The sequence below is a fragment of the Gastrolobium bilobum genome, unplaced genomic scaffold, assembly GCF_033153095.1.
Source record: "Gastrolobium bilobum isolate Gb01-03AN ecotype WA unplaced genomic scaffold, APGP_CSIRO_Gbil_v1 utg24964, whole genome shotgun sequence".
NCBI lineage: Eukaryota > Viridiplantae > Streptophyta > Magnoliopsida > Fabales > Fabaceae > Gastrolobium > Gastrolobium bilobum.
In genome coordinates this window covers 1-133,095 of record NW_026900011.1, presented here as the reverse complement: position 1 = coordinate 133,095, position 133,095 = coordinate 1, and the positions used below count along the sequence as shown (strand labels likewise).

Below are 133,095 nucleotides of genomic sequence, written 5' to 3'. Positions count from 1 at the left end.
ATCTATTACTCGTTGGTTGGTCTTGCTAAAATTCAAAATTAGAATTTCAAATTTCAAATTCAAAATTCAAAATTTTAACATTTGATAATTAATTTAACTAATTAAATTAATTAGTAATGACTTGGACTATCCAAACTCATTACAATGATCCATGCGCCCTCCACCCCTTTAGGTGGAGTTCCAAACAACTTCTTGGGCTAATAACTATTATTAGGCCCAATACCTTTAATGCTAGAGCATCTAGACAATTAGGTGTTTGCGTGTGACCCATAGGTCTAACATCCACTGACGTCAATCAGGCCTGGGCCCAATAAGCCCACAACACAGAGCACTCACAATGCTTTGTTACCCCAACACAGAGCACTAGCAATATTTCCTTTCGTCTCGGTTACCTTATGAACATAAAATTAGGAATAAACATCTGGTATTCTTAAATCCTCATGATTGTGATCTCATCACAGATACTCAAGAGATACCTATTTTATTCCACGGGGTTTATCAAGTTATTCATAATATATTAACATTAATATCGAGACAGAATTATGAAACAAGATAAAGAGTGCTTTTATTTATTTGCGACAATATTAAAAAGGTCTACATCTATGTCCTTATTTAATCATAAGATTGTCTCTAGGACACCCAAATACTAACAAACTCCCACTTGACCTAGAGCCAATCAGCCCTAAGTCGTATACCCAAAGCCTCATAATGACTATCATGTTTCCTCTGAGAAACAGCCTTTGTCAGAGAATCGGCCAGGTTATCATCTGTGGGAACATAATCCATCTTTACATCCATTCTATCAATGATTTCTCTAATCAGGTGATATCTACGGAGCACGTGCTTAGATCTTTGATGAGACCTAGGTTCCTTTGACTGCGCAATGGCTCCAGTGTTGTCGCACAGCAACTGTATGGGCTCATCCATGCTTGGAACCACCCTTAGTTCAGTTATGAACATCTTGATCCACACGGCCTCCTTAGCCGCTTCTGAAGCATCTATGTATTCAGCTTCTGTCGTTGAATCTGTTGTTGTTTCCTGCTTGGAACTCTTCCAAGACACTGCCCCACCATTTAAGGTGAATACGAACCCTGACTGTGACTTGCAGTCATCTTTGTCACTCTGAAAGCTGGCATCAGTGAATCTTTTCACTGTAAGCTCATTAACCCCCACCATAGACCAAAAACGCATCCTTAGTTCTTCTCAAGTATTTAAGGATGGTCTTGACTGCCGTCCAGTGACCCTCTCCAGGGTCTGACTGGTATCTGCTCGTAATGCTTAAAGCATATGAGACATCTGGTCTCGTACATATCATGGCATACATGATGGACCCAATAGCCGAAGAAAATGGAATTCCACTCATGCGATCCTTCTCAGGCTGTGACTTAGGACACATAGCCTTTGAAAGATGTATCCCATGACTGACAGGTAGAAAACCCCTTTTCGACCCTTCCATGCTAAACCTTTTAAGCATCTTGTCAATATACGTGGATTGAGATAAACCCAGCAGCGAGTTTGATCTATCTCTATAGATCTTTATACCAAGTATAAAGGCCGCCTCTCCCAAATCCTTCATGGTGAAGCTTTCTGAAAGCCATTCTTTCGTTGTTTGTAATGTGGGGATGTCATTTCCTATAAGCAATATGTCATCTACATAAAGCACTAGGAAGACAACATTACTCCCACTAACCTTCCTATAAACACAAGGTTCATCCTCGTTCTTGATGAAACCGTTACTTCTAACGACCTCATCAAAACGAATATTCCATCTCCTTGATGCTTGCTTTAGCCCATATATCGACCTTTGAAGTTTGCATACCATATGCTCCTGATCTTTGATTACAAAGCCTTCAGGTTGTGTCATGTACACTTCCTCCTTCAAGAACCCATTCAAGAAGGCGGTCTTGACATCCATTTGCCAAATTTCATAGTCGTGATATGCTGCTATCGCAAGCATGATCCTTATAGATTTGATCATGGCAACTGGTGAGAAAGTTTCATCATAGTCAACTCCTTGTCTTTGACGATATCCTTTCGCCACCAACCTAGCTTTGTAGGTTTGAACGTTGCCATTTGCATCAGTCTTTCTTTTCAAGACCCATTTGTTTCCGATAGGAACTATTCCTTGCGGTTTAGGAACCAAGGTCCATACCTTGTTCTGATACATCGAATCCATTTCAGATTCTATGGCTTCAAGCCAACTGGAAGAGTCAACATCCTTGATTGCCTCCTCGTAGTTACTCGGTTCATTATCCTCAACAGTTTGTTGATTCTCAATCACAAATCCATACCTCTCAGGTGGATGGATAACCCTCGTAGACCTACGGAGTTGTGTGTTTACTTCTCCATCGGAGAACGTCGCCTGCTGAGCAGACTTGGGTTCCTCAATCTGTTCATGTGGTTCTTGAACTTCTTCAAGATCAATCTTACTCCCACTGGCTCCTTGAGAGATCAAATCCTTCTCAAGGAACTCAGCATTCTTGGATACAAAAACTTTGTGTTCATCCATAGAGTAAAAGTAGTATCCTTTAGGACCTTTAGGATACCCCACAAAAAGACATTTAGTACTCTTAGCACTAAGCTTGTCTGATGCCAATGTCTTGACATAAGCTGGCGATCCCCAAACCCTGAGATAACTCAGGTTGGGTCTCTTACCATTCCATATCTCATATGGTGTGGTCTGAACAGATTTAGACGGTACCCTATTTAGAAGGTATGCCGATGTGTCTAGGGCATATCCCCAAAACGATTTTGGAAGTTAAGTCTCACTCATCATAGACCTGACCATGTCTAACAAGATCATGTTTCTCCTTTCGGAGACACCATTTTGGTGTGGTGTGTAAGGTGTAGTAAACTGCGAGAGAATTCCATTTTCTCTCAGATAATCCTGAAACTCATGGCTCAGATATTCACCACCACGATCTGATCGTAATGTCTTAATCATCTTGCCACACTGTTTCTCTACTTCATTCCTAAACTCCTTGAACTTTTCAAAGGCTTCAGATTTATATCTCATTAGGTACACGTACCCAAATCTTGATTTGTCATCAGTAAAGGTAATGAAATAGGAGTATCCTCCTCTAGCCTCTATAGACATTGGCCCACAAACATCAGTGTGAATGAGTTCTAATAACTCACTAGCCCTATGACTCTCAAGCCCCTTGGGCTTGTTACAAGTCATTTTCCCAACTAGTCAAGATTCACATTGTCCATAGGATTCCAAATCCATGGAATCTAGGTATCCATCTGCATGCATCCTAGACAATCTTGTTTCGTTTATGTGCCATAGTCTACAATGCCAAAGATAAGATTGATTATCTATCCTAGATCGTTTCACAGCTACATTGAGCACTTCAGTTCTCATTTCCAGAACATACAATCCATTTATTAATGAAGCAGTACCATAAACAATATCATTCAAAATGATAGAAAATGTACCATTCTTAATACTAAAAGTAAAACCATCTTGTTCTAAACAAGAAATAGAAATAATGTTTCTAGAAATGTTCGGAACATAAAGACAATTATTCAAATGCAATAAAAGGCCCGTAGGCAAAATAAGGTCGGCATCTCCAACAGAATGAGCAGCAACCCTTGCTCTATTGCCAACGCGAAGATCCACCTCGTTTCTCTCCAATCTTCTTGGGCTCCTAAGAACCTGCAACATATTGCAGATATGAGAACCACAACCGGTATCCAATACCCATGAAGTCGGATTAGCACAAGAATAATTTATCTCAATCATGAAAGTACCTGAGGCAGAAGCATCACCATGCTTCTTGTCCTTCACACTCTTCAGGTAGTCTGGACAATTCCTCTTCCAATGGCCTTTCTTGCCACAATGGAAGCACTCAGCATCGCCTTTGTCCTTGGATGCTTTCTTACCCTTCTTGTTGCCCTTCTTCTTCTTGGATTTTCCTTTGGGCTTAAGGGAGTCACCTTTAGCAGGCTCCTTACCCTTACCCTTACCCTTGGCCTTGCTAGGCCCACCAATCAGAAGAGCTTGTGTCCTATCCTTCTTGATAGACACTTCAGTAGTTGTTAACATACTTAACAATTCAGACAAGCTCACAAGCATCCCATGCATGTTATAATTCATTTTGAATTGACTGAAGGAAGGTGGAAGTGAGGCCAGGACTAAGTCATTACTCAATTCGGCATCCATCAAGAAGCCTAGATTTCCTAGCTTCTCAATCAGCCCGATTATCTTAAGAACATGACTGCTAACAGACATGTTCTCAGACATCCTGCAAGAGAATAGTTCTCTAGAGGCCTCATACCTCTCATGCCTGCCTTTAACGTCATACAACTCCTTGAGATGTAAGACAATAGAGGGAGCATCCATGTGCTCATGCTGCTTTTGCAGTTCAGGCGACATGGATGCCAACATGATGCATACTGCCATCGTATCGTCATCCATGTGTTATTTGTGGGCCTCGAAATCATATTCCGCGAACCCATCTTCCCCTTCCCTAGGAGCTACAGGTAATGCACCATCAAGAACGTAGGCAATCTTTTCGGCCCTAAGAACAATACTCAGGTTCCGATACCAGTCCATAAAGTTTGAACCGGTAAGTTTATTCGTATCAAGTATTGAGCGCAGTGACAGTGGATTAGTCATACTAAAACTGAAAAAATGTAAAGAAATATTAATTAATATATTGTCGTGTTACAATTTATTAAAGACTTTAAATAAATTGCCCCTCCCACTATTTTATCTAAGTCAATGACCCTTACCATTTGACTTATGGTTAATCTACTTTTAGATTTTACCTTAGTGAGATTAAGAGTGCGATTATTTATTTTAACCCTCGTCTGAGACCGCAAGATTAATTTAAATAATGGGTTGATCCTAATCAACAGTATCTCATACCCTCTCTTAACATTAGGTTGACAACTCCTTGTCACTTAGTGGTGCATCTCATGCAACCAATCTAGCATTATTACCCTAAGCCCATAAGCCCGGCTGGGCCTGCAACTTATGCCTTAGTTAAGCATTAACCAGCAACCTAAGTGTCTGACACTTCTAATACTACTCTTACTCAACGAAACAGTGGGTCCCAACTGAGTTGTGGAGCACCACTATGTAGAGGAGGTTCGAGTAATATTGGTGGTGGGAGGTAATCATATGCTTAATTTATTCCTTCTAAGGGTTCCTTTTATTTAGGGATTTTATTAGATCTCATCAAACGCATTAATATGTTATCATGCTAGTCGTAACCTATGTCATACATCTATCGGTTTAGACTAGTCGAAATTGGACGTGCATAATAATCATACAAACGCGATTTGTCCAATTCATGCATACTAGACGTCATAAGCAATAAAGGATACATATCGTGATGCACTATCTCATGCATGCTAGTCGTACAAGACATACATGCAAATAAAACAATTTATTTTGAGATAGTCATGGTGCTCGATCTTTTGTCCATCTTGCTTCTCAAGCTACGGCTTCTTGTCGTCTATACGCCACTAGCCTAATTTCTCTAATTACAATTAAAGAAACTCCAAAACATCTTGGAGGGACAAAATTTAAAATACAAAATTTAAATTACAAAATTTGAAATTCAAATTACATCTCTTTTAAAAGAGCCGAAAATTACACATTAATTTAAAATTTGAAATTTCAAATTTCGGGCACCATGACCATCCCCTTCCTCATTTGCACCTGAAATGTTAGACAACTCACAAGTACAAAAATATTATCATATAATATATTTTTCACGTATGTCTTGATATTTAACAATTAAATATTAAAACATAATTAAAATTCAAAACTTTTTCTTAATTCTTCAATTGGCCGAATTATATAACGATTTATTATAATTCAAATTTTGTTGACTCTTTCTCAAAGAACACAAAATTAAACCAATCATGTAGCCATTAACATGTTAATGGCCGAACCATATACCTTGTGTATATGATATAAATTTTCGAAAAATTTAATGTCATGCACATGAAACAATTCATGGAGAAAAATAAGAAAACAATCAAGGTGTTCAAAACACCTTTCATGGTCGAACTCCACCTTCAAAAAGGTGTTTCCTTTTTAAAACTTTCACAAAGTTAAAGACAACCATGTATACATATGGATTCATGAACATAGCATTCGAAATAACATGTTCATAAAAACGAAAACTTTAACTGTTTAAAGTATTGTAAATCGAAATACATACGTAAAAATTGAATCTTTAACTTTTAAAGAAAATTTAACCGTGAAAAATATGATCACAAACAAGGTACCATCACCTGTCTATGGTAAAGCAACCGGGCTCTGATACCACTTAAAAGTTGGAAATTGGCCTTGAAGGCCGATGCATGCTGGAGGGAAAAACAAAACTTTTTCATTGCGGAACACACATGCATTCAAGATCATGCTTTAGGAAAGCATGATGTTACCTTATTCGTGAAAACTCGTGATGATCAAGGTAGGTCTGAAGGGTTCAGACCCTCTAACGTTGATCCACACCACCCACTGCGTCTAGGTGCAAGAACTCCTTCTTGTGAAACCGCCAAGTGATCACTACAATGAGGCTTGCCAAGCGCACACTGTGTGAAGAGAAAGGCTAGGTAAAAGTGTTTGAAAGAGTGAAGCTTTCAATGAGAAAAACTTCACAAAAGTGGTGCAGGAGAGGAGAAGAGAATGACTTGGTTGGTTTTCTAAAAACCCTAGAAGGAACATGTATGAAGAGGCGCACAAGAGGAGCCTATTTGTTAAAAACAAATCAGATTTTTAATCAAAATAAAAATCCCTTCCAAAAGGGCGCTCCATCAAAGAGAGAGAGAATAGGATTTGTTGCAAATCAAATCTCATCAAATCTTGCCAACAACATCCTATCATATCTTTATGATATATTAGGTTCAAAACCTAATCAAATATCTGATCATAAATCATCATATAATCAGTTATATGGTGCGCCCCATATAGCCTAAATAATGACCAGATACATTTGAGTAGTTGCATTCAAACTTGAATCAAATCACTCAAATATTCTCCCAACAGATCGTATCTTCTGGAGCTTATTCTGATGACTAACCAACAGCCAAATCAGCACCCCAAATCTTCTTAGATTATGTCCAAAAGATTTCCTCTTGATATGTTCCAACAAGATCTTATCTTATCCTTTTGTTATGAAACAACTTTTCATAGCCAATTCAAATTTCAAACATTTGAATTCAAACTTTCAAACACTTAAATTTTAAATTTAAATTTCAAAATTCAAAATTTAAATTTCAAATTTCAAAATTCAAATTCAAAATTCAAAATTCAAATTACAAATTTCAAATTCAAAATTCAAATTCAAAATTCAAAATTCCAAATTCGAATTTCAAATTTCAAATTCAAAATTCAAAATTTTAACATTTGATAATTAATTTAACTAATTAAATTAATTAGTAATGACTTGGACTATCCAAGCTCATTACAATGATCCATGCGCCCTCCACCCCTTTAGGTGGAGTTCCAAACAACTTCTTGGGCTAATAACTATTATTAGGCCCAATACCTTTAATGCTAGAGCATCTAGACAATTAGGTGTTTGCGTGTGACCCATTAGGTCTAACATAGCCACTGACATAAATGAGCCTGGGCCCAATAAGTCCACAACCCATCTAATGACAACACAGAGCACTAGCAATGCTTTGTTGCCCCAGAACTAGTTAGATTAATGATTTGATCATCCTATTAAACATATTTGGTTGCCGTATATATTTCCTTTCGTCTCGGTTACCTTCCCATAAAACCTAGGGTAAGGAAGCGTATCAACCCCTACGGTTTAGGGTAAGCTTTATTCGAAATAGGGAATCTTCAATTTACAGACTCTAAAGACAGATCATCTCATGATCTCTTTTACTATGCATAGATTCCCGAGTCCCTGTAAATGTCATCCCGATTTCTCCGGTTTACAGATAACCTAATCTCTCACAGAGATTTGACGAATTCCTTCAGCTTATCACCCTAGCCCTGTGTTCTTTCAGGACAAGCCCAACAGTATACCTCTGAGTCTCTATGTTTCAGGCAGACGAGGTGCACAATCAAAGCATGTCTTCTAGAACACAGTCTAGGTAATAACTTCTGGTCTTAGGAAAGACATACCCAAATATAAAGAGACTACTCTAATGATACTCTCTGTGAGAGTTCCTCGTAGAGTCTCTTTGTGGGTCTGTTCAGTGCGAGCTATACCCTTATAGGTCCACCCACGACTTTAGCTAAGACATCTCCATATCTGTAGCACATGAGGTCTATACCTTGTATCCATATACAAGTAGATAAGTCGTGCTATTCTTATCCGAGATTACTGACCCCATTCTCAGTATCTCTAGACTAGGAACATAAAATTAGGAATAAACATCTGGTATTCTTGAATCCTCATGATTGTGATCTCATCACAGATACTCAAGATATACCTATTTTATTCCACGGGGTTTATCAAGTTATTCATAATATATTAACATTAATATCGAGACAGAATTATGAAACAAGATAAAGAGTGCTTTTATTTATTTGCGACAATATTAAAAAGGTCTACATCTATGTCCTTATTTAATCATAAGATTGTCTCTAGGACACCCAAATACTAACAGTATCTACATATGGCAACAAAGCTTTATCCACTGGGTATTCTTCCCATCTTTGTGCCTTGGGTACCGTTTGTGATCAGAAAATTCTGATCAAAGTGTCATTGTTATGACACAAGGCTGCACACTCCTTTTACATCCTCTCCTTTACGCATAGGCCTTGCAAAAGCAACCATGTTGCTTGTTAGACTAACTTTTAAAACCTCACTTTATCTCATGCAACCAATGGCTGAAGGATGGTCAGCTTTGCATGCAATGTTATTGGACCAAAAACATCTCACCTTGTCCCATTTGTACGCCCCATGTGAGGAGAGTCTTCAGCAAATGTTTCTGATCGCATATCACCATTTAAAACAACACTTAAAACCCCATTCTTTCATCCTCCAAAACGCTAAACAGAGAGCAAAGAGTCCAAATCCCTCACCCTACCAAAACTGTGACCTTAGGTCTTCAAGAGAAGAACTGTAGCTATCATCTAGTTCTCCTTTCCTTTTTTTCTTGAAACCGTAAGCCCTTAAAGGAGAAACAAGGATAGACCTCATCCTATTCTTTTCCTCTACTGGTTGAAAGCTCCTAAGTAAGTGGTTAACTCTTCCTCTCATTTCCTTCTTCTCACACAAGATTCTCATGAGACTATTCTTTGTTGCATGCGTGGACCTTATTTGGTGAAGTCTCTCCCTTCTTTGAGCGTTGCTAGGTGAACATTGGGGCAGTAGGAAGTGGAAGCTCCTTCTATTTGTTTACGAGTCGAACCCTTGGTTGTGAACAAGGAACCGTAAGTGATATTCTATTCTTGATGTGCCTTTGTCTTCGGTTTTAGAGCATCCATGGAGGGCTGGATATTTTTATGTTTAGTCTACTTTGTTGTACCTTGAACTTAACTCAAAAAGCTCTAGATATAAACCTAAGAAAGATCCTAAAAATTAATAAGTGGTACTGTTTGCATGTTATATATATATCTAGACTTTTTATGAAGCAAAGTTATGTGGACAACACCTTATATCCTCTTATAGCGCACCAAATAGGGTTAGTAAGCCTTAAAATAATTTATCTTCTTGAGAAAAGGTTGTTGTACATATGATTTCTGCTCACTGTTGTGGCTGAAAAATGCTGTTGTTTGATGATCCACTGTCCACTGTTTCGCTGTAAAAATTCTGGACAACATGATATCTTTATATTTTTGAAAACATTGCTGGAGAAGAGTCTTGTTGTCCTCTATTTGCTGGAAAATATTTTAGAAAACTTACTATACATGTTGTAGCGCACCCTTAGGAGATAGGAGAAGATAATTGATTTAAAAATTTTTAGGCCTTGTGAATGCTGAAAACCAAACCTATATTAGATGTAAGTGCTAGGATTTGTCTCTAATTAATAAAAAATAGGGCTGCTGTATTTTATTTAATTAAAGTTAGAAAATTTTTGTAGATTAAGCATGAAAACTGATTCTGCCCTAGTGGAGCTATTAAAAGAATTGCTCACTGTTGAAAGTGTATAAAGGTTGAATTAGAATCAAAAATAAATTTATTGAAAAATAACCTTAAGGCCGAATGCTATAGGAATTATTAAGCTTGGAACTTTGATGAATAAATTGAATGTACACTGATTTATTATACTGTAAATTAGGTACGAAAAATCCTTGAGAAGTTGGACTATCTCACTGCTTATTGGTAACTTAAATTTCGACGTACGAGGTATGTGTTAGGCGGTATTACCTAATGTGACTATTAGCTAGAGTATGAAATTGTGATGTGTTGCTCACATATGTTCAATGTTATGTTATGACGATGATATGTCAAGGGTAAGAATATGAAATGATGATAATGCTATGTGCATGCATTTTTACATCATGATACATTTTTCTGTTTGGTGTGTGACCGCATTTCATGTCATGTTTACATTAGATCCATGTAGGCTTTGAAATGTAGAATAGTTATATACAGGATCCTGTGGATGAGCACGCATCATATAGGCATCCCTCGGTACCAGGGTATGGGACACTTGGCATCCGCCCGCATAGGTCACAGTGGGATTCAATAAATGAGGGTGCCGTTGCATGGAATTCCCACTGTGTATGCACGCGCACGACGGTGCTATCAGCGTGAAGAAGGCGTTATATACGCAATATGATATATGATGAAAAGGATATATGATGAAACGGTTTTAATGTTTGAAGCGACTGTTTATGATTTTGTGCCTAGTTTAATATTGTTGCATTACGGTTTTGATGCCACACTACTGGGATTATTCTCACCCCTTTGGGGCTGCAATTTTTAAATTGCAGGAGGACGTAAGAGCATTTGAGGACTTGGATGTTTGAGTTTTGCTGTATTTTGCTGCTGATTAGAATTATTCTATGTTGACTGTTTTAAGTTTCGGATGACTGTATGATGTGGTACTTGATGATTTTTGGATTACTGAAAAACTATGATTTATTTCTGCTTTAAAGTCTTCTACGAACAGCGGCTATTTTAAGAAAATCTGAAAACGTTTTGCGAAAAGGAATTTTTAAATGCTGAACTTTTAACAGTTTACGAACAACTTACGAGTTACGTTTCAAGGGGCAAATGACCTCTGATTTACTATTATTTTATATGCACGCGAAGCCCCAAGCGTCTACTTTCAGATTTCGTTAACTGTACAAAAATATTTTGAAAGCTCGATTTTATTTTAATATTTGAACGCTGACTGATTTTGGAAATTCCGTTGTGCAAACAGCAATGTTTTTATCAAGTTCTATCAATAGATTCTTCTTAGATTCAGTTTTCCACTTTAATAACTCAAAATTATTTAAAGAAAAAGTTTTTATCCACTTCTGCAACTCTAATAACGATAAGCAAACGACTCTCTTGGATGCATACAAGAGAGGGTGTTACACTACAATCCTAGACTTTTCAAAAAACAGAAAATCAATCCAATCCAAACCGAATAAAATTGGATTGGATCGAATCGGATTTGAAACAAAAATCCAAACCGACACGACCATCGCTACCATCGTCGTACCACCACCTCCACATCCCCACCACCGCCATTACCACCCCTACCACTATCATCACTGTCACCAACCACTACCACCACCATCATCGTAGCCATTGCTATCACCACCACCACCATTACCACCACCGCCTCCACCACCACTACCATTATCATGCCTTTGCCACCGCCACCGCCACCACTACACCACCACCACCATCACGCCACCACTATTATCGCCATCGCCACTACACCATCGCCATCGTCGCTGCCACCATATTGTCACCACCACCACCATTATCACCACCATCATTGCGGCCACTGCTGTTACCACCACCACCTCTACGTCACCGCCACCATCACCATCATCACCACCACCACCACTACCATTACCGTCACCACCACTATCACTACCATCACCGCCACTATCATCACCACCATCGCCACAGCTACTACCAACACCGCCACCACATCACTACCACCACCATGCCACCATTACCACTACCGCCGTTGTCACCATTACCACTGTCGCCGCCGCCGTTACTATAAGAACCCACACCGCTAATTAAGGAAATTAATTAGATAATTATGAGATAATTCCATAATTGACCCTAATAATTATTATGAGGCTCTAACAATTATAGTAAGTGAGTAATAATGCTGAAAGTCAATTATCTCACGAAAAGTGCAGATACCGGTTCTGCTAGTCGGTATAAATGCGTATCGAAAAAGTATCCCAAAAAATTATAATAAGTGCATGAATATTACTAGAATAGTATGTAGGACTTGTAAAACGAGTTTCAAGTTAAAATAACGAGAATTGGTGCCAGAAACTGATACTGGCCATGAAAAGCGCGTACCGGAAAGGTGCTCCGAAAAATATAAGAAAAATATGATAAATCTTGTAAAATTGAGTAGGTTAAGAATCCTAAGTTTAGGATTAAAATGCTAAGCGTAGCTATTTATGTTAATACTATGTGGTTAGTGTTAAGTGGATTATATATAGTAACTTGCACACAACCCTAGGCTGATACTCAGCCATTATATGCGTGGGTTGTGTGTGTGGCTGTTCCCTCATCTCCCTTTTCACTGTTCCATTGAGCTTTCTTCAAAAAATCCTTCAAGACACCATTTTTATGAGAGACTTTACACCTTGAACACTTGTAGCTTGTGAGTGTCGGCCTTAGGAGGGTGTGGAGTGTGTCATTCTGAGTTTTTGGCCTCTGTGGTGAGGTGAAGTTGCTGACTTTGGGGCTGTCTTCTTGGGTTTGGGGTTGTGTGACCTTGTTCTTGGCTTCTTGAGCTTCAAGAAGCCACCTTTTGGCATAAAGGGTCAAGCTTGAAGTGTATTTTCGTAGCCTTGTGAAGTCAGAACCTTTGTGCTGTGTAGAGGACCCCTTGTGTGCCTCATTTTCGAATTTTTGGAGCTTGGAAGGAATACCATGATCACCCTTGTGTATTTTGATGTTTTAAGCTTGTTTAAGCAATTAAAAATCATAACTTCAAACATTTGAATAAAGGAATGTGTTTCTGGGTTCATAACATGTTAATAAACATCTGTTTAAGGAGTTCTTGGACTCCAGATCGAGTTTGGATCATTGGAGGTCGATTTTACCTTTAAAACTCAGTTTTTTTCATTCTGTCGAAGAAGTATTCAAATACTTTTCTGGGAAATGCAGTAATCGAATACTTCGCGAGTCTGCAGCGACCTAGTTTAGAAAAATTGCGATATCTTGAGCTACAGAGCTCTAAATTGAGTGAGGTTTGAACCTATGTGAAGCTAACACATAGGGCTACAACCCTGTAAATGTTCAGATCCATTGGATAAGTTGATTTCTCTCAGTGTATGTTTGAAGTTGAGACCCTATTGCTGGAAATTCAGCGTGTTGTAGGAACTTTGCAAAATTCATAACTGGAGTTATACAACTCCGATTGAGGCATAAGATATGTCGTTGGAAAGCTTGAGATGTCTAATTTAACATAGTAAAATCTTAGAGTATTTGGTAAAGATTTGCAATGGTAGTTTCTATCTGGTAGTCGAATACTCATGGCAGGAGTATTGGAATACTTTTCTGGGAAGAACAGTATTAGGATACCTTTGAAGAAGTATTCGAATACTAGAGAGTATTCGAATACAGTAAGGTTTAGTATTCGGATACTTGGGTATTCGGATACTGGGGGGAAAGTATTCGGAGATACTTGGTAGTATTCGAATACTTTAATGAAAGTAATCGAATACTTTCTGAAGAGCTGGAATATTCGAATACTACTCGTGAAATATTCGAATACTTCCTGCAGAAACAGCATGTAATGAGTTAAAATGAGTAGGAAAGACTTAATCACTTATGTTATCTGAGCTATGATTATTGATGAGTAACTATGGTATGGGCAGATTGTCATTGTGCTGTTTGTGGGCCTTGAGCTGTGTGGACTCTTGGTTTGGATAGCTAGCTTACTAGGTAAGCTTTCGTGTCTTCGGTTTAGCCATTTTGTGGTTCCACTATGTCCCATGGGGGTATGGTTATATGCATGCTATGTTACATGCTTTGAATATTTGAAATTCTGTTGAGCTTTATGTGTAATGGCTTTTAATATGCATGTGTTGTTTCATCTTGACGGTAAGCCTGAGTATGTAGCGTCATACAAGACGGTGATCCGGGGTGGATGCAAGTAACGTCTTGCACTATTTGTGGGTATTAGACGTATATAAATCCTGCATTTCTCTGGCCAGTAGAATAGAATCGACACACATGACATGATTATCTGCTGCATTGCACTATTTTAGAACTGATGATGATAAACTACTTTTGAACTTATATTGCACATGTAAGTGAGCTTGGGGTGGAAGATCCTTGAGGACCCCTTGCCTTACTGAGATTTTTTGTTTAGAGATCTCACCCCACGTTTGGGGAATGCTTATTTCAGGTTCAGGTAGTATGGGGACTGATGCCTCTGGCGGCAGGAGGCAAGAGCTTAGCTGATTATGATATTTATGTTGTATTGCTGACATGGCTGGATTTGGATGCTGTTTATGTTTTCCGCTATTTATGATTATGTTGTTGTTGAGACTGATGTTGGGCTTGTTGCCTTATTTGAGTGAGCATGGGGATTGTCCATGACACTTTCTGTTAGTACTTTTAGATTGGAGTTGTATAACCTGCTAGTTGGTCCGGCCTACTTGTGGTAGTCACGTGATTTCTAGAGACACTTATATTATCTATGATATAAGTATTTCAGTTAGCTGTTTTATTACAATGACATACAGGCGATGTTTTATTAATTGATTAATAAGCAAGTTGGTAATGATAATGACATCATAATTGGAAAGAAAAAGATATTCCACATTTTTAATTAAGCGCAGGTTAATACGATAGTATGATAACATTACCGGATATATACAAGGTGTTACATTTATGGTATCAGAGCAATGGTTCTAGGGAAAAGCCTGTATGTATTGCAATAACTAGGATGCTTGGTTGTGTCTGTCTTGTGTGTTTGCTCCGTTGAGTGTTATTATGATGATGTACATGTGATCACATTGCATGGGCCTTATCAACTCATAATGTGTGTAACTTGTGCAAAGTCATGGTAATACCCAAAAGAACCCGCGAGACTGCTGAGGGTCAACCTGACCCAGTCCTGACTGCATTGGCTGAGATGCAGGAGGCCACTAGATTGGCCAACGTGGCAATGACGGAAGCCGCTTGAGAAGCGATCCAGAAGGCCACAAAGGATGCTCTTGAGGCAAATCGGCTGGCGAACATGACCTTGATGCGGGTTATGTTGGAGGAGGTGAGGGCTGGCCCTGCTGTTGGTCAGTATCCTCCGCCACCACCTCCACCGCCACCGCCGCCGCCGCCTCCACCTAGTGTTCAGGATGAGACCCTGAGTCACATTGGTAGTGCTACTCATGTCACTGGGGTGATGGAACCCTATCTGGAGCCTGCTGAGGACCGTGACGTGATCGACCGTCGGCTGAACGCTTTTAGAAAGCATAAGCCGCCTTCTTTTGATGGGTCTGTGGACCCTATTGTCGCAGCAAGATGGCTGCAATCGCTGGACAAGATCTTCCGGGTCATGTAGTGTACTGATCCGCAGAAGTTGATGTTCTCTACTTACATGATGGAAGGTGATGCCCATGAGTGGTGGATGAACACCTCCTGTGCTTATGAGATGCAAGGTCATGTTATGACATGGCCATTCTTCAAGGACTGCTTTCTAGGCAGATACTTCCCCTATAATGCGCAGGAGAGGAAGCAAGGGGAACTTGATAGATTGGTTCAGGGCTCGATGTCTGTTGACGAGTACCTGGCCAAGTGTAATGAACTTGTGAAGTTCGCACACTTTCAGATGGTGGTTCCTACTTCGATGTTTTTGGCTGCTAAGTTCCGCAGAGGACTTAGTGAGGTGATTGCAGGGCATATTGCTGGAGCTGCTTCGAGGGATTTTGGTACACTGGTTCAGCAGTGTAAGGACATTGAGGATGTCTGCATTACGAGCAAGGCCAAGAGGGCCAAGGTTGATGAGACCAAAGGAACGAGTGGTTCCACTTCTTGGAAGGACAGGAGGTTTGCTGAGAAAGGAAAGGGAAAACGGTTTGTGACTTGGCAGGCGCCTGGTCAGTTCAAGAGGACTTCTCCGCAGCAGGGAAGCTTTGCGAGTCCTACTTCCACTCCTAGATGTTCGGGGTGTGGAAAGGAGCATGTGGGACGTTGTGCTTCGAGGCAGTTGGTATGCTTTCAGTGTGGCAAGGAGGGCCACTTTTCTAGAGACTGTCCGTCATCGACAGCGAGCGCTGCAGCTGTTAAGGCAGTTCCATTGCAGATGGTTCCTTTGGCGCCTACTTCGGCACCTGCAGTGCCACCTTCTATTGGGCGTGTTTACACCTTGGATAGGCAGCAGTCGATCCGCGCTCCGAACCATGTCAGAGGTACTGTGTCTGTTGGTGATTCATCTGTTGATGTATTGTTTGATTCTGGGGCTACACATTCGTTTGTTTCAACCCCGATTGCTTTGGAACTTGAGTTGCCCATGTCTGTGCTTTCTCCACCGTTGCGGGTGACTACCGCCACCAGAGAAAAGTGTGATGCTACCACTGTACATCGAGATGTCGTGTTTCAGTGGGAGGGCCATGACTTCTCGGTAGATCTGATAGGATTGCCGATGGCTATTTTGGAAATCATCCTTGGCGTGGATGGATTGTCCAATAATTGATTGATTGATTGTTTGTTGTGCCTAGCGAGTGGTGATGTCTCCGTGTGATTCCACAGCCAGTTCCTCGCCTTTTATTGCTATGGGCTAGGAGGGCCTTGTGAGTAGGGACATTGATTATGTCATGTTGGGAGGTTTGGTGAGCGGGACACAGGAGGATCTCACTGGCATTCCTGTGATGGAGGAATTCCTCGAGGTGCTTCCTGAGGAGATTCCTGAGTATCTGCCACAACGGGAGATAGCGTTCTCCATCGAATTTTTGCCTGGTGTGGGGCCTTGTTATTAGCTCTATACCGGATGTTGCCACCAGAGTTGGCAGAGCTGAAGTAGCATTTTGAGGATCTTTCGATGAAAGACTTCTTCGACCGAGCGTGTCTCCTTGGAAGCACCGGTCATTTTCTTTGTAAGGTAAGATGCCATACGCCATTGCTTTAGCGTGATGGTGCTCTGTTTATGTATGTGAAATTCTCTTCGGGGAAATTGAGTGTGTAACACTTGGAAATTGTGGCAGAGGCCACGCGAGTCTTGTATATACGAGGCAGTGCATGTACAAGTAGTTTGTGAGTTGAGTGGTCTCCATGACTCTAGGATTTTTATGTTGATTTTGTTATGCTTCATAAGTAGTTGGCATGTTAACACCAGAGGTAGTGTTAAGCATGAAATGAGTACAATGAACTGTGGTAATATATCAATGTTATTTCAACTTTGACTAACTCTCGATTTTGCAGATACCATGGAGATTGAGGTATACTGTTACATATAGTTTTTAGTGATTATGTTATTGAAATTGAAAATTTTGCAGGTGTACGTGAACTAAGGTACGTTACTATGCAAATGAGTTGGTTAACTAACATGTATGGTGGAATTGAACATGAATATGATTTAACACTTTGAACTGAATATGAATTCATTTTGAGGATATTAATATTAACTGCTAGCCTTGTTGAAGTTAGAGTCATGGAATAGGACCCAACTCACTCGAGTGTTGTGTAGATTAGAGTTTGTGGGGTAGGTCACCTCTATTGAGGGAATGACTGATGATCCCAGAGAATCGGATGACGTCGTGACGTCATTATGGAACTTCGAGTTCTGACGGTGACCTCTTTGTTTGAGGATGCACTTCTCGAGATTGAGACTTTGAGAATCGAGAATGAGCTTATGGAGAAGAACCAAGATGGTGTGTCGTGGAATGAAGATGGACATAGCGGTGTATGTGTCTAAGTGTTTGATTTGCCAAAAGGTGAAAATAGAACACCAGAAGCCGTCTGGTAAGCTTCAACCTCTAGAGATTCCGGAATGGAAATGGGAAAGCATTTCCATGGACTTCGTTGTGGGTTTGCCGAAGACTCAGGTTGGCTGTGACTCGATATGGGTCATTATGGACAGACTGACGAAGTCTGCCCATTTTCTTCCAGTGAAGGTGAGCTTCACTACTGAGCAGTTGGCCAGACTATATGTTCGCGAGCTTGTGAGGCTTCACGGAGTGCCCGAGAGTATCATCAGTGATAGGGACCCGAAGTTCACATCTCGGTTCTGGGAGGCGCTGCAGGAGGCTTTTGGTACGCAGTTGAGATTGAGTACTACCTATCACCCTCAGACTGATGGACAGACTGAGCGGACTATCCAGACCTTGGAGGATATGTTGCGGGCTTGCACGTCGGAGCAGGGCTCGACATGGGATAGGTACCTTCCATTGGTTGAGTTTTCATATAACAACAGTTTCCATGCTAGCTTGGGCATGGCACCCTACGAGGCGCCCTACGGTAGGAGGTGTCGTACACCTACCTGCTGGTCTGAGGTTGGGGATCGTGAGTTGTTTGGCTTGGACTTTGTCCAAGATACCACCCTACAGATCCAGATGATCAGGGAAAAGCTGAAGCAGGCGCAGAATCGCCAGAAGAGTTTCTATGATGTTAAGCATCGTCCACTGGAGTTCAGTGAGGATGAGCACGTGTTCGTGAGACTTTCACCTGTCACGGGTGTTGGACGGGCGCTCGGAGTGAGGAAGTTGAACCCGCGATTCTTAGGGCCCTACCAGATCCTTGGTAGAGTAGGACCTGTTGCCTATCGACTTGCCTTGCCTCCGAACCTAGCCAACATTCACGACGTGTTTCACGTGTCTCAGCTTCGCAAGTATGTAGTGGACCCTTCGCACGTGGTGCAACCGGATGATGTGGGCGTTCGGGAGAACTTAAAGACTCCCGTCGGACCACTCAAGTTTCTCGATCGTGGCGAGAAGCAGCTGATGAGCGAGATCATTTCGATGGTCAGAGTACGTTGAACGGGAAGAATTCCTGGAGGGTATTTCTGGAAGCGAGAGGATGAGCTTCTCTGTCAGTATCCCGCGCTTCGGGACAGGTATGTTTTCTGATTTTGAGGACAAAATTCTAAAAAGTGGGGTGAATATAAGAACCCGCACCGCTAATTAAGGAAATTAATTAGATAATTATGAGATAATTCCATAATTGACCCTAATAATTATTTTAAGGCTCTAACAATTATAGTAAGTGAGTAATAATGCTGAAAGTCACTTTTCTGACGAAAAGTGCAGATACCGGTTCTGCTAGTCGGTATAAATGCGTACCGAAAAATTATCCCGGAAAATTATAATAAGTGCATGAATATTACTAGAATAGTATGTAGAACTTGTAAAACGAGTTTCAAGTTAAAATAATGAGAATTGGTACCAGAAACTGATACTGGCTATGAAAAGCGCGTACCGAAAAGGTGCTCCGAAAAATATAAGAAAAATATGATAATTCTTGTAAAATTGAGTAGGTTAATAATTCTAAGTTTGGGATTAAAATGCTAAGCGTAGCTATTTATGTTAATACTGCGTGGTTAGTGTTAAGTAGACTATATATAGTCACTTGCACAAAACCCTAGGCTGATACTCAACCATTCTATGTGTGGGTTGTGTGTGTGGCTGCTGCCTCTTCTCCCTTTTCACTGTTCCATTGAGATTTCTTCACAAAAATCATTCAAGACACCATTTTTATGAGAGACTTTACACCTTGAACACTTGTAGCTTGTGAGTGTTGGCCTTGGGAGGGTGTGGAGTGTGTCATTCTGAGCTTTTGGCCTCTGTGGTGAGGCGAAGTTGCTGACTTTGGGGCTGTCTTCTTGGGTTTGGGGTTGTGTGACCTTGTTCTTGGCTTCTTGAGCTTCAAGAAGCCACCTTTTGGCATAAAGGGTCAAGCTTGAAGTGTATTTTTGTAGCCTTGTGAAGTCAGAACCTTTGTGCTGTGTAGAGGACCCCTTGTGTGCCTCATTTTCGAATTTTTGGAGCTTGGAAGGTATACCATGATCACCCTTGTGTATTTTGATGTTTTAAGCTTGTTTAAGCAATTAAAAATCATAACTTGAAACATTTGAATAAATGAATGTGTTTCTGGGTTCATAACATGTTAATAAACATCTGTTTAAGGAGTTCTTGGACTCCAGATCGAGTTTGGATCATTGGAGGTCGATTTTACCTTTAAAACTCAGTTTTGTGCATTCTGTCGAAGAAGTATTCGAATACTTTTCGTGTAGTATTCGAATACTTTTCTGGAAAATGCAGTAATCGAATACTTCGCGAGTTAGCAGCGACCTAATTTAGTAAAATTGCGATATCTTGAGCTACAGAGCTCTGAATTGAGTGAGGTTTGGACCTATGAGAAGATAACACATAGGGATACAATCCTGTAAATGTTCAGATCCATTAGATAAGTGGATTTCTCTCGGTGTATGTTTGAAGTCGAGACCCTATTGCTAGAAATTCAGCTTGTTGTAGGAACTTTGCAAAATTCATAACCGGAGTTATACAACTCCGATTGAGGCATAAGATATGTCGTTGGAAAGCTTGAGATGTATAGTTTAACATAGTAAAATCTTAGAGTATTTGGTAAGGATTTGAAATGGTAGTTTCTATCTGGTGGTCGAATACTCATGGCAGGAGTATTGGAATACTTTTCTGGGAAGAACAGTATTCGGATACCTTTGAAGAAGTATTCGAATACTAGAGAGTATTCGAATACAGTAAGGTTTAGTATTCGGATACTTGGGTATTCGGATACTGGGGGAAAAGTATTCGGATACTTGGTAGTATTCGAATACTTTAATGAAAGTAATCGAATACTTTCTGAAGAGCTGGAATATTCGAATACTACTCGTGAAGTATTCGAATACTTCCTGCAGAAACAGCATGTAATGAGTTAAAATGAGTAGGAAAGACTTAATCACTTATGTAATTTGAGCTATGATTATTGATGAGTAATTATGGTATAGGCAGATTATCATTGTGCTGTTTGTGGGCCTTGAGCTGTGTGGACTCTTGGTTTGGATAGCTAGCTTACAAGGTAAGCTTTCGTGTCCTCGGTTTAGCCATGTTGTGGTTCCACCATGTCCCATGGGGGTATGGTTATATGCATGCTGTGTTACATGCTTTGAATATTTGAAATGCTGTTGAGCTTTATGTGTAATGACTTTTAATATGCATGTGTTGTTCCATCTTGACGGTAAGCCTGAGTATGTAGCATCATACAAGACGGTGATCCGGGGTGGATGCAAGTAGCGTCTTGCACTATTTGTGGGTATTAGACGTATATAAATCCTGCATTTCTTTGGCCAGTAGAATAGAATCGACACACATGACATGATTATCTGCTGCATTGCACTATTTTAGAACTGATGATGATAAACATCTTTTGAACTTATATTGCACATGTAAGTGAGCTTGGGGTGGAAGATCCTTGAGGACCCCTTGCCTTACTGAGATTTCTTGTTTAGAGATCTCACCCCACGTTTGGGGAATGCTTATTTCAGGTTCAGGTAGTATGGGGACTGATGCCTCTGGCGGCAGGAGGCAAGAGCTTAGCTGATTATGATATTTATGTTGTATTGCTGACATGACTGGATTTGGATGCTATTTATGTTTTCCGCTATTTATGTTTATGTTGTTGTTGAGACTGATGTTGGGCTTGTTGCCTTATTTGAGTGAGCATGGGGATTGTCCATGACACTTTCTGTTAGTACTTTTAGATTGGAGTTGTATAACCTGCTAGTTGGTCCGGCCTACTTATGGTAGTCCCGTGATTTCTAGAGACACACTTATATTATCTATGTTATAGGTATTTCAGTTAGCTGTTTTATTGCAATGACATACAGGCGATGTTTTATTAATTGATTAATAAGCAAGTTGGTAATGATAATGACATCATAATTGGAAAGAAAAAGATATTGCGCATTTTTAATTAAGCGCAGCTTAATACGATAGTATGATAACATTACCGGATATATACGGGGTGTTACAGTTACCATGCCATCACCACTATTGCCACCGGCGCCACCACCATGTCATCACTTCCACCACCACAATCACGACGTCACTGCTACGGCTACCACCACCACTCCATACGAAAAGGAAAGTGATGATCCAAAAAAATTTTATGCTTAATAGGAATGATTTTTGATTCTGTTATTCGTTGTGTTATCAAATGCAATTCTATATTCATAATAAAAATAAAGTATGTTATCAAACACATTGTTTTTCTCAGAAATTGTTTCAAAGTACAAAAATAGAAAAGAATTGTTTCTTTTCATAAACAGTGTGAGGGAATAGAATCGTTGCCATGCACATCCATATACCACCAAATATTTAATGAAATATATATTTATAAAAAAATTACTTTAAAGAGAACAAATAGAGTATATTTATTATAATAACTATAATCACCGAACATGTTGTTTAATAATTAAGCTTCAAGCTTCTAGCAACAAATAGAGTATATATATATATATATATATATATATATATCGATCACCAACATGAACTTTAATAATTAAGCTTCAAGCTTCGTAGCAGATGTTGTTTTGCCAAATGTATAAATAGAAGGGTTCAGATAGAATCCACTTACCCATTGCCTTTTTATCATTTTCATATTATTCTATCAATAATAACTATAATCACCGAACATTTTTTTGTAAGGAAACAACAATAATTTTATAAAAGGGCTTTACTTCTCTCATGTAGTATGAGAGAAGTTATCTTATGCTGTGAGATAAATAAAATGGGGCTCACCAATTTTTTTAAAAAGAAGAAGAAAAAAAAGAAATGCACATTTTTTTATATAAATGTAATATGAGATATGAATCTCATGTAACTTAAAAGTATGATTTCCCTTTATAAAAACATTAGATACTGTTTAATTTTTGGAAGAAAAGTGAACGTACAATACAGTACAATACAAAACAATAATATATTTTTGAATAAAGCTCCTTTTATAGTCCATGTCATATACATCCAACAAAGATACAAAAGTCATGCTGGTGGATGACCTGCATGATCATGGTTATCACCTAGGTCCTGAGACGGGGGCTGAGTCTCGTCGTCATCCTCAGTATCTAAAAATGCCTCAGGAAGCCTTTGCAAAAGCCTTCCCATTTTGTCCATTCACCTTTGCATCATAACCATGAGACTATCTTGTTGCCCAACCTTTTTCTCCTGCTGTGCAACCTTCTCCTGTTGTTGTGCAGCCCTCTCCTCTCGCTGTGCAACTGTACTCTACAACTGGATAATCAATGTGTGCATCTTGTCATGCTCCTTCTGGGACACTCCAACTGGTAGCCTATTGGAGAGTCAAGATTGCTTACATGCTCCTGCCCGTGTACCTAAATCCTATACCCGTCCTTTACGATTAACCCCACCAACTGCCTGCAAGATTAAATCATTATCTAAGGCAACACTGCTAGCATCCTCTCCCGGAGTGACTTGACTGTCTCTCTCTTCCCTCAGTAGGGTGAAGCCATCCTAAAATTTACATAGAAAGTGTTGATGCGTAAAATTCAGGTGCACTAAAACTAATCAGCTTTCGAAAGTAAACATTTGGTGTAAAAATAAATACTACTCACAGCTATTGCCTTTGCCTTGTCATTGCACTACTTGTCACGGATCCGTCCAGCATGGATTGGGCTTTGTTCAAGCATACACACACATCTAAAGATGATCGTGACAAGTGGTGCAATGACAAGGCAAAGGCAATAGCTGTGAGTATTATTTATTTTTACACCAAATGTTTACTTTCGAAAGCTGATTAGTTTTAATGCACCTGACTTTTACGCATCAATACTTTCTACGTAAATTTTAGGATGGCTTCACCCTACTATGGGAAGATAGAGACAATCAAGTCACTCCAGGAGAGGATGCTAGCAGTGTTGCCTCAGATAATGATTTAATCTTGCAGGCAGTTGGTGGGGTTAACCGTAAAGGACGGGTATACGGTTTAGGTACACGGGCAGGAGCATATAAGCAATCTCGACTCTCCAATAGGCTACCAGTTGGAGTGTCCCAGCAGAAGCATGACAGGATGCACACATTGATTATCCAGTTGCAGGGTACAGTTGCACAACAAGAGGAGAGGGCTGCACAACAATAGGAGAAGGTTGCACAGCAGGAGAAAAAGGTTGGGCAACAAGATAGTCTCATGGTTATGATGCAAAGGCGAATGGACAAAATGGAAAAGCTTTTGCAAAGGCTTCCTGAGGCATTTTTAGATACTGAGGATGACGACGAGACTCAGCCCCTGTCTCAGGACCTAGGTGATAACCATGATCATGCAGGTCATCCCCCAGCATGACTTTTGTATCTTTGTTGGATGTATATGACATGGACTATTGTACATAGACTCTTTTGATTTGTATATGACAGGGACTTTTGTATATGTATGTCCCTTTTCATTAGCATATGTCTTGCATGTTTATAGATATATGACTCTTTTGATTAGTATATGACAGAGACTTTTGTATATGTATGTCCCTTTTGATTAGTATATGTCTTGGACATTTATAGATATAAGACACTTTTGATTTGTATATGACAGGGCTTTTGTATATGTATGTCCCTTTTGATTACCACATGTCTTGGACATTTATAGCTATACGACTCTTTTGATTAGTATATGATAGGGACTTTTGTTTATGTATGTGTCTTTTTTATGAGTATGTGTCTTGGACATTTAAACATATAGGTCTCTTTTGATTTGTATATGACAGGGACTTTTGTATATCTATGTCTGTTTTGATTAGTATATGTCGTGGACATTTTTACATGTATAACACTCTTTTGATTAGTATGTCTTGGACATTTGTACATATAAGCCTCTTTCGATTAGTATATGACAGAGACTTTTGTACACATAATTATATTAAGATCATATAAGTTTGATATGTTACTTTCATTATATTAATTTTTTTATCATGTGTGAAACATAAATTGGTATTAATTTTGTAGAGAAAAGAAAATTCAACGGAAAAGCAATTCCGTCGAAAAATATTACAAGATTTTTTGACAGAATTTGATTCATTTTTCGTCGAAACATTTCGACGAAATTTTTTTCCGTCGACAAATATTACAAGATTTTTCGACGGAATTTGATTCATTTTTCGTCGAAAATTTATGACCGAATTTTTTTTTCGTCGAAAAATATTACAAGATTTAGAATTTCATTCATTTTTTGTCGAGAATTTTCGACAGAATCATTTTTCCGTTGAAACTTTCTTCAAAAATTATTCCGTCAAATTTTTCGACGGAAATAATTTCCGTCCAAAATTTGCGTAGAAATTTTTCGACGGAATCTCTAATTCCGTCGAAAAAATTGTTAGCCACCAAGACATATTCGATGGCTTCATTTCCATCGAAAATGTCATGTTCGACAGAAAAATTCGGTCGAAAAAAAAAAGCATTTTCTAGTAGTGGTTGAGGCTTTTAATTAGGAATGTCGATTGGAAGTTTTGCACTTGGGCAACATAATATCACAAATTAAGAGTTGACCTTAAGGGCTATGTACATGTGGCAAAGAAGCAATGAGACTGAAGTACTTTCCTCGTTTCGTTTTCTCTTTTTTGTTAGGTGTTTAGAAATTAAGTGTTTGTTTTTCTGAGGTCCCTAAACAAGTTGTAGCATAGTCCAAAAATTGGGACAAGGGTCTCTGTACCCGAAGCTGGGATCTTGGTTTCTGAAATGAAAGGCCCTAGGAACTCCAAAGCTGTTGAAGCTTATAAGCATCCAGATGGATTAGAACTTGCTAATTTGCATGAAACTCCATTGGTTGAAAGCTGCTCAGAATCCCACAGTGAGAAAATAAGGTATAAATAGAATTCCATATGTGTAGAGCTTCAGTATTTTGTTGCTAAACCTATTCAAATTGTAAACTACTTAATATTACCAGAAGAGGATTACAGATCTTGGTCCTAAAAAGCCCATTGAAATCTTCAATGATCAAGATCAGGTGCAAACGACTTCAGCACAGATACCATTTCGTATCCTCCATTAAAAAATCAAAAGCGCATTATTCAAAGAGAAAGAATGAAATGAAACCTAATTGATAAACAGATGATAGAGGTCACAAATGGACCACAACCATTCAGAAAGAAGAATATGAGAATTAGTGAGGACGGAGATCCAATTCCCAATTGTCCAAAATCTATCCACCATGCATAGCTGAAGATTCCTTCCACAGGTCGGGCAGTGGATGCAGCAATTAGGATTTTTTTTTTGTGAATACTGATACAAAATATAATCTCCTTTAGGGGACAAATTTGCTTATTTGAAATCTTAACAAGTAACCTGTTTCGCAAGTTGCAGGTTATAAATCTCAACCATTTATTAATGGGTAGAGTAGATGGTCCACCGTATACACGCCTTCTAGATTACGCGTACCTTAAAACCATCCCTTTTCATTAATTCTCCTAAGTCATCTCTCCCCTTTGCTTTCTCTCTAAACCAAATCGCTTCGTCCCCACCGCCTTCTTGTTCTAAATTCTAATTGGCACATCTGCACCAGTGCTAGAGAAAAAGGGACCGATTCGAAACAAACCACTTTCCAATTCCATTTTTTTGTTTTTATGCAATTCTTCGTTGGAACCCGTTGAGCACCAATGGAAACAGCACGACTTGCATGGTAATAATGACTCAAAGCAAACACGACTTTAGGAATAATGAGGACAGGGGCGCGAGCCCGGCTCCAATTAGAGCCGGATCAAAAAATTATATGTTTAGTTAGTTCATATCATAATATTTAAATTATATTAAATACAAAATATCTTAGCAGACAATATCAAAAAGAGTTATAATTTTATTAAATATATTTAAAAAAATTTATATAAGTGAAAATGAAACACATAACTTAATACAACTTACCAAAATCTCTCACCAAATATATTTTATTTTTTGATAGGGCCAAATTATAAATTTTAGCTCGAGCCAAGTTACACTTTTAGATTGGACCAAATTATAATCAATTATATAATTATACATGATAAGTATAATTTGTTAAAATTTAGCCCGACCTGAGGCCACCCCCAAACAACATGTAGCTCTGCCACTGAATGAGGAGTTCAGGGGAAGTGAAGAACATTATAGAGAAGTGTTAGAGAATACTATAAACCATTAAAAATTTCCTCACCCAACATCTTAAGGTTTTGGGTTAAAGTGGTTCTTGATAGTGGTATCAGATCCGGATTGTGCTCGAGCTAGCCTGGTGATTGGCTAGTAGGCGGGTTGAGTACTTGGGCCCTGGGATACTCTTAAGATATTCAAGTGTGATGAGTCCCACATTGGTTGATAATAGGCTAAGTGAAGAGTATATAAGTGGAAGGACCCATGAACCTAATGCCTTAAGATTTTGGGTTGAGATGTGGTTTCAGACTCACTTAGCCTGGTGGTGGTCCCTCACCACGGGTATCACCTAACACCTTAAGGTTTTGGGTGAGAGCATTTTTAATGGTTTATAGTATTCTCTAACGGTGTGGAATTAAATTATTAAGGCAAACAAATAAAATCAAAAAACGAAATCAAAAGAGACTTGATGAATTGAGAAGAAAAAAGACCAAATTTATTTAATTTAGAGAAATTGAACCATATTGCAGCATTAAAAATGCATATAAACATGTTTAGGATCGTGAAAGATCTTGCTGCATTTAGGTGTGTTACTGATATACCCACTCAAGTTTTCAGCTTTAAAAGAAAATTGTGGAGTGTGAACCAGGAAGTACTCGAAGTATGAAATTTGAAGTGAGGATCAATAAGATTACCTAAATTCTAGAAAAAGCGTCACAACTCGGAAAAAGTAAGGACAAGACCCTGGCAAGAAGGTTAAAGGAAAATCCCCTCCACTTCCAATAGGGATATCGATCAAAAAAGTTAAAGGAAAAGCCCCTCCACTTCCAATAGGGATCTCGATCAGAAAAGTTCGAGGGGGAAATGACCGGTATGAGAAGCCGACACAACAGACTTTGAGAGAGCATGTCGGGGTGAGAACATGTGTTTGATTCTCCCCAGTACCGTCTTTGGGAAGGGTTTGAAGCCTTAATTCTGGGACCTGACCCGAATCGAACTAGTCTCGAAGCAATGAACCAATTTGTAATATATCCAAAAAAGATATATATCTCTAGAGGTGGCAAAGTGGGCGGCCCGCCCAACCCCGCCATCAAACGCCAAAAAATGAGTAAGCTCGCCCCGCCCCGCTTTTGAAAGGGGGCTGAAAAACTCAGCCCGCTCCGCCCCGTTTGGCGGGTTGGGAGGGTTGGCCCACCAGCTCGAGCCTATTTTACACTGACCCGCCTCGCCCCGCCTATGCCCGCCATCAACTCGCCAAAAAATGAGCCCGCCCCGCCCCGTCCCGCTTTTGAGATGAGTTTAAAAACTCAGCCCGCCCTGTCCCGTTTGGCGGGTTGGCCCGCCGAGCCGAGCCTGTTTTGCCGGCTCTATATATCTCTATCCTTAGGATAGAACAATTTTAATTACAATTTTTCATTAAATTTATCAATTAAAATATATATTAAATATTTATTTAAAATGAATAATTTATGTAAAGGGTTATATTTATAATTTTTTTGTTTACAAACTACACTATATATTAAGGGTTTTTCTTTCTACTTGGGCCATCACCTCTTCTTCTCCTTTTATTGATTTTTTTGTCGAAAAACTTAGCGAATGACTTGTTGAACTTCTTCACAGACATTGTCATTTCATCGTCTTTACGAGTGCTTGATTCACTTGATGATGTTCCACTACTTTACTTGCTTTCTTTTCTTTCCTTTGATTGAGATGACGAAGTTTTGAAGGCTAGGCCTTTTTAGTACATCCAAGTTTGTCTCCAAATCACTTAAAAAAAATTTGTGCAGTAAACAATAAAGCCAAATATGGAACCCGCATGAAAAAGAGTATATTTAGAGAATATACGGGAAATAAGAACCAAATAACAGTGACATGAAGAAGGAAAATGCATCCTCTACTTCTGAAATAATTATAGAAAATAACTAGCTAACAAAGCTAAAGTGTGCATCGATTCTCTAAAAACTCACTTGTGTTTAGGATTCACTGAATCAAGTATAGGCTTTATGACTTACAAATGTTGAAGTTAATGTTTTTTGGTATTTCCCTAACTTGAATCCTGTCAAAAAATGGAATTCTTCCCACAATCTGGGCATGTGCAGAAAGTTGTAGCTTACCATATAGTATTAGCAGTTCCTTTTTCCTCTAGTTTTGCTTCTCTGGTTGTCCTCTATATAATTTTGTACCGGAAGTTTCTTGGGATAACTTGATTTATAGTTGTGTTTGTGTTGATGTTGGACTAATATGTGATATTGATTAAGCAACATTCATTTAGTTATTACAAAGTGTGTAGTTCATGAATATCGTGAGGATAATATCTCTGATGGTACAGATAAATGTAGATCATCCTATAGATGGCTCGTAAACGATACCGTGAGGATAATTCTTGTGTTGATCCTGTTCTTACCCGTGCATGGAATACTCTTCTTTCTGGTCATTAAACGTTAAAATGTTAAGCAGCTTGACATGAAAATTTTGTCTTTGTTTTCGTAGGGAATTTAAGTGATTTTCTTTAATAATTATTAAACGAGACATGCTTTTAGGAGGATGGATACTTGCAAAGTTTTATTTAGGAAATTTTATTGGTTTATTATCAATTTTTATTCCTAATCATTATATTCAAAAAGAGCATGCTTTTTCTATTTTCCCTCTCTAGTTATGAATTTTACAGAATGCCGGATAATAATAGTAACAGAAAGTACATGATGATGTGTTACAAAGATAATACTACAACAACTGCAATTTTTCATTAATTTCTTTTTCGTGTAATGAAAAATTGTGTGTGACTAAGGTGGATATCCAACAAATCAACCACATAAAATTATTGCGATCACGGTAAGTATACCAGTCATACAAGTAATAAAGTAATGAGTAGAGTTATCGTCCCACGAGAATTAATTGCACCAAGCATTGTTCTCACTATTCCCTTTAATTTGGACAAATCAAAGTAGTTGTAAGAGTAATTTTTAATAGTAGAACTAAAATTGAAGACAATTGCAATTAAAAGTAATTCAAACAAAGAGCGCAGAGAGATAAAACGTGTTTAAGAATGCAAAGACGAGACTGCAGTTAGGGTATATTTCACCTTCGATCCCCCTTGAGTAGTTTAAATTAATTTCAATAATAATTTACCTCAATTGTTTCAATTAGTTGGTTAAATCCTAATGTCTTAGTGCCTTTAACCCTTTAAACCAATTAGAACCCTAATGTCTTAGTAATTCCTTTCAGATTAAGCCTTAAGCGCGATGAATTATAAAAATTTGCAATTCTTACAAGCCTGTGTCTAAAACATTCAAGAATTGGTGTTTATCCCTGTCACGATTAAAATCTCAATAAGCCTATTGTGAACCCTAATCCTTAAATCCCTATATAATTGATCAGCTCATATAAGAATGGATAAAAATAATTCCAAGGTATAACACAAACTGAAAAGAAAAGATGGCTAAACAATCATACAAGAGGGGGGTGAATTGTGTGTTACTTGAAATTCAAGAAACAATTCAAAAATCAAATTTTTGACAAGTATATAAACCAAAATCAATTCAAGTAGAATGTAATCTTATTTCTCAATATAAAACAAAATTAAAATGATTTTTATAACATCAGTTCAGAGATAATATGCAGCGGATTAAATTTGAAGAGAAAATAAGAGAATTTCAATGTTTATGGTCATTCTTTTCAAGAATTCATGCAAGAACGAATTAAAACATAAAAGTAATGATCATAATCCTTAAAACAGATTCAATATGACATATATCAAGAATCAAAATGAAATTCAATTGATAGAAATCAAAAGAGATAGGGTAAGGAAGAATCACATCGGGGTTTATCCTAGTTCACTCTCTAAACCACTTGAGAGCTACGTCTAGACTGAGATTGATCGTTTTCACTATCATCAAGCTTCCAACAGGTGCTTGAAGAAACCTTTTTACAACTGAAATTTTATAAGTCTATGATCACACCTTGATCACACTTAACCTAAGCCTTTAGGGTCACTCCAATTGTCTTTCCAACAATTACAGCAATTCACTCTTGCTAAACAGATGTAGAGTCACCTCTCTACGTTCAAATAAAAAAGAAAGAACTGAAAAGGATTCAGAGATGATAGAGTAATTGAGATTTTTCTCAATGATGTGCAAAAGCAAGCCAATATGGGTTCAATTATGAGATTTCTTGGTTCTAAGTGTTTCAATGTTAATTCTTGTGTCCAGAACCCTAAAGATATGTATTTATAAGTGCCCAATGAGTTATTAGTTGTTTATAGCCGTTGCGCATCAAAAAAATTGAATTTCTTTGAGTTTAAGTCATTAATAACCTAAAGTATTCGATTACTTTTCGGGGAGTATTCAAATACTTCTTCAAACCCAGAAAGTACATGGATACTGTTCATCAAGTATTCGATTACTTTTCTACCCAGAAAAGTATTCGATTTCTTTGCAAAAAGTATTCGATTACTTTGCAAAAATTATTCGATTACTTTTATGTAGAAATCAATTTTCATCTGGTTTTTCAAAATTTAATGCATCTTAATGATTCGAGTGACTTCTAAATAATTCTAAGTGACTTCTAATACATGTATGATCATGTTTCACACTTGCATAACAACTCTTGATGTGTGTGAACATTGTATGCATTATCAAAGTGAATATGTGTCACTTATATGAGTTTTTGGTTTATTTTTGCACTTTTAAGTGAAAAACTCAATCATAATAAGTTCTAAGACTCTTAATGTACTATATAACTAGTAAGTGCTTGAGTCTCCATTGATCTTCATAGTTTGAGTCTTCTTGTACTCCATTTAGCTTGAAATCTTTGACTTGAGCTTTGACTTTGTATATTTGAGTCTTCTCTTTATGTTTGCACTTTGTTATATGCTTTTTGTGTCATTTAGAACTTGTTGCCATGCCTTTCATTGAGAGCTTTAATGTTTAGCTATGTTGGTACTTGTTGTTGCTTTGTTATCATCAAAACTTCATAAACATAGTCTTCCAGACCTATGATTCAACACAAACTAATTGTGACAATTTATTAAAGAGACAATTTAAACCAAAAAATGATTCGCGTTGGATCCATAAACCTAACTACAAAATAAACTTAGTCATACATAGCTGGCTTAAACAAACCAAAGAAAGAAAAGAAAATAGAAAAAGTCATGAAAAAGAAGAAAAGAATTCAATGTTGCTCCATTCTTCAAGTCTTCTCTCTATGAATTTTTGCAATTCTCCAGCTCTCCTCTCTCCTTCAGCTCCTTTATTCACATTTGCTGAATGCCTTAATAATGGGCTTAATTATCCTTTTATATCTTTGATTAAAATTTGCAATTCACTTAATAGGTCACGTGCTTTTTGTGCTGGTAGCGCCACTCCCGCTGGCGCAGCTAAGTAGAAGTTTCATTATGCATTGGCGTTGGTAAGGCCATTACTGGCGCCAGTCCAGCGCTACTAGCGCGAGCAAACAGCGGCTTCATCATACTTTGGCGTTCTCTGTGCCAGCTTGACGCTGATAGCGCGGTTAAACTGGAACTTCCTTTATTTTGCTCTTGCATTGCTCTCTTTTCAATGTAATTATACCTACAAAACAAAAGATTTTTAAAGAGAAGAGTCTGAGAATGGATTCACAATCTTTATTACAAATACATGTCTTTTTCACTCAATTAAGATTGAATCCTTGCTTTTTTTATCCTTTAAAACATCATATGCTGAAGGCATATTGTAAGAACCCGCACCGTTAATTAAGGTGTTTAATTAATTAATTATGCAAACTTAAGAAATGATTCCATAATTGAACCTAATAATTATTAAGAGGCTTTAATAATTATGGTAAGTGATTAAGAATGCTGAAAGTCGCTTTTCGGAAAAAAGTGCAGATACCGGTTCTGCTAGTCGGTATAAATGCGTACCGAAAAAGTATCCCGGAAAATTAAAGTAAGTGCATGATAATTACTAGAATAATATGTAGGACTTGTAAAACGAGTTTCAAGTCCAAATAATGAGAACTGGTGCTAGAAACCGGTACTGGCTCTGAAAAGCTCTTACCGGAAAGGTGCTCAGAAAATTATAATAAAAATATGATAATTCTTGGAAAAAATGTGTAGTTTCAGAATCCAAAGTTTGGGATTAAAATGCTAAGCGTAGCAATTAAAGTTAATATTGCGTGTTTAATGGTTAAGTGGCTATATATACTCTTACTAAGGGCACAATGCCCTAGAAAAATGCCTCTTCTTCGTGGGATTTGGTGGCTGGTCTGAGTGTGTCACTGTTTCATCCCTTTCTTCACCATTTCTTGAGCTTTGAGGCTTTCTCTTCCTTGAAAGCTTCTCTTAAACACTTGTGTGAGGGAGAGTCACCTTTGGGAAGGGGTTTGTGGTGCTGTTTCTGAGTAAGGAGGTCAGCTTGAGGGAGTGTTGGGGGCTGACTTTGGGTTGGTGGAGTGAGTGAACCTTGTGCTTCATTTTTTTGAGGTCCAAGGAGCCACCTTTGGTGAGGAAGAGCCTTGCTTGTCTTCCATTTTCGCACACCCTGTGTGGTCAGTAGTTGAGGGGCTGTTGGTGAGCTCCAAGAGCATCTCCATTCTGAGTTTTCAGCCTTGGTATGTTGTACCACCCTTTAACTTGAGTTTTAAGGCTTAAAATTGGAAACTTGATGCATGTTAAGGTTAAAAGATGATAACTTGTTGTTGGGTAATGCTTAACACACCTAGAAATGCATAATTAAGTGTTTAAAATCAGTAAAAACCCAACCTTGAAGGATATCTTCACGAAATGCAGAAACTGCATTCTGTCGTGAAATATCCGGATATCTGCCCGTGGAATATCCGAATATTGGATATCCGGATATGGGGTTTTGGGATATCTGGATATGAGAATATGTATATCCGAATATTACACATCCGGATATGGACAGTGAGATATCTGGATATTGCATATCCGGATATAGTCCCGAGGAATATCCGGATATTCTGGGATTTCGCAGAACAGTAGTTGTGCTGTGTGTACAGTAGGCTATTGGGGGGTTTGTGGACCCTAGTTTGATGAAGTTGAACTTTTGTAATTAGTGGACTAAGTCAGAATCATGTGATTGAGGGCTTGTGGCTTTGTTGGAAGCCTTAAGACATAAATCGTTAAAGGAGAACGTAGTCTTTATGTAAATGCTTTTGAGTTATGTATGTTGATACATTTGCTGGTCCTAAATCAGATTGTGATCTGCTGTGTGTTGGACTTGAGCTGTGAGGACTCTTGGCATTGGATAGTTAGCTTGCAAGGTAAGCTTTCGTGTCCTCGGTTTAGCCATGTTGTGGTTCCACCATGTCCCATGGGGATATGGTATATGCATGTTGTGTTACATGCTTTTGATGTTTTGAAATGCTGTTGAGCTATTGTATGTTAGTGCCTTGTTGATATGCATGGAGGTGTTCCACCTATACGGTAAGCTTGAGTATATAGAACATACAAGAGGGTGAGGCTGTGGGTGAGGTGCAAGCGGTGTTCCTTGTACTACATGTAGGGAATAGACGTATTCCTACATTTCTCTGGCCAGTAGACAGTGATTACACACATGCCATAGATATCTGTTGCACTACATAGTTTTGGAACTGATAATGATATAAATGCTTTTAGAACTTATATTGCACATGTAAGTGAGCTTGGGGTGGAAGATCCTTGAGGACCCCTTGTCTTACTGAGATTTCTTGTTTAGAGATCTCACCCCACATTTGGGGAATGCTTATTTCAGGGTCAGGTAATGTTGAGACCTCAGGCGGCAGGAGGCCGGAGCTGAGTTAGATTGCTGTTATATTATGCTGTCATGATTGGATGTTGGATAAGCATGCTGCTTATATGCTTATAGCTTCAGTTTATGTTTATGGAGTTTTCTGTTGAGACTGGTTGTTTACTATGTTTATTTGGTGAGCATGGGGATTGTCCATGACACATAGTATCGTTATGTCTTGTTTATGTCTTGAGTCTTTGGAGTTGTAATAATGTATCAGGATATTGTCCGGATTACGAGATGTAATGTCGTGATGTAGATACACACTTTATTTATATATTGAGGTATTTCAGTAGATGTCTTATTGCAATTTACATACAGGCGATATTTTATGAAATTGATTAAGTAATCAAGTTGGTAATTGATAATGACGTCATAATTGAAAAGAAAAAGAATATTCCGCATTTTTAATTAAGCACCGCTTAATACGATGTAATGTTAATATTTCGAGTATACACGGGGTGTTACACATATCAGAAATAATCAAGCTGATCAATGATTCATCAACTTGAATAAAGACAACTAATTTGCTCCTTCACATGATCAATGTTTTCAAAACTTGATGAAGGACAATTTTCAACCAAACAAGCCTCATAAACAGATTTGATTGCTGATAGTTAGTATAAGGTTGACATGATCATAACCAAGACATAGCCATCCAACACTTTCATCTTTTTCATAAGCCACTGTAAACAACCAATTCAACCCAAAAACTTAAGCTATTTTGTGAAGCTACATTAGTGCTTTTATATATCTCTAACACGTCTCCTTACATTAGAGCCCACCGGGCTTGAAGGGTGGATAATGCACAGGCTCACCTACCTGTGCAAAAAAAACTTCACAAGACTTAATTATTTATTAGTTAAATAGGGGGCGGTGAGGATCAAACCCGTGACACTGAGACTCTGATACCATATACTAAAACCAATTCAACCCAAAAACTAGAACTTGAGAGCAAGGCTACCTTAATGGTTTTATATATCTCTAACATGCCCCTTCATGGCGGTGAGGACGTGTTGGAGGCCAACCGTCTGGCGAACATGATGATGTTTAGAGTCATGTTGGAGGAGATGAGGAATGGCCCTGATGTTGGTCATGTTCCTCCACCACCACCTCCACCGCCACCACCACCACCTCCACCCAGTCTGCAGGATGACTCTCACAGTCAGATGGGAGATGGCAGTCACCTTACGGGGGCCATGCAGGCCGTCCCTATTTTTGTTGAGGATCGTGATGAGATCAATCGCCGGCTGAATGCTTTCCGTAAGCATAAGCCACCTGCCTTTGATGGATCCTTTGATCCTGTTGCTGCGGCGCGTTGGCTACAGGCGTTGGACAAGATATTTCGGGTCATACAGTGCACAGATCCGCAAAAGTTGATGTTCGCTACTTACATGCTGGAGGGCGATGCCCATGAGTGGTGGACAAACCTTTCTCATGTCTACGAGATGCAGGGTCATGTGATGACTTGGCCTATGTTCGAGGATTTCTTCTTGGGTCTGTACTTTCCATATGACGCTCAGGAGAGGCAGCAGGGAGAGTTTGACAGATTGGTTCAAAGCTCATTGTCTGTGGACGAGTACCTGGCTAAGTTCAACAAGTTGGTGAAGTTTGCACACTTCAGGATGGCGAGGCCTACTCCTACATTTCTGGCTGCTAAGTTCCGCAGGGGACTTAGTGAGGATATTGTTGGTTACCTAGCTGGTTCTGCTTCTAGAGATTTTGGGACACTGGTTCTGCAGTGTCGTGATATTGAAGATTACTACAGCTCGAGTAAGGCCAAGAAGGCCAAGGTTGCTGAGGCGACGAAGGTTGCAGCTGGTAGTTCCACTTCTTGGCGAGACAGGAAGTTTGGGAACAAGGGAAAGGGTAAACAGTTGGCAGCTCGGCAGGCGCCGAGTCAGTTCAAGAAGACTTCTGCTCAGGGGAGTGCAGCGAGACCTCCTGCTCCCAGGTGTTCGGGATACGGGAAGACTTATTTTGGGCCGTGCTCTACCGGCCAGTTGATTTGCTTTCAGTGTGGCAAGGAGGGCCATTTCTCCAGAGACTGTCCTTCGGCAACGGCGAGGGCTACTGCAGTGCAAGCAGTGCCACTTCAGATGGTTCCCCTTCCACCTACTTCGGCACCGGCAGTGCCACCATCTTCTGGGAGAGTTTATACTCTGGATCGTCAGCAGTCGGATCGAGCTCCGAACCTTGTCAGAGGTACTGTTACGATTGGTACATCAGCTGTTGATGTTTTGTTTGACTCTGGGGCTACGCATTCTTTTCTTGCTACCCCGATTGTTGTGGGGCTTGAGTTGCCCATGTCTGTGATTTCTCCATCGCTGCGGGTGACTACCGCCACCGGAGAAAGATGTGATGCTACCACTATTCAACGCGATATGGCGTTTCAGTGGGATGGCCGTGAGTTCTCGGTAGATCTGATAGGGTTGCCGATGACTAACTTGGAGGTTATTCTGGGCATGGATTGGCTGTCCATAAATTGTGTGATGATTGATTGTTGTGCCAAGCGCGTAGTGTTGTCTCCGTGTGATTCCACAGCCAGTTCCTCGCCGTACATTTCGTTGCTACAGGCTAGGAGAGCCTTGAGAGCAGGGGCATTTGGTTATGTCATGTTGGGAGGTTTTGTGAGTGGTACACAGGAGGAGATCACTGGCATTCCTGTGGTGAGGGAGTTCCTCGAGGTGTTTCCTGAGGAGATTCCTGAGTTTCCACCACAGAGGGAGATAGAGTTCTCCATAGATCTGTTGCCTGGTGTGGGGCCGATTTCTTTAGCTCCATACCAGATGTCGCCACCGGAGTTGGCAGAGCTGAAGAAGCATATTGAGGATCTTTCGAAGAAAGATTTCATTAGACCTAGTGTGTCTCCTTGGGGAGCACCAGTTATCTTTGTGAAGAAGAAGGACGGGACAATGCGATTGTGCACCGACTACAGGCTGCTGAACAAGGTGACAATCAAGAACAAGTATCCCCTTCCTCGGATTGACGATCTGTTGGATCAGCTCAGGGGTGCTTGTGTGTATTCCAAGATTGATCTCCAATCCGGATACCATCAGATTCGGGTGAAGCCGGAGGATGTCCCGAAGACCGCATTTTGCTCAAGATATGGTTATTTTGAGTACTTGGTGATTCCATTTGGTCTCACCAATGCACCTGCTGTGTTCATGGATTACATGAACCGAATTTTCCATCCGTACCTGGATCAGTTTGTGATCATCTTCATTGACGACATTTTGATTTACTCCAAGACGGAGGAAGAGCATGTGGAGCATTTGAGAACTGTTCTACAAGTGCTGAAGGAGAAGAAGCTGTATGCGAAGCCTTCCAAATGTGAGTTTTGGCTCAAGTCTGTGAAGTTTCTAGGGCATGTTATTTCTGCTGAGGGAGTTGCAGTGGATTCAAACAAGATTGAGGCCGTGCTGGATTGAGAGAGACCCAAGACAGTTACGGAAGTGAGGAGCTTTCTGGGTTTGGCAGGTTACTATCGGAGGTTCATCAAGGGATTCTCCACCATGGTTTTGCCATTGACTCGCCTTACACGGAAGGAGACTCCATTTGTGTGGACTCACGAGTGTGAGGTCTGTTTTCAGGAGTTGAAGGAGAGACTGACTACTGCTCCTGTGTTGGTCCTTCCTGATCCTGTGCTTGAGATTGAGCTTTACACCGACGCCTCCGGGAAGGGGCTAGGTTGTGTGCTGATGCAGTTGGGCAAAGTGATTGCCTATGCTTCGAGGCAGTTGAAACCTCATGAGGAGAACTACCCTACTCATGACTTGGAGTTGGCTGCTATTGTGTTTGCTTTCAAGATTTGGAGGCATTCTCTTTTTGGTTTGAGGTTTGTGGTGTTCAGTGACCACAAGAGTTTGAAGTACCTGTTCGATCAGAAGGAGTTGAACATGAGGCAGAGGAGATGGATGGAGTTCATAAAGGACTACGACTTCGAGCTAAGGTATCATCCTGGAAAGGCCAATGTGGTAGCTGATGCTTTGAGTCAGAAATCCAGTAGTTCATCCAGTTTGTTACTTGGTAACTTTGACGTGGTTGAGAAGTTTCGAAACTTGGCAGTGACCGCTCCGTGTGAGAGTGTACTTCTCGGGTTGGAAGCAGCAGATGTTGTGAACGAACTGTTAGAAAAGATCAAAGATGCACAAGTTCAGAGAGAGTGTCTGGATTATGTGAAGAACCAAGACAGTGTGTCTTGGAATGATGATGGATTGCTTTTGTTTCAGCAGAGGATTATAGTTCCTCGAGGTCCATTGACAGAAGAGGTTATGGCAGAAGGCCATAAGGGTCAGTTTTCTATCCACCCTGGTGCTACTAAGATGTATCAAGACCTGAAGAAGAACTTCTAGTGGCCGGGCATGAAGAAAGATGTTGCTATCTTTGTGTCCAAGTGTTTGGTTTGCCAGAAGGTGAAGATTGAGCATCAGAGACCGTCTGGTGAACTTCAACCTCTTGAAGTACCACAGTGGAAGTGGGAAGGTATTTCCATGGACTTCGTGGTGGGATAGCCGAAGACTCAAGCGAGTTGTGACTCTATTTGGGTCATTGTGGACAGACTGACGAAGTCTGCCTATTTTCTTCCAGTGAAGGTGAGCTTCACTACAGAGCAGTTGGCCAAGCTTTATGTTCGCGAGATTGTGAGGCTTCACGTGGTGCCCGAGAGTATCATTAGTGATAGGGACCCGAAGTTCACATCTCGGTTCTGGGAGGCGCCGCAGGAGGCTTTTGGTACGCAGTTGAGATTGAGTACCGCCTATCACCCTCAGACTGATGGACAGACTAAGAGGACCATCCAGACCTTGGAGGGCATGTTGCGAGCTTGCACTTTAGAGCAGGGCTCGGCATGGGATAGGTACCTTCCGTTGGTTGAGTTTTCTTATAACAACAGCTTTCATGCTAGCCTGGGCATGGCGCCCTACGAAGCACTGTATGGTAGGAGGTGTCGGACTCCTACTTGTTGGTCTGAGGTTGGGGACAAGGAGCTTTTTGGCTTGGACTTTGTCCAAGATACCACCTTGCAGATCCAGATGATCCGTGAAAAGTTGAAGCAGGCGCAGAATCGCCAGAAGAGCTACTATGATGTCAAGCATCGTCCGCTGGAGTTCAGTGAGGGTGAGCACGTGTTTGTGAGACTTTCACTGTCACCGGTGTTGGTCTGGCACTCGGAGTGAGGAAGCTGAGCCTGCGATATATTGGGTCATACCAAATCCTTGGTAGAGTAGGACCTGTTGCCTACCGGCTTGCCTTGCCTCCGAACCTGGCTAACATCCACGACGTGTTTCACGTGTCTCAGCTTCGGAATTACATAGCAAATCATTCGCACGTGGTGCAACCGGATGATGTGGAGGTTCGGGAGAACCTAAAGACTCCCGTCGGACCACTCAGAATTCTCGATCGTGGCGAGAAGCAGCTGAGGAGCAAGATCATTCCAATGGTTAAGGTGCAGTGGACCGGAAGAACTCCTGAGGAGTGTACTTGGAGCGTGAGGACGAGCTTCTCCGGCAGTACCCCGAGTTTCGACCAGGTATGTTTGTGATTTTGAGGTCAAAATCCTAAAAAGGTGAGGTGAATGTAAGAACCCGCACCGTTAATTAAGGTGTTTAATTAATTAATTATGCAAAATTAGGAAATGATTCCATAATTGACCCTAATAATTATTAAGAGGCTTTAATAATTATGGTAAGTGATTAAGAATGCTGAAAGTTGCTTTTCGGAAGAAAAATGCAGATACCGGTTCTGCTAGTCGGTATAAATGCGTACCGAAAAAGTATCCCGAAAAATTAAAGTAAGTGCATGGTAATTACTAGAATAATATGTAGGACTTGTAAAACGAGTTTCAAGTCCAAATAATGAGAACTGGTGCTAGAAACCGGTACTGGCTCTGAAAAGCGCGTACCGAAAAGGTGCTCATAAAATTATAATATAAATATGAAAATTCTTGGAAAAAATGTGTATTTTCAGAATCCAAAGTTTGGGATTAAAATGCTAAGTGTAGCAATTAAAGTTAATACTGCGTGTTTAATGGTTAAGTGGCTATATATACTCTTACTAAGGGCACAATGCCCTAGAAAACTTCCTCTTCTTCGTGGGATTTGGTGGCTGGTCTGAGTGTGTCACTGTTTCATCCCTTTCTTCACCATTTCTTGAGCTTTAAGGCTTTCTCTTCCTTGAAAGCTTCTCTTAAACACTTGTGTGAGGGAGAGTCACCTTTGGGAAGGGGTTTGTGATGTTGTTTCTGAGTAAGGAGGTCAGCTTGAGGGAGTGTTGGGGGCTGACTTTGGGTTGGTGGAGTGAGTGAACCTTGTGCTTCATTTTTTGGAGGTCCAGGGAGCCACCTTTGGTGAGGAAGAGCCTTGCTTGTCTTCCATTTTCGCACACCCTGTGTGGTCAGTAGTTGAGGGGCTGTTGGTGAGCTCCAAGAGCATCTCCATTCTGAGTTTTGAGCCTTGGTATGTTGTACCACCCTTTAACTTGAGTTTTAAGGCTTAAAATTGGAAGCTTGATGCATGTGAAGGTTAAAAGATGATAACTTGTTGTTGGGTAATGCTTAACACACCTAGAAATGCATGTTTAAGTGTTTAAAATCGGTAAAAACCCAACCTTGAAGGATATCTTCACGAAATGCAGACACTGCATTATGTCGTGAAATATCTGGATATCTTCCCGTGGAATATCCGGATATGATATCCGGATATGTGAAATCCGGATATGGGGTTTTGAGATATCTGGATATCGGATATTCGGATATGGGAATCAGTATATCCGGATTTTACATATCCGGATATGGACAGTGAGATATCCGGATATTGCATATCCGGATATGGTCCCGAGGAATATCCGGATATTCTGGGATTTCGCAGAACAGTAGATGTGTTGTGTGTACAGTAGGCTATTGGGGGTTTGTGGACCCTAGTTTGATGAAGTTGAACTTCTGTAATTAATGGACTAAGTCAGAATCATGTGATTGAGGGCTTGTGGCTTTGTTGGAAGCCTTAAGACATAAATCGTTAAAGGAGAATGTAGTCTTTATGTAAATGCTTTTGAGTTATGTATGTTGATACATTTTTTGGTCCTAAATCAGATTGTGATCTGTTGTATGTTGGACTTGAGCTGTGAGGACTCTTGGCATTGGATAGTTAGCTTGCAAGGTAAGCTTTCGTGTCCTCGGTTTAGCCATGTTGTGGTTCCACCATGTCCCATGGGGATATGGTATATGCATGTTGTGTTACATGCTTTTGATGTTTTAGAAATGCTGTTGAGCTATTGTATGTTAGTGCCTTGTTGATATGCATGGAGGTGTTCCACCTATACGGTAAGCCTGAGTATGTAGAACATACAAGAGGGTGAGGCTGTGGGTGAGGTGCAAGCGGTGTTCCTTGTACTACATGTAGGGAATAGACGTATTCCTACATTTCTCTGGCCAGTAGATAGTGATTACACACATGCCATAGATATCTGTTGCACTACATAGTTTTGGAACTGATAATGATATAAATGCTTTTAGAACTTATATTGCACATGTAAGTGATCTTGGGGTGGAAGATCCTTGAGGACCCCTTGTCTAACTGAGATTTCTTGTTTAGAGATCTCACCCCACGTTTGGCGAATGCTTATTTCAGGGTCAGGTAATGTTGAGACCTCAGGCGACAGGTGGCCGGAGATGAGTTAGATTGCTGTTATATTATGTTGCCATGATTGGATGCTGGATATGCATGCTGCTTATATGCTTATAGCTTCAGTTTATGTTTATGGAGTTTTATGTTGAGACTGGTTGTTTACTATGTTTATTTGGTGAGCATGGGGATTGTCCATGACACATAGTATCGTTATGTCTTGTTTATGTCTTGAGTCTTTGGAGTTGTAATAATGTATCAGGATATTGTCCGGATTACGAGATGTAATGCCGTGATGTAGATACACATTTTATTTATATATTGAGGTATTTCAGTAGATGTCTTATTGCAATTTACATACAGGCGATATTTTATGAAATTGTTTAAGTAATCAAGTTGGTAATTGATAATGACGTCATAACTGAAAAGAAAAAGAATATTCCGCATTTTTAATTAAGCACCGCTTAATACGATGTAATGTTAATATTCAAAGTATACACAGGGTGTTACACATATCAGAAATAATCAAGCTGATCAATGATTCATCAACTTGAATAAAGACAACTAATTTGCTCCTTCACATGATCAATGTTTTCAAAACTTGATGAAGGACAATTTTCAACCAAACAAGCCTCATAAACGGATTTGATTGCTGATAGTTAGTATAAGGTTGACATGATCATAACCAAGACATAGCCATCCAAAACTTTCATCTTTTCGTAAGAGACTGTAAACAACCAATTCAACCCAAAAACTTAAGCTATTTTGTGAAGCTACATTAGTGCTTTTATATATCTCTAACACGTCTCCTCACATTAGAGCCCACCGGGCTTGAAGGGTGGATAATGCACAGGCTCACCTACCTGAGCAAAAAAAACTTCACAAGACTTAATTATTTATTAGTTAAATAGGGGGCGGTGAGGATCAAACCCATGACACTGAGACTCTGATACCATATACCAAAACCAATTCAACCCAAAAACTTAAACTTGTTAGCAAGGCTACCTTAATGGTTTTATATATGTCTAACATGCCCCTTCATGGCGGTGAGGACGTGTTGGAGGCCAACCATCTGGCGAACATGACGATGTTTAGAGTCATGTTGGAGGAGATGAGGAATGACCCTGATGTTGGTCATGTTCCTCCGCCACCACCTCCACCGCCACCACCACCACCTCCACCCAGTCTGCAGGATAACTCTCAGAGTCAGATGGGAGATGACAGTCACCTTACGGGGGCCATGCAGACCGTCCCTGTTTTTGTTGAGGATCGTGATGAGATCGATCGCCGGCTGAATGCTTTCCGTAAGCATAAGCCACCTGCCTTTGATGGATCCTTTGATCCTGTTGCTGCGGCGCGTTTGCTGCAGGCGTTGGACAAGATATTTCGGGTCATGCAGCGCACAGATCCGCAGAAGTTGATGTTCGCTACTTACATGCTGGAGGGAGATGCCCATGAGTGGTGGACAAACCTTTCTCATGTCTACGAGATGCAGGGTCATGTGATGACTTGGCCTATGTTCGAGGATTTCTTCTTGGGTCAGTACTTTCCATATGACGCTCAGGAGAGGTAGCAGGGAGAGTTTGACAGATTGGTTCGGGGCTCGTTGTCTGTGGACGAGTACCTGGCTAAGTTCAACCAGTTGGTGAAGTTTGCACACTTCAGGATGGCGAGGCCTACTCCTACATTTCTGGCTGCTAAGTTCCGCAGGGGACTTAGTGAGGTTATTGCTGGTTACCTAGCTAGTTCTGCTTCTAGAGATTTTGGGGCACTGGTTCATCAGTGTCGTGATATTGAAGATTACTACAGCTCGAGTAAGGCCAAGAAGGCCAAGGTTGCTGAGGCGACGAAGGTTGCAGCTGGTAGTTCCACTTCTTGGCGAGACAGGAAGTTTGGGAACAAGGGAAAAGGTAAACAGTTGGCAGCTCGGCAAACGTCGAGTCAGCTCAAGAGGACTTCTGCTCAGGGGAGTGCAGCGAGAACTCCTGCTCCCAGGTGTTCGGGATGCGGCAAGACTTATTTTGGGTCGTGCTCTACCGGCCAGTTGATTTGCTTTCAGTGTGGCAAGGAGGGCCATTTCTCCAGAGACTGTCCGTCGGCGACGGCGAGGGCTACTGCAGTGCAGGCAGTGCCACTTCAGATGGTTTCCCTTCCACCTACTTCGGCACCGGCAGTGCCACCATCTTCTGGGAGAGACAAGCAGAGATCCAGACAAAGCAGGAAGAGACAAGCATAACGACAGTGGTCTGAGGCGGAGACTCGTCCTCATCTGCTAGTGAGGTTGTCGGGGCATGGGTGTCATGCACAGAAGGAGGGACGACACGTGAGAGCGCGTGGATGGTCGGCTGGAGTTGGGCCTTTCACTGTAGGGTCACTCAGAGTTGTGATCCTGTTTGAGGCTGATCGGAGCTCAGAAGGTCACCGAAACAGTACTTTCTGATGATGAACAATAATGGTTTACGCTGTTTTGGACTGATCTAATTGTCTGATGATAGGGAAACATCTGTAGACTGATACATCTGAGAAAATGAAGTCAAACAAGAGTCTTCTAGGTCCAAAAGGTCCCAAAAAAATATTTTGGTGGCAGCGAGAGGCAAACAAATAGGGTTTCCTTCTAAAGGTAGCAATTGCGAAAGCAAAGCCCTTAGAATCTAGAGCTCTAATACCGACTTGAGCTATTAGGTGAGGCTATATTAATGATTTTATATATATCTAACATGCCCCCTGACAGGAGAGCCTACTGGATTTTGAAGGATGGACAACACACAGGCTCGCCTACCTGTGCTAAAGAACTCTACAAGACTTAATTATTTCTTAATTAAATTGGGGGTGGTGAGGGTTGAATCTGTGATATCGAGGCTCTGATACCATGTAAAAAGTCAATTCAACCCAAAAGTTTAAGCTTGTAGGTGAGGCTACATTAATGATTTTATATATCTCTAACAATTACATTATCCACCCTTCAAGCCAAGTAGACTCTCGTGTGAAAAAATATGTTAGAGATATATAAAACCAATTGAGTGCCATCAGTTCTATCCACTTCTAAGTTCTTGGATATGATAATATGCTTCAAAAGAGGTAGAAAGCAAATATTGGAGCTGCATGGACCTTCAATAATAAGGTATAATTGATGTTGCATGGGCTAGATCTCTTTAGTTCTTTGTCCATATACACTACTACCTTATATATTCCTAAGTTTTCTAGATACGACATATAATAACATGTAACATACTCGAGGTTTGGAACTAAGATTAATGGACTTTTTGACTTGCCGGTCAAAGTAAGAGAAAGTGGAACTGAAGATATTTTTCCGTCCAAATGGTGATAGCTCAGTTGGTAGCAAGGGAGTTGAGTAAGTGAAAAAGAAAGAAGATATTTTTCCGTCTGCCCCACACTACAGACCAATCTTATAGCCTACTCAAAGAGTCGAAGCTTATAGGGATATCGAGGGAGCCAACTCACCTCAAAATGTAAATAGGGTTGGGTTAACTTCTAAGAAATGAAGATATTTTTTCGTCCTAATCTTCGGCTCTGAGAACCAAGGCAAATTATACTCCTTGCTGTGCACGAGCTGGACAATCGTTTACTTTTTTCTTATAGCCTCTTATAACCAATTTTGTTATCCTTCAATCAAAATCAAATCAATGGCTCTCACTTGATTTAATTTTGTAACCGTTGATTAGGTTTTAATTGAATAATAATAAATTTAATTGTAAAAGGTGGTAAAGAAAAGAAAAAATTAAAATAGATGATAAGTATAACATCACCATATATATATATATATATATGTAGTGTTTGTCAGAGGTAGTATTGTGACCTAAGCATTGGTGCAATCATATAAAACTATGTCATTTTATAGTGTGAGAGCATTAAATATGAGAAATTATAACCATACAAATGTGAAAAAAATATAAAGCATTAAATATGGGAAATCATAACCATAAAAAAAATGAAAATTAATATAATATTTCCATTTTCTACAATTCATTTTGAACGCAAACTTCCTTTATCTCACCCAAAATAAGGTCATTTTTAGCTGATAGTACGAAACATTATGTACAGTGACAGTACAAACAATAATTCCAATAATAAATCCACCCACATATACATATGGGAAAGTTGTATTTATAAATTTTTTGTTTACAAACTACACTATATTCTAGGGGTAACATGTTGGGTTTTCCTCTTTCACTAAAGCCCAATAAGGCCTAGTGTGTAAGAAGAACCCAAGAAACCTAGAGCCCATTCAGCTTAGGGTTAGGATTTCTTGGAATCCATATATATTCTACACTTATAGTCATCAGCCTTTTAAGGGTCTTCACTTGGTTGTTGCAGAGGCTGAGGTAAGGTCATCTTGAAAGTAAGAGATTGCCCACACACTTCTCATTTCCCCTTAAGACATAGTCTGGAGATCTGCCACTATCCACACATTTCCCAACCATAATTGTCTAAAACGCTTCCGCATATGCAATTGCTCCTACAATTGGTATCAGAGCCAGATTATGTGTTTGGATGTGGAATATGATACCTAGGGTTCAGTGTTTATTGGTATTATTTTTACATATGTATCTTTATAATTCTTTTTCATTAAATATCAATGCTTTATTTGGCTTTGGCTTTAATCCACGGTAGAAATTTCTTTGTATTTTTTTTTGGATTGTAACAAGGAGGCTAATTCCATATGAGTTTTCTCCTTAATTTTTATTTCAATTTTTGTATATTTTTTCAATGTATTACAAAAATTGTAATGAAAGAAGATAAAAAAAGAAAGACATTTGTCATTGTTTGGACGTGTTCGTGACGTTCCGGGGGTCGAATCGGAGAAACCAACCACATGGAGTGAAAGAGGACAGAAAAATGAGCAAGAAGACAATCGGTTCTGGCCGAAAGGAGGTCGGACGTGCCCTCACGCGTCGCGGAAGTGGCTGCGCGTCGGCGCGTGGCAGCTCTGATCCGGTTGTCCCAGTGGCGGCAGCTTCGTCTCTTCAAGGCGATCTTTCCCTTAGAGTTTTGTGCTGAGATGAGTTTCGGTGACAGCGCAGTGGACGTGAAGGCTAGGGTTTCCAAGAAGAAGGTTAGGGTTTCTCACCAAAGTTTGAAATTTTAGGCTTTTGGGCCCATGGTCAATAAAGGGGCTTGAAACAAAACATACGGGCCATAAGAAAGTATCAAATGAGTTGAGAAGTTTCGTTTTGTAATTTTATTTTTATTTTTTGTTTTAGGGAACCATGGATTAATGTCTAATTATAATTGCTTTGTGAATGAAATATATGATGTGATAACATGTCATATAGAATAAGTGGTGTCATATTATTGTATAACTTGTATATTACATGAGCATAGTAGTTATGTCTTCAGCGACTAGTATGATAGTTATTATGGGATTATTTTAATTTTTATATTATCCTAAACATATTAATTAATAATTATTATGATTTTTGTTAAAAATCTAGATTAATAATTGAATTAATTAATATTGGATAATTAAAATCAAGACAAATGATCCAGATAATTTCCTTAGAGAATTATTTATTTTTCGAGTATATTATGGGTCTACAAAAATGGTCATGTGTAAAGCACACACTGTCTATCATGACCAGATTTTTGGACCTTAATAATTTTACAAATTTAGTGAAGTGTGGTACGACCCATCTTCGACAATGCTTGGATGTTAAGGAAAAAATTTCGAAATCAATCAAAGGTTACTCTCAATTAAACAATTCTTGAAAATTAGAGAAATTTCTTATGTTGAACGGGAGAAGATTTAAATTAAGAAATTAATTTAATCTTGAGGCGTTTTATAGGAAAATTAATAAAATAGTCATGTGATGCTCCATCGGATAAGTATGATTGGATTTTATTAGATTGAACTTAAATAATAATGGGTGGAGATTTAAATTAAGAAATTACTTTAACCTCTGGGCGCATTATGGGCTTATCAATAAAATAGTCATGTGATGCCTCGATGGATAAGCATAATTTAATTTTATTGGGCTTTAATAATTTCATAATTTTAATAAAGTATTGTACGTCCCGACGTCAGCAATACTAAGCTATTAAATGAAATGAGGATGAAATTCTAAGAATTTTGATATCCATATTGAAGGTATTTTACACAGGTGAATTTTCATCTGTTATTTTTGACTGCTGACGCAGTAACAGTTAGTAGAATAGCTTCAAGTTAGCAAATTATAGTTAGAGAGATATTTTGATGATATGATCATCATAGATAAGGTTAGCATATGATTTGATGAAGTTTGATACCCATATTGTGGTATTTTAGAAAAGTCACTTCTGCCGGTATTTTGTACTGCTGTAGAAGCAGCCGGTAGAATTCTGGAACGGGAAAAGATGAGAAAATAGAAAGAAAGACCAATATATGCCTATCATGTCATAATTAGATCAATAATATTAAAGTTAAGAAGATTATGAAATCCGGGTACAGTTAAGAACACCAGTAAAGACTATAGTGCAATTAAACAACTATTAGTGGATCTGTGATCCACTAATCAAATTTTTAAGTTATGAACATGATAATTAGACAAAATTGATGTTAATTACTTAAAGTTAGAGTCTTGGGTGTTTCCAAGTAGAAATTTCATAATGGTTCAGATAAAAATTACACCGGATTTCACTATAGGACAAAGTACCACTAAAGTGACATGACAACCTTAATTAGGGCACCTTCCCCTCCCTTTCCATTCAGAATTCTGCTTCCCCACTCCCTCTCTCACTAAAATTCAAAGTTTGAATTTGCTCTCACTTCTCTCTATAATCTCTCCTCCTAAACCTCACCAAATCAACAAACTTCCTTCACAAAACCTGTTCCTCTCACTCTCCTCTTCACAACCATACAATTTTTATGGTGTGAAGCAAATTTTTGTGTTCTTCATACCCAAGTCTAGCCACATTTTTGGAGCTCCATGGAGCAAATAAGCTGTGTTCTTGAGTTCTCTTAGAGAACACCACTTGTGTGCTTGGTTCTCTTGAGTTTTAGTGCAAGTTTCCTAAATTTTTCTTGAAAAATCTCATCTTCCTTTCTTGTGTTCTTGAGCTCTAACTCTTGAGCATATTTTTGAAGGTATGTTCTTGTTTAAAGGAGCATTCTTGTTGGTGAAGATGAAGCTTTGAGAAAAAATGTGTGAGCTTGAAGATGTAAGCATCACTTTGGGAAAAGATGACCGAAAAATCCTTCCTATCCTCATTTCATTCTCGGTTTTGGCTTTGTGGGTGGGGAAAATATTGTTGAAAATTTTATAGAAAAGGTTTTGATGGTTGTTCTTGAGGGTTTTTGAGTTATGAATCAAGAAATGGTTGGTTTGATGTGTAAAGGTGCATCCTTGGGCATCTTTGTGTGGATTTCATGTCAAAAGATGAACATGAACCCTAAAAGGACACATATGCAATTCGGCCTTTTCCTTGGAACCTAGGGTTTGATGACTAAAAAATGTTAAGAAGTGGTTAAGTGTGGAAAAATTCCAAGAGGAACTAAGAAAGATTAATTAAGTGGGCTATCTCTAAGTGAAACCTACTAATCTTGATTAAGGGTGGCTAAAAACCCTGATAACCCTAACTAATCAAATCTACCCTCTTGAGTATAAGGTGGATTAGTTGTGTTAAAATAAGAAAATCATGGATTTGTGGATTAATTAAGTGTAAGGACTAATTAACTAAAGAAATGACAAAGAAACAAGTTTAAAAACCCTAAACTATAACCCTAAGCAATTCGGCCTTGTCTTATTAAATTAGGGTCACTATGTTAAAATTAATAATAAGACCTAATTAGGACACTAATCTAGTGGTTAAGTGAGGTGGACTATGCATAATACACTAATTAAATATTAAACCTTAAAATTTGACCTAATTAGGGTTTAGGAGCACTAATCATGCAATTAGTGAACTTGAAGCACCAAGACATAATATGACTAAGTGGGACTTCATAATGAACCTAATTAAGGATAAACCCTAATATTTAAAGTAAACTAGGGTTTCTAACTAAACCTAATTAGGGTTTGTTAATTAAACCTAATTACGGAACTAAATGGTAACTTAAGCTTATGATGGACTTAGAGACACATGACCATGTGAATTAATGAAAGAAAATCCTAGGTTAGAGTATATCTATATGGTTCGGCCATATAGGGTATAATTAGGGTTTATGGTTGACAAATTTAAAGAATGATGGATTAAGGTTTGATTATGTGTCTAAGGCTTTAACCAACTTGTAACTTAGAAGAAATGAATGTGAGATTATGGAAATTCTCTAACTCTTGAATTTAAGTCTTAGAATATCAATGGATTAATATGCCTAAGTTAATAAGTAAATTACCTAGAGGAGGTATACTTAGTATAATTATGGAATATGTAAAAAGGGAGCTTAACTTAGAAAGAATTAAGAATGAACTAAACATCCATGGAACCAGGAATGATTTAGCTTTAAAATTTAACACCATGGGACCATGTAATGCCTCAGTTTTGGTACCCTGAATAGGGCAAGTAAGTGATGAAAATGGTGCTGGTCCGTAGATTAAGTGCAAGAATAATTAGTGAAGTGATTAGTTGAGGAACTAGTCTTGAATTAAGCTTAAAAATGGAAATCCAACCTAGGCAATACCTGTGCATGCATTACGGCCTTGTCACATAGTTAGGTCTTGGATGTGTAAAAAATAATCTAAGTTACCTAAGTGAGCCTAGAATGTAATTCTAAGTTATGTAAGTGATTAAATATTGAGGTTGCTTGTAATAAAGCACTAAAATCCGTAATTATGTAATAATTGGTCTAGACTTGTAATGGGAATCATTAAGTGATTGAGTATTAATGATGTAAATGATTCATGTTCTAGGTTTGCCTAGAGGACTTGGCACTTGAGGGTTTATTGGAGCATACATGTTTTACTGTTGGAGTTGGGCTTGTGATAAGCTCGGTGAGGTAAGCTCCTAGTTCTGGTTGCTCCTCTCTCTTGTGGCCCCACCATGATGGTGGGAATTATGGTTGTATTATATGAAAGTATGTGGTATAATGTATATGTGCACTCATTCACATTCATATATATAGATGTTATATGATTCTTGATTTTATGATGATGCACTGATGATATATGTTATTAGAATCATGGCCAGTGATCATGGTATGTAGGCTACCTATAACTTGACTCTGGGAGCTATTTCATACTGAGGTTGTGTTACTGTCTATGGCTTGACCCTGGAGTCACACGTGTGTAACCGTCTATGGCTTTGACCCTGGGGTTACACAAGGATGATATGATGATGCTATGTTTATGTTGTATGCCTATATTATATGCTTTATATTTGACTTGTCATGTAGGAAGTGGGCTCAGGGGATTAGAGGATCCTCTATGAACCTTGGACTTACTGAGATGTGTTATCTCATCCCGTTTGGGAATATCATTTCAGGTACCCAGGTTAGCAGTGTACAGTCTAAGGGCAAGGGCCGAGCTACGGATTAGTGGACTGATGCTGCTATTTATGTTATGTTGTTATTTGATTATATGGCATGTGTAGTGATTGATTATATGGCATGTGTAGTGTTTTGACATGCCTAGATAGACTATATTGATACTCTGTTGATGTATGTAATAATGCTCAGGATTATTATTATTTGAGCTTTTGGATTATGGATGTATGGATTTATTGATTTGGGCACGGAGCCATTATTTATGTATTGATCTATTGAGAGAATTGCAGTCCGTGTGGGACTTGCAAGCTGTCTGTTTAATTATTGTATCTATCAGGTTATTGTATGTGTGGAACCCATGTTCCCAGTTATCTGAAATATAGCAGTTATGTTGTCCGTGAGACTCCGTCAGGAATAACACTTGAGGTCATATCTGGATGGTCAACGGCCACTAGTGATGGCCAATGGCTTTAAGTAGTAGACTTAGATGTTAATGTCACGCTAAAGCAATATATCAGATGAACGCTTTGAAACTGTTTTAGAAAATATTTTAGAAAAAGTTTACTCGTATTTTTATAAGACGCTTTATTATGTTTTTAAAATAAAATCTTCCGTTGTGTATGCTAAATATCATGTATGTTAACAACTGGAGTACTACGAGGTGTTACATATACTAAGGATAATTTTGAAATTAAACAATAGTTAACTACATTCAACTTTGGTAAAGTTATTAACCCTCCTAAAGAGACTCTAATAATGGCATCGAAGGCCCAAATATCAATTTTAGTTTTTACAAATGACTTACCTAACATAAGCCTTATAAAGAAAACTAAAGTAGTTTTAACAATAAACAAGAGTAGTTATAAGAATCTACTTGCACTTTGTTTGTTTATTTCATTATTTATTTGTAATTGTGTGCCATGTATGTTTTTTATAAAATATCTTAGAAATAATTTTGAGTCAAAAATCTCTAGATGGTACCAAATATGAATAAGTTAAAAGCAAACTTGATATTGTTCTAAAACATGAAAGCTAAAATTTGTCCTAATAATACTAAGGCCACAGCCACCTGTAGATGATGCATCTAAGGAAACTAAGACATAATACTCATATTGGGAAAGGGCAAATATGGTAGTTCACTGCTATGTTTTTGTTAGTATTTCCAAACACTTACATAAGCAAGTGTACATGGTTAAGAGTGGAGTAGAGATGCTTCAGACACTTAATGACATGTTTGCTACGTCTAGTAGCTCTACTAGACAAAATGCAGTCAGTGTAGCTTTTTCTAAAAGTCTTGTTAAATTCAAGGGGAAACCCATGGGTGGTAACAAGAACAAAATGACTTGGTTATCAGTAGTCAAACAAGTTACTATGAAGAAGCCTAAAGGCAAGTGCTTCAAGTGCAGACTGAAGGGACATTGAAAGAAAAATTGCCGAGGGGTGATGGAAAAAGAACCAAGTATGGGTAAATTAAAGGCTTATTTAGTGGATGAATCTATGATTCGAGAACCACTGACTATGTTTGTTTCTCTTTGCAGTGGTTCAAGCATAGAGGGCCTATTACCGTTGGACAAATAAATTTTAAGCTTGAAGATGGGGAACTTGTGTGTGCATTAATAGTAGAGCACGTTATTTTATCTTTTGATAATTTATGACTTTGGTTTTAGATGACTGTTTATTTATTCTGGTATATTAAATAGTCTTTATTACTTGAGTCATATATCACATTGAATTTATTATGTTGTATTGAAAGAATGATAAACAAGAACATTCACCAAAAAAATAAAAGTTTCAAATTGAAACATATTTTTGGCTTTTGTGATTGAGTCATGTTATCTCAAACAGGAAACATGATTTAGTTAGAAGAGGAACTGAAAGTTCCATAATCTTTGAACTAAAAACTACATCTAACTCCTATTTGGAAGGTAAAATGATCAAGTAAGCTCAGAAGGTCAAAGGGATTTGCACAACTATTCAACTAGAATTAGTACATAGTGATGTATGTGGACTAATTAGCGTTCCAGCCAAAAAAAGGTTATGAGTACTTCATTATGTGAATGGTTACTCTGGATAGATGAACCTAGTGCGCGATAAGTCTAAAGCTTTTGAAAAATTCTAAGAGTTTTAAGTCTGAGGCAGAAAAGTATCTAGGTGTTCAAATGAAAACACTTTGGTTTGACTGAAGTATTGGATACCTGTCTGGTAAGTTAAGGTCTTACCTGATTTAAGAAGGGATAGTTTTCATAATTGTCAACTCTAAGAACGCGTTAGTTAAATGATGTTGCAGTATGCAGAAATCAAACATTTCTAGACTTAGTGAAGTCCATGTTCAGTTATTCATCCTTGCCAATAGCGTTATGGGGAGATGCCTAGGAGAAGACAATGTACATTCTTAACTTGATTCCATCTATGTCTGTTGTAGAGACACCTAAAGAATTATAGAAAGGGTGAAAGGCTAGTTCAAACCATATTTGGATTTAGGGTGCTCTGGCACACGTCCTACAATAGCGGTCAAATAAGATGTAATATTGTACGAAAATGTGCATATCTTTTGGCTACCCTAAGAGAACCAGGGATGAGATCTTATTTAGTCCAAAGGATAAGATTATCTAAGTGAGCATTCACGTGATTATCTTAGAGGAGGACTAGATGACAAATTATAAGCACTTAAGTAAGTTATTCTTGATGAGACTTATCTCAGATCAAGATTTTTTAAAATCTCTAAAAGCTTCGTCCTCTGTTCCCTTGATTCTTCAAAGAGGGAAAAGATATACCTCTAGATGAACAAATACGGGAACCATAATTGGAAATTCAATTGTAGAAATATTAGTATCACATGTGCAAGAACAATATCAATGACTTGTTAAACACGTAATATATGGATCCTCAAGAAATTGATGATCCACCATTCGACCCAATCTTAGATCTACCTACAGATACACAAGGTCTAGTACGGTACATTCGTAGTAGGAGAGAACCTTGTTAACTCTCAATTTGTCTCTTTTTTAGTGACATTGATCCAACTAGTTACGATCTATGTAGCACCGATACCGACACGGGACACGTGACACGATACGACCCGACTCTCCGACACATTAATTTCAAAAAATATTAGATTTCGACACGTTAGGACACGTTTTGATATTAAATAATATTTTTAATTTATGTAGTGTATATTATATTTACTATCCAATAATTTAACAAAAAAATGAAACTAAACTTAAAATATTCATAAACTTTGCAAAGAAACATAAGATATCCCAAATATTTATATTAAATGGTAATCGTAATTCAACGAATCTAATAGTTGGAACTAAAAACTCAATACAACGAAACCTTTGAACTTTTTTTGAATTTCTATAATGTGTGTTGAAGTGTCGGGGAGTGATGCTTCCCGACAAGTATACCGATTGCACAAGTAATATAGAAAGTAAGTAGAGTATCGTCTCCACAGGGATTGGGTTGAATATCAATTAATTTTCCTTTTAAGAATGGAAGGGTTCAAATGATTTTCGACAAATATTGTCGATTTGTGTAAAATTGAGAACTGAAATAAAGACTTGTTTTTGTTATTTTTCTGTGATGAAGAATAAAAATAAGAACAAGAATGATTTGATTTATAAAAATGAGAAAAGCATTGTAGCCAGAGCGCACTCACCTTATGATCCCCACTTATTACTTTGGATTGATTTAAAAATATTCAATTATATAAATACTCAGATAATTATCATCTAAAATTAATTAGTTAAATTCCAATCCCTTGGCAATTTAACCATTTAATCTCAATTGGAATCATAATCCCTTAGCAACCCCTCATGAGAATTAAGCAATGAACACGATAATTCAAACATCTGCAATTCAATACACATATATTCCTAGCATTCATACGAACCGTTATCCTACCCCCTTTCAAGATGAAAACCCCAATATTCCTATCTAGGGTTCTAACCCTCAAACTATCTTCAACTATCAGATTGATCAATTCTAATAAAGAGAATATAAATTTTGCACAAGGTAAAGATAAAGAACTTTATATAAATGCGTAGAAATAAACCAATCTGTCGTAACAAGGGTTCACATAGGGTTTGTGACCCTCACTACAATAAAAGAATACTAGCCAAACATAATCATGGCTAAAAATCCAATATTCATAAAAACATAAAGTAAAAGAGAAAGAAGAAGAAGAACTTGATCATAACTTTGATGTGTCATAAAAATAAAGGAGCAAGTTATATTTACAAACTTAGTCTAATGCTGCAAGTTATATTTACAAACTTTGATGTATTTACTTGAGACCAAAAGTAATAACTTCTAATTATCTTTTATTATAATTGGTAATTGTCAATAAAGTGCTTAGAAGCGTTTGATTTGACATGTCATGTCAATTAATGATCATAACTTTAATGTGTCATAAAAATAAAGGAATAAGTTATATTTACAAACTTTTTTGTTTACAAACTGTTACAAAGTACACTATGTATTCTCGAGAGAACACTAGTTACATTATGTTATCTCGGGAGAACATAGTGTAATTTGTAAAAATTTTCAATAAAAGTTTGTAAACGTATCTGTCTCCAAAAATAAATATATTGATTTTAATTTTTTTGCATTACATGGAAATTGAACACATACCGCTACACTACACAACCTAACACACACCCCACACCACTAGGCTAACCCTAGTGGATAAATATATTGATTTTATATGTTATCATAATCCCGTTTGAAATAAATCTTATTATTTACTAATTGATCAGTTACATTTGCAACTCACCCCTATCTTAATAATAAATTTTGCTAGTATAGTTACAAAATTAACTTCTGTTAAGGAGAACTAAAATAATCAAAATTATTTTACAACCACTTTTGAGTAAAAGAAGCATAAGTGGTGTATATTCATCTTGATATTGATAACGTCGAAGATAAGATTTATAAGGTATTGATTTTGTTTTATCATACATTGAAGCCACCGCTTTTCTCATCTGATTTGTTTCAACAAAATATCCAACTTTTGATTTTACTTTATTAATAGGTTTTATTAATCTCACGTTAAAGGAGATAGTTATCTCATGTCATAGAGACAAACTAGTGGGCTCCACCACTTGAAAAAAGAAAAAAAAAAAGAAAAAGTAAAATGTAACACAGTTATCGAAGAGTGTGTAGAAGAAAAAACTTATACATAAGAATAATTTTTCCCATATTGGAATCATACGATTTTCGGTATTATTTAATAGGAAACTCATAAAAGGCAACTAGGTCCCATTATGGTCTATTCCTACTTTTCACTCATCCTTACACAATGTGTGGGGTATTACAATATTACCATCAGAATCTTAGAATTTTTCTTAATTATAAGAAAATCAAAATTTATCTGATACACGTGATAAGTCCTATATTGCATGTTTAAATAATGGATGATATTACTTTAACCCAAAAAATTATTGTGATTGGGATCGATCTCGTATTATCTTTTTGAAATTATAAATTTGAGAGATAAAAGTTATAAATTGAATGATAAAAGTTACTGATTGAGTAATAAAAATTATAAATTTTATGCGTTTATAATTTTTATTACTTGGTGTAAAATATTTGATTCAAAATTTATATTAAAAAAGTGATATATCTTTTTTATAAAAAGAGTAATGTTGTAAGTCTCCCTTAGAACCAGTGTTTAAAAACTCGGCTCGGCCATCGATTCGGCCGAGGTCAAGGCTCACGGGATCACGGGTTCAACCGGGGGTCACAGAGTCACTACACTGACCCGATTTTATAAATAAAAAAAGCATAAATATATATATATATATATATATATATATGAAATTAAATATTAAAAAATAAACCACCAATCATCAAAGATTCAAAATATACTTAACATAATTCATCAATTACAACCACAAGTCAATATTACACAACCTAATTAAATATCAAGATACCAAAGTACAAAACTCATATTCTAATGGGGTCACTACGCCTCTTTTGAGAAGGTCCCTAATAAAGGAAAATTTAAAGGTAGTAATAATGAGTTTTTATTTTCCATCCACAACCGTAAGGATTTTATTTGAATAGGTAAAATTCTAACCTTTTCTAGAAGATTCACGGTAGCGAGGTGAAGATTGAGACATCTAGGTCGCTGGAAGAGAAGAGAACGATTAAATTTAGGTTTGGAAGCACTTTTATTTTATTTTTTTAATAAAATGATGTTGTTTCATGGATTGTTTATGTTAAAAAAAACATGCAGTGAGCCCTTTTGACCCTTCTTACATGAACCGAGAGTAACTGAAACCTGTAATGTCCCACATCGGTTGGAGAGGGAAACGAAGCATGCCTTATATAAGGGTGTGGATACCTTTCCTTGTAGGAGGCCTTTTGGGGGTAACCCGAAACGTAAAACCGTGAGCTCGACGGTGCTTGTGCACGGGGCAAAGCGGACAATATCCTGCTACAGGGTTTGGGGCTGTTACATTTGGTATCAGAGCCTGGCCCTGGACCGGTGTGTACAGCGGGGACGCTGTATTCCCAGTGGGGGAGGATGTAATGTCCCACATCGGTTGGAGAGGGGAACGAAGCATGCCTTATATAAGGGTGTGGATACCTTTCCTTGTAGGAGGCCTTTTGGGGTAACCCGAAACGTAAAACCGTGAGCTCGACGGTGCTTGTGCGCGGGGCAAAGCGGACAATATCCTGCTACAGGGTTTGGGGCTGTTACAAAACCTGACCAAATTTTGAGGGTCGAAGGGGTCGATATGCATATAGAGTCTAATTTGTGACCCCAACTCTTAGAGGGGAAAGGTCAAGGTTAACCCGAGTCAACCCGAAAGACGAGGTGAGATTTTAAAACACTGAGGGTAATGGACTTTCCATCAACAATCTCTCCCATCATGGTTAAATAAAGGTCAATAATTGCAACGTTGAGAAGGGGAGGTGGCAAGGCACCTAACCAAAAACTAATTGCGATTGATGCAATGGTAGGATTCCATTAAAATCAACAATTTTATTTGTATAGTAAAATCGTAAAAAAGAAGAATTCTGAGTTTTTTTTAATGATGGAATCCAAGGATAACATGTTTTAAGCAAAGAAAAATGATCCTTGTGAAAATGATTTTGGGACAGTTTCATTCCTTCCCCCGCCCTCTCTTTTATTTTTCCACCAAAAAACTTAGTCTAATGCTGTGAAGAATAAAGATGACACCAATTCATACGTAGTACCTAGGGTCAAAAGAGGATTAATAATAATAAAGGCTTTTCAAAATAATAATAATAATAAATAATAATAATGAAGTTTGCTTTTCTCCTTTCGTAGAAGAATTGTTAAGCTTTAGGTGATACCAAAAAAAGATTGACCCATCATTTTCCAAAAAAATAAAAAAATGAGGCAAGATTTACTATGTTAGTGCAAAAAAATTGTTTACGGGAGACATTACGATTGTTTATTGCATGCGAGGTCGAGTAAACTTTTTATGCAACGAAATAGTTATTTTTTTATTAAAAATAGAAAAATAAGAAAGAAAATAATCATAAAAATAAGGATAATAAAAAATATTATTTTTTTTCTAAAAGCTGTACAAATAATCTACATTTATAATATCAAAAGTATTTTCCACATATTGCTGTTGACGTTGGCAAACTTGACAAAAGATTGTTGATATTTTTATTAATTGCATGCGAGGTCACCACACGATGCGAGGTTATTGACGTTGGCAAACTTGACATAATATTGTTGATATTTTCATTTTCATTTTGAATTCTCAATTTTATGAAGTTCAAATTCTTTTCTTTTGTATATCCTTGCTGTGAAGAATACCAACCCAAAGGAACAATGGCTCTTGTATCATCAGTTCTAATGCAATTGCCGTCTGAGCCAAAATCAATCCTTTTCTTTTCTATTTTGTGCTTCATAAGTGTTATTATGTTCATGCTTAAGCTCAAAAGAAAAAACAATTACAATCTGCCTCCATCCCCACCAAAGCTACCAATTATTGGAAATCTTCATCAACTAGGCACACTCCCACACCGCTCCTTGCAAACACTCTCTAAAAAGTATGGCCCTCTCATGTTGTTGCAGCTTGGACAAACAAAAACTCTTGTGGTTTCGTCGGCGGATATGGCCAGAGAAATAACAAAAACACATGATGTTGCTTTCTCCAACAGGCCTGAGTCTACAGTTGCTAAAATCTTTCTCCATGGATACGAGGATATTGGTTTTGCACCCTACGGCGAGGAGTGGAGACAAAAAAAGAAGATCTGTGTTCTTGAGCTTTTGAGCCAGAAAAGGGTGGGATCTTTTCACTCCATCAGACAAGAAGAAATTACAGAGTTGGTTGATACTATACGTGATGCATGTGCGAGTAAAAGATCCTCTGTGAATCTAAGGGAGATGTTGTTTGCAGCCTCAAACAATATAGTATCTAGATGTGTTCTTGGACAAAAATATGATACTCCAGATGGTACTACAAGCATTGGAGTGCTAGCAAGGAAGACTATGAAATTATTGGCAGCTTTCAGCGTTGGCGATTTCTTCCCTTCATTGGGTTGGATTGATGTTCTTACGGGCTTAATTTCAGAAATTAAGTCCACTTCTGCTGCATTAGATGCTTTCTTTGATGAGGTAATTGCACAACACAAGAGAAGCAACAAAAACGATGACAAAAACGATATTAAAGACTTTGCAGGGATCCTTCTTCAACTTCAAGAGGGTGGGAAGCTTGACTTTGAGCTTACACAAGATAACCTCAAAGCAATCCTAATGGTTTTTCACTATCTATCTATCTATCTATCTATCTATCTATCTATCACCTTCTATTTTTCAATAGCATATCTACTAACATGCCGCCGCAATTGTACATGGTGATCACAAGTTGTTTGCATGTTGAGTGCCACCATTATAAAAATGGTCCATGAAAAATATGGTGTGTGAATAGCTAACTTTTCTATAATTTCAGGACATGTACGTTGCTGGAAGTGACACTACTTCAACCAATCTGGAATGGGCTTTTGCTGAGCTCGTTAAGAATCCAAATACCATGAAGAAAGTCCAACAAGAGGTAAGAAGAGTTGTGGGGAAAAAATCAAAAGTGGATGAAAATGATGTGAATCAAATGAACTACTTGAAATGTGTAATCAAGGAAACTTTGAGATTACATCCACCCGTTCCCCTTTTGATTCCTCGAGAGACAATATCAAGTGTGAAACTAAAAGGGTATGATATTCCCCCCAAAACAAGGGTATTTATGAATGCATGGGCAATACAGAGAGACCCTGAATTATGGGACAATCCTGAAGAGTTTCTTCCCAAGAGATTTGAAGGTAACCAAGTTGATGTTAAAGGACAAGATTTTCAATTAATCCCATTTGGAATTGGGAGAAGGGGATGTCCTGGAATTTCGTTTGGGCTTGCTTCTACAGAGAATATACTTGCTAATCTTCTATATTGGTTCGATTGGAAGCTACCTAAAACTGGTGTATTGATGCAGGACTTAGACATGAGTGAGGTGAATGGACTCACTGTCTCCAAGAAAATACCACTTCATCTTGAACCAATACTATACTCTTTTGGTTCTAAACCTTGACATATTATTGTGACATTATTGGTCTAAGAAATGTTATGTAGCTTTTATTCTGGTAATTTGTTTTGTTTCTTGAATGTGGTTTCACTTTTCATTCTCTTTGTACTTTGAAGTGGAAGATATTAATAAAATTTTGTGGTGTGTTCTTACATTCTAGAAAGGGAAAAGTGTGTATCATTTTAAAGGATGTAAAGTTGTGTCATTTTAAGAGAGAGAAATAGATAGATAACGGATGAGAGAGAGTTGACAAAAAAAATAAAGGTGTGGGTTCCATCTCTTTGTGAGAGTGAAAGGATATAAGTTGCGTCATTTAAAATGATGAACATTTTTCCCTTCTAAACAACATGGTTTTAGCTTTATTTTGTGATTGCGATTCGAAGCTCAGTTATTTTTCAAGAATTTTTTTTTGGGGATAATATGAAAACAACGTCCACTCGTTGAATTCAATTTTATAATTTACAAAATTGAATTTTATTTACCAAAAAGAAAAGGACTATTTTATGCTCACATAATTCCCTTCTAATGTTGACATTGAAAGTTAAAGGTGGTGAGGCACTATTTGCCTCTTTTTGACTTTGAGCTCGGCTTCTCTTGCCGAGGCTCTTTAGTTTTGACTAGGCTTATTGTCATTCTTTTATAAGTTTTAGGACGACGTTTCGTGCCTCCTTAATAATTAACCCAACTTTGCACTCCCTGTCTTTAAGTGTCGTGGTTTCAGATTGGCTCATTTTTCATACCGAGATCTCTATTAGCATGTATTTGACCTTTTGCAAAGGTGTATTGTACTTTAAGGAGCACGACTTTTCTTACTGCGACTTCCACCACTTTGTTGCCAAATTCTTGAATATTAGCCCGACATCATATGCCGCCTCGATTCTTCTTTTATCTCGAATTGGGGTGTGATCTTTTTCCAAGATCACGATCTCTCCAAATTCGTCTTCTCGGATTCGGGTGTGATCCTTTTGCTAGAATCACATATTTCCAATTCCATCTTCATCATTATCTCAGATCGAAGTGTGATCCTTTTGCTAGGATCAAATCTCTCCAAGTCCGTCTTCATTTTTATCGCGGATTGGAGTGTAATTCTTTTGCTAGGATCACATCTCTCCAATTTCATCTCTTTTTTTCGGATCGGGGTGTGATCCTTTTGCTAGGATCAAATCTCTCCTTTTCTGTCTTCGTTTTGATCTCGGAGCCTGAAGCTATGGCTAAGGCTCAGTTGAAGCTCAATGCCAGGGTCAAGCTTTAATCTTGAAGCCCTTGGCTGGGCTGAGTTGGAGCTCAAGGCCGAGGCTGAGCTATTAAACTTAAAGTCATTAGTTGGGCTGAGTTAATGCTCTAGGCTAAGGCCGAGCTTTTAAACTTTAAGCCCTTCGATGGGCTGAGATGATGCTCAAGGCCGAGGCCGAGCTTTTAAACTTTAAACCCTTCACTGGGCTGAGTTGATAATCATGAAGCCTTTCACTAGGCTGAGTTCACTGGACTGAGTTGGAGCTCAAGGATGAGGTCGAGCTTTTAAACTTGAAGCCCTATACTGGGCTAAGTTGATGATAATGAAGTCTTTCACTGGGCTAAGTTGAAGCTCAAGGCTGAGGCCGAGCTTTAATCTTGAAGCCCTTCACTAGGCTGAGTTGGAGCTCAAGGCCAAGGATGAGCTATTAAACTTAAAGCCCTTTATTGGGCTGAGCTAAAGATCGAGGCTGAGACGAATAAATTTGAAACCCTTAGTTGGGCTGAGTTGATGCTCAAGGCCAAGGCTGAGCTATTAAACTTAAAGCCCTTTGTTAGGCTGAGCTCAAGGCTGAGACTGAGGTAATAAATTTGAAACCCTTAGTTGGGCTGAGTTGAAGCTCAAAGCTGATGTTGAGCTAATAATCATGAAGCCCTTCACTGGGCTGAGTTGAAGGTCAAGGCTGAGGCCAAGCTGATAATCATGAAGCCCTTCACTGGGCTAAGTTGGAGCTCAAGGCTGAGGCTGAATTATTAAACTTAAAGCCCTTAATTGGGCTGAGTTGAAGCTCTAGGCTAAGGTCGAACTTTTAAACTTTAAGCCCTTAGCTGGGCTGAGATGAAGCTCAAGGCTGAGGCCGAGCTTTTAAACTTTAAGCCCTTCATTGGGCTGAGTTGATAATCATGAAGCCCTTCACTGGGTTGAGTTCAAGCTCAAGGCTGAGGTCGAGCTTTAATCTTGAAGCCCTTCACTAGGTTGAGTTGGAGCTCAAGGTCGAGGCTGAGCTTTTAAACTTGAATCCCTTAGCTGAGATGAGCTCATGGCTGAGGCTGAACTTTTAATCTTGAATCCCTTCGTTGGGATGAGCTCAAGGCTGAGGTCGAACTCTTAAATTTGAAGCCATTGGTGGCCTTTTTTATCTGAACTAGGCTTTTTACGCCGTGATTTTTTAATTCGAGTCCCGCTTCTTTCACGGAGGATTTTTTTTATCTGAACCCGGCTTTTACACCATGGTCTTTTAATTTGAGCCCTGCTTTTGCGGAGGCTTTTTTTATCTGAACCTGGCTTTATACGCCGAGATCTTTTAATTTGAGCCTCGCTTCTTTCGCGGAGGCTTTTTAATTTGAACCCGGCTTTCTATGTCGTGGTCTTTTAATTTGAGCCTCGCTTCTTTCGCGGAGGCTTTTTTATCTGAACCCGACTTTTTACGCTGTGGTCTTTTAATTTGAGCCCCGTTTCTTTCGCGGAGGCTTTTTTATTTGAACTCGGTTTTTTACGCCGTGGTTTTTTAATTTGAGTCATGTTTCTTTCGCAGAGGCTTTTTTATATGAACCTGACTTTTTACACCGTCGTCTTTTAATTTGAGCCCCGTTTCTTTCATGGAGGCTTTTTAATCTGAACCCGGCTTTCTACGCCGTGGTCTTTTAATTTGAGTGTCGCTTCTTTCGTGGAGGTTTTGTTATCTGAACGCGACTTTTTACGCTGTGGTCTTTTAATTTGAGTCCTGCTTCTTTCGCGGAGGCTTTTTTATCCGAACCCAGCTTTCTACGCCGTGGTCTTTTAATTTGAGCCCTCTTTCTTTCGTGGAGGACTTTTTTATCTTAACCCAGCTTTTTATGCCGTGGTCTTTTAATTTGAGTGCTGCTTCTTTCGCAGAGGCTTTTTTATCTGAACTCGACTTTTTACGCCGTGGTCTTTTAATTTGAGTCCTGCTTCTTTCGCGGAGGCTTTTTTATCTGAACCCGGCTTCCTATGCCGTGGTCTTTTAATTTGTGCCCTCTTTCTTTTGTGGAGGCTTTTTTTATCTTAACCCGGCTTTTTATGCCGCGGTCTTTTAATTTGAACCCAGCTTCTTTCGCGGTGGCCTTATTATCTAAACTCGGCTTCTTACGTCGTGGTTTTCTTATTTTGAACCCCGCTTCATTTGCGGTGGGTTTTTAATTTAAGGTTGGCCTGTTAAACTTGAAGCCCTTGGCTGGGCTGAACTCAAGGCTGAGGCCGAGCTAATAAAATTGAAGCCCTTAGCTGGGCTGAGTTGAAGCTCAAGGTTGATAATTTTCTAATATTTATCATATTTTTCTTATAATTTTCTGAGCACTTTTCTGGTATGCGCTTTTCCAAGCCAGTACCGGTTTCCAGCACCAGTTCTCATTATCTGGACTTGAAACTCGTTTTACAAGTCCTAAATATTATTCTAGTAATTATCATGCACTTACATTAATTTTCCGGGATACTTTTTCGGCACGCATTTATACCGACTAGCAGAACCGGTATCTGCACTTTTCTTCCGAAAAACGACTTTCAGCATTCTTAATCACTTATTATGATTATTAAGCCTCATAAATAATAATTAGGGACAATTATTGAATCATTTTATTCTATAATATTTACTATAAAAATATGTTTAACTTCTCATTATTTTCTCTTCGAATTTTTTAAACTAAAACAACCTAATTCTTAATTTCTGCTGCAGGGATCTTCCAATTATGCAGTTGATGTGCTAGAGGCCCAGAAGCATGCAATGTTTTGGGTTAAGTCCTATGAATTAACACAGTATCGACAACGAGCAATTAGATGAAGATGAATTAGTCTTGCCTGAATTATATGGACCAATTAATATTCTTGTATTATTCTGTTTTGTCTCCGTAGGAAGTTCATAAGATAATGCCTGAACAAATATGTTGTGCCCCATTAAGATTCGAGTATTTAATATCCTTTCAAAGGAACTGGCATTCAATTTTTAACAGATGTAGTCGTAGGTAGGGGTTTGTTGATAGTGTAAGAAGTTATAATCCCTTTTAGAAAACATAGTTTCAATTTCAAAAATGTTAAGAGTGAGGATATTCTAACTACCAAAAATTCTTACTACTAGCTTACTATCCATCACATCACCATTGGATCAAAAAGAGAGAATGTTAAAAAGTTTTGAAGAGAGAGAAAATGTTAATCTAATGGTGATTAGATAGGTAGTAAGTTGGTAGTGGAAAATTTTGGTAGTGAGAATATCCCTCCTCAAATTTTAATTGTGAATATTTTATTAAGCATCTGATCCACTTTTGTATTCTTTATTGATACACTAGCATGATAATCGAATGGAATATGTTCTATATCATCCATCTAGTTCAATTATTTGATACACTCAGTGCTAGCAATGTTTCTTATTAGATTAAAAGAATTTGGGCCAAATCATACATGGTTAAATTTAAGGATGTACAAAATAACTAAAAAATTAAACTGAACTTTGAACTAAATTGAACTGCACTTAAAATAACTGATTTTTAAGAACCAGTTCATGAACCGAAAATATTTTTAAAGAATCAGTTCATAAACCGAATTGTTTTGAAACGAACCAAACTGATTTTTATTATTTTATTTCTTTAATTTTTAATTTCTTTCCTTTTCAGAGTAAGGTCGACCCGAATCTATCCCGAACCAAACCGATATGTTTCCAACCGAACTGGATTACTTTTGAACCGAATCGATTTCAAACCGAACCATTTAAACAAATTCGGTTCGATTTTTCAAAAAAATCAGTTCAATTCGACCCATGCATACCCGTAGTTGAATTTGCTCCTAATAGGTATTGCTTGATGCAAAGTAGAGCCGACAAAACTGGCTCGACTCGGCAGGCCAACCCGCCCCATCGGCTAAACGGGGCGGGGCGGGCTGAGTTTTTCAACCCATATCAAAAGCGGGGTAGGGCGGGCTCATTTTTTGACGGGTTGATGGCGGGCATAGACGGGCCGAGGCGGGTCAGTGTAAAATAAGCTTGGGGCAACCCGCCCAACCCGCCAAATGGGGCGGGACAGGCTCAATTTTTCAGCTCACTTTCAAAATAAGGGCGGCGTGGGCTGGCTCATTTTTTGGCGCATTGATGGCGGGGTGGAGCGGGCCGGACCGAGCCGCCCACTTTGCCACCTCTAATGCAAAGGTTGGACATAGCGAGATCTCTACTTTATTATACGCGATAATGTTTCCAGGTAGGATCTCCAATACTGTTGAAGTGTATTTTGATTATAACAAGAAGGGATACTTATAAAGCACTTCGACGCTCAAATCGATATTTGAGTAATGGGTTTTTAGTATAATAGATAAGATGAATGTACCTGGGTCTTGGCCTCTTTATTTATAGTATACGGCGTGACCTGCTTGTAGACTCAGCATACTGCCTTAGTGTGGTGGTATGGTTGATATGCCTTTTGATTGGCTTGATTTTGTGACCTTTTTGTCCTATCCTTTACGGAGATGTCTATTGGTGAGTTATATTGCTGAGTCTTAGATCTTGTCTTTGTCGTTCATTCATTGGCTGCGTGAGGAGGTTGACAGACCTATGCTGCCAGAGCCTAGTTGTCTGTGCTACTGAATAGCTTGCAAAATTTTGTGTCAGCGTATCAGATACGTTTTCTTATTAGTTAACCATTTAGTTTGGGCTTTTATCCTGTGTTGGGTTGTTGTTTCCATAGGCCTTTTGTGGTTCCTAATAATGGTCCAGATTAGTTGTCCCTTTGTCCCGTTGCTTATATTTTACAATGAATAACGAGATATAAATATATTTTCAGCCGCGAGATTATTTTTAGTGGGATAAATTCATGTATTTACTTGGAACAGTGACCCATTTGCCACACTTTCCAATCTTAATTACCTATATGCCACGCCAACAGTGTTATTTGCCAAACTGCCACGTCGGGTAGTTCGCTGGCCAAAGGGGCGAACTCTGCATACTGAGTTGTCAAGTTTCTGGTTGTGCACTAGTTCGCGACCTGGTGTAGCGAACTAGTCTGCAATAAATGCTGACAGCTTTACAAAGTTCGTTGTCCCCTTGGGCGAACTAATTGCCACGTGGAAACACCCCCAGAGTTCGCCCTTAACCCTAGCGAACTAGCTGGCATGTGGCAGCCTCAGACACAGTTTGCTGGCCCAAGCAGCGAACTACCTGCCGACAGTTACAGGTCGCTGGCTTATATAGCGAACTTGGTTCTATATATACCAACCTATTCCCCACACCCAAATACTGTCATTCTTCTGCGTTTTTCTTTTAAAAGAACCTTTGTTTGTTGTTATTTTTTGCCATTTAAGTACATAATAAGTGAGAATAACAATGATTTAATATGCATTCTATATTACAATGGGAGAAGATATTTTGGACCGAATGGTCAAGTGTTTGAAAGAGATACGAAGATGTTCCGCATGAGTCCACTTTGCAAATTTGTTGAGGTGAAGAAAATAATATACAAGAAGTTGAAACTACAACGAGGTCAATCCATGTCTCGACTGATTGCTAGATGCGCCTCTGGTAACCCGGTGCAGTGGGTTGCTGTGGAGGTTGTGGAAGATGAAGATGTCTCATTAGTAGTTGATGCATTTCGACAGCACGAAGAGTCGTCATACATCGAGTTGTATGCGGAACTAAACACTGGTGGAGAGTCAAGCACGCAAAGTTCCATCCCTACCAGTTACTAAAATTAACAACATTAATAACAATATTTTATAAACTAATGCCTAATTATAAATTATTAATTACTAAATGTAAGAACAATAACAAACAATATTTTATAAACTACTCCCTAATAACAAATTATTAATTACTAAATTACTAAAATTAACAACATTAATAACAACATTTTATAAAGTAATGCCTATTTATAAATTTTTAATTACTAAGTTGGTAGTAACATTAAAAAATATAATTTATAAACTAATGCCTAATTATAAATAACTAATTACTAATATTAACAACAATAATATAAATAATTTATACACTAATGTGTAATTATAAATTACTAATTACTAAAATTAACAACATTAATAACATTATTTTATAAACTAATGCCTAATTATAAATTATTAATTACTAAATTTAAGAACAATAACAAACAATATTTTATAAACTACTCCCTAATTACAAATTATTCATTACTAAATTTAACAACATTAATATAAATATTTTATAAAGTAATGCCGAATTATAAATTACTAAATTAAACAACTTTAACAAATAATATTTCATAAACTAATGCCCAATTATAAATTATTAATTACTAATTAAAATAATATTGCACCATACTAATAATTTTATACAGTCACAATTGTGTCATCTAACCTAAGATTTCATGCTAATAATATTTATTAATAACATTTACATACAATACATAAAGCTATAAAGTCATCTAACCTAAGATTTCATGCTAAAAATATTTATTAACAACAACATTTCAATTTAATACATAAAGCTATAAAAAAACTAATTTCATAATATACTAACCTTGAATGGAGACAAAACAACACAATAATAGAAGATGACAAGACAAAATATTAAAGAGATAGAGTGAGAGAGAGAGAGGAGATGGAGAGAGTGGATGGGGATGGGGAAATAGGGAGAGAGGGGGTTTATATAGAGGGGGGCTGGGGGTAGCCGTTGCACCTAGTTCACTGCCCCCTAGCGAACTAGTTGCATGCTTGACAAGTGGCAATGTAGCCGTTGTGAAGAGTTCGCCAGCCACACCAGCGAACTGTCTGCATGATTGCCACGTGTCTCTGCATGTTGTAACGTTCAGGAGCATTTATTGCAGACTAGTTCGCTACACCAGGTAGCGAACAAGTGCACCACCAAAAACTTGACAACTCAGCATGCAGAGTTCGCCCCTTTGGCCAGCGAACTACCCAACGTGACAGTTTGACAAATAACATTGTTGGCATGGCATATAGGTAATTAAGATTGAGAAGTGTGGCAAATGGATCACTGGTCCTATTTACTTGAGGCCAAAAGTAATAACTTCTAATTATCTTTTATTATAGTTGGTAATTGTCACTAAAGTGCTTAGAAGCGGTTGATTTGACATGTCATGTCAATTAATGATCATAACTTTGATGTGTAAACGGATAACATTATGTAGTCCTGAGATAACACTGGTTATACTATGTTCTCCCGGGAGAACATAGTGTAATTTGTAAAAAAATTTCAATAAAAGTTTGTAAACGGATCCGTCTCCAAAAATAAATATATTGATTTTAGTTTTTTTTTTCATTACATGGGAATTGAACACATACCACTACACTACACAACCTAACACACACCCCACACCACTAGGCTAACCCTTGTGGATAAATATATTGATTTTATATGTTATCATAATCCCGTTTGAAATAAATCTTATTATTTACTAATTGATCAGTTACATTTGCAACTCACCCCTATCTTAATAATAAATTTTGCTAGTATAGTTACAAAATTAACTTCTGTTAAGGAGAACTAAAATAATCAAAATTATTTTACAACCACTTTTGAGTAAAAGAAGCATAAGTGGTGTATATTCATCTCGATATTGATAACGTCGAAGATAAGATTTATAAGGTGTTGGTTTTGTTTTATCATACATTGAAGCCACCGCTTTTCTCATCTGATTTGTTTCAACAAAATATCCAACTTTTGATTTTACTTTATTAATATTATTGTTCTTCACGGAGCATGATTATCATGATATGTGTAATGACTATTGATATTGGAATCATACGATTTTCGGTATTATTTAATAGTGTAACATCCATGGCGCTAACGAGGGTGGGGAGTGATTGCCGGTGCGCAAGGGACCAGACAAGGAGCGGCTCCTGGCAGGCTTCCAGCGGCGGGGTACATGAATGAATCGTATAACACCGGAAATAGAGGGATTTCAGAGGTTGTGCTGGTATAAGACAGCACAACTGAAGATAGCTTATAAGAATTAATTGGTACTACCTATACTAACAAGATGCATATACTTTTCGGTAGCCCGGAACGGAAGAACTCCACAGTTAAGCGTGCTTGACTTAGGGCAATTCTGGGATGGGTGACCTCCTGTGAAGTTTTCCCAGGAAGTGTGCGAGTGAGGACAAAGCACGCTGAAAAGTCTCGTGTTAGTGTGTGGGGACAGTCGTTGATCCTTGCAAGTTGCCAGGCGTTATAAGTGGTATAATATAAGGGCCTCTCATCCAGTACAGTGTGGTTCGAGGACGAACCAAGCGGAAGCTGGTAGGCATGTAACATCCCGGGAGCTGACGAGGGCGGGGAGTGATCGCCGGTGCGCAAGGGCACGGACAAGGAGCGGCTCTTGGCAGGCTTCCAGCGGCGGGGATACATGAATGAATTGAATAACACCGGAAACAGAGGGATTCCAGAGGTTGTGCTGGTATAAGACAGCACAACTGAGGATAGCTTATAAGAATTAATTGGTACTATCTATACTAACAAGATGCATATACTTTTCGGTAGCCCGGAACGGAAGAACTCCACAGTTAAGCGTGCTTGACTTGGGGCAATTCTGGGATGGGTGACCTCCTGGGAAGTTTTCCCAAGAAGTGTGCGAGTGAGGACAAAGCACGCTGAAAAGTCTCGTGTTAGTGTGTGGGGACAGTTGTTGATTCTTGCAAGTTGCCAGGCGTTATAAGTGGTATCAGATAAGGGCCTCTCATCCAGTACGGTGTGGTTCGAGGACGAACCAAGCGGAAGCTGGTGGGCATGTAACTTCCCGGGCGCTGACGAGGGCGGGGAGTGATCGCCGGTGCGCAAGGGCACGGACAAGGAGCGGCTCCTGGCAGGCTTCTAGCGGCGGGGGTACATGAATGAATCGAATAACACCGGAAACAGAGGGATTCCAGAGGTTGTGCTGGTATAAGACAGCACAACTGAGGATAGCTTATAAGAATTAATTGGTACTACCTATACTAACAAGATGCATATACTTTTCGGTAGCCCGGAACGGAAGAACTCCACAGTTAAGCGTGCTTGACTTGGGGCAATTCTGGGATGGGTGACATCCTGGGAAGTTTTCCCAAGAAGTGTGCGAGTGAGGACAAAGCACGCTGAAAAGTCTCATGTTAGTGTGTGGGGACAGTCGTTTTACAAATTGACATGCGTTATAAATAGGAAACTCATAAAAGGCAACTAGGTCCCGTTATGGTCTATTCCTACTGTTCACTTATCCTTACACAATGTGTGGGGTATTACAATATTACCATCAGAATCTTAGAATTTTTCTTAATTATAAGAAAATCAACTAACGTGATAACTCAAATTTAACTGATACACGTGATAAGTCCTATATTGCATGTTTAAATAATGGATGATATTACTTTAACCCAAAAAATTATTGTGATTGGGATCGATCTCGTATTATCTTTTTGAAATTATAAATTTGAGAGATAAAAGTTATAAATTGAATGATAAAAGTTACTGATTGAGTAATAAAAATTATAAATTTTATGCGTTTATAATTTTTATTACTTCGTGTAAAATATTTGATTCAAAATTTATATTAAAAAAATGATATATCTTTTTTATAAAAAGAGTAATGTTGTAAGTCTCCCTTAGAACCAGTGTTTAAAAACTCGGTCCGGTCATCGATTCGGCCGAGGTCAAGGCTCACGGGATCACAGGTTCAACCGGGGGGTCACGGAGTTACTACGCCGACCCGATTTTATAAATTAAAAAAGTATAAATATATATATCCTATATGAAATTAAATATTAAAAAATAAATCACCAATCATCAAAGATTCAAAATATACTTAACATAATTCATCAATTACAACCACAAGTCAATATTACACAACCTAATTAAATATCAAGATACCAAAGTACAAAACTCATATTCTAATGGGGTCATTACGCCTCTTTTGAGAAGGTTCCTAACAAAGAAAAATTTAAAGGAAGTAAGAATGAGTTTTTATTTTCCATCGACAACCGCAAGGATTTTATTTGAATAGGTAAGATTCTAACCTTTTCTAGAAGATTCACGGTAGCGAGGTGAAGATTGAAGACATCTAGGTCACTGGAAGAGAAGAGAACGATTAAATTTAGGTTTGGAAGCATTTTTATTTTTATTTTTTTTAATAAAACAATGTTGTTTCATGGATTTTTTTGTTAAAAAAAAAAATGCAGTGACCCCTTTGACCCTTCTGACCCAGACCGGGAGTCACTGAACCCGACCGAGTTTCGGGAGTCGAAGAGGTCGATATGCATATAGAGTCTAACTTGTGACCCCAACTCTTAGAAGGGAGGGATCAAGGTTAATTGACCCGGATTAACCCGAAAGACGAGATGAGATTTTAAAACACTAAAGGTAATAGACGTTCCATCAACAATCTCTCCCATCATGGTTAAATAAAGGTCAGTAATTACAACGTTGAGAAGGGGAGGTGGCAAGGCACCTAACCCAAAAACTAATTGCGATTGATGCAATGGTTAGGATTCCATTAAAATCAACAATTTTATTTGTATAGTAAAATCGTAAAAAAGGAGAATTCTGAGTTTTTTTTAATGATGGAATCCAAGGATAACATGTTTTAAGCAAAGAAAAATGATCCTTGTGAAAATGATTTTGGGACAGTTTTATTCCTTCCCCCGCCCTGTCTTTTATTTTTCCACCAAAAAACTTAGTCTAATGCTGTGAAGAATAAAGATGACACCAATTCGTACGTAGTACCTAGGGTCAAAAGAGGATTAATAATAATAAAGGCTTTTCAAAATAATAATAATAATAAATAATAATAATGAAGTTTGCTTTTCTCCTTTCCTAGAAGAATTGTTAAGGTTTAGGTGATACCAAAAAAAGATGGACCCATCATTTTCCAAAACATAAAAAAATGAGGAAGGATTTACTATGTTAGAGCAAAAAAATTGTTTACGGGAGACATTACGATTGTTTATTGCATGCGAGGTCGAGTAAACTTTTTATGCAACGAAATAGTTATTTTTTTTATTAAAAATAGAAAAATAAGAAAGAAAATAATCATAAAAATAAGGATAATAAAAAAATATTATTTTTTTTCTAAAAGATGTACAGAATAATCAGTACATTAATAATATCAAAAGTATTTTCCACATACTGCTATTGATGGAAATATCTTTAATATTTTCATAATATTGAAAATATCTTTATAGTTATTGTATACGTCCCACCTGGCAATAAATCCGTACTAACGTTAATTTTGAAATGTATCTCCATCGTAAAACACTTTTCAAAAGAATGATTATAGTAGAGCAGTCAAACACGTAGGTTTGACTGACGAGATAAGTCCCGCCAGTGAGAAATACGAGATCAGAAGCCACGTAGGAAGCCCAACCAATCGCGTCAGTCCATGTCACGTGTTTTCCACGTATCCCGCCACCTGCTGTGACATGTACCAGTCCCGCCATGTCAGTTGGCGAGACTAAGCCACGTGTGCGACACATCCGCAGTTCTTGTGACGCGTTCCAGCCTCCCGGGTAGCGTCCGGTTGTCAATCTCGCCACTGACACTTACGGTTGATACCTGTCTGGTTATATATAGGTCTTCCGGTGTTTGCTAGTATTGAAACTTTGGAATTTGGTTTATGTTTGCTATTTTTGTATATGATTTTGACGGACGGTTTCTTTACTTGTAGTAATTTGTTTGTATCACTTGCTGTGTGTAATTAATTTCGAAAAGGTTTTGTGTCACTTGCTGTGTGTGTAATTTCCAAAAGGTTTTGTGTCACTTGCTGTAATGCGGATTCAAATGTTGTTTATTTACTTTTTTTAATCTCCACTTGCATCTGATCTTTTTGTGTTATTTGCATACACCCCTGTATTATTACAATGGAACAATATCGGTCTTTTGTATATTATAATGGTTCTAAAATTAACGGTGTAGGCGGGTTGAGATTCGAAGGGGAAAAAAGAGCAATGTATATTGTGCGAGGCTTGTCCATTGAAGATCTACTTCAGAAGATTCGTCAGAAGTTGAAGTTGCAACAAAATCAGGTAATTTCTTCAATAACGGGTAGAGTCCCAAGTGGAAATCGCAAATATGCAGGTTTTGATCTAACTGATGATGAGGACATTGATATTTTTCTTGGAACATTTGTCCAAAACTCTACTACTTCTCAATTTGTTGAGTTATACGTGGATATTGAGACATCAGACGAAATGTCAACACCGACACGTGGGTTAGACCTTAACAGTCAGACACAAATGCCGTCATCATCGGTACCCCAACCCACACAATCAACTATTGCGCATGGAGATGAAAGCGACTATATGGTAGATGTTGAACCTGACAATGAAGATGAGGAGGAAGATGAAGACACTCTATTGGCAAATGACCATGATCAGAATGATAGTGATGGAGGAGATGATGAACATCATGATAATCCCATAACACAGGAGACAGTTATCCCTGCGTCCAATAATGCGGTTATTCCACCAACATCAGGTTAGCCATTGAACGTGTTGAATGATTAAATTTTTTTTAATCGCTTTAATATTTGCCATATCGTATTTTTTTATTTTTTTTGTAGATGTGACACCATTTTGGGATGACATCCCACACTATGAGGCTGTTAATTTGGATTATCCGAACGAAGACATACTGGATGTTGAAGGCTTAGGTCGTGGTCAGTGGACAAGAGGAGACGAAATGTATGTGAAACAAGAGTTCCGGTTGAAGAGCGATGTGCAAGCCGCTATAAAACATTACTGCATGAATGAGCATCAAGAAGCTGTAGTGGTTGAGAGTACTACCACGAAGTTGTCTATGAAATGTCGTAAGCATGAAGAAGGCTGCAATTGGCGAGTAAGGGCAATTAAACCGAAGAATAGCAACAGCTGGGTAGTCACTAAATGGGGTGGAAAACATTCTTGTGTCAGCACAACCCTTTCGCAAGATAACAAACAACTTGATTCACAATTTATATCTGAGGCCATTCTAGGTACTATATACATTGTTGAATTTTTCGTACTGCGACAATTTATGTGTTTATCATGTGAAGGTGGATATTATTACTAATTACAAATATGCTCTATATCTGTATGCAGACATGGTGAAGGCTTCGCCGTCGGTGGCCGTTATCTTGATACAAGAACGAGTTACTGCCCTTTTTGGATATAATGTTTCTTATAGGAAGGCGTGGAAGGGAAAGCAGAAAGCAATTGCTAAGATTTACGGTGATTGGGACGAGTCATACGCGTTCTTGCCAAGATGGTTCGCGCACATGTTGAATTTTTCTCCGGGGTCTGTTTACCATATTCAACATGGATCGTGTGTCATGAATGGACAAGTTATTACTGGGTCTAGGGTTTTTCAACGTGTTTTCTGGACTTTCGGTCAATGTCGGGAGGCGTTTAAATGGTGTAAACCAGTCATACAGGTCGATGGTACGCATTTGTACGGTAAATACAAAGGGACATTATTGATCGCCACAGCGCAAGATGGCAACAATGAGGTATTGCCAATCGCATTTGCGGTCGTTGAAAGTGAAACTAAAGATGCATGGGAATATTTTTTGGCATCCATCCGAATGCATGTAACCAGTAAGACTGGAATAAGCCTTATTTCTGATCGACACAAAAGCATTTTATCAGCAGTGGCCAATCCAGACATTGGATGGCAACCTCCTAATGCATACCATGTGTTTTGCCTTCGTCATGTGGGGAGCAATTTTAATACACGATTCAAGGATCAATACATGAAGGGTTTTCTAAAGAAGCTAGGTTATATATGCAAACTAGTTACATGAAACTGTGTAAATCCTTTGTCGATTGGGTCCTTTATTATATAAATATGTGTTTTTTTTCGTAGGATATTTTGCAAATAAAGACTACTTTGATGCCGCGTATGCCGAGTTCTGCAGCATTAGTCCAGAAGTCGCTGCGTGGATTGAGGCTGTTCCAAAAGAGAAATGGACTCGGAGTTACGACGAGGGTGGACGAAGATATGGTCACATGACAACTAACTTGTCTGAATCAGTCAACAGGGTTTTCAAGGGAGCGAGGAACATGCCAATAACTTCTTTGGTAAAATGCACATATAGTCGACTTGCTCGTTACTTTTTTAAAAGAGGGTGTAAAGCACAAAAAGATGTCGAGATTGGAAAGCATTTCTCAAATGTTATTTCAGAAGCGATGACAAAGAACAATGAGAGGGAAACATCAATGCGTGTTCGGGAGTATAATGTGGCGCGCACCTCATTTGAAGTCGATGACCAAGGGTCTACTTTTTCGGTTAACCTCACTGATCGGAAATGCCAATGTGGTAAGTTTCAAGCATTCAAAATCCTGTGTAGCCATGTTATTGCATCATGTAAGAAGGTAGCCCTTGATGTTGAGCAATACGTGGATCCGGTATTCTCAGTAACCTCCATTATGCATGTCTACTCTTCTCCATTTTTGCCGATTGGTAGTGAAGATGGAATTCCCCCACATCCCGGTCCAAAGCTTGTGCCTGATGTCTCCATGATGCGTGGACAGGGCCGTCCTAAATCCACACGTATTCGCAATGAAATGGACGAACTTGAAGACCAACCAAGTTCTAGCCGAACTAAATGTAGTATATGTAAGATGGCCGGACATAATAGGCGTGCATGTCCTACAAGACGCATATCAAATTAATGTGTTGGAATGATGCCAAAATTGTAATATAATATCTATCTTTCAGTAATCGCAAATCTAGTTCAGTACACAAGCTACTGAAATTGCAAGAAGTGAAATAATAAACAGGTGACATGCAAGAAGTGAAATAAAAATCGGACAGCATAACAGCAGAAAACTGGACAATCCCCTTAAACCTGAAATGCAGAAAATAACAGTCCAAATACATATCAACCATATCCATAGTTGGGAATTCCGAGTTCCCAGATACAAATCATTCTGCAGTACTACACATGAAACCATACATGACATAACAAAAACAGTAAATTACAATAATCCATAAGTACAGTCATCCACAAACACATCTAAAATGCATAGATAGGGAAACTATGATGATGGAGTATAAGTAGGCCATGGTCTGTTACGCGCATCACGTTCAGGGTTCCTGCGAATTACACCACCCACTCTCTCTGTATCAGGATCATGCCTAATATCGAAATCCTCTGCTGCTGCTTGGAGAAAGTCGTCCCCTGTGTCCTCTCCTGACTGATGCCCACTGCGAGACGTATGTGATGTTTCCCTATGGAACAATGGCTCTTGTATCATCAGTTCTAATGCAATTGCCGTCTGAGCCAAAATCAATCCTTTTCTTTTCTATTTTGTGCTTCATAAGTGTTATTATGTTCATGCTTAAGCTCAAAAGAAAAAACAATTACAATCTGCCTCCATCCCCACCAAAGCTACCAATTATTGGAAATCTTCATCAACTAGGCACACTCCCACACCGCTCCTTGCAAACACTCTCTAAAAAGTATGGCCCTCTCATGTTGTTGCAGCTTGGACAAACAAAAACTCTTGTGGTTTCGTCGGCGGATATGGCCAGAGAAATAACAAAAACACATGATGTTGCTTTCTCCAACAGGCCTGAGTCTACAGTTGCTAAAATCTTTCTCCATGAATACGAGGATATTGGTTTTGCACCCTACGGCGAGGAGTGGAGACAAAAAAAGAAGATCTGTGTTCTTGAGCTTTTGAGCCAGAAAAGGGTGGGATCTTTTCACTCCATCAGACAAGAAGAAATTACAGAGTTGGTTGATACTATACGTGATGCATGTGCGAGTAAAAGATCCTCTGTGAATCTAAGGGAGATGTTGTTTGCAGCCTCAAACAATATAGTATCTAGATGTGTTCTTGGACAAAAATATGATACTCCAGATGGTACTACAAGCATTGGAGTGCTAGCAAGGAAGACTATGAAATTATTGGCAGCTTTCAGCGTTGGCGATTTCTTCCCTTCATTGGGTTGGATTGATGTTCTTACGGGCTTAATTTCAGAAATTAAGTCCACTTCTGCTGCATTAGATGCTTTCTTTGATGAGGTAATTGCACAACACAAGAGAAGCAACAAAAACGATGACAAAAACGATATTAAAGACTTTTCAGGGATCCTCCTTCAACTTCAAGAGGGTGGGAAGCTTGACTTTGAGCTTACACAAGATAACCTCAAAGCAATCCTAATGGTTTTTCTCTCAATCTATCTATCTATCTATCTATCACCTACTATTTTTCAATAGCATATCTACTAACATGTCGCCGCAATTGTACATGGTGATCACAAGTTGTTTGCACGTTGAGTGCCACCATTATAAAAATGGTCCATGAAAAATATGGTGTGTGAATAGCTAACTTTTCTATAATTTCAGGACATGTACGTCGGTGGAAGTGACACTACTTCAACCAATCTGGAATGGGCTTTTGCTGAGCTCGTTAAGAATCCAAATACCATGAAGAAAGTCCAACAAGAGGTAAGAAGAGTTGTGGGGAAAAAATCAAAAGTGGATGAAAATGATGTGAATCAAATGAACTACTTGAAATGTGTAATCAAGGAAACTTTGAGATTACATCCACCTGTTCCCCTTTTGGTTCCTCGAGAGACAATATCAAGTGTGAAACTAAAAGGGTATGATATTCCCCCCAAAACAAGGGTATTTATGAACGCATGGGCAATACAGAGAGACCCTGAATTATGGGACAATCCTGAAGAGTTTCTTCCCGAGAGATTTGAAGGTAACCAAGTTGATGTTAAAGGACAAGATTTTCAATTGATCCCATTTGGAATTGGGAGAAGGCAATGTCCTGGAATTTCATTTGGGCTTGCTTCTACAGAGTATATACTTGCTAATCTTCTATATTGGTTCGATTGGAAGCTACCTAAAACTGGTGTATTGATGCAGGACTTAGACATGAGTGAGATGAATGGACTCACTGTCACCAAGAAAATACCACTTCATCTTGAACCAATACTATACTCTTTTGGTTCTAAACCTTGACATATTATTGTGACATTATTGGTCTATGAAATGTTATGTCGCTTTTATTCTGGTATTTTGTTTTGTTTCTTGAATGTTGTTTCACTTTTCATTCTCTTTGTACTTTGAAGTGGAAGATATTAATAAAATTTTATGGGGTGTGTTCTTACATTCTAGAAAACATGGTTTAAGCTTCATTTTGTGATTGCGATTCGAAGATCAGTTTTTTTTTTTAAGAAATTTTTTTTCGAGATAATTTGAGAACAAAGTCCACTGGTTGAGTGTCACATTATTATGTGAAATACGATTACTTTTTTATTTACAAAATTGAATTTTATTTACCAAAAAGAAAAGGACTATTTTATGCTCACATAATTCCGCTCTAATGTTGCCAGATTGAAAGTTAAAGGATGTTTCTTGGGCGGTGTCATAAGGGATGTTCAAAATACTCTTTTAATCATTTTTAAAGAAATTTTAAAACGAAAAAATTGATGTAAACTGGATGTTTGCTTTTATAATTAAGAATAAAGTATTTTAATATCACAAGAGCATCGAGTGATGAGTAACAGTGTCATTCAAAATGAGACACCTGTAGGACTGTCTTGGTTATTAAATCAGCGTAGTGTTTTATTTTTTATTTTATTTTTTTGGTAGCCATAGATGTTTTATTTTTAGTAGAGAGATATATGAAACAGTTAAAGATATCAGGAAGGTAGGATATTCTTTCTATCAAATATTTTTATTACCAATTTAATATAACTATATATTACCGATAGTATATTAAAAGTTATTTATTTTTTCACTTTATAAACTTAAGAGATTATCTGCTGAAAAGTGATGCACTTACAGTTGGCCTATTGCATATGTATCAACCATTGATTCAGGAAGTTCAAAGTCAATCAGAATTGTGGTCCAATAAATATGGTCCAATTATTAAAAGAAATAACAATTTAAAATATAATAAATTACAATCAAATTTAAATCCAAATAAAGTTACAAATATGATTACGATTTGTTTGATAATCAAAAAATGAGATCCAACTAAAAAACTGATAATAAATTAATAATAAAAATATTTAATAATAAGAATACTCTATCTCTACAAATATTTAAAGCAAAATAAGGTCGGGGATGGGGTCTCATCTCACCACCAGCGAGCGTGTTGCCACTCCTAACTTTTAAGAGCCTGTTTGGATGCGCTTTTTTTCAGTTAGAAGTTATTTTTTTTTTCCAAAAAAAGACATTTTTTTTAAGTGCATTTGAATGTTGCTTTTAAAAAAAGGCAAAAATCATAAAAAAAAGTCAAAACCTCATTTTCTCATAAGCTAAAAATTTTAGCTTTTCAAAAAAATAAAAGTCAAAAGTCAATTTTTTTTTTTAAATTAGTTTTAAAAAAAATTAAATAATCTTAACTTTTATAAAAAAAAACACTTTTAAAATAAACAGGGTATAAAAGTAATTTTTTAAGTAACTTTTTTTTTTGGTAGTCCAAAGAGGCTCTCATTAATGTTACACATCTTTGACAGAAAAAAATATATTTTTTTTAACATATAATATTTTCATTGTTTGGAGTTTTTGATACAGGTCATACCAATCCTCAAGGTAAAGTGTCTTGTACTCTTCTGACTATTACTCATTAACTTATAAAATCTCTTTGTCCCGTGACTGCGGTCTCAGCATACAAGTGGGGCGAAATTTTTATTGTACTAAGGTCGCACTATTCCTTGAGTGCCACCCACCCATTAAAATAGGAGAGAGGATGTGAATTGTATGGATAAAAAACTAAAAAAATAAAATAATTCAAATGTCAAAAAGTGAATGGAAGACTTACCTGCTTTGTTTTGTGAATAAATTTTTGGTATAGTAAAGATTTAGTGTATCCTACTAACAAAAATATTACATGTCAATTAATTTTAACTTTTTTCTGTCAAATTTTTTTCTCTCCTCTAATATATATTGCTCTAATTGATAAAATGCACTGAATCTATATTACCAAAAATTTATTCCTCCGAAAAAAGTGCTCCTTTACTTATTATTTCCCGCCATTACTTGGATGGACATATATGCATATCATCTACCTACTATTATGTCCTGTACCGAACATTATTCATAAACTTTAATTATAAAATCTCATATCACCGACTGCGCATTTTATGGTGGAGGTGGATCACATCAATAATAAACTATAGTAAGTTTCCGCAAATTTCAATAGAATCCAATTGATTATTTATTATTTATGTTAGGTCTCACACCTTATATAATAATAAATAAGTGAAGTCAAATTATCTAATGATTTGTTTAGTTTTTAAAAAGTTATTGCAGGACTTAATTTGTAATTAATTATGATGAAAAAAATACAATACAATTGTCATGAAATCATGAAGATCGACGATGCAAGATAAAATCTTAGATTTCATATAATGGTTGGATGAGATGAATCCTAATAATGCCTTGGATTAGAATATTTATAGTTTTGGAAATTAAGGAGAGAAGATTTAAATTTTTTTTTTAATCCAAATAGATTTTTAAGATTTGATTTTTGATTTAAAAAAGAAAAAAGTTAATTTAAGATTAATCTACTTTTTAAAAGATTTGATTTGATTTCATCTATTTTTGGAAAGTTAATTTGAAGATTTTGATTTTAATTTCAAAAAGATATTTTGGAAAGTTTTCTTAAAAATCATGATAATCTTTAGATTTTTCATTAGGATTTGATTTTGAGAAAAAGTTTATAAATACCATACTTGGTTCTTTTCTCCATAGTGGTAGTCTATGAAGCACCGACACTTCAAAAACCTTGATGTGTCGTGTCTGACACTTCGACACTCTCCGACACTCCAACACGCGTTATAGAAATTCAAAAAAAGGTTCAAATATTACGTTATGTTGAGTTTTTAGTTCTAACTATTAGATTTATTAGATTATGATTACCATTTTATTGAGTTTAATATAAATATTTGGGATATCTTATGTTTCTTTGCAAAATTGATTAATATTATAAGTTTAAATTCATTTTTTTGTTAAATTATTGAATATTAAATATAATATACACTAAATAAATCGAAAATATTATTTAATATCAAAATGTGTCCTAACGTGTCGAAATCTAACATTTTTTAAAATTAACGTGTCGGAGTGTCGTGTCGTATCATGTCACGTGTCCCGTGTCAGTATCGGTGCTACATAGGTGGTAGTGAGCTTTTAAGATAAAAATGTTTTAGTGACTTTCAAAAGAAAAATGTTTTTGAGAATTCAAGAGGAAAAGAACACATTAAGCATATTATGAGTATTTCTTCTTAATACGCATTCAAACTAATTCAGGAATCAAGATATGAGCAGATTCATTGGGTTCACAACTTAAGTTTTATTTGTACCTATTTGTTTATTACTTAGAAACATGTAAGGTAACCAATTTTAATTGGATTTTCTTCTTGACCTTGGAAAAGTTATGAGCCTCTAATTTATTATGTATTAAAGATTAAAATAAGCATGAAATGGATTTAAAAATAACCAAAAATGTGAGGATTGTAACTAAAGTGTTATTTTATTATTTTTTTTGTAAATAAAGAGGGGCTAAGCCCCAGAAACAGAAAGAAATTACAAATCAGAAACTAACAAGCTAGACATATTTCTAGCATCAGCAACTATAAGTTCCATCAACTAAGGAGGAGGATCTTTAAAAATCTTGAAATGGAGATTATTAGTCTGCCCGGCTTTAGCTAACCAATGAGCACATTTGTTGTTTTCTCTCTTGGTATGAACAAGATGAATAGTCCAATCTGCTTTTAACCATAATCTCAATCTGCTAGTGACTTGAGAGTCCCTAGGATCTTCATGCTGCTCCTTTAACATCTGGATGGCTTGGATAGAATCACATTCTAGCTCTATTCTTTTTAATCCTGTTCCCCAAAGCAGTTCCAAACCTTTCAGTAATCCCCATAATTCTGCATCAAGAGGATTGCATGAAACTAAGTTACAATAGAAGCTTCCCAAAAAGGATCCATTGTGATCTCTTGATATACCACCACAACTAGCTTTTTTCATGCCACTAGAAGAAGCTCCATCACAATTCAACTTAACCCAACCTTGCTTGGGGGCTGTCCAAACGCTATCGTTGGAATCACCACGGCGCTAATAAATTCGGGCTTGCAGAATCTGTTGGACAAACATCCAAATTGAAGCCTGCGATTGCTCATCATGACAGAAATGATCTTCATGGATCTCCAAATTTCTCCACTTCCACAAAAACCAACAAGTAGTAAAGAAAATATCCCTCCGGTCCTTCACTTTATTGGAGGACCACATGTTATCGATATTTAAAGTCAACCAATCCTGCAAATTCGAATTCATAAAGGAATTGGGTATCGAACCTGTAAACCAAGATTGCCAAATTTTCCTAGCATGTCTACAATCACGAAGAACATGAATAATAGTTTCCTCATGATTTGGACAACTGGGACAGACATTTGAACCTCCGCTCCACTTACTGGTTCTGCTGCGCACTGAAAGTTTAGCAAGCAAAGTCATCCACATAAACACTTTCACTCGTTCTGGTCCATTCCACGACCAAACTTTTTTCCATAAGCTAGTGTGAACATCTGCTGGGAAGTTCATAAGATTACAGTAAGCGACCTTAACCGAAGAAGTTGAGTGATGATTATTGATCCAAACTAATCTATCCTCCCCATTCCTTGGAATAAGCCTGAGATGATTTCTTACTGCATCAGCCAAATCTGACTCCATAAATTGATGAACAACTTCAAGACGGAAACCATCATCCACCATGTAATCTGCAATTGATTTCTGACTCTCCTCCCACGACACCTGATTGCTCGACAACTGCTGCAAATTTTCCTCCCATCCCAACCAGTTATCAGTCCAAAGCTTTACTTCAGAACCATCTGCTATTTCTCATCTAAGACCAGCAAGAAAATTACTCCAACATTTAGCAAGATCACGCCAAAGTTTAGAGTCATATGATTTTGCCTTTATACCTCTCCTTAAGTCTTGACCTCTACCATACTTGGCTACTAAAATCTTAACCCATAAATCATCTTTCTTAGTTAACATCTTCCACGTCAGTTTATGAATATAAGCCTCATTTTGTAGTCGAAGGTTAATTATTCCCAAACCACCTCTATCTTTGGGTTTATACATTTGATCTCAAGCTACTAAATGAGCCCGCTTTCTGCTATCCTGATCTCCCCAAATGAAAGCCCTTTGTATCTGCTCAATTTCATCACAAAACGTTACTGGTAAAAGACCATTCTGCATATGGAAAGAAGGGATTGCAGCAATGACCGATTTCACCAAAGTAACTCGACCAGCAAAAGAAAGGCAATGGCTTTTCCAACCATCCAGTTTTGAACGTGTCCTATCCTTGGTAGCTCCATAGTCTGCTTTAATATATCTCCCTTGTTTAACAATAGAGCCTAAATATCTGCCAATACTAGAAGTGCGCTTAAAGCCCATTCTGTTGACAATCCTTGCAGCAACTTGAGTATCAGTATTCGGGGAAAAATAAATCAAAGATTTATTTGCACTAACACTTTGCCCCGACATCTCACAAAAGAGATTAATACAATCCATAATCACCTTAGCTTGCTCCATATCTGCTTCCGCAAAGAGAATGATATCATCTGCAAATAAAAGGTGGGATACACTCGGCCCTCTTCTGCAGACTCTAATAGGCTTCCACGAACCCATAGTCACTTTTTCAGCGATCAAGTGGGAAAGCTTCTCAACACACAACACAAAAATATAAGGAGAGATTGGATCCCCTTGACGAATTCCTCTTTGAGGAACTATGCAATCTGAAGCCACACCATTTATCAAGACCCTCGAACGATTAGAAGTTATAGAAGCCATTATAACACCAATCATCCAATCAGGAAACTGAACTTCAATAAGCACTTTATAGATAAAACTCCAACTGAGTTTATCATAAGCTTTTTCAAGGTCCAGTTTGATTGCCATTGTACCTTTCTTTCCTTTTACTCTCCCCATAGAATGAACTAGCTCCTTTGCTACTATAATATTATCCTGAAGCTGACGATTTGGCACGAAGCTAGCTTGGTAAGGAGAAACTAAATTCTCCATTGTAAGCTTAAGCCTATCCACAATGATCTTGCTCATACCCTTATAAATGACATTACACAAAGAAATAGGCCTGAATTGAGAAACATACATTGGCTTAGGAACTTTGGGGATCAAAATGATCAGAGTACCGTTGACTTCCTCAATGCTGGAAGGTTTTTCTGCATAATACTTGATATCTCTCCAAATCTGTTCACCAATAAATTCCCAATTCTTTTTGTAGAATGCCGCGGTATAGCCATCCTCCCCTGGAGCTTTCGAATCTTTCATAGAAAAGAAAGCTCGTCTGACTTCATCTTTTGAAATTGGAGCACCTAAGTTAACAGCAGTCTCATCGTCCACCTTTGGCCAAAGAGTCTGGACCCAAGGAAGATCATGGTTTTCTTCAGAAAATAGTTTAGAGAAGTAAGCATTTATTACCCGTGCAATGTTGTGATCTTCTTTAATCAAGTTTCCAGCATCATCTTTCAACTCCAAGATCTTGCTCCTTCTACGTCTATCAATTGTTTTCGTATGATAGTACTTTGTATTCCTATCTCCTTGAGCTATCCAAGTAGCACGAGACTTTTCAAACCACAAAAGTTCCTCCTGTTCTAAAACTTGTTCAAGTTCACCCCTTATCTTGCCTTCAATCTTTTCCAAATGGCTTTTATTCTGCTCAGAAATTGCCCTCTGGATACCTTCAAGCCTACCAATCAACTTGTTCTTCTTATGATGGATATTACCAAACACATCTTTATTCCACTGCTTAATAAGAGGAGTGAAATCACGAAGACTATCAACTGTTCTTTGATCTTGACGCCAGTTTTCCTTGATGAAATTGTTAAAAAATTGATGATCCAACCAAAAAGAATGAAAACGGAAAGGGCGTTCCACCCCATCAACTTTGCTTGGCTCTAAGGTAATAAGGATAGGATTATGGTCACTGTTAATACGAGGAAGCACTCGAACCTGGCCTTTATGAAACATCAACCTCCATTCAGCATTGCTACAAGCTCGATCTAAACGTTTAAAGACTCTATCTAAATGAAGAAATATTGGTCCTCGCCATGTAAATTTAGAACCTATTCCTTCAAGATCAATCATCTTTATATCAGTTAGAAGAGAAGCAAATTTATTACATCTGCTAGTATCAACTGGAGCACCACCACGTTTCTCACTTGGAAAAGCAATTTCATTAAAATCACCTGCAATTAACCAAGGAACCGAGATATCTTCTGATAACTGAAGTAAATCATCCCAAAGTCTCTTCCGAATTTCTTCTCTAGGACTTGCATAGATAACAGTATAAAGAAAAGCTTGATGATCTGCCAATGTAACACGAACATGAATAAATTGATGGGTCTGTTTTAATGCTTGAACCTGACACCTATCATTATTCCATAGTAACCAAAGACCTCCCGTAAATCCATGAGCATCCTCCACTATTGAATTATTAAAACCCAGTTTTTTTACTATCGTTTTGCTTTTGAACCACTTACTCGAGGTTCAAGAATAGCTGCCACCTCAATCTTATGCCTTTGAACCATCATTTGAAACGTTGATTTGAAGCACTTTTTTGCCGCCCCGCGGCAATTCCATGTAACTAAAGACATTAATCAATGGTAATTTGGCAGGATTGTGGGTCCACTGCCATCCCATTGTCATTGCACTGAATTTCAGATTCTGAAATCATCTCCACCTCAATATTGAGCTTATGGTTTATTGGGATATGCTTTCCTTTATCTCTACTTGGATCAGGCGCTTTTGGTTGGGACAAGCCATGATCTAAGCCGTTAATATTTTGACCATCCTTATCCACCTCCATTTGATAACAATCTTTGTTATAATCAGCAATAGTACTCCTAGCCACCATGGAATCTCCACCGCTTTTACCTCCAATGTCCTTACTATTATGAATCGCAACTTGCCTCCCCAAGTTCGCTGTACTATTGTTTGAGGTACCTCTGTCAACTATCTTCCCATTTATTTGATTCTCTTTTTCATGACCTGTCGTAATCCCACTTAACGTAAATCGGTTGGGGTGTTCCTGTAATTCAACATTAGGACGGCTTCTAAGGTTTCTGTGTTTGGACCCTTGAGATGTACTAATATCAATATTAACAGGAGGGCCCACTATATTGACGTCATTTATAACAGCATACGGATTAGTCGCTGGGATATCATGAGTAATATCATCTTCATTAGAGCCCATTAAAGCAGCGTAACGGGAATTTGATTGATTATCAATCATAACCGGCTGATTTGATTGCGGTTGATTACTCCATTGATTACTCCCTTGATTATTCCCTTGATTACTCCCTTGATTATGCCTTGATTCCCTTCGAACCGGTTCCTGCTTCCTGTTGTCCGCCATTGGAGTTTGAATTCTTGATCGATGTTGACGTTGCACCACCATCCAAGGACCTAATCCATTTTTCTGAAACTCAGCCTCATCTTTTTTCCGTCTTGATTTTGCTGATTATCCTTTCCTTCAACTGGTATCTCAGGACAACAATCTTTACTATGTCCATAGCGCCCACAATTGAAACAAATAAGGCCTAAACCTTCATATTCTATCTGTTTAGTTGCTCCGTCCAACACATATTCACCCTTCAAAGGCTGAGCAAGATCCAGTTCCACGCAAATTCGAGCAAACTGTCCTCTTACATGCTCATTAGTTGTCCTATCGATCTTCAACATTTTACCTAGCCAGTTACCAATACGGCGGAAAAAGGCTTCATCATAATACTCCAGTGGGATACCCGGTAATCGCACCCAAGCTGCAATCTTCATCACACTTGCAGCATTTGGTCTAAAAGCTAGCTCCCAACATCGGAGTGATAAATAATGGCCTAAAATAATCCAAGGACCACCATTTAGAGCAAAAAGAAGATCATCTTTGTTGCTAAATTGCACCACATAGAATCCATTACCTACATTTGTAACGTTAATCTTTCCAGCTCTAGCCCATAGTATTTCAATCTTTTTTTTCATGAAAGCCACTCCTGTATTCCTTCCAAGTAGTTTTACAATGAGAGCTTTTTCCCAAACCTTCAGCATTTTTGTTCTTCCTTTTCTAGTACAACCAAAATGAGTTCTACCATCTTCCTCTGTCCACATTTTAATCCCACCATAATTCACATCATCTTCCTCTGCAGGTGCACTTTGATCAACATTTTCTTCCAAATTCCAATCCATTCCTTCCTAGTCATCTGTTTCACCATTGTGTTGCATGAGCATCTCTCGCCAAGTCATCTTTTTATTACCGTCATTAACCATCCAAGATTCATGTCTAGGAATCCTAGACTGTGATTCAGTAAACACCCTATCTCCATCTTTATTTCTCTTATTACTCCTACGTAGTAGATCTTCTTCTTCTTTTGAAGTTTGGCCTTCAGTAGCTATATTTTCCTCCATGAAAAGGAAAACCCTAGCATAGCGTTTTTTTTTAGAAAAGGAAAAAAGTCAATAAAAATATACTATCTTATATTATAAACTTGATTTTATTAGTGGCCGATAGGATCACTGTTATATTATATTTAATTATACAATACTAAATGCCATAATTAATTGTATTTATTATGGTGACACTAAGGCAATATTTTATTAAAGGATTCACTTTTTCTGCAGTCTGCATATAAGTTATTTGCAGTATGCCCAATATGACGTAGTTTTGGGGCGAAAATCATGGTGTTTTTGTAATTTTAATTTATTTCGTGATTATTATTGTCTTTATAATTATAATTTTTTAATCTTTCAATACCAAAATGACGTTGTTTTGAGAGTAAATGAATGCAGATAATTTATATGCAGTAACTGCAGAAATATTTTTCTGTTTATTAAAAATTTAAATTCAAGTTTAATATAATATTAATATTTTTATCAGTGGTATCATAAAAATATTCTAACATTATTCATAAATAAGACTTATATGGAACAACTTTTATATCGTAACTAAAATATAAAATATGAATTGGAAAAGTATTTATCCAGTCACCGGAGATAAAATTATCTCCAATGAGCTTAAAATAATGTTGTTTTGGTGTTATAAGATTAAAAAATGTAATGATAAAGACTAATACAATCCTGCAATATATTAGAATTACAAAAATATCTTGATTTTCGTTCCAAAATGATGTCATTATTAACTCACAGAAGATAACTTATCTTCATTTACTACTCAAGAAATCTTTTACCCATATATAAAACAAAATGAAAATTTAAATAGCAAACCTATGCAGACATGTATAATTTGGACAAGAAAATTCCTCGGACCACGTAACATATATCTTATTTAAATGTTTATAACATTACATTTATAATTTTTAATTACATTAAAATTGAATTTTAAATAATATAGAATACCATGATATCATTAATATATTCAATTTTATTATATTAATATACTTAATTTTAATAATATTCGATTTTTAAAATATCTTCACTAGTACTATTTTGTTTTAGGGAAAAAAGTATCTCACGTTATTTTAGATAATTTTGTCTAATGTTCACTGAAATGATATCGTTTTGGGGTAAAAAATTAAAAAAATTAGAATGATAAAGATTATTATAACCCTAATATAAATTAAAATTACAAATACACCATGATTTTCACTCTAAAATTACGTCGTTTCGGTGAACATTAGACCAAGTTGTCTAAATAATTTTAAAAAAAGGAACCCTTTGTTTCATAACGAAATTCTACTGTAATTATCAATATTTTAGATAGGAAAAAACATTGGCTTTTGACCCTTTTACCTTTTATTAATTAAATAATGATCATTTTGCCCCTTACCCAAAAATATCCATCAACCTGCCCCTTTTAAATCAATTAACTAAGGGGGGGTGTATTGGATTAAGATTTTAAAAGACTTTTTTGAGCTAAAAAATCTTAAAGATTTTAAAAGACTATTTAGAATTGGAGAGACTTTAAAGACTTTTTTAAAAGACTTTTTTTACAATCAAGATTTCGTAAGATTGAATTTGAAAGGATTTTAATAGAATTTATAAGATTTGAAAGGACAATATGGATTTATAAGATTTTAAAAAATTATATAAATTTTTAACAAACATTCAAAATTACAAGAGTCAATAAAAAAGGGAAAGGTTATACTTACAACCTATTTTTGTTTACAATATTTTACAACCATATCTTAATCGTTGATTTCCGTCAATCAACGGTTATCATTCATTGCAAATTAAATATTAATTAGTGAGTTTGATTTACGAAAATAATAATCGTTGATTGACGGAAATCAACGCTTAAGATATCGCTGTAAAATGTTGTAAACAAAAATAGGTTGTAAGTATAATCTTCCCCATACAAAATAAAAAAGAAATGCAATGAAATTAATAAAAAAAAGTAAAACCTAATATAATTTTATCAATCAGTAAAACATAATATAATTTTTAACAAACATTCAAAATTACTAAACAACAGCTTTTCACATATCTAATGGGTTGAAAATTATCTTCTTCATTTGGTATCAAAGCTATGCATATATGATTATAAGATCCAATTTTTTTAATTATAAAAATAATTCTAAATTTGCGTATAGAACCTAAAGTTCATGATAAAATATGGTTTGAAATTTTTTGCAATTGATCTTGAAAACCTTGGGATTTTTGTTTTACGTGTTGAGAGTTTTCTAACCATATATCATATGCATATTTTCATTGAATATTCTAAGAAAATTTTGAATTTAAAATTTTGGGTTTAATTACATAAAAGTTTAGAAAATTTCTCAAATTTTTTTCAATCGATACATTGAAACCTTAAATTGCTTTCGGACTTTTGAGAAATAAGCTTTTAGTTATCTATTGACAAAAAAAAAAATTGAAACCGTTTCCTATAGTGAAAGAATTTCATTCATAAATGTATTGTTATGAAATATAGGATTCATATTATGAAAGTTTCAATGTTGATATTGTTTCATTGATGTAAAACGAAAATTGGTTGTTATTTTTTCACTGTTTTATGTTGTTTTTAATACAAAAATCACGCATTTTTGTGCCAAGAAAACCGCGACCTATAACTTTATAAACTTCCAAAATTTCTCAAAAATATGTTATTTTTGAGATAGATTATATTAAAATCTCGTTGGTCTGTTGTTTCTGGGTTGTTTTGTGATGAAAATTGCTCAAAAACATGCTTTTTTTTAGTTTTGACGAAGCTCCCATGGCGGAACCCAATTTCGAGCAGTCAACCTGCCAAATGAAGAAGAAAACACTGCAATAGAAGAATCTCAAGAAATCCTAGAGGTTAGGGTGAGATTGTGGGAGAGGCATCCTATTTATATTTTTCTCTAAAAAGTCTCACGAAATCCACACCAATAGAAAATCCATTAAAATCGTCGAATTTTTGAATACCACGAGATTGTGATTCCATTGTTTAAAATCCTGATTGAATACCAACGGATTTGGACGGATTCTAAAATAATCCTTTAAAATTCTAATCGAATATCACGTGACTTTTTCTTAATCCATTAAAATCCTAATCGAATACTAACGGATTTTTTTGTCCAAAAATAATCCTTAAAATTCTTTGAAATCTCAATCCAATACACCCCTAAGTATTTTAATCGGTTACGGTGTGCATGACAACCATTCTGTTTCTTGGCACTAACTCTGAAAAGAAATAATTCTTTTCTATTTCTGTGCCATGGAACAGTTTTTGAGAAAAAAAATGTGCTTGATAACATGTTCTATTTTTCTTCCGAGAATGAGAATTGCATTTGATAACATAATAAATAATATAATAAAATATAATTCCTGCTAAGCATAAATTTTTTCATATTACACTTTCTTTTCCATATGGTGTGGTGGTGGCAGCGGCAGTGGTGGTGGTAATAGTGGTGGCGGGGGCGACAACGGTAGTGGTGGTGGCGGCGGCGGTGGTAATAACAAGGTGGTGGTGGAGACAGCAGTGGCTGCTACGATGGTGGGGGTAGTTGGTGGCGGTGGTAATGGTGGCGATGGTGGTAGTGGTAATGGTGGTGGTGGTGATGGCAATGACTGCGACGATGATGGTGGTTGTTAATGGCGGTTGTTGGTGGCGTGGCGATGGCATGGTGGTAGTGGTGACGGCAGTAGCTGCGACGATGATGGTGTCGACGACGACAGTGGTGGTAATGACATGGTGGTGCTGGAGACAGCAATGACTGCGACGACGATGGTGGTAGTTGGTGGCGGTGGTAATGGTGGTGGTCGTGACGGCAGTGGCTGCGATGATGGTGGTGGTATGGTGGTTGTAACGACAGTGCCTGTGGTGATGGTGGTGGCAGCGGTATGGTGGTGGTGGTAGTGGTGGTTGTGGTGATATGGTGGTGGTGATGTGGCGATGGGTGGAGGTGGTGGTGGTGACGACAGTAGCTGTGGTGATGGCGGTGACAGTGGCAGTGGTGGTAATGACATGGTGGTGGTGGCGGTGGCTGCGACGACGATGGTGGTAGTTGGTGGCGGTGGCGGTGGTGGTGACGGCAGTGGCTACGACGATGGTGGTGGCGGCGGTGGCATGGTGGTGATGGAAACGACAGTAGCTGCAGCAATAGTGGCGGTGGCGGTGGCAGTAATTGTGGCAATGGTGGTGGTGGTGACGACAGTGGCAATGGTAATGGTGGTGACGGTGGTGACGGTGGTGACGATGGTGGTAGTTGGTGGCGATGGTGGTAGTTGGTGGCGATGGTGGTGGTAGTTGGTGGCGGTGGCATGGTGGTGATAGTGACGACAATGGCTGCAGCAATAGTGGCGGCGGTTGTGGTGGTAGTGGTGGCATAGTAGTGGTTGTGGTGATATGGTGGTGGTGATGTGGCGATGGGTGGAGGTGGTGGTGATGGTGGCGGTCGAATCGTGGTGGTGACAACGACATTGGTGGTACGACGACAACAGCGACAATGGTAGTGATGGTCGTGTCGAGATAATGGTGGTGGTGGAGAGTAATTGAGATAGACAAGTGTTTATCATTTTGTGCTAGGGAACAAAAAAGCAGAAATTTTTTGATTCTTTTTTTCTGTTCCCCAGCACAAAAATTAAATCGGTTCATTCCGGGAACAAAAAAATAAACCGATTTTACCAAACAAGTTTCCTATCCATTTTTGTTCCCGGGAGAAGAAATTAAAAAAGAAATGATTCTGGGAAGGTTGTCATGCACACCCTTAAACGATCAAAAAAATGCATAAAAGGTTGACCCGTGATTTAATAGATTAAATCTCCTTCTTAATCGATTAAATCATGCCAGAATCAAATTTAAAATCCCCGTTATTTAATCGATTAAAATCATAATTTAATCGATTAAATCTCGGCTTATGGGTTTTTTTTAAAAAAAAAACCCATTTGGTAGAGAGGGTTATATTGCAACCCCAATCGATTAACCCTCCTAAGAAAAGCCCCAACTCGAGATTTTGCCCACAAATCTTCGTCCAATTGTGTGGATTCAGATGACAAGGTCTTCTACTAGTTTCTTCATCCTCCACGGTAAGTTTGTTTCAATTTGCATTATTTTTTTATTGTTATTTTTCGGATTTAAGAAGTGTAGACCGAATGAGTAGGGCTTTCGTTCAATTGACATGATTTCTGATGTTATTCTACATCAAGTCAATCTTGATCTATTATATCTAGCAAAATAGAACAGACTCAACCTTTTAAAAAGTCTTTTTGAAAAATAGGTCATAAGCTTTCTTTTAAAAAGTCCTGACCTATAAATTATTTATTTTAAATAAAATTAATAAAATGATTATTTTAATGATTTTGAATAATAAAATAATATTTTTTAATTATTGAATGCCTAATAGGCTTAAAGAGGCTAATATGCCTAGGTCAAGCCTTTTATTTTATAAATATAGTTATGGTCAGATTTATAATTTGGACTTACACAAGGCTAACAGACTATGTAAGGCCTAAAATCTTTTACACAGTCTTGAAGTATTAAGTCAAACAAATATCATCGTGTCATGCGAAAAATCTAATATGCTACGAGAGTAAATACAACGCATCAATGAGAGTGTGCCACATCAACTTGTATTGTACTGGAAAGAGAACTGAAAAAAATAACTTTTGTAATTTATACTATGTACTATGCAAAATATATAGTATAAAATTGTCTATCGCACTGAACTTCAGTGCATCCGATGTATTAAAAATGGTCTCCTCATCATGATTCTTATCGAGATCAAAGAAATAAAAAATGCTTTGCAGACTCTTTCTCATAGTGTGATTTCAATAAGAAGGGAAAAAACAAAAAACAAAAAACTTCAACAAGAAGTTAAAGCCATATTCTCTTCTTCAGACCCCTTTTCTTGCTATCAAAGAATAAGAAGGAAATCAAAGATAGATGCTTCTTTTTCCTCCTAACAAATCACAAACATGCATTAATAAAAATTGGTTCACGTATGTACTTTCTGAAATATTCTATCATCTCTTCACGCCCGTAGTGCTTGTTTCTAACTTTACGAATAATTTTAATTGGATTAGCCGGATAATTCAACATTTAATAATGTTTGTAAATAAAAAGAAAATACATTTTTGTCATTTTTTTAAACAATTTTGTTATCCTTTTTAGGTACCAGTTCTATCGTCACATTGTAGCTCTAGGAGACTAGGAGCCCCCGAGGAAAAATCCTGGCTCCGTTCCTGTCTCCTCCATATAGCCCTCCTCTATTTATAATAAAATACACTAGCACTTCGTGTATAATAAGAGATGTGTAATTATAGTTCAATATTTGTGATGGTATTATATATCGTCGCAAAAAATAATTGATATCCATTGCAAACTCCATCGCAAATTATATTATGATATTTTGTCACAAATTCCATTTCCAATTGCGATGGAATAATTTTTACATCTGTCGCAAATCCTGCTCTCCAAGTTTGTGATTGTTGGGTTTTACTCTTTCACTAAAACCCAATAAGACCTAGTGTGTAAGAAGAGCACAAGAAATCTAGAGTTCATTTAGATTAAGGCTAAGATTTTATTAACTTCTTATAGTCATTAACTTCTTAGGTCTTCACTTGGTGATTGCATAGGCTGAGATAAGGTTATCTTCATAGTGAGAGAGTGCCCACACACCAGCCCTATTCTCCTTAAGAAAGTGCTCATAGTAAATTTTCTTACACCTATATTACGAATCTCATTTTTTTTTATTTTTTTAATGGGAAATACTGCTCTCCTTTCATAGGAGATAACTATATTATAGAGAAAAAATAGATGAGTCCCACCATTACAAGAAGAAAAAAAAAAGGGAGTGAAAATTGAAATGAGATAGCATGAGAGAATTTTTTTATTTTTTTTATTTTTTGGGTACATCTAAGGGGCGTGGCCCCAGCAAAAGAAAATTAACAAGCAAAGAAAGAAGCCGTTGGACCACTATTGACAGCAGTAGAGGCTATTCCAGGGTCCCAAATATCAGTTCCAATCAGGGAGGTCAGCTCCTGTTGGGGAGAGTGGAAGACATTAAGACCAACATCCCTGTTAAACGCATCCTTAGCTAACCAGTCTGCACATTTATTAATAGATCTAGGAATGTTCTCACAAGAAACCTTCCAGTCTATATCCAAGCAAGCTCGAACCTTGGCAACCAAAGGAAGCCTTCGAGCATCATTACCAAGAGAGGTAAGAAGGCTAATAGCTTGAGAGGAGTCACTTTCTAAAACAATGCTTTTACAACCCAACTTCCAAGCAAAAATTAAGCCATGAAAGATAGCCCACAATTCAGCCTGCAAGGGTTAACAAAATCCCAGGAAAACAGAGAAGCCACTAATCCAGGAACCAGAAGAATCTCGAAGGATGCCACCACAAGCAGCCTTATCACCTGAGACATCACCATTAACATTCAACTTTACAGCATTATCATCAGGCCGAGACCAGGAAGGTTCAGCTATATCCAGGAACCAGGAGAAGTTATCTCTTCTAAGATGAGAGCAATAAAACCCTTTTTTTTAATACAAAAGAATCTCATTTTTAGATTAATAGTCCAAGAGGAAAATGTCATAACTATTTTCTATTCCGTCATTGATAATGACCATTAATTAATCGACGAAAGCATTAGAAACAGACAATCATGCACCGACTTCCATAACGATCAGTAGACTTTGATTTCCAGGCAGGTGGGCGTTCCTTTCAACTAGGGGTGTTCAAAATGTCCAAAAAAAATCAAACCAATCCATAACCAAACTGCTCCATATTTTAAAAATCGGTTATTTTTAAAAACGGTTTCATATAAAACTACATTTTATTTTATAAACCGGTTATTTACCAAACCATAAAAATTATTGGTTATCCATGGTTATCCATAACCAAACTGCTTTATAATTAAAGAACAAATAAGTATTATCTTTTATCATGCCTATTATATTAGTCAATTAACTTAAACTTCCAAACAATAAACTAGCAAAAAAAGTTAAACGGCTCAAATAGAAAACATTTATTTTAAAAAAAATTACACATAAATCGAAAGGTCGCATCCTAAGAAATCACTTATTATATAACGTAACAACTTTTTTCCCAAAAAAAAAAAACCATATACAGACCTCCGGGTAAACTCACAACTTGACAAGGCAAAGGCTTTGAAATGGAAAAGATGAAGTTAAAAAATCATAAACGAAAAGGGCAACGAAATTAATCAATTGACTTAACATCACCGATATGTTTAAGATGATGAATCAGCATCGTTAAAAAGACAACTCACAACAGATTTATTTATTTGTTTTTTAATTATGGAGCAATTTGGTTATGGATAACCAATTATTTTTATGGTTTGGTAAATAACCAGTTTATAAAATAAAATATAATTTCATATGAAATCGATTTTTAAAAATAATCAATTTTTAAAATATGGAGCAGGTTAAAGAATGAACAACAATTTTTCAGAGATGAGAAAAAGAGCTCTGTTTTCACGCGAAAATTGCAGAGAGAAAGAATGTTTGCGAAATCGGAAGTTTGTGTAAAAATGAATTTCAATTGATTCTTCTATCTTTTTATTATTATATAGTATATAGCTTTTAAAGAAGGGAAAAAGTTCACCAATGCCCCTGTGGTTTGCTTCAGAATCATTTATGTCCCTGTGGTTTTTTTCCTATCACATATGCCTCTGTGCTTTGTAAAAAATAAGAAACCACATGGGTATATGTGATAAAAAAATATACCCTTTTACAAACCACAGGGGCATATGTGATAAGAAAAAATCATAGAGGCATAAGTGATTCTGAAATAAACCACAGGAGCATTGGTGAACTTTTTCCTTTAAAGAAAGCTGAACCACTATGTACTGTGTGTTGGAAAAAACAATCAGTAAATTCATATATTATATATTTAAAACAAAAGTTCACATATATATATATATATATAAATAAATATATATATATATATATATATATATATATATATATATATATAAAAGTCAATCAACGTAACCAATGTGACAACGCTGTAGATTTAGTTTTATTTCTTTATATTTATATTTTTTTATATATATAGGGAAAAATATTTCTGCAGTTAATGCAGATAAGTTATCTGCATTTGTTTCCAAAACGACGTCGTTTTGGTATTGAAATCTTAAAAAATTATAAATATAAAGACTATTATAACCCTGAAATAAATTAAAATTACAAGAATATCATGATTTCCGCCCCAAAATGATGTCGTATTGGGCTTACTGCAGATAACTTATCTGCAGTAACTGCAGAAAAAGCGAACTCATATATATATATATATATATATATATATATATATATATATATATTACTTTTAATGGATTGGTTTAATCTTTTTGGACATTTTGAACACCCCTACCCATACTTTCCTCCATCAGTTCAAATGAAACTCTAAGTAACATAAATCTTGCGAGAACGAAGAGCAATTTTTTTATAATTTTAAATTAGTTCAACTGTTCTTCTATCAATCACTCTCAAAACAACGTGAAATAATTTCTATAAGAATCATTTTGTACTGAGAGTTCCGAAACAATGAATATTCTTGCAAGAAATAGTTGGTCAATTACCTATAATCGGGAGAAACAAACGACTACTTATAAAAATAACACAATTAATCAAAAACCGATTTTGAATTTGTTAAAAAATCGGTTTTGAAATTGATAACCGGTGTATGGTTCATAACCGGTTTTGATTTAAAATCGATTTTGAATTAAAATCAATTTAAAACCGATTTTAAATCAAAACCGGTTTTTAATTTTCTAAACCGGTTTAGAAAATTAAAATCTGATTTTTTTAAAAAAAAACCAGTTTGGTTTGAAAACTAAACCATTTAAAATCGGTTACCAACCGCTCCACGCACACCCTAGACATATGGAGCAAGACTCAAATCCGAATAGCCGCATGAACATCTGCTCGGGTTCTGCATTTAGTTCGTTGATTGCTGTTGGTTGTATGGTGGGCAGGAATTACAATTTAATGATTTTGACAAAGTACTGCCACAGTACAATACATGGAGGTTGTCGGATCTCCGAATCGATTGAAGAGCTTGCGAAATGATGACAGATTTTTTAGGCCATGAACCGAAATCTGCAATGTGGGTAGGGGTGTGTATGAAGCGGTTCGGTTCGGTTATTGTAAAAAACCGAACCAAACCAGTTTTGAACAGTTTGGATTTTAAACCGAACCACTTTTTTTTATAAAAAAAACGGTTTTTAATTTGTCTAAACCGGTTTAAAACCGGTTTGTGGTTCATCACCGATTTTGATTTAAAACCGGTTTTAAACCGATTTTAATTCAAAACCTGTTATGAACCATAAACCGATTATCAAGTTCAAAACAAATTTTATAACAACTTCAAAACTGGTTTTTGTTGAGTTGTGCTATTTTTTTTTTGAAATAAAATAAAAAATATCTTTACTATTTATTTTTTGTTAAAAATATCTAGGCTATTTTGATTAAACATGAGAAAGCCCACTATATTTGAGAGAAAAGGTCAATAAATCATACAACTTGTGTAGGAGAAGCTTTTTGAGATCTTATTGAACACCTCAAGAATTTTTAAGGAGAGGAGATTTTGGATTATGGCTTGGAACATGCACATCTGTTAGAAATCTATCATTTTGGTTTTGGTTTTCCTCTTTGGTAATGTCTCCTTTTCAACCTGTTCGTATAAAATTTGGGGTGTTGGGAAAATGTTTTTTCTCTCCTATTAACCACAAAAAGAATTTGGCTATTTTTCAAAAGTAGAATGACCTGTAGAGGAAGAAGATATACAACCACTATTGCAAGAGCATCTATGAAAAACTTCTAGTCCTAGTAGACATGATAAAGCCATTGGATTGGCTTGTTAACTGTTATTAGTCTAAACTATGTTAAATTATGTCATATTTTCTTCCTTAATTCAGTAGGTAAAGTTGTGTTATAACTTTGAATTCAATAAGTAAATATTATGACTAACTAGCATTGTAACTTTAAAGTTAACTTGAAAGACTGTGATTTATGTTAAATTCATCAAAATATTAAAGATAGGGTTAACAAGTAAAAGTAAAAAATGATTAAAAAAAATGGATATGGTTTGGTTATTTTGGATATCCAAACGGTTATGAAAATGGATAACCAAACCTAAACCAAAGTTAAAAAACTGGATTGGTTTTTTAAACCATTTTATAAAAATCGGTTTTTGAAACTGGTTTGGTTCGGATTATGAATTGGTTTGGATCATTTGGTTTTTTTGAACACCCCTAAATGTGGGTCTTCACGATATCCAAGGAATATAACATTGATGGGTGTTTCACATGTTGCTTAAGTTGGTGGTTATGAACTCCCCACAGACGGCGTCAAATGTTCGAAAAATAAACATTAATGATTTAGCAGGATAGCTAGTATTTATATCTATGGAACTTATGGTAAAGATGACAGACAATGAGAAGTCCTGCACCTTAGGCCAAAGTCCGATGGTATGAACAAGAGATGTGTGTGTGAGTCACCTACGCACCTTAGGCCAAAGTCCGATGGTATAAACAAAGGTTGTGTGAGAGTCACCTGTGGTGGATAGGATGTGAGTGTAGGTTATCTGATGAGTCCTTCCTTTGTTATCTATAAGGGGTTATATATAGATGAAATGCACTAAGAGATTATGCCTCTAGGGAGTAATTTGCAGGTGGAGAGAGTGGTGGAATGAGATGCTCCATGTAGTGGGGACAAGGAGTGGAAACCACCTAAGTGGTCCATAATAAAGTTCCTTCACAAACTTCACTGGACAATAACACAATAAATTTTTCAGGGTTAATTTGGTCTCATTTTCCGCGGTCAATCTTCCATTTCTCCGGGAAAGGAACAATTCCAACAAATCTGTAGTATTTTTTGCTTGCTATTTGCATCCACTTTTACACAGGATATGAAAATCCAGGAAAACAAGTTTCTCGGGAGAATTGTAATTTTTTGGCTACCAAAGGTTGGATTCCAATTTAGCCAACCTCACTTTCCCAAACTTTTACAAATATTCCTCCTACCAAACATTTTTCTGGGTTCTGTCTTCAAAATGTCTTATGTCTTATTATTCGTAAAATGTCAAGGTGCTGCATATTTTTGCCTTTGGGAAAATGTCAAGGTGCTGCATACTTCTTATTCGTCAAATGTCTTATTATTTTAAGGGTTTTATAATTCTCATTTAACATGAGAATTTGAATTTTTCTACACACCCTTCGATTTCCGTGCCAACGTAAGTCTTACATATAATTTTTTGTAACATATGGGTCCCACATGCTTTTTGTCTCTACAACATGAGAATTCAATTCTCATGTTGCATGAGAAATATAAAACCCTTATTTTAAATGAAATAAAAAAAAAAGGCCCCTCTGTGAAATTGATAGTATTTTTCAACTTTTATACTACTACTTGTGTATAACTTAAAACAATTGTACAGTGATTTTTCTTTCAAAATTTATAGGGAAAACTTCAAAAACCATCTATAAGTTTTTTCAATTATCACTTATCCTCATCACAAATTTTTTTGAATCATTTACACCTTTATTTAAATTTTTTTTATCATTTATCCCCCTGATTTAAAGTTTCTTTATCATTTACTCCTCTCACTTAGGAGATAAATGATAAAAAAAATTTAAGTCAAAAGATAAATTATTCAAAATTTTGGAGAGGAGATAAATAATTATGAGAAAAATTATAAGGGAGTTTTTTGAAATTTTTCCAAATTTCAATTACTGAGGACTTGTTTGGATGAGCTTTTTTTTCTTCAAAAGCTGCTTCTTTTTTAAGAAAAAAAACACTTCTCGTTTTTAGTTTATTTGAATGTCTGCTTTTAAAAAAAGGAGAAGTCACAAAAAAAGTCAAAAACTTACTTTTTTCAGAAGCTAAAAATTTTAACTTCTAAAAAAAGTAAAAGTCAAAAGTCAAATATTTTTTTTAAAAATTAAATATTTTTATAAAAATATAAATAGCTTAACTTTTGTAAAAATTATTTAAAATAAAGAAGTGATAAAAGTTTTTTTTTTTTTTTTTTTTTTAAGGTGAAATAAACGACCTCTAAACACAGTTGGCGTCAATTCCAATTGAATCACATTTTTTATATTCCATGCATGCCACGTATCTTTGGTGAGTCCCCACCTGCACCGCAACCATCCTGAATAATTTTCCCCAATTACCACCATCACACTCTCAGCGTCTCCGTCTTCGTCGTCCCAATCCTAATTCATCACTCCCAGAAATCCCTAACCCCTAAATGGACATAATTCCCTGAAAATCCACTCCCAATTTCAAATCCATGTCTCCGTTTCCTCTTCTCGTGCTCTGGTTTCTAGGTTTATCGTTGTCTGGCCACGCTCTCAAGGTTCCCTTCAGAGTCAACGATGTGCTCCCCGTTCTGCCGCACGGGATATCGTGGCCGGTTCTCAACAATTTCCACAGCGCCGTCGATTTGCTCCCTTCTTTTGTTGGGTCGGTGAGTCCCAGCAATGGCTCTATTCAGTGGAAAGGTGCTTGCTTTTATGATAATGAAGCCAAGCTTGAGTTCACCGCCGGTGACAGCGAAGGTTCGGGTTTGGGTGGTGCCGTTCTCTATCTCAAGGTTTGATTTAGTTGTTTATTATTTTTAATTTGCTTTGATCATACTGTGTCTTAGTCACAATTGATGAATTGAACTGTGTTTTCATCATCACGTGTTTTGTTTGTGTATCTATAAATAGAAAGTATGCTATTCTGGAAAAACAGTATTTTGTGTTCTTATTTCGTGGCCTACTGCTCACTGACAGTATGATCATCTATTTTGGATAGTAGTTGAGAATATATAAATTGAACCATTATTACTTTGTGTTTTTGATGAGTGCCTATTAGTCTAACCCTTTGTACCTGCTTGCCTTTTGTGTAACTGTAAATTTGGTGCAAACATATGTTTTTTTCTCTCTTACTCTGAGTCTAGTTGATACTTGATAGTACCAGGTATTGGATGCAGCTGTAGGTTGGATTGGTTAATTATAAATTTTTAAGTATATGTTTTCTTTTTTGTCTCACACCCCATTTGTAATATGGGTTGTTAATTTCATATTTTTTGCTATGCTGAAAAGATAGCTTTTGGCCTTTTACAGACAGCGGATGCACACAGCTGGACCTGCATGGATCTTTATGTTTTTGCAACTCCGTACAGGATTACATGGGACTACTACTTCTCTGCTCGAGAACACACCTTGAAGTTTGATTCGTGGGAAGAGCCTGCAGAGTTGGAATATGTATTTGTTTTTAGTTTTCTGTTCTGTTTTAATCTTTTTTATTGTTGAATCCTAACTTCTGAAAGATACTATTCTTACTAAATTATACAGGTAAAGCAGCATGGGGTTTCTGTGTTTCTCATGCCATCGGGGATGCTAGGAACGTTGCTTTCTTTAATCGATGTTTTGCCTCTATTCGCTAATACTGGATGGGGTCAGAATGCCAATTTAGAGTTCCTAAAGAAACACATGGGAGCTACATTTGAGAAACGCAGTCAGCCTTGGCATGCAACTATTGACCCTGCAGATGTTCATTCTGGAGATTTTTTAGCTGTATCAAAGATCCGTGGTAGATGGGGAGGTTTTGAGACACTAGAAAAGTGGGTATCTGGTGCATTTGCTGGTCATACAGCAGTTTGCTTGAAGGATGAAATGGGCAATTTATGGGTTGGGGAATCTGGGCATGAGAATGAAAAGGTATAGAATGTGGAAGATTTTACTGTGTCTGTGTGCAACACAACACACACACACATCTATACATGTTATAGAGTTCCTATCAAGTTTTGGTTTTCTTTCTGAAAATGTTCATAACTTCATATCATCATCATTTAGTGCCTAGTAACTGTGAATTTTGTAATTGATCCATAGTTGCTGAGTGTAGTGACTGACTTCCATCCTCTTTTTATTGATTATATTAACATAAAACATTGATGGTCGGTCTTTGTGCAGGGTGAAGAAATAATAGTGGTAATTCCATGGCATGAATGGTGGGAATTGGCTCTTAAAGATAGTTCCAACCCACAGATAGCCTTGCTTCCTCTGCATCCTGAGTTGCGTGCAAAATTCAACAACACTGCAGCATGGGAGTATGCTCGGAGCATGTCTGGCAAGCCATATGGTTATCACAATATGATATTCAGTTGGATCGACACAGTAACTGACAACTATCCTCCACCTCTTGATGCTCACTTGGTATTAATCTTTTCCTTATTTTTGCAAGAGTAACATTAGTATGCAATTGAATTAGCATTTGTATGCTGTATTACCAGGAAGCTACTGTATTATTTTACTAAGGGAGTTAGTGCCAACTGATTGCTTAGAAGCAAATTTGAATCTTGACTGGCTTTCTATTTTAGGGAAGAATAGTTAGTATAAAGGCCTTTCAGAAAGAAACTTATTATTAAGAGACAGAGAATGGAAATATGGCAATGAGATGTAAGGAATATTTGGACTTCAAGGATTTAGGTTATGTTATTCTTGCTGCTTCGGTGGTGATATATATTTTTCTCTCTTTGTTTTACAAGAAAAAAAAGATTGTTTGTTCTTGCATACCTTTCTGCAATGCTGAACTTACAGTGCTTTTGAAGCAACTAATCTCCACCCCTCATTTGCCCCTCTGGGTCTGATACAAATGAAACATCTACTTCATAATTTTTTCTTATTAATATTGTAGGTTCTAGTTCAAAGAGCAATGGAAGTCTGTTTCTGAGTGACATGTTCTGTGCAGGTAATTTCTGTCATGTCTATGTGGACAAGAATGCAGCCAGCTTATGCTGCAAACATGTGGAATGAAGCGCTAAATAAGCGGTTAGGGACTGAGGTATGTATATCTTGATGCTGGTTTACAATATAAAGATGTTTTTTATGTATATATTGTCCTTTGATTTCTTTACTTTTATGTGGAACAATTCTCATTCAAAACAAGAAGTGGACGTTCCCTGTACTTTGAGTTTTAGGTTGCCATTGACTTAAAAAGTGTTTCTGGTGCTATTATGTATTTTTTTTACATTGATGACAAGACAAATTACAAAAGATTCAAGATGTAAATTTTACATGGCTTTTAGTTTTAATTCAGGATTTCCCTTTTATATTGCATGCAAAATTGATCTATGAGGAATCCTTTATGAAAAGCTTGACCTTGTTTCAATATAGAAGTGGTTTTCTCAAATGTGAATTTTTTTCAAAAGTCCATTGGTTAGGCTTAAATTTACGTGTTGTACATCAATGATGTATGCGGGGTGTTCTAGCTTTTATATAAATTTCTTAAATGCTTCTATATTGCTCTTACTGAGCATCAACTGTTTAAATAGTTCTTCATCACAAATTTCATTGAATATATCACGTTTTTAATTATAAATTATAATTATCAGGATTGCTGGAACCCGGATGGCATATTTTGTTATACCGTGGACTGGGTTATTATTTTGTAGTTAATGAGATCTCATTTGTTTATTCTTTCAGGGTTTGGATTTGCATGACATTCTAGTTGAGACTGAGAAGCGTGGGATAGCTTTTGATCAATTACTTACCATTCCAGAACAAGATGAATGGGTATACAGTGATGGGAAATCAACAACATGTGTTGCCTTTATTCTTTCTATGTATAAAGAGGCTGGAATTTTCGGTCCCATTTCTAGCTCCATTCAAGTAACTGAATTCACTGTAAGCCGTGCTGCCCAATGATTCGATGAACCTTTAGTCCTAATAATTGCTTTTTCTTATGTTTCTATGCTTTTATTTGCAGATTCGTGATGCATACATGCTTAGGATTTTTGAGGATAATCAAACACGCCTACCTAGATGGTGCAACAATGAGAATGACCGGCTTCCATTCTGCCAGATTCTTGGTGAATATAGGATGGAATTGCCTGGCTATAACACTTTGGACCCATATGCCAGTATGAACGAGCACTGTCCTTCCCTTCCTCCAACTTATGATAGGCCCTCGCAATGTTAGATCCATCTCTTCGTCATTTCTGTTTTTTGGATTTGCCTGTTATCTGTAACTTTTAAGGTATCTAATAGTTTACTATTGTGGAATTGTCTATAAACCGCGGGAGAAAGTGCAGTGTGTAACTTCACTTTTTCCTTATAAGTCGCGACTTGGAGCATTGTATATAAGAATTTATATGGGTGGGGCATGGTGTGATATTGTAAACTTCAATCAACTGTTGGATGATAATTACCTATGTTTCGTGATGAACCCTAATATGTTTTCCTATCTCAATTTGTCTGAAAACATGTCAATGAAGGTCATTATAAACAGTATGGCTTGAACTCGTAGTTCTGAATTAGAGTTGGAGCGGCGTTTTTTCTTCATCATGTTAAGCCATGTTCTAACCCTACTATGACTAGCAATCCTTCATTAGACGCCTCAAACTGCAAAACCCTTCTAATGATTATTGCGCTTCATTCTTACGCACAATTCTTTTACATTACCTCGCTTAAGAAAACATAAGAAATAGTGTAATAAAAATGGTGTATGAATATCACTGTACAATGGTTTCAATGGGAAAGTGATTTTTGATGCACCCTCTTGTTAACTTTTTCTCTGTTTCGAAATTCCTCCGCTCCCCTCTTATTTTTGGGCGAAGAGGATCCATCAATTTTATGGACGGCATTTGCTTACTCCCCATGTTTAAATGAGCAACGCTCTACGTTGACTATATCATAGAAGTTTAAAATTGCAAATGTAGAAAAGAAGGATCATATTTAAAGGGCCTTGAACCTTAATCCATATGAGATTAAACAGTAGGTACCCCCTTCTTTTCCAAGTTCTGCATGCTTTTTACTTTACTGTAGAAGTTGGCAAGCCTATATCCATTTCCTTCTCTAGTGCAACAGAAGAGCAAGACAATGTCATAATGTCATTCTTACCTCCTTTGGCCCAAGTAATCCAACACTGGCATTTTAATGCCTCGGCATATAACATCATTATAACTCATCACAAAAAGAGAACTCACACTTTTCGCTGCTCACGCATTGTATTAGCCAAGGATGCCCAAACTGTCTATAATGTATACACCTGTATCTATCTATCTGAACTGTTCGAAGGACTGCAGTTCTTTTTATTTGTCAGACACCACAGATTTGCAGAAGTACTGTCCTTTCTAGAATATGGTAATCAGACACATTCATTACCGTTAATTATATATACCTTTTATAGGTACTCACTAGCCCAATATATTGGACAGTTATTCCTTTCTGAATTAGCCTATATACACCAATTATTTGATGCAAATGATTCCATGAATCACAACACAATATAAAGTTGACATAACATTCGGAAATTTTTCACGTAAAAGGAAATTAGTAATTAGTTACGTCAAATTCATCTGCATGTTCATATAATTGTCGGGTTGTTTTTCTTACTCTTAATAGCTCCTTCATGCAATTCCCATGGGACCTACATAAAATGAAATCGTGAAGTCATGAAACACAAATTTGGGTTCACATGTTCAATGCGAGAGGAATGATATCTAAAACTACAAGTAAATGTTTACACAGTCGCAATTTACAAATATGTCAAACATGACTGTCCCTACATATATAAATTTTTAATCTGAAGGCTGAAGCAGAAGAACAAAATTAAATCACACCATGATGCCTTCAACTCTTAAATTCGCTCATGTCTGTCCTCGTCTAGTTCTGTTTTATGCTCATGCCAACGTAATTTTCTATCCACTTGTTGCCACAGCCATATCACAGCCTAAGAATATGAACTTCTCAGTTCCTGCTGTGATAGCGTTTGGTGATTCAATTTTGGATACTGGAAACAACAATTATATAAACACACAAATCAAGACAAATTTCAATGGGTATGGCTCATACTTCGCATGCTGATGAGGGCCTTAATTATCGGGGTCAGCGGAAAGGCAACTGGGGTCCCGCTCTGTTTTATTGTAATTTTCTTAGCAGTTTGGGCTTTGGCCCATGAATAGTTATTAGGGTTTTCTAATCTTATTTATATTTTCTTTGTAAACTGAGTGACTTGTAACGAGTGGCGGTGAGATGAATATAGTACAGACAAGCTGGACGTAGCCTAAATCGGGTGAACCAGGATAAATCGCTGTGTCTATTCTCTCTCTTTCTTTTTCTTTTCCGTTTTCAATTTGTATGTTGTCGATTTCCAACATACGGGAGGGATTTCAATGGAGGAAAACCAACAGGAAGGTTTAGCAATGGCAGGATGCTTTCAGACTTTTTTGGTAGTTCTAACTAATGCATATATGTTCAACCGATTGGTTAAACAGTGTAGACAGTACTTATAGTTCGTTGTGCTAAAGGATTCTTATATTATTTTCAGCTGAAAATTTTGGTGTTAAGGAGCTCCTGCCACCTTACCTTGATCCAAATTTGCAGATTCAAGACCTCTTAACGGGTGTGAATTTTGCCTCTTCGGTGCAGGATATGATAATGTTACAAACATCATAACAGTAATCCTTATATACCTTAACCTCATTTTTCTTTTCTTCGGTTTAAAGGGCAAATCCGATACATAAAACTCCTTGGCTTTCGAGGGTAAGAGTAAGAGTCAATTATATGCCTTCTTAATCTTGTATTTTTGCAAAAAGACTATTTCTCATACTAACTCATGATCTTTTCTGGTCACAAAGAAGCAACATGTTGCAAGGCTCGCCCTCCTTTTTCTTTTCTTCTTATAAATTTTAATTCTATTTGCTAGTATGTTTATAAGCATACAATGTAACCAGTTTTCTAATTGCTGATGTATCAGTCAGTGCTGTCCTTCGAGGATCAACTAAAGATGTTCAAAGATTACATTGAAAAGTTGAAGGGAGCTGTGGGAGAAGAAAGGACAACTCACATTCTAGCAGAAAGCATATTCATCCTAAGCATGGGAACAAATGACGTGTCAGTGACATACTTCATGACTCTATTCAGGAGGATTCAATATGATGTCGATGAGTATACAAGTATGCTGGTCAATTGGTCATCAAAATTTCAAAAGGTATGCTATTAGATGCAAAAATGACAAAGTAATTATCATTTTTTTCAAAAGGTGTATATGTCTTTCTTGATGATTTCAAACAAAAACAAAACTAAGCCTATAAGTTTTTCCAATAGTTTGACTTAGACATAATTTAAGCACAAAATATAACATGTCAACTATGAAATTTCTCGGTTCCATCCTCACATGCCACCTTTTGAAAGGGTTTAAATATCTTCATCCCTGATCCGCTCCCACTCCAGATTAGTTCCATAATCGACTTAAAGAGTCAAAACTTATGGGGATATCGGGAGAAATATATACCCACAAAAAATTCGTATCGTGTCAACATAAATTTGACCCATATATTTTTTCTTTTCTTTTTTAATTTTAATTTTGACCTATTTTTGTAAAAAATTTGTATCGTATTCGTGTTGAAGATTCTGACACGAATAAAAATTTGTGTCGTATTCATATTATGTGTATTCGTATCGTGTCAAATTCACATATATCTTGTCAATCTGTTTTAACACCTCTTGATTCAAGTAGTAAATTTCGTTTGTAATTTGAGATTTAAATTCGAATCGTGACAATAAAGAAAACAGTATTACAAAAGTTGCTCATAATATAGATCGAACAATATTCGAATCGATTGAATCAGATTAGATAAAAAAAAAAAACAGCATCTGGATAAGCTATCCTGTGTAAGGAATTGGTCAAAGTATATGTATTGGTTATTTATTTACACCTAGATGCCTAGCTTATATAGGACAAGAACAATATAAGAAAAACAAAAAAGATATACGAGAAAAATAAAAAATAAAAAATAATCTTAAGCTTTATCTTTTTGCATGTAATTTATTTTTAAAAATAATAATAAATGTAAAACAACAACAACAGTACGTATTAATTTAATTTTAAAAATGATTAGTTTATTATATATAAAAGGTTTAAGGAGTTGTGTTTGGAATTTTCGTGACAAAATATATAAATAAAAAAACTTATTAAAAGCTATTTTATTAATTAGGGAAAACTTCAAAAAATCCCCTATGAATTTTCTCAATTATCACTTACTCCCTCACAAATTTTTTGAATCATTTATACTCCTATTTAAAAAAAATTATAATTTACCCTCCTAATTTAAAAAAAAAAAAATTATCATTACCCCCCTCACTTAAGGAGGTAAATGATAAAAAACTGTAAGTCAGGAGGTAAATGATTCAAAATTTTGGGGAGAGGGTAAATGATTATGAGAAAAGTTATAGGGTTTTTTTGAAATTTTCCCTATTAATTAATCCTAGATGTATTTATGTGAATTAAGGACTTAAAACAAATTTGTTTACCAAAAAAAAGAAAAAAAATCTATGAGATGTCACTAAGGCTTCAGAAAAGATAATTCATGCAGACACCGTTAGATATAGTTATTAACTGATCATGTAATTCAACTTACAGCATTTCCTTTGCCACACTTTCCCTTCACCCTATTATGGCTGATCAGTTGTGTTTATTTCATAAGATTACATCTGAAGCATGATAATATACATGAAACTGAAGCTACATGACTATCTAGTCGTTCTCAATCATTATATTGTAGCTAAAAGTGGAAGCAGTCACCGTTAAGATTCACTTGTTCTAATTACTCTCGGAAATAAGTACTTTAATTTCCTCCGGATTTCAGTAAAATCACGGCCATATTTGGATCTGGTAAGGGAGAATATCTTCGGTGTTATAAATATATTGACTTTTTTATGCATCTTCCACTCATATTATAACACGTATTTTATTTTTTGTTAAATTACTTTCTCACTTGATTTTAAAATAAATTTATTAATAATTTTGATAAAAACAAAATATATATCATATTGTGAGTGAAAAATATACTGAAATCTCAGTACATCATAGAACTGAAAAAATTATAGGTGCAAAGAGAACATATACATCATTCTATACTAAAATAGAAGACCCTTCTATCGGGTCTTCTAAACTAACATGGAAGACCCTTCTATTATTATTCCTTTTTAATCTTGCAAAACTTCTGATATAATTTATTCATGTTAATTTAAAATTTTACTTAATTTGATTTTTTATAATTTTATGTTATTTTATTAATTAATATATTTTATATCACTAAATATATATTTAATTGCTACTGATTCAATAACAATTAAAACAATAAATTATAACTCAGTATTTTAGTTAATCGAACGACCGCCCGATTTTAAAAATATAAAAAAAAAAATAACATGTTCTTCTAATCAAGAACAAAATTTCATAATAATAACAATGTAGGTACCTTCTGAAATGTGTCTTCCGTATGTATAATTATCAAAAGAAGAAAACTAGAACATTTAAGCCAAGGGGAAGTATCAAAGTCAAACAACGCCATCATCGTAACTCAATAAAGACGGCGTGTTGGTCCTTTCATTAAACTATAAATCTCATATGTTTTCCTCAGCGAAGCAACACCACGCTAAACGTCGACGTTGGACAGGTATTGCATCTTCTAGGTGCTTGCTTACCTTTCCGCGGGAACAATTCAACACGACACACTACTTTTCAACGCATCACCATCCAAATATTTTGTTGACGAACACTCCAAAGTTCTCATCATATCATATCATATCATATATATCTATATGTAAACGTGTATATAACAACTATATATCCTTTGCATCTTAATGCTTATACCCTTATAATATACACTTTCTAGCACTCCCATTACATTTATTCAGCAACCAAACATGAGTACTCACCACCACCGTTATCTACTCTTCGCTTTCGCAATAGTGATACTCTCCACCACTTTACCTTCAGCTTCAGCTCGTTTATTCCCCAATGTGTCTTCCATCCCCACGTGGATAAGCAACCACGCGCCCCCTGGCGCGTGGGAGGCATACCGCAACTTCACCGGCTGTCGCCCCGGCCAAAAGTACGACGGCCTCTCCAATCTCAAAAACTACTTTCACCAATTCGGTTACATTCCCAACGCGCCGCCATCCAACTTCACCGACGACTTCGACGACGCCCTCGAATCCGCCGTCCGGACATACCAGAAGAATTTCAACCTCAACGTCACCGGCGAGCTCGACGACGACACGCTAAAGCATATTGTCCTTCCCCGGTGCGGCGTCGCCGACATAATCAACGGCACAACCACCATGAACTCCGGCAAGTCCAACGCAACTTCCACCGGAAACGACACGCTGAAATTCCACACGGTCTCGCACTACACCTTCTTCCCGGACGAGCCACGGTGGCCGGAGGGAACACAGGAACTTACCTACGCGTTCGATCCGGATGAAAACCTCGACGACGTCACCAAGGGAGTGTTCGCTAACGCGTTCGACCGGTGGTCTGAAGTAACGACGATAACATTCCGTGAAACGGCGTCGTATTCGGACGCCGATATTAAGATAGGGTTTTACAGTGGGGACCACGGGGATGGTGAACCGTTCGACGGAGTGCTGGGGACGCTGGCGCACGCGTTCTCGCCGACGAACGGAAGGTTCCATTTGGACAAAGCGGAGGACTGGGTGGTTACCGGCGACGTGACAAAAGCGACGCTATCGAATGCGGTGGATCTTGAATCCGTGGCGGTGCATGAGATTGGGCATTTGTTAGGTTTAGGGCACTCGTCGGTGGAAGAGGCTATCATGTACCCGACGATAACGTCGCGGACGAGGAAGGTGGAGCTCGCCGACGATGATGTTGAGGGGATTCAGAAGCTCTATGGTTCTAACCCTAACTTCACTGGCACATCTTCCACCTCTTCTCGCGAGAGGGACTCTAGCCATGGTGTTCGTCACGTGGGGTCCACGTGCGGCATTCTCTTCTTCCCTCTGTTGTTTCTTGGATTTGCTCATTTGATTTTGTAGATGAGAGAGGTTTCTATTTTATTTTTTATTTGTTAGGTTAGGTAGTTTTGTATACGATTGTTTGTTATTCACATTATACGTACGGGCATACGGTTACGTGTATAGGATTTCATTTTCATCCGAGTACGGTATACTTTGTATGATTCGCATTCTTCATTTTTTTTTTTTGTAAAATTTATTATAAAAAATTCGTTGTTGTCTTCTTTATTTGGACTTTAGTGCTCTTTATATGGAATTATTGTTGCAGTGGTTGCTGGAGAATAAAATATTTTTTTTAAATGCCCAATTTTTGGTTGAGTAGTTTCAAGTTTCAACTTCTTCAATTAAAAATTGTTATATTAGTGACGTAAGGGGGTACGTTTGTATATGTATTTTCGAAAAAAGGAAAAGAGACATTCTTAGGCTGTGTTTTTTTAAAAAGAAAAATTTATGTTTTTATTCGTCATTATAAAATACTATATTTATTTCATTTCATTTCATTTTTTGTATTTAAAGCTTTGTAAATAAGAAGGTACAAATAAGAAAAATAGAAATAAAAAAATAAGATACGGAAACCTTTTAAATATTCAAGATTTCAGGATTTGATCTATCTAAACTGTATTAAACGACACAATATTTCAGGATTTGATATGTCCAAAGGATTATAAGTTCAATTTATAAGAGTTGCAACTTCTAAAACAAACGAAGAGATTCAAATTTGAAATCGGATTAATTTAACTTATTAAGATTTCAAATACTGGTTGATATAAAAAATATATCTTGAATAAAAAATAGAAAATAAATCAAACATTAATTTAGATTTTTTTTTTTTGAATAAATGTTCTTCTTACTTGAGAATTTTTTATTAAAAGAGTTTAATGAGAAATTAGAATGTCACCTTTATTTTTTTTTATAAATAATCTTAAAAAATTAATTACTTTTATAAACATTTCATCTTTTTCTTTTATTTCTTTTGATATCTAATATCACTTAATTTACCATTGTTTCAAATTTATTCTTTCGAGCTCTTATGATTTCAATGAAAATGGATCATTTTATGTGTTAATTAACATCTTTATGTCATGTGGGAGAATTCTCACAATATAAGGGTTGATCAATGGTGATAAAAAAATATATAAGAAAAAATATAAGCATAAGAATTTACACAATTATCATTGTTTTTTTTTTTGGAAATATTCCAATCGGTTTATTGCTTCGCAACTAATCCGATTCGGAGCGGGTCCAGAATTAAGGCTTTAAACTCCTCCCAAGTGTGGTACTGGGGAGATTCGAACATATACTCACACCCCCACCTGCTTAGCTCTCATGCGCCAACTGAGTTACCACCATTTGGTCACAATTATCATCGTTAATTTAATTTAATATGATCATTTTTTTTTGTGGAATGATATGGTCATGTTAAATAACACGTGAGGTGATTAATTTTCGATTTCTCGTCCAAACTTACTTTAACAAGATTATATACTTTTTCTATTTTTAAAAATTTGTAGTTTATTACTATTTTCTTAAAAAATATATATTCACTCTTGTATACTTTCTTCGTCAGGATTGAATCGAATTAATATGGAGCCAAACACTCAAAGGTAATTTTAGCTTGATGCAAAAACTTAAGAAATTGAATCACCAAATATTCAGTTCAAATTTCGATTTTGGAAATGGATTCTTTTTTGTGTGATTTTTTTATAACCATGTGATGACGATCTCAATCCTTTATATATAGACAAGTCAATGATTATCTTTTTTTCATTCTTTGTTGAAATATTTTTTATCTCTTTCTCATCTCTCATTGCCATTTGTCTATAAATATTTAATATATTCTTAAATAACATGCTCGTGTTAAATCAGACATAAGAACATTGACTCCCATCAATTTTAGGATCATTAGAATATGACTTATTGATATTCTTAATGCATATTTTAGTTTATGTATTTCATATTTAAAATAGCTAATAATCAAAATACTATTAGAGATCTTTCAAAAAAATGATTTTTTTTTCTTCTAGAAACTAATCTAAACAAAACGTGCACATAAACTTGTTAGGCATGGAGCAAAAGCATACATATAGGTTTATGACCCAGCAATTAGGGCTATTTGCTTATTTGTGTCCATTGTTTTGAGTACAATGGAGTGGGCTAAAATGTGGCCCAGATAAGAAGAAACCCAGACTTAAACTGAAAGGGTTCATAAAAGTGGGCTGATCTGCCCGTTTTCTATGTAGCATTAGCATGAAGGGCCGTTGTTTTTGTCGGCCTTGCTTTCTCCTTGGGGCTTTACCGTTGACAAAAATGTTTAATGCAAAAAATAAAATAAAATAAAATAAAGAAGAACACGCTAAAACATGATGAGTTTTCCTGTCTTCTTCTTCTTTTATATATTTATTTATTTTCTGGGTTCATGAGTTTCCAGTCTTTTTGTCTGGGGGTTTACTTTACAACCTTCGTGAACTATATTGTCTAACTACTTTACTTTAAAATAAAATAAAATAAACCTGGTGCATAATAACAAAAAACACACACTAATATTTTGATTCTTGAATTATACAAACTTCCCAATTAAATTTCGTTCATATTCTGTTATCTGTTAAATTATTAGATTTGGTTAATTAATAATTTTGTTTGAATAATTTGTAGAAGTTCATGTATTCATACTTTAAGAAAAGATATTCTCAATTTAAGTTCCTATCCAAATTCCAAACTACTAAAAAAAACACTAATTTTTTTTTTTATAAAGAAAAAATAACTTTTTTCACGGAAAAAAAAAAAAAAAAACCATCCACTTGTGTATATGTGATGAGGCTCGGTTGGAAAAATTTTTGTTACTGAGAATTATTATGTTGGGAAAGTGAGTTTTTTGGAAATATTACAAAAAATAAATAAATTATTTGATAGGTCAAAATATTACTAAGAACATTGACTCAAAATTTCTTCGTTAGCTATGTGTAGGTTCAAATTGCGCTCAAATCGAAGCACCGTTGCTCAAATTATGAATTTTTTCAAAGAAAAAGTGTTGAATTTCACAGGGGTCCCGCGCTGGTAGCGCGGGAACATTGCCCTCCTTGCGTCGTCCCGCGCTGACAGGGCGAACTTTGGCGCTCGTAGCGCCACGGTTTGAAAATTTCACCCTACATTGGTATCTTACCTGTAACTTGAGTTATACTTATCTGATTGACGCAATCTTGGTCTAGTTGGAAAGGTAAGAAAAAGATCTATAACTTCCATCAAGACGCAAGAGTCAAAATCTATCATATAAGATAAGAAAAATGGATAACAAGACAAAATATTCGTAAATTTACATTGATTCTCAACCCCAAAGATTTTCTTTCACCTAATGGACATTATATCATCACTCAAATACATGATTCTTAGCTATTTCAAGACACACACTTATCAAATAGGCATCCATGCCCTTCCATCATGTATACAATAAATACAATTTCCAAGTGCCTTTAATACATAACTTTAGGACTTAGCTACAAAACACTATGATCAAATCCTTGGCTCCCATCAACAAAAGAGGCACAAAATGAGGTGAACATAGGCTAAGTCCACCAAAATAAAAGATGATGTGCACATATCAATGACTTTCAAATGTGAATCCTATACATGGAACTACTATATGACATGCATAACCCAAAATAATGCAACATCCTCATATATCAATCTAGTCCAAGTATGACCACTTGCCACCAGAGGCTCTTGCAGCATCTGTACCTAAAAGGGGATCCCCACAACACGGGGTGAGATATACGAATACATCTCAGTAAATCAGGGGTTTTTGGAGCATTTCTCTACCCCATAGTTCACTCACAGTATAATAGCAATAATCAGTAAATAATGCAGTAAATACATATCCATGCAGTGTGTCAAACATCTCCAGAAGACATCCCTCGAGCTCTCTTGTTGTCCTAAGGATACTCAGATGCAAAATAGTCCTACTGGCCAGCTAAACTACCAAGTCTGAATTACGCATCGTCATGCAACATACAAAACATAGGGAAACACCATCCTATGTCACACCTAGTGCGTTATCAAACACCACTACCCATTCCGGGCTTGGTGGAACAATAAAGGGATCAATTTCCAAGGTCCGAAGGCTTACCTTGTAACGCTTCCTACCCAATGCTTGGTCCAAGCACCAAGGTTCTACAACCACAAGTTTGCTCTCTAAGCAATAATCAATAGCTTGCCAAAAATCACCTACTTGACAAGATACAATTGCAACCATGTAAATATTAACATATATTCACAACCAACACAAGGAACTCTATACATAACTCATATAGTCATGAACTCACCTTCACTTGAAATATCTCAAGTGACAAGATCAAGCTCCATTGGTTCCTCCAATACTTGATCAATCAAGATAGGTCCACTGGCCTCCAACCTAGATGCACCATGAACACAATCAATACCAACAATTCAAGTCACACTACTTGAAATGCAAGAATTCACATTATCTAGGCCTGATTTTCGAAATTTGATGAAGATGAGTAAAATGATCATCCAAATACATTTTCACTATTAAAATAATCATCTAAATACTTTTCCCAATTTGGCTTAAGCCTCAATCATGCTCTAACTACCTCATTCAAAGACCCATTTTCATAGAAAACCTAGAAATTAATCTTCCACTAAACTCAAAGGAAATTAGGATTTCTTAACACTAACTTACCTAGAATCACACAAGGAAGAGATTCCAAGCCTCACTTCAAGCAATGTGTAATGTCCCACATCAGTTGGAGAGGGGAACGAAGCATGCCTTATAAGGGTGTGGATACCTTTTCTAGTGTGAGGCCTTTTGTGGGGTGTCCCAAGAAACAAAACCGTGAGCCCGAAGGCAAAGCGGACAATATCATGCTACAGGGTTTGGGGCTGTTACATTTGGTATCAGAGCATGGCCCTGGACCGGTGTGTACAGCGGGGACGCTGTATTCCCAGTGTGGGAGGATGTAATGTCCCATATCGGTTGGAGAGGGGAATGAAGCATGCCTTATAAGGGTGTGGATACCTCTTCTAGTGTAAGGCCTTTTGTGGGGTGTCCCAAGAAACAAAACCGTGAGCCCGAGGGCAAAACGGATAATATCATGCTACAGGGTTTGGGGCTGTTACACAATGGACCGCTCCAAGACACCTAATCAACAATAGGTCACCACTTTCTCAAGGGATTTTTTCTCCACACACTTGATTTCTCAAGATTTTGGATTATAGGTTACATTCAGAAGGAAAAACCAAGCATCTTTGCTTCAAACATCAAGTCATTTCATTGAGTATTAAGAGAGTTGTGTTTTGGAGCTTAACAACAATGGGGTTTGGTCTCTCAAGAAGCCACACGAAGGAGAAGATGAAATGGGTCTTCAATGACTTAATTTTAACTTTCATAAAGTATAAAACAACATCTCCTCAAATGCCCCTTGTGTCCCTTCATCTAATTTAAATCATAATACCACTTTTACCCATCTAATGTGACTTATAATATTTACTAATGACATTAAATAATATCCCATAACATTATTTTACGGTTCCAGTGTAATTTGGCTAATTATCGTTTTACCACAAAACACTCACTTAGGCTCACATTGATTGAACTAAGTACTCTCACTTATTTTTCTATAATGTGTTTAGTTAATATTTAATCTAACCTTTATATTAAGCCTCTCACTTAATTAATCTGATTATATATGATTAAATAATTAACCCAATGTAATTGAGCATTTAATTTAGGTTAGAGTTGTTATAAACTTGGTGTCCACTAGGAACGTGACACATCAGCAAACTGAGTTCACTACAGTGCCCAACGATTTTGCCTACGTGGCATATTAAGAAATAAAACTGTTGGCGTAACATTTAGGTAAAAAAATTGGAGAACAGTGACATTTTGGTCACTGTTCCGTGGTGTTGACCATGAGATGCATAGAAATAAAATCATAATAATAATGATATATATATATATATATATATATATATTAATAGTATGAAAATTTTAGAGTAAATACCCTTTTCGGTACTCAGTAAATTTTACGATACTCGCTTTAGTCCATAGCAAATAAAAAGGTTATCTGTGGTCTCTAAGAAATTCAAAATGGACTCATTTTAGTTCTTTTGAGGGACTAATGTGGATCTTTTTTGAATTTGTAAGGGACCACAATTTCAACGAAATGGGTACATTTTGAATTTTTTAGGAACCACGATTACGAATAGCTTTTTTATTTGCTAGGAACTAAAGCGGTATCGTGAAATTTGTTGAAGACAAAAAAAAAAGAGTATTTACTCAAAATTTTATAAAACGATTTCCTAATCAACGAGTCCTCCAGTTTATGGGAATGAAATTGCCTTTTGATTAACACCCTCTAAAAATAGCAAAGAAGTCATCGAAGAAATACAAAATTTATGTGATAGCTAGTTCCATAGGGAATTGTATAATTGCCGGATCAAGTCCGTTGAGAAATACAAAATTTCCACTAGTCATTTCGTAGATCTGTACAGAACGATGGGCTTGGAGTATATTATAGTCTACGATCGATGTATACTATACTAAATAACAATCCAACTTAGCTATTACACGCTTCGTGCAACTGGTGGAGCTAAAATATTAAGCGTCTGGGTCCCTAACCAGATGTACATACATGTAGCGAACCAATATAAAAACATTGTTAATGATCATGCACCAGACAGGCCTTATATACATTTGATATGATTATTTTTAGCAGCTCTCAAATCCCATATGGACCCAAAAGCTAAACTTCGAAAAAAAAAGGAAGGTGAGGAAAGTTCCCAACTTGTATCTTACCCTCTTTTGTGGAATCATCTAGCTTGATCTCATCAAAACCAGCTAGTGACATCGCAAAGCTCCACAGTACACAGATTACCAATCTTGTGTGCTGGAAAGTTTTTTCCAACTTGTCCCTGGGGCCAGCAATTCGGAAGAATTGGCCCATTAATTTTCCCAAATTTCAGATCAAATTCACATAGGGATATCCTTTCTCTGCTTGTTCTCCAGTTTGACCCATTAACTTTTTGACCCAATTAATATAATTATTTTTTTCCCAATTTAATTTGAGTCCTCGTTTTTATATTTTGGTTACAAGGTCAAGGAAGCCAAATAGCCATCTTGACACGTTTTATGCTTAAATTGATTGGAAGGAGACTTAAATCAAAGTAAACAACTCACTTGAAAATCTTAAATAACCCATTAGATTGGGGAGAGAAGAACAGTGTAAAGTGTCATTTGACAACAACTTGGTCATGCCCAATTGAAAATTGCTAACATGCGCAGTTTCCTAGTTCTAAATTACTAACATGCACATGTCTCTATAAAACCCAACCACCCCCACATAACATTTCAGCCTGAATAGAGGGGGGAAAGCCAACAAAACAAGCTTTAAAGAAAAAAAATGGGACTTCTTCAATGTCCCTTATGTTGCCACTCACAGGACCAACAACCACAAGCTCACTCCCATCACCGTCAATCAGAATCATCAACCTCTTCCTCTCTTTCTTCACAGCCAAGTCTACCTTCTGTTCCTTCCCTCACCCCACCATCTCACCATCCACAACAACCCCAACCTTCACACCACCAACTCATAACCACCGTCAAAGGCCACTCCTCCCCCATCTTCTCCCTCGCTCTCCACGGCAAATTCCTCTACAGCGGTTCTTCCAGCAGCGAGATAAGGAGTTGTAGCAGAGACCCTTTTGCTCTGCAAAGCTCAAGCAACACCAACAACATGGTGGCATTCAGCAATGGAGCCATCAAGTCCTTAATCGTTTTTGGTGACATGTTATTCAGTGCTCACCAAGACCACAAAATCCGAGTTTGGAGAATCGAAACCAATAATCGAAACCAGAGATATCAATGCATAGCCACACTTCCCACCCTCAAAGACAGGTTTTGCAAGCTGTTTTATTCCAAGAACTACGTTGAGGTTCGGAGGCACAAGAAGTGCACGTGGGTGCATCACCATGACACTGTTTCTGCTCTTGCTCTGTCCAAGGACGGGTCTTTACTTTACTCAGCTTCATGGGACAGGACATTCAAAATCTGGCGAACCTCGGATTTCAAGTGTTTGGAGTCTGTGAGAAACGCACACGATGATGCAATCAATGCCTTGGCTTTGTCGAGTGATGGGTTTGTTTACACAGGTTCTGCAGATAAGAGGATCAAGATATGGAAGAAGCATGAGGGTGAGAAAAAGCATTCCCTTTTGGGAACCTTGGAGAAACATAAATCAGCAGTGAATGCCCTTGCTCTTAGCACTGATGGGTCAGTGTTGTATTCGGGTGCTTGTGATAGATCAATTTTAGTGTGGGAGAATGACAGTAATGAGACAAATGATGGTGATGGAAATATGGTGCTTGTGGGTGCTCTGAGAGGACACACAAAGGCTATATTGTGTTTGGTGGTGGTGGCAGATTTGGTGTGTAGTGGATCCGCTGATAACACTGTTAGGATATGGAGGAGAGGGTTTGAGAAAAACTATTCTTGCCTGGGTGTGTTGGAAGGTCATAGACGACCAATCAAGTGCTTGGCTATAGCAGTTGACTCCAATAGTGCCAATAATGGTGGACCTGATGATAATAGTAATTCTTATCTGGTTTACAGTGGTAGTCTAGATTGTGACATTAAAGTTTGGCAAATACGCGTTCCCTTGTTTTGATTCTTCTTTATTATTATCATTTATTATTGTTATGTATAGATAAAATGTGAAATTTCCCATATTCTGTTATTTTGGTTGATTTTTGTCCATTTAGTATTTTCACTACTTTGACCCTAAAATGAAGTGGAAGATTTAGAGATGGATGGAACATTTTTGTATACACACTTGTACCTTTGTATCAATTTCCTAATTTCCTGAGATAGAATAGTACCCACTACCTCCGTTCTTCTTTTATCTCAAAGAAGAGACAAGATTATATGACGTTTGAGGGTAGCAAAAGGTAATGGATTACTTGTCCTTTCTTGTTGTGCGTGTGGGACTACAATGAATCAAAGTGCATGCAAGTTGGCGCAAGTCTGCTTTATCTAGAAACTTACGACTAACTTTTCTTTCAAGTTCTTGAGGTATGAAAACTACCGAAGAGTTTAATACAAACCATGGCTTAGAAAGTAAGTGAACCTTAACGTGTAAAATATTTTCTTAGACCACAAATAATGGAATCTAAAAAATTTCTCTGTTTTCATACCTAACGTCATGAAAAGGACTTATATGCGTTCCAGAATTGCATTGCGTTATCCCCTGCTTTGATTTTGTTTTTTTGTAGGCTGTAGCACACTACAAGCTTAATTTCATTTCCCATTCACAACTATTTAAATCTGCATAATTTGCCCGTAAGATAGGTACAAATATTAAGAATAAAAAAACTCCCCTAGTTTGTATAAGTTAATAGTTAATTATAATTTCCTTGACTCATCTTCAGAACTTGCTTGTTTATGAAGCGATTCGGTTATTGTGGGGCCAATAAGTTTGTTATCTCCGAAAGCAATAAGACTAATCCAGAGTAGATTCAATTGGATAATTCAATTCATAGCTATAGAAGTTAAATTAAGCATTTTGGTGCTCCGACAGAAGCCAACATAACTACCTACATGGCATGGTGGCATGTCATAAAAGGGGAAAATTTCGCAAGTCTTTATTTTTTGTCTGCAATTAAAAATTACTATATTGATTATATTTTTCCATGGCAATGAGCATAAACTAGCACAGAGGATGCATCCTGACTTTTACTTTCTATATACGTCTCAACACATTTAGCAGGATCATGATGATAAAATAGAATCATTTTCAAGTTTAACTTATGTTTACTGAAAAAAAAAAACAATAGAGACTAGCTCTTTACCAGAGTAAAAAATGCAGAAAATAAAGAAGGAAATATCTTTTAAAGATCTTTTAAATTCATGGAAATCCAGAGAATAATAAGTCTGCGCCAACGTGAGCTTTGGTCTCAATTCATAGATGAGAGTTCAACGACTTCACATCGCCCAGGGTATATCAGCAAATAATGGATAATAAGTGCATATAACTTATATAACATGTTTGTCATTCAGTCTCAATTTGATTTGATCAAAATATTTTATCATATCCCTATGGCAGTTTGAAATTATTTTATTCCATCTTTTGTTGAAGTAATGTTCTATCATGGCCATAGTAGATTTGAACTACTTAATTTGTTACAAGTGGTGTGGGAGTTAGGTTAAAAGTCCTAGGCCATTTTATTATCCTATCTGTCTCTTCTTTTAGAAAGAAACTCATCCTTGCTGATATAAGAAATTAAAATCTTAACCACTTATGTCAAGAAATTAACTTTATTATAAATTTAAAATTTCAGATAAAAGTGTATAAACTATTTTATATCTCCAACAATACCAAATAACCCTCTTTCAGAGGTAATTAATAAACGGGAAATATAAGTATTATGTTGTAGGAATCTATTTTTTGTCCTGTAACTATTTTTTAACTATATATTAAGAGTAATACATAATTAAAATAGGGTTCATTTTTTCTATAGTCAATGTAGATAACTTATCTACAGTGAGCCCAAAACGACATCGTTTTGAAGCGGAAATCAAGGTATTTTTGTAATAATAATTTATTTTAGAGTTATAATAGTCTTTTTCATTATATTTTTTTAATTTTTCAATCTAAAACGACGTCGAATGTAAATAACTTATCTACATTCATTTTAGAAACATTAAAGCCCATTAAAATATTTAATTGTACACTTAATAAATTGTGAAACATTCCCAGTTGGATTGATGTTCCAATAAAACTCAGCTTTCCGGTTAAGCCTTGCGGCATATAAGCTTTAGCCACGTTGCAAAGCATAGTCACAAAGTAATTTTGTAATTGTCTATTCAGTCAAGAGTATGACTCGTTAAATTAAAAAACTATAATATGGCATTCTGATGAAGATTAGGCAAAATGCTTTAATCATAATCTTTGACCTAGAATCCATTGTAAGTTATGAAGGCCGAATAACTGAGAACATTCTTGATGCAGAAAGATTTTAGTCCTCATTGTTGAATAGTCATATTAGCCAGTTAAGTGAAATTACAAAGATTATGTATAAAAAAGAAATTACAAAAATTGGAAGGTGGAGAAGACAACTGAAGTTCTACCTGCGAGTCACTTTTCATCTGTTCATCTAGTAAACTTAAGTTCAGCTAGCCAATTATTTGTTTGATTGATACTACTGTAAGATACCTACCTGTGAACGGAATTCAGAAAGCTCCATTCTCCTCCTGCTAAACAGATGTAAGGACCGCTTAAGCATTAACGGAATGCAATTTTCTCACATTCTGAGTGAATTTCTAACATCTTTTTGCAGGCATTAGTTTTATGGTCCATTCAATTACGTGTATTGTGCTTAACTTATTCCTTGTAAAGACTTACTTCAATCCAAAATCTCAAGGTGTTAGATGATGTTGTTTTTAATAGTTTATATTATTCTTTAACACATCCCTCACGCAAGAGCCTGTCTTGAAGCATGAATATTGCACATGCCCAATTTTTTTATTTTACTTTATACTTATTTAATTTCACTTAAAAGTGAGGGCAGTGAGAATGAAACTCGTGAATTTATGGTCGCTCTGATATCGTATAAAAAATCACTCAAACCAAAAATTTTAAGGTATTGGATAATGAATTTACATTATTCTCTAATATTTTCGATGCGGAATTTTTATCAGTTACACTGAGATTCCCAACGAATCTGTCAAAGGTTGCCTTGGAGCTGGAAGTGTGGCATTCATGAGGAACTGATTAATCAAGAAAATTAGACACTGATTAATAGCATCTGTATATGAACATAAAGAATTTTTCAATTATTGTTATCTCAACCGGTTGAAATACGGATTCTGGTTTTCTCTTATAAGGTGGTTCATGATTGTTGGGGTAGCTATTTTATGTGATACGAGGGACAATGGTGTGGTGAACCGATGGTGCTTCCGCAAGAATTTCAACGATCAAGTCAATTCATATAGATCACGAATTTGAATGCTTAGGATTCGCAACAGAGCCCAATGGTACGTAGCTGGGTCGCAACATGAGTCATAGGTCCAGTTATACATGCTAAGTAATAAGTATGCATATATAGTATATTTGAATGAAATTTTGTTCCTATAATTTCTTTTCTTTTTTAATATCAATGCCGATTTTTACTTATTTGAATTTTGACTTTTAAAGTATGAAATTTTATATTTTTTACTCTAATTTCTATTCATTTAAGTCTCGGTCCTTATAAAAAAAAAATTATATAATTTCTGATTATTAAAGTATCGATCACTTTGAGACTAAAATTCAAATCGAGTTCAAGTGATGAGAATATTAAAAAAATAGTGTTAGGAGAGAACCGCTCCTGTGTGTGGGTCTGATTGTTCGAACTGAATTAGTTGAATTTTTAATGAATCAAATGAAAAAAATTAAATTAAATGAAATATGGGATAAAATTGTTTATTTTAACCAAAACATTAGTAAAAAATAATTGTTGAGATATATAGTCTCATATTGGTTGTATGAACAACTAATGTGGAGTTTACAAGGCCTTGGGCACTCTTACCCTTTGAGCTAGCTTTTGGGGTAGTGTATCCCAAGGTTCTTTACATGGTATCAGAGTCTCGTGTCCCGGGTTCAAACCTCGCCGCCCCCCACCCCACTTTCTCTTGTGGAATTTCTTAGCACAGGTAGGCTGGGCCTGTTGCATCATCCACTCTTCAAGCCCAATGGGCTCTTGTGTAAGGGGGCGTGTTGAGATATATAGTCCCACATTGGTTGTGGAGTTTATAAGGCCTTGAGCACTCCCACCCTTTGAGCTAGCTTTTGGGGTGGTGTATCCCAAGATTCTTTACAATAATAATTGAAATATCATAAAACTTTGCAATTTTCATCATTGCTGAAACTTGTTATGAACTTGTGTATAAATTAAAAGAACATGACATATTAGCAAGAAATTAATTCTTAATTTTATGAGCCTATAATCCAAAAACAATCCTCCTTCCCGGTAATCAAATATAATCAATGAGAAAAAACACTTATTATGTCATACTCAAAAAGTATAAAACTTGGGAGAAAAATGATGTTGAAAGTAAATATTAAATTAAATCTCCAATCGGAAACAAACTTAGATTTCCATGTAGGGTGCAAATTGCAATACTCTTGGGTGAAATTGCCAATCACGCTCTCCGTTTTGTTGGGTATGGTTCATATTTTGCATATTAATGATGGTTCTTCTTATTATCGGAGTCAACAGAAAGGTAACTGGGATCCAGCTTCTAGATGAGCGGGAGGGGATCCAGGGGAGTCACCATTTTGGAGGTTTAGGGGATAGTGCCTCCAACCCCTTAGAGGCCTAATACTGTTGAGGATCTCTGACATATTATAATTTTCTTACACAGTAGTTAGGATTTTCTAAATTCTATTTATATTCCCTTGTAAACTGAGTGACTTAAACGAGTTAACAAATGACAGTGAAGTGAATATAATACAGACAAGCTAGACGTAGCCTATTGAACTGTTTAATGGGTCGAGCCCAATATGTAACCCCAAAGGGGGGTGTAATGGTTGTTGTAGGGGTACCTAACACAATTATGGTGAATACCAAGACAATGGAAGATGTTCCTATAGTGATGAAATATGCAGAATGAGGGGATGATTAGTGACAAGGATGGCTCTTCAAATTGGCATGGTAATGGCTCATAAGTAGTGGACCCCTTGTATGTTGAGTGAGGGGAGTATTTATAGGCTTTAATCTGCTGGGGAGGGGGGTGTGCCAAGTCTACTGGTTTGGGGGGAAGCTACTTAATTGGAGCAGGACGCCCATCAGCGACTGCTGCGTAGGGGAAAGTGAGGGGTAGCATTTTGATGTTCTATAATGGGTACCTGTGGAGGCAAAAAAGATGTGTGGGTCTTCGAGGTAAGCCATTTTGATGTTTAATGCTGGGGAACTGGTCTGTTAATCAGATGGTGGCAGGAATGTCAGTGCAGCTGGTCAATTAGGGCTGAGGTGGCTTGGGCCTCTGGTGTTAGGCCTACCTTGCTGGGCTGGTGGATTGGGTCGGCCAGAACACCTACATTGAATGAATCAGGGCAAATATCTGTGTCGATTTCTCTCTTCCCTTTCTTATTCTGTTTTTCGATCCGTGTGTCGATTTCCAACACATTCACATTCACTAAGCTAGAGTCTTAAAATCGAAATAGATAGTAGTGATTGGTACATGGAAACAAAAAGAATTTGCAACACAACGTTACTTTCAGCCATGGAGCAAACAACATGGAAACACAAAGAATTTGCAAGAGAAAAATCTTTGGCATTGGGAATTCGAACGTCAAATTATAGTGCTTGTTCAGAAGGATAAAAAATATAAGACAAATTCGACGTACACCGTGCTGCCAATTCCTGTCAGCATCTGATATTCCTGGCGGGAATCTAGGGGAGCCAAAACCTCTATCTTTTTGTCAGGAAAAAAAAACTTTTTATTTCTTCATCACAAGCCCATTAGATTTGAGAAAGATAATATAGGCTTATTAACCAATTAGCTGATTAGTAAGTTTTTAATCACTTTACTATAAACACTTAAACAAGCCCATGATGTTCCAAAGTGAAAAAGAAGTACCTTTGTTTCCTTGCGAGCTTTGATTAATGATAGTAAAAAAGAGATTTTTTTTTTGGAAACTAATGGAATTAAAACCTAACAAGAGAGAGCATTTGTTATGCTCTGACATCATTATTTTTTGGGTGGTCCTTTAGTGTAAATGAAAAGGTAAAAATAAAAAAAGAGGAAAACTAACATGGATAAAAAATGAAGAAAAAAAATTAATGTTGTGAGAGAGAGCACCAAATTATAAGATGGTCCTGGACCATAGAAAATATTTCTCTAACAAAGCATTACAAAAGCGTAGGCTAGCAATGCCCATCAAATCCATCCTAAACAATGAGCTACATTCCTCATGAGCCTCATTAAATACATGTAAATCCCAATCTAAAAATGAATATATACAGAAGCTAACTTATCAGCTATTATATTTCCCTCTCTATATGAGTGGCCTATCTTTGTCATCCATTGTAGCTTCAGCATGTAAAAAAGAGAAATTGACCTACATATCTTCAGAGGTGGCAAAGTGGGCGGTCCGTCCTGCCTCGCAATCAACTTGTCATAAAATGAGCCAGCCAGCCCCGCTTTTGAAAGTGGGCTGAAAAACTCCGCCCGCCTATGTCCACCATCAACCCACCAAAAAAGAGCTTGTTCCTGTTAGTCCCAGTGGTACTCAAGAAGGGGGGTTGAATTGAGTAGTAGCACCTATCTCTCTTTTTTATTTTTATTCAAATATAATTTTTAATATAATTTTCTAATTTTTGCTAATAAAAGGAAATCACAAGAATGATGCACAAATAAAAAAAAACACAATGATTTCTACGTGGAAAAATCTCCTAGGCTCTATAGGAGTAAAAAATCACGACCCACTTGGATTTCAATCCAATGGGATTTAAAAAAAAACTTCACTAATTTCAAAGAGCCAAAATACTCAAGTACAAGTAGATCCTAATCTACTCTTGAGGCACACTACTTTGATTCAACCCTTTAAATCAGAGTTTACACTTATCCACCGATAAGCCCACACCTATTGTTACTACCAACAATAGCAAGTCTCCACACACGGAGAAAAATCAACTTAAAATGAACCACCTTACTAATACTTCTAGAAAAGCTAAAAGGTGACGATGAAGCACTTAAAACCTAAGCTTGTAAAAAGTTAATAAAGAACACAAGTCTTAGGCTAAAAATTTAGATCTCATTTGCTGCTTCACTATGAGACTATTGGAGCATGGGTATATATATAGTAAAAAAAAATTTCATAAACTTTTGCTCCCATGATAATGTTGTTTAGACTTTATCCTTATCTCTTAATTTCAAATTTTGATTCTGCTCTTTATCTTCAATTGACTGCAACAACTTCAAGCTTTATCTTATCTTCAGATTTGGAATCTCAACAACCTTTTGATATGCTGTAACCACCCAACAAAAATCATCCTGTTTTTTGATCAACAAATAAGGTTGTTAGGATTTGTAATTTAATTATATCAATTGTGTCATCATTAAAATATTTTAAAGCATAGGGTGCAACAAATTCCCCCTTTTTGATGATGACAAACAATTGATGCCTTAGAAATCCAAGTAGCTTGACAGATCAATCCAACATTGAAGTTCAGCAATAACAAACTATTTTCATAGTCAACGAGCTAATTTTGTATACAACAACAACAATGTAGCATGTCATGTGATCAAGTTGAATAATTGATACCGAATCCAAAACAAGATATTCAAACAGTAGTAATTAAACAGTGATAATGTTGACAAATTCAACTAGTAACCAACACTTAATTAACTCAAATAAGGCATCTTAGTTTCCCCATTTTTTGACATCATCAAACTTTGGAAAATATTAGGCATAATGGAGCAAGAAATGTATGAGAAAGAGTAAAGCAAATGGGAAGCAGCAGAGCACTTTGCAATGGCATGGTGTATTTTGCAATATTCATGATAGAAGACACTCAAGTGTTTAACTCACAATTTATTCACCTTCAAGGATGCTTCATGGACTTGTAATTCATGATCTAGGAATCCTTTTAACCAGAAAAGTGCAAGTAGAATAAAGTTTATGAAAAATTTAAGCATGAAGGAAAAGATGATAGGAAATGGAAGGATTAAAGAACTCTCTTAGTTGTTAGAAGCTGGGAGTGTTATTGGCAAGATGACTCAGGTTGCAAAGAACAACAAAAAAATGACATTTGTTTGGATGTCGTATTATGCCATGAGACAATTAACATTTGAAGCTTTCTCCCCTTTTTTTATAACTTTTTTTTTTCTCGTTCTTTTTTTTTTTTTTTTTTTTTTAATCCTCTTCCCCTTCTTCTTCTTCTTCTTAATTTTTTTTTCTATTCTCCTTCCTTTTTTTTTATCATCTTCTTCTTCTTCTTCTTTTTTGTTCATCTTATTCTCCTTCTTTTTTTTTCTTTTTTTTTTTAATCATCTTCTCCTTCTTCTTCTTCTTCCTCCTCCTTTTTTTTGTTGTTCCCCCTCAACTTGGCATGTGGATCAAAGATAAATAGGATATATATCTGGACATACTCTTCACAATATGATGTAAGTTTTCTGCTAATACTAATGGAACAAAAATATGCAAAATTATCTTTCTGCTCATGAATGGTTCGTATGATGTCAAATAGAGATTAGAAAAAGTAATGGGAAAAAAAGTGAATGACAGTCATCAATAAATCAGAATGCACTTTTCCACCAAAAAGAAGCAGATCAATTATACAAGTTTTGAAGTACCTTTTCACTCAGTAGTGTTTTCACTCAAAACTTGGTCACCTAACTAACATGTTTTTCATGAGTATGCATAACAGTACCACATCCATTGAATCATGCTCCACACAGTCACCAAATGCTATGGAAATCTAGGTGTATAGTCAGAAGGACCTAGAGTTTGTCTTGTGTAGGTGATGTTGTCTTTATAAAGTGGAATAGGGTCTTTTTTTTTTTTTTAAATATAGAAGTGATGATAAGTATGCAGACGGGACAACAAATTTTTGGTTCTAATTCAAGCATCCATATTGGGGGTCACATAAATCTTTATGTAGAACTAATCAAGCCTAGTTCTAGTCTCAATTTTTCAAACCTATCTCTATTTAACGGCTTAGTGAAAATATCCGCTATTTGAAATTCAGTGGGACAAAAATTCAACTTGATTAAACATTTTTCTGTACAATCTCTCAAAAAATGATGCCTAATGTGTATGTGTTTTGTTCTTGAATGCAACACTGGATCTTTTGATATACTTATAGCACTTGAGTTGTCACAAAGGATAGGCATACAACCAACATTTATTCCAAAGTCAATTAACTGTTGTTTTATCCATAACAATTGAGCACAACAAAGGGCAGCATAAATATATTCAGCTTCAGTAGTGGATAATGCAATAGTATTTTGTTTCTTTGAACCCCAAGTAACCAAGCAAGGACCAAGAAATTGAGCCATACCTGAAGTGCTTTTTCTATGAACAAGGTCACCTGCAAAATCTGCATCACTATATGCCACTAGATCAAAATTAGCACCCCTAGGATACCATAATCCTAAGTTATCAGATCCTTTTAAGTATCTTAATATCCGTTTAACAGATTTCAAATGGGATTCTTTGGGATTGGATTGAAAACGTGCACATAAGCCTACACTAAACACAATGTCAGGCCTACTAGCTGTTAAATATAAAAGTGATCCAATCATACCTCTATACATTTTTTCATCCACACTTTTACCTTCTTTGTCCTCACTTAATCTATCTCCAGTCCCCATTGGAGTCTTGTGCGGCTTAGAGGCTTCCATCCCATATTTTTTTAGAAGGTCTTTGAGGTACTTTTGTTGACGAATCATTGTACCCTTGTCACTTTGAGAAACCTGCAGACCAAGAAAAAAGGTCAATTCACCCATTAAACTCATCTCAAATTCTTTTTTCATCAAACTTGCAAATTCATCACACAATACATCATTAGTTGCACCAAAAATTATGTCATCAACATATATTTGTACAACTAGAAGATCATTATCTTTACTTTTTAGAAATAAAGTCCTATCTACTTGACCTCTTTTGAATCCATTAGCAAGAAGATGTGAAGAGAGTCTTTCATACCAAGCTCTAGGGGCTTGTTTTAAGCCATAAAGAGCCCTATCAAGTTTGTACACATAATCCTTAAGCATAGGGTCCTCAAAACCAGGTGGCTGTTCTACAAAGACTTCCTCTTCTATTAATCCATTTAAAAATGTTGTTTTAACATCCATTTGGAATAATTTAAAACCCATATGAGTTGCAAATGCAATTAAAATCCTAATAGCCTCTAGTCTTGCTACGGGTGCAAAAGTTTCCCCATAATCAATGCCCTCTTGTTGATTATATCCCTTAGCTACTAGTCTAGCTTTGTTCCTTATTATAGAACCATGTTCATCTAACTTATTCCTAAACACCCATTTTAGTCCTATTATGGTCTTATTCTTTGGCCTAGGCTCCAAGTGCCAAACTTTATTTCTATCAAATTGAAGAAGTTCCTCTTGCATTGCTTGAACCCAGTCTGAATCATTAAGAGCATCAACATGGTTAGTAGGTTCAATTAAAGACAAGTAAGCATGAAAAGCACAAAAGTTTTTTAGTTGTGATCTAGTTTGCACTCCCTTTTTAAGATCACGCATGATAAGATCAATAGGATGAGAGCTGTGATGCTTCCAGCGCCTGAAGTGGAATTCTTGGTCTCCTTCCTCAACTGTTTCAGGATTAGCATCATGCAAAAAATGGCTGTCAGATAACATATTCCCTCGGTCTGCATTTGTTTCGCCATGTCTAGCATTCAGATCCATTTGGTCAGCATCATCAGTATTAGAATTTTGAATTAAAAGCCTTTCTTTTTGTTGTCTTGCTTCTGAATTTGCTTCTGGTCTATGCTCAAACTGAGAGGGGGGCTGCTCATCATTTTGTCTAGCTGTTGTTGTTCCCAAATGATAATTTCTAGGTGCTGCCACAACATCTTCAGTGGCTAATGTAGCGCCTGTAACTGTCAACGGCAGAGTACTGGGTTGTTGATAATGCACAACATCTGTTCCTACCGTTTTCCCACCTTTTTGTTGTTGGACTCCTGTATTTTCATCTTCATGATCACTTCTTATAGTTTCTGAATTAGATGAAGATCTTACCAATCCTAACTCAAAGCCATCTTCAACCTGCTCTAAAACATTAGATTCATCAAATATCACATGCACACTCTCTTCAACACACATAGTCCTTTTATTGTATACCCTATATGCCTTTTTATTTGAGGAGTATCCAAGGAAAATGGCTTCATCACTCCTCGCATCAAACTTTCCTAATATGTCTTTGCCATTATTATGTACAAAGCATTTACACCCAAAAGTTCTAAAGTGCTCAATCTTTGGCTTTCTACCTTTAAACAATTCATAGGCTGTTTTCTTAAGAATAGGTCTAATCATCTTTAGCTTTGATACCAATTGTTAGTCCCAGTGGTACTCAAGAAGGGGGGTTGAAGTGAGTAGTAGCACCTATTAATAATATAGCAAGTTGTGTTTAAGGCTTCAGCCCAAAAATTCTTTGGTAAGCTACTAG

General features: G+C 36.8%; 7 protein-coding genes and 1 pseudogene across 8 annotated transcripts; 7 read left to right on the top strand and 1 right to left on the bottom strand.

Annotated features, from left to right (window-relative positions):
* The first annotated feature begins 59,710 nt into the window (after positions 1 to 59,710).
* On the top strand, positions 59,711 to 61,632 carry LOC133294851 (cytochrome P450 71A1-like). Of its 2 annotated transcripts, none has more exons than XM_061493607.1 (2): positions 59,711 to 60,538; positions 60,873 to 61,632. In XM_061493607.1, the coding sequence occupies exons 1-2, from the start codon at positions 59,750 to 59,752 to the stop codon at positions 61,497 to 61,499; spliced, it is 1,416 nt and encodes a 471-aa protein (XP_061349591.1). In that variant the 5' UTR covers positions 59,711 to 59,749; the 3' UTR covers positions 61,500 to 61,632. The 2 variants fall into 2 exon arrangements, with proteins under 2 accessions (XP_061349591.1, XP_061349590.1); XM_061493606.1 differs by having other exon boundaries at positions 59,711 to 60,679.
* Positions 61,633 to 74,622: 12,990 nt separating this feature from the next.
* On the top strand, positions 74,623 to 77,325 carry LOC133294850 (uncharacterized). Its single transcript, XM_061493605.1, has 4 exons — positions 74,623 to 75,151; positions 75,237 to 75,647; positions 75,754 to 76,428; positions 76,517 to 77,325. Exons 1-4 carry the CDS (start codon positions 74,623 to 74,625, stop codon positions 77,323 to 77,325), a joined length of 2,424 nt encoding a protein of 807 aa, XP_061349589.1.
* Positions 77,326 to 77,894: 569 nt separating this feature from the next.
* On the top strand, positions 77,895 to 79,642 carry LOC133294852 (cytochrome P450 71A1-like). The gene is made up of 2 exons (XM_061493608.1): positions 77,895 to 78,824; positions 79,008 to 79,642. Exons 1-2 carry the CDS (start codon positions 77,895 to 77,897, stop codon positions 79,632 to 79,634), a joined length of 1,557 nt encoding a protein of 518 aa, XP_061349592.1. The 3' UTR covers positions 79,635 to 79,642.
* An 8,473-nt stretch (positions 79,643 to 88,115) lies between these two features.
* On the bottom strand, positions 88,116 to 88,889 carry LOC133294849 (uncharacterized). Its single transcript, XM_061493604.1, has one exon. It carries the CDS (start codon positions 88,887 to 88,889, stop codon positions 88,116 to 88,118), a length of 774 nt encoding a protein of 257 aa, XP_061349588.1.
* A 13,360-nt stretch (positions 88,890 to 102,249) lies between these two features.
* LOC133294846 (uncharacterized) lies at positions 102,250 to 106,355 on the top strand. The gene is made up of 7 exons (XM_061493601.1): positions 102,250 to 102,699; positions 103,217 to 103,357; positions 103,448 to 103,813; positions 104,066 to 104,308; positions 104,844 to 104,936; positions 105,578 to 105,778; positions 105,861 to 106,355. The coding sequence occupies exons 1-7, from the start codon at positions 102,397 to 102,399 to the stop codon at positions 106,071 to 106,073; spliced, it is 1,560 nt and encodes a 519-aa protein (XP_061349585.1). The 5' UTR covers positions 102,250 to 102,396; the 3' UTR covers positions 106,074 to 106,355.
* A 1-nt stretch (position 106,356) lies between these two features.
* On the top strand, positions 106,357 to 109,097 carry LOC133294848 (GDSL esterase/lipase EXL3-like; annotated as a pseudogene).
* Positions 109,098 to 111,805: 2,708 nt separating this feature from the next.
* On the top strand, positions 111,806 to 112,939 carry LOC133294847 (metalloendoproteinase 2-MMP-like). The gene has a single exon (XM_061493602.1). The coding sequence runs from the start codon at positions 111,806 to 111,808 to the stop codon at positions 112,937 to 112,939; it is 1,134 nt and encodes a 377-aa protein (XP_061349586.1).
* Positions 112,940 to 120,189: 7,250 nt separating this feature from the next.
* On the top strand, positions 120,190 to 121,645 carry LOC133294853 (protein JINGUBANG). The gene has a single exon (XM_061493609.1). The coding sequence runs from the start codon at positions 120,331 to 120,333 to the stop codon at positions 121,591 to 121,593; it is 1,263 nt and encodes a 420-aa protein (XP_061349593.1). The 5' UTR covers positions 120,190 to 120,330; the 3' UTR covers positions 121,594 to 121,645.
* Positions 121,646 to 133,095: the final 11,450 nt, after the last annotated feature.

Excerpts from the sequence above, each read along its gene's own strand:
- LOC133294853 (XM_061493609.1), top strand. The coding sequence starts at position 120,331 with ATGGGACTTCTTCAATGTCCCTTATGTTGCCACTCACAGGACCAACAA.
- LOC133294851 (XM_061493606.1), top strand. The coding sequence starts at position 59,750 with ATGGCTCTTGTATCATCAGTTCTAATGCAATTGCCGTCTGAGCCAAAA. Across the intron at positions 60,680-60,872 it reads ACCTCAAAGCAATCCTAATG|GACATGTACGTTGCTGGAAG; the intron begins GTTTTTCACTAT and ends CTATAATTTCAG.
- LOC133294852 (XM_061493608.1), top strand. The coding sequence starts at position 77,895 with ATGGCTCTTGTATCATCAGTTCTAATGCAATTGCCGTCTGAGCCAAAA. Across the intron at positions 78,825-79,007 it reads ACCTCAAAGCAATCCTAATG|GACATGTACGTCGGTGGAAG; the intron begins GTTTTTCTCTCA and ends CTATAATTTCAG.
- LOC133294847 (XM_061493602.1), top strand. The coding sequence starts at position 111,806 with ATGAGTACTCACCACCACCGTTATCTACTCTTCGCTTTCGCAATAGTG.
- LOC133294849 (XM_061493604.1), bottom strand. The coding sequence starts at position 88,889 with ATGGATTGGAATTTGGAAGAAAATGTTGATCAAAGTGCACCTGCAGAG.
- LOC133294846 (XM_061493601.1), top strand. The coding sequence starts at position 102,397 with ATGTCTCCGTTTCCTCTTCTCGTGCTCTGGTTTCTAGGTTTATCGTTG. Across the intron at positions 102,700-103,216 it reads GTGCCGTTCTCTATCTCAAG|ACAGCGGATGCACACAGCTG; the intron begins GTTTGATTTAGT and ends GGCCTTTTACAG. Across the intron at positions 105,779-105,860 it reads TTCAAGTAACTGAATTCACT|ATTCGTGATGCATACATGCT; the intron begins GTAAGCCGTGCT and ends TTTTATTTGCAG.
- LOC133294850 (XM_061493605.1), top strand. The coding sequence starts at position 74,623 with ATGTATATTGTGCGAGGCTTGTCCATTGAAGATCTACTTCAGAAGATT. Across the intron at positions 75,648-75,753 it reads TATATCTGAGGCCATTCTAG|ACATGGTGAAGGCTTCGCCG; the intron begins GTACTATATACA and ends ATCTGTATGCAG. Across the intron at positions 76,429-76,516 it reads GGGTTTTCTAAAGAAGCTAG|GATATTTTGCAAATAAAGAC; the intron begins GTTATATATGCA and ends TTTTTTTCGTAG.